Genomic DNA, 142,180 nt, shown 5'->3' on the forward strand with positions numbered 1-142,180 from the left:
TGCAACCCAGCAGAGGAACCCAATATGTGGAATCTGAAACTGTTCCCACTACCTCTGTCGTATGGTCAATTGGCAAACCATTGATGAGGAATCAGAAGAGAAGGTCTCTAGCATAGAAGGATTGGATCACAAGGCCGTAGTACTAGCGCCCAATGCCTTAGAAGATGGAGAAAGCAGAAATGATATATTGCTCGATGAAATACCCTACTAAAACGAAGAAAACCCACGGATGCCCAATGGTTGAGATACCTCAAAGCCACTAGGGTACATGATGAGTTTTCTAAGGATTGGGGTGAGGAATTGAGTAAGATATCACTTGAAGGGAAACATAAGGAGGAAGTCATCCTTCAAGAACCAGAAACACATAAGCTTACGAAAGCTAAGCATCGAAAATGAAACAAAGGTTTGGCAAAAGCTGAGCGAGAGGCTATGAAAGTTATGGTGGCTAAAACAAAAGTGACAACAACGAGGATAAACTAGACTTGCTTTTAGTACCAGACCATTTCAAAACCTACACAATTAATGAACGGAAAGTGGTCCGACTGACGGGCAAAAAGAGTTAAGGAAGATGGGCTGTCCACATCATAGGATGGCCCTGTAATATCCAATGGGAGAAGCAGACAACACTGCTAAACAAGGCCAACAATGTCATATCTTTACCCTTATGGAGCTAGGCCATGATTGAGGAGATAGAAACACCATGCACAGTGACATCAACTCATGAAGCAAAAAAGACAGCAATTCCGTAATCCCCATGCAAAAAGCATCCAAAGTCACAGGATACACAGCATTGAGTGCCTAAGGGTCAACTTGGAAACCAGCTCCACAAGGAGGAGAAGGGGGTCAATAAGGAATCAACAAGAAGGGTTCAAAAGGGAGACAAGGAATAGAAATGTTCTTCACAGGTAAGTTGGCAATACTCCAAACAAAACAACACTCCACAAAGCATTCGTAAGTAATGGTTCAAAAGGACTTACTAATGACACAAGGTTACTACTGAGGCAATATGACAGTATGGGTGCCCAAACCCCACCCAGTGGCCACCATTGCAAACATCTCCGAATACAAAAGAAAGGGTAGTAAAGGCATTCGGAACCAACTCCCAACTAAAACCAATGCTAAGAGTGCACAAACACTAGTGTGGAGGAACAAGCCAACCAAGCCAATACCTGTAACCACCTCAATCAAGGAATTGGATGAGGACCTTGAAAGGAGAAAACAGAAGGTTCAACAAATGGACACTGATACAAGCCCCAATCCACAGGACTTAGTAGAAACATTGTTCCGTTGGGTGGAGGGAAGATTCAAGCACTCTCACATGGAGCTGCAACAACACCTACCCAGAAGTGCCAAAGTATCACCTTGGTTTCCATGGCAATAAAAAGATGAAGGTATCCATTAGTCAAAAATGGATATAAGGTAAAACTAGGTATCATTCACTTCTTTCAATGCATGTTTGCGTGTTTGAGCATGAAGAGAAATATAGGGTATCAATCTTGCACACATATGATCCAAAATGTTTCACACCATGAACTGATCTTAAAAGGTTCATGCCGTGAACTGGTACAAAACAGTTCACGCTGTGAACTGATCTTAAAAGGTTCACGCCGTGAACTAGTACAAAATGGTTCACGCTGTGAACTAATCTTAAAAGGTTCACGCCGTGAACTAGTACAAAATGGTTCACGCCATGAACTGGTCCAAAATATTTCACACTGTGAAACGGTTACTTTTTTGGACCAATCGTAGGATGACATGTGGCATTCTTCATTAAGGCAGCCGCCCACTCCGACGGCTGTGCAATAAAATAGAAATTATTTTTTTCTCATTTTGCAATCGTCGGTCACCGTGTGCAAAAACGCAATCGCGCCTTCCTTGCATCGCCTTCCTCCTCACTTCTTTGAGTTCAATCGACACCTACGTGTTGAGGTGGGAGCTTGGGCCTTTCTTTGTTTTTACTTTTTCTTTCATATTTTCAAACATTGATTGTAATCAATTAAATGCCGGACAAACAATGTCTTTGCATGTCGAACAAAGTTCTTGCATTTCAACAATGTTACATTATCGAAACACTGTCATCATCATTAATTGCCTCGTGATAATCCTTACAAAAAACTCCACTCTGCGATCTAATCCAATAATGCATTCATCAAATTCATAAAAATGAATACCTCACAGCTACGGCCAAAACCTGCAGTCTTACGAAAATCCACCTCACGAAACTCACTCTCACAGAAATCCATCTCACGGATTTCCATCTCACGGATTTCTACCTCACGAAACTAAATCTCATGGATTTCCATCTCACGGATTTCCACCTCGCGAAACTAACTCTCATGGAAATCCATCTCATGGATTTCCATCTCACGGATTTCCACCTCGCGAAACTAACTCTCATGGAAATCCATCTCAGATTTCCATCTCACGAAAATCCATCTCACGGATTTCCACCTCACAAAACTAACTCTCACGGATTTCATCCCATGGAAATCCAACTCACAGGTTTACCCCGGTTTATAAGATTACCCCTCACGACCTGCACTTTCACTGTACTTAATTTGACCTTGTCATATCACAGCTAACATACCTCGTTTATTGCTCACACCACTAACACCCTTCCCATCACCATTAACCCTCTTACCATTAACCCTCTTACCATTAAAAGAAAAAAAAAGAAAAAAAACAAAGAAGACAACAAAAAGTGGCACATGCCCCACCAATCTATAGACTGATCTTTTTTCCATGTACAGATATCAACCTCAGACCTAGAAGCCGCAGAGACCCCCGTGGTAACACAAGTCAGTGCTATGGGATCCTCGGTGAGCCAGAAGAAAAGACGTTGAACACAAGGCCCAAAGATGAACTACATGGGTCTATATGCCCAGGCTTTCCATGGTGCCATCATCAGCAAAAGGAGATCCAAAAAGCACATGAAAAGGTGGCCTTGCAATATCACAGCCCAGAGTGCCTCCAAATTTTGGAAGAGGCAGAAGTAAAAGACAAGCTGGAGAAGGTGGGCCTTCGCAGGATGGCACGGGTTCTCCCCCGGAACATCGACAGAGAACTTTGTACAGAATATATAAAGACGTATGACAAAGCCACCAAGAGGGAGACAGTAACAAAAGCAGATGGCACCACGGAGCAAGTACTGATCTGACAGAAGACTTTATATGTGAGGCTCTATAGCTCCCACCACCAGTCACAAGATACATACACACACCTTTGACAAGATGACCCTAGATGACATGTTGAAGAAGAGCTCCTTCAACTCTAATGGAGTTGAATGCGAGAACATTAGGGATGAATTCATAGAGAAGGCATACAGGGCGATGTCCTTAATCATGTTGAAGAAGAGCTCCTTCAACTCTAATGGAGTTGAATGCGAGAACATTAGGGATGAATTCATAGAGAAGGCATACAGGGCGATGTCCTTAATCATGATGCAAGTGAAGCCAGTGGACAAGTACAATAGGGTGCCATTGAACCGTATCACAAAGGTACATGAAGAAATGGAGGAGGATTGGGCATATTACATCCACGGGGAGATGGAAGACTACCTTAAGACCCATCAATCAAAGATATGCAATCCGTACTGATGACACAGGTACTGAACCATGTGGCTCGAAGGCCTCTCCCAGAACCAGAACTCGAAGAGAGAATGCAATTGGCACTCCTAATTGAGCAACCAGCACTGACTGCTATAGAAATACAAGAAGGACAAGCTGTCCTCATGGAAACTAAGGCAATAATGAAGGAGATCAAGAGAGGAAGAAAAACAAGACTGGAAGGAAGATGAGAGGTGTCATACCAGATGTGACCGAAGAAACACAAAGAATTGAGGTTACAAGAAATCAAGTCATACCAGGAAGTACTAGAGCAACAAGAAGCCACTGTCAGAGCGAGGCCACACAAGAAGAAGCACATCAAATGACTCCTCCTCAAAGCCCAGCTCAGTTAATCTTCAAAAACCTGTCTCCCCTAAAGAATTCTACTATGTCAGACACACCTGCAGGGATGTAGCCAAAGACTGAAACAGAAGCAATGCCAACGGAAGAACCCCAAGAACTTGAAGAAGCAACATCGCTCCCAGTGCAAGTCACAGCAACACCATTGGATACTAGTAAAAGGCCAAGGGCTGAAGATACACCTAGTCTAAGAAAAAGGAGGCATCTGGAGGACGAAGAGAGGCATCTGGAGGCCAAGGGCTGAAGATACACCTAGTCTAAGAAAAAGGAGGCATCTGGAGGACGAAGAGATGATACCAGAGACGTCATTCCTACATAATATGGACTATGGAAAATTCTTTCAGGAAATTGTGGAAGAACTGGATGAGCTACTAAGTCCACCGCATGCAAGACTGGAAGGGATCACGGTGGGAGTAGGAAGGAGTAGGAACAATGAGAATGGCGGTGCCATCTCCTCACCACGACACATATGCTTCATGATCACAATGCCACACTCTGGAAGCAAGTTCAAGAGTCAAACAACCAAGTACAGACCTTGCAAGAACACCTAACAGTGGGCGGAGCCACACATAAGGATGTGATCATGAAGAGTTTAAAGGAAACCGAGGAGCAAGAGGTCATGTACCAAGCGTTGGAAAATAATAATTTGGTTCTCAACCAAACTATTATACAAATAATTAAAGAGAACACGGATTTGACAGCGCAGCTGGAGCAAGCTAAAGAGCAACTTCAGTAGGAAGTCACCCATAACCAAGAGCTAGTAGCTATCCATGCCCACCGGATGCAGGAGCTCTAGCACACTTCCCTAGCCAAAGAAGAAGGCAAGATCCAAACACTATCCTTAAGTCTGAAGGAAGTAGAAAGCAGAGTGACCCACTTACAACAAGAAAGAGAACAGAACAGCAAGGCAAATGTGGAGAAGGTTAGAGCACTTAATGACACCATCAGCACCAATCAAGCTAAGATGTAGAGAATGATGAGTGCACACCAAGAAGCAATGGCGCAACTCACCCAACATCTACAAGTCAATCAAATATTGGCTGAAAGACTTCAAAGAATCACAGAGGCTCAAGGGAGGGAGGCTACCGCTAGACGTGTGCAAGAAGAAGCAACAAGGTGCTTCGAAGGGCTGGATGCTGCCAAACTGATCAGAGAAATAGCTATATCAAACCTCCAAAGCATCAAGGACTCATGTATCCACGAATTGGAACGTCAACTGGCCATACAAGACCAAAGTCAAAGACAAGAACCTACAGGGAGAAGGTGTTAAAACTCATGACATGGACCACAATGCTACTGGCCGACTTACCGATCTACCCTAGCAACTTCATGGTGCATCAGTGGGTGACACATGCCTTGCTCAAGTCCACCCACTAGAAGATTTAAGAGAGTCATTCCCCACCAACTACATTTTTGGAATTCCAACAGCTAGCCTCTCAACTTGAAAATGCAAGACTCATGTTTGAGTGTGATGTGGGCTTTGTACATCCAACCTGACACCATTGGGTGATCCGATGGCTCAGCTGATTTGGGAGTCGGAGGCACTCAAAGTGAGCTAGAAATATCCAAGAGGAAATTTCCCTTCTCTAACTCAAAACGAAGGTTGAGGAATTGAAGACTCAACACAAGAAGCCAAGAAGGGCTTGTGGTGTGCTTTATGCCAGCCACTTGGACACACCATCCAAGAATGCCCAAAGAGGAGGTACTTATCCTTTTGCACAAAGGAGGACATGAAGACAAAGAGTGCTACTATCTGAAGGGGTTTCGTCATCAACTTCATCAATAACAAACCCCTCACCCCACCTCGACAACCCCCAACCTAGCCCATTACAGCACAACCGCCCTTGCTGTTCCTCCATAAACCTTCCACACTGCTACACCTTCCCCTTGCAACCTACTCCTCAAGTGACCTACCTCCCACCACCCATTCCTAATCCTTCGGCACCAACCACCATGGAAGTAGCCCCCATGAACCATCCTACTCACCCTCCCCAACATTGTAATCGCCTTGTCCTATGCTACATATGTGGGGAATATGGCCATTACCAAAGACGATTCCCCCTTCCTAAACGTGCTCCGCCCTATAGACATTGTCCAGAATCCAAGGATCATTTTACATGGGATTGCCCCAAGCAAAGGGTGCATCCACTTCCTTTGACTTCACATTCCCAACCCCTACCACCCAGTTAGACTTAATAGGACATCCACCGTCTACTTACCCCCTTCCTCTCCCACCCTTGGTGTGTCTGTCACACCCACTCCAACCACTCACAAGAGGATCCACTATCTGCCATAGTGGTCACCCGATCACAAAGGAAGGCCATGAATAAAGAGCTAATTAGGGATGGGACCAATAATAATGCTCCTCCACTCCCTTGCACAATCATAGATCACTCATTCTTTCAAGCCTTCAAGGACCTCCACAACCACCCCTCTATGCCCAATAGCTTTCTCTGTGGAGGATCTACTTAAGGAAAATACAATGACAGTGAACCTCCTTTCTCTTCTCTAGATTAGCCCCATTGTTCGACAATGCCTCAGTGCACTATTGGAACAACACAATGGTACACCACCCAATTCTAGTGGTGGGAAGTATGGTGGGTTTCCACTCCCTTCAGGTATTTCCGGTTGCATCAGTATTAGTTGCACCAGTCCCTCCCTTACTGACTACCAGAGTCCCTGCCTCTCTATGGAGATTCATAATACCCCACTTTTCGGGGAGATTGTTGATGGTATCTTTGGGATAAACCTCATGCCAGAATTCACACTCCATGTAGTAGGTCTCAAGGTGACATGACCAGCCAACTTCTGTGTTTGGATGGTCGCTCGCGAACCAACAGGAGGTGACCCCCATTGTCCTAGTAGAAGATGCCACTGTAGTTATCCAAGAGATGCCATTCCTACTGGACTTTGTGGTAATCCACCTTCTTGAAGTCAAAGAGGCCTACTACTTGTTGGTCGACCATGGCTTAGAAGTACATGTGTTTTGCATGACTGGGGTTCTGACTGATTGTAGATTCCTCAAAAGAATGGTCCATAGGAGCTAAATATGGAGGAAGGTCTGGACCAAGGTATCCGTGGTGCCACAGTAGCCCCCACTTCCTCTTCCAACTCTCAAATGACCACCTCTTGGCCTATGGAGGAAGAAGGCCTTGCTCCCCATGGTGATGAGTTGGAACTACTTGACTGGCTCCAAGCGGTGGAAGGCCTGACATCCTACATGGTGGACATCACAGAGGTACCAAGAAGCGACTCTAGCAACCCTTCCTCCTAGCACTATGAGGCTGTAGGGTTAAGAGAACTCATCATGCATCACCACATCGAGGAAGCAAGATGATCAAATCTCTCTCCCACAAGGCTTACAAGCACCCAACAACCACTCCCCCACTCATGTAGCAAAGAGAACCACCACAAGGCCAACCACTTCCCCACTCCCCTAGCAAAGAGAACCACCACAAGTGCCTGTGGAAGCACCAACTTCTCCCATGGGGGAGTTTCCTAAGTCCTGGATGGAAGACCACTACGACACCTTCCCAATTTACTACCATAACCCCACTCTCCTCTCCAAAGTAGCTGCTGACAGGGGAACCACTTAGCCTTTCCTCTTACTAAGACCTCATTAAAGAATAAGTTATTCTTTGATCTCGGCGCTTCAGAGGAACCTCGTCCCATTCTGTTATCCTCTTGGCTGTGGGATGACCCCACCCTTATTAATCAAGCCGCCACCTTATTCCAATCTTATAAGGATGTCTTCACCTGGACATACAAGGACTTGGAAGGTGTTCCAGCCTACCGTTAACACTGGCCCTTCACACCATACCCCTCCAAGAGGGAACTCAACCCGTTCATGGGTGGGCCTATAAGGATGTCTTCACCTCGACATACAAGGACTTGGAAGGTGTTCCAGCCTACCGTTAACACTGGCCCTTCCCACCATACCCCTCCAAGATGGAACTCAACTCGTTCATGGGTGGGCCTATAAGCTCAACCCAAAGTATGCAGAGGCTATCAAGGTGGAGCTGGAAAAGATAGAGGACATCCAAATCATCTCCCTAGTGGGTGGGCCTATAAGCTCAACCCAAAGTATGCAGAGGCTATCAAGGTGGAGCTGGAAAAGATAGAGGACATCCAAATCATCTCCCTAGTGGAACACTCCGAATGGCTTTCCCCCATGGTCATCTCTTTTAAGAAAAAGGCCAACAACCATCCATGTTTGAGTGTGGACTTCCGGTCCCTCAACAAAGCAACCATCAAGGATGGATTTCCACTCCCATTCATGGATCGGGTTTTAGAGGATGTTGCTAGGCATTCTTTGTACAGCTTTATGGATGGGTTTAGTGGGTACGACCAAGTCGCCATCCACTCAGACGACCGCCCCAAGACAGCTTTCATCACACAATGCGGTACCTACACCTACAACAAGATTCCCTTTGGGGTGTGCAACACTCTAGCCACCTTCCAACAGTGAATCATTCACCAATATCTTCAGAGGGTACCTCCTTACCTTTCTTTATACTTTCATTTGACAATTTTTCTAACTTCACAGGTAGTCACCTTGTCTCTCGGATAGAGGCCTTCCCATAACATCTTTCTCAGTTAGATCTAGTTTTTGCCAAATGTTGCTCCTCCCATCAACCCCTTTGTCATTTCTTGGTGGGTCTAGTGCACCCTCCTAGGTCACATCATCTCTTCCAAATATTTGGCTCTTGACCCTAATAAAATTGTTACTATCCTTCACCTTCCTCCCCCCATCAGCCCTAAAGGAACCTAGGTTTTTGTTGGACACATCGGCTATCATCATCATTTCATCATTATGTATGCTAATGTGGCTCTTCCACTGACTCGCCTAGTCAAGCCATCCACAATCTTCCAGTGGTCTGCTGACCCAGACTCTACCTCCTTCTCCTACATTAGACTCTACCACCTTCTCCTACCTTAGAAAGCACCTCATCGAAGCTCCCATTCTCATCCCACTCGACTGGTCAACCATCATCCATGTCCATACAGATGTCCATACAGATGCAAGCCTCACTATTGTGGGCGTGGTCCTTACTCAACCTAGTGCAAAATACAAGATGAACATACCAATCTACTATGCCAGCCACCTACTCACACCTGCTGAAAAAAACACCACCACCACTAAGCGAGAAGGCTTGGCTATAGTCTATGCTTGCCAAAAGTTCCGACACAATCTCTTGGGCTCCCACTTCATCGTCATCTCCGACCACCATATTCTCAAGTATCTTCTCAATAGACCCCAGGTGGCAGGTCGTGTTTGGCAATGGTTGTTGCTCTTCCAAGAATTTGACTTTGAGATCCTCCTCTCCGGGCAAACATCACGTCATGGGACCACCTCTCCCACATCGACACTGGGAAGCATGCAAAATAAGTATTGAGGATGACCCTCCTGATAGTGTTCTTTTCAAAGTTGATGCCACCACGGAGTGGTATGGGGATGTTCTTGCCTTTCTTTCCACAAGACACTTTCCAGTTGGCACTAACCCCAAGGACAAGCATCGACTTTTGGTGAAGAGCTAACACTTCCAAATCATAGCTGGTCAACTCTACAAGGCTGGTCATTATAATGTTTTACGAAGGTGCGTTAGCCCTCATGAAGTGCCTGACTTGATCGAAGATGCCCACTCCGGCCTTGGTGATAGTTACTATCCTGGCCACATCTCCAGCGCCCTCTTGTTCAGCATGGCCTAAGATGGCCACAACAATGTTCAAAGATTCCATTCACTTTACCAAATCTTGTGATACTTGCCAACAGTGCGGGCCCAAACCCACCCATCAATTTCACTGGCCTCTCTAGATCTCCCTTGCTTGGTCTCCATTTGAGAAATGGGGGCTTGAGTTCGTGGGGCCCATTGACCCAATGGCACACTTGAACCAGTGTAGATACATTCTTATCACCAAATAGACTACATGACCAAGTGGGCGGACGCCTAAGCCACCACGTGGCTTAGGCGTCCGCCCATTGACCCAATGGCACACTTGAACCAGTGTAGATACATTCTTATCACCAAATAGACTACATGACCAAGTGGGCGGACGCCTAAGCCACCAAGGATTGCATGGCTAACACGATGGCTTGGTCCTTATATGAGCACATCCTTGTCCACTTTGGCTACCCCTTGGAAGTTACCAGTGTGATAGAGGCTCCCACTTTGTCAATGAAATCATTACCACCTTACTGAGCAAGTATAAGATCTTCCACTGTAAGTCATGTGCTTATTACCCCTGAGCAAATGGGCAAGAGGAAAGCACCAACAAAGTGCTCTATTACTTACTGTGTAAGATGTGCCATCAGCGTCACTGGTCCAAGGCTCTCCTCGGCACCTCGATAGTTGATCCATGACCTAGAAAGGCCGTCTTGCTCTTTGAATTCAACCATGGGTCGTACGGGGTAGGGACCGCCTGCCAGGATGACACTACCCAACAGTGCCTCGGTGCTCCGTCGACCATCCTGAACTAGGCTTTGGAGGTGGAACAAAACCGAAGGCCTGGCATGATCGACATCTTCGAAAGTCCCAGTTCTAAGAAGGCTAATTGGTCTTGGTGTACCAAGCTTGTTATTTAAAAGGGGAAAAAAAGTTGGTTTCGACCATTCATGATCCACCACATTCGTCCTCACGACATTGTGCAACTCTGCACTTTGGATAGCCTGCTTCTTCCCCTGGTCACTAGCTCAAGGATCAAGGCTTATCGCTCAAAAGCCTCCCCTACTACTACAGCCTCCCCCCCTTAATGGTTGTCCACCCCACCTTTCAAAAAAAAAAGGAAAAAAGGAAGAAAAGAAGAAGAAGAAGCACAAAAAGAAGAAGCATAATTGTACAAAAAGAAAACAAAAGCCCTCCTCTCCGAGTTCCGCCTTTCCGTCGACTCGGCCCTAGACTCGGCTATTTTTTTCTCTTCCCTGATTCATCTCCTCCTTTCACTGATTAGCCCCCCTCCTCGCTAATCGATCCGACTGCCCACCTTAAACACCCTTTCTCAACGACTCCTCCAAACCCCCCGACTCAACCACCCCTCTTCCAACTCGTTCCTCCAACCCAACCCCTCTTCCTTTCATCTCAACCAAACACCACCCCTATCTCTTCCGCCTCGACCCAACCCCCTCTCAACTCTCTCTCACAACTCGCCACCTCTCAAACCTCCCTCACAACTCACCCACCCCCCCCCCAAAACCCACCCTTCTCAAACTAACCCAACCCACCCCCCTCACGACTCACCTCTTGAATCAACTACCCCAACTTCCCCTCACAATTGGCCTCAACCTCTCCAACCTCCCTCTCAAAATGACAACACCCCCCCCCTTCCTGATGTAGATCCATCCTCGGACCTATGCAGTGAAGAGATGGGTTATGTGTTGATGGAAAAGAAGTTGGAGACCTATTGATATACTTCACCAGTGTCTATGAAGCGTTTCATGAACCATGAATTCAACCATATGTGTTGCATTTTAATTGTGGGTGTTATAATTATAAGAGTTGGCTTTTGCCGATGAGGTTGCAGATATTAAGTGCAATGCATGTGCATGGGTCAAATAAATGGAAGAGTGCCTACTAATACATGCACTTGAAAGGTGCAAATGCCTATATGCTTCACATAAAAGAACAATATACTCTACAAGAAAAGCATATAACAGGGTTATCTAGGTGAGGATGAATTGACAAGTTGATGAGAACTACTAAGATGGATGAGATGGGAGTGGGGCTCTTGTTACTCTTTTGTCTCATAGTTACATGAAACAAAAAACCGTGTATACAATGAAAATGGTGTGACTCTAGGAAACAAAAATGGCAAGTCGTTAATATTATATAGTATACATGCAAGCTGAAATTATATAGTATACATGCAAGCTGAAATTATAAAATTGAATAGAATAGAGAAAAAACTGAGAGAAATCGAGGAGAATTTGGGGTGAATTCAAGGAAATTTGAGAAATTAAAACTCGAAAGAAAAATTTTACGAGGGACGTCTTGAGAGGATATTAGGAAATCGGAGACTAAAACAGAAACTACGACTAGAGGGAAACTAATTTCCACATTTTTTTGCCATCCCATGTTATTATGGCATGTCTCCCATGAGCATCATGTACTTGCAATTTCCCTTCCATGGACCTCTTGAGTCACTCCATAGTCTAAACTCTTTCTTGGAGGAGGTCCATATGGTTGCACATGAGTTTGGACCTACGAGTATCGACCAAGCCACACTTGGATCCTCGTTCTTAATGCATCCCTAGGCTATCTCTTCCTGAACAGAAAAGGATGCTCATTGTTATCTTCTATCAAGCCTTTCGCACCTGGTCTCACGTCCTTGCTAATTGGGCGGATAGACCAGCACCTCATATTCTCATGCCAATTCTATGAGAGGCTAAGTTTCCCAAAGAAAATGAATGTTGGGATGCAACATGGTTCAAGCCATGATAATGAAGAGAATGGTTTAGGACAATGATAAGAAATAGACTCGTGCCCCTGCAATGGTTTAGGACAATGACAAGAAAAGAAACACGTGCTCACCTTCTTGCGTGTAGTGAGTTTACATCGCGCTGTGTCTCTCTGTCGTTCTCTTTGGTCTGTTGAGATTTTTACAGGGATCGGCTGCCGGGCTCCTCCACAGCATTGGCATTGTTCAGGGGTTGTCCCCCTCCTCAGATGCTTGCAATGGGTAGCTTCTCTTCCTTGGTGAGCCGGCATCGTGCATGACACGGCTGGCAGCGATCAGAGGCTTGCCCATGCACCTCCGCCACTAGTCGGATTGCTTCATCGGCCCTCGGTGCAGGCATCTCTCAGTAACTCCTGCTTTCCTTTTCCATTCTTTGATATTGCACCTTTGCTTTTCGATCAACCCATCATTGCCTCCTGTTGTGCTCATGCCATCCTTAGGCTTCCAACACTTAATCATCATGCATTCTCACTGAAGGCGCATACGCCCTCTTGTTTTGTGGGCAATAAACACCAGCTAATCAAAAAACAACCCCCCGATTGATGACACTAATCTTCCCACTGCGGCACGCACTACTTGAATGAGTAAACTAAACAACCTCGAGAGCTCATAAGCTCCAGGGGCAGTTTAAAATCAAACACTAAACTTGAAAGGGGGTTGTCCTCTCTATTACTACCAATGTGTGGGCTCCACTTCCACAGAGGAGTCCTCAGTAGGAATGACACCTGCCAACTTGGACTATTTTGTAGGTTTTCCCATTAACTTGGCCAAGACCATTAAATGCAACTTGACCGTGAGGTTTCTAACTGTGCCAGAAGTGGCATAGTTAGATTTATGCCTTCTGCTTAGAAAGCTTGGCCATAGCATTCGGCAAAATGAGAGATCCTAGTTGCAAAGAAAATGCAGTGAAAGCACTGCGCTTGAAGTTCCCCATGTAAGTTTTGTCCACAAACACCTTTGGGAAGAAAACCATCCATATTTGATACAAAAACTGATACTAACTTAGGCCCAGTTCACATAAGGCGGCGGAAGGAATTTAAAAAGTGTAGAAGCCAACAAAAAGTTGCCATATGGACATTAGTGTTCACATAGAGCGGCGGAAGAGAAGGTTGAGAGGTGCCACATCGTGGAAGAAAAAAGGGAGTTTTGTTCCAACCCCCCTCCCTTGGAACAAACTTCTTCCACCCTCCAACTTGGCAAAAAGTGCCATGTTGGCACCAATCAACTCTTGGCTCTACTTTCCATGTTTTTGTTTTATTCTTTCTTCTGCCGCCCGAAAGGTTCACACTGGGCGGCGGAAGAAAATTAGTGCAGTCTTCCTTCCGCCCTCTGTGTGAACACTCGGGTGGCGGAAGTGTGCATTTTTTAACTTTTCCACCTGGAATTGCTCATTTTTGAGTGTGTTTTCCGCCGCTTCACTGTGAACTGGGCCTAAAGCTGAGAATACATGACCCATCGCTTTAGATCAATGTGGAGGCAAAGTGAAGTTGATTAGTGATAGATCATACCAACGTTGGGGTACAAAAAGTGGATGCTTAATGCTAGTCAATGTAGACACGTTTTCCTTGCTTGGCTTACCACTTCTTACCCCTCATGTTAGAGAGTGACTTGAATGCTACTTCACAAAAGACATGTTCTCATGGAGTCTGGACGTTAGCTCTTTTAAATGACCAAAATACACACATTCCTAAGGAGCTAGGGTGAGATGACAAGTTGCTTCCCAATCCTCACTCATCCTCGAGTTGTTGGCCAACCAGATCTAGATTGCTTTGCACAAGGGTAAGTAACTCGAAACTCATCAGTCTCTCTCCTAGGATACTTGTCATGCGCACAGTGTGTATCTACCATGTGCTACATGCATACAAGACTAGCTTCGAGGCTTGGGGAAGCTTGGAGCTAGGCAGGCTGATTGGCGAGTTGGGCTAGGGATAGACTAACGGGTGGGCACCTAAGTATGAACGGGCGAGCGTCCAAGTGTGGACGTCCGGTGACCGACCAAGAGCCTATAAAAGGGTGGTCAAGGTTAGTTAATAGTTCATAGTCTCGCGTGTCTTTTTGAGAGCTCTATGGTCAGGAGCCTGGATCTAGCGCATACGTGTATCTGCTTTATGCAGCTAAGGCCGGCAGCAGTCTCGAGGCCCGCAAGGGTAGTTTCGTGGCGGTATGGGACGTCACGAGGTAGAGATTGGTCGGCACGTCCAACTAGTTAGCTCAGCTCGTGGCTCTGCGGGGACAACCAAGACATGTGGGCTTGCCCATGGCTATCAAGGTTGGGAGGTGAGTCAGGCCTGCACCCCCTTCACGTTGCTTGGTTTGTTTTGCAGGTTTCGAGTCTTGTACCAGGAACGTTCTACGAGGTGATCCTATGGGGATTTGACAATGGTATCAGAGCAAGCCTCAAGAACGGGCAAGTTGGTAGGTAGAGAAAAGGAGGTCAAAGAAAAGGTATGAGTTTGAGAAGATTGTTGTTTTTTTGTGTATATTGTTGTTTTTTCAGATTCAGCATGTTTGTTTTTGCATTGTAAGAACCCACGATGGGGATTATGGTCTTGTAAGGGTTGTTTTGCTTAGCTAGAAGAAGGGCTGTGTTTTTTGAACAAGTGAAAGAGGTGTAAAGTTTGTCTGCTGTGCGAATCTGTAAGAAAGAGAGAGAGGGACGTTTGTTAACGATTGGGATGCTGGTCGGCGACTGCTTGGTTGCGCCGCCCTTACGAGGGGAGAAGGTAGCCTTTGAACCATTCGCACACAGGCGGATATGCGCACGCAGGCGAGCACGAAAAAGCTACTCCAGCCGGCACCGTTTTGAGAGGAAGCATGGCAGGTGACGGGCCCTGCAAAACCGACAGGTGGCGACCAACCGCTTTTCGTTTTTTTAGCTCTCGTTTTTTTTAAAACACACGTTGCTTTTCGTTTTTAAAACCTGTAGCGTGGGATTTAAAAAATTTAAATCGAAGAGCTTTTTTTTAAATTAAAAAACAAATAAACATGTGGCTTTTATGTGTGGCCTATGTGTTTTTTTTTTTTTGTGTGTGTGTGTGTGTGGGGCTTTTACAAGCTTTCTATGTGGCTTTTCTAAAAGCCATCTAGCATGTTTTTTTTAAATTATTTAAAAAAAACACAAAAGCCATAAAAAAACAAAGCGCTTTTAGGGAGGCTTATAAAATACCCCTACAGTGGGCTTCTAGCCACACATCTCCTCAAGCTCTCTAGTACTCTTCCTTATACAAGGCCAAGCTTTTCTCTCATCTTGTCCTCTTCAAGATGTCGACCCAAGAATCCTAGATGGAACCCATTCCCGAACATGTAGACATGTCGGCTACGGAAGCCACTGATGGCGATCTTTTCGACGATTTTTTTTCAAAATCTGATTTCCAAGAGTTTAAAGTTGCTTTCAAAGCTTTTTTCTCGGAACGTCGGGCACAAGTCGCCGCACAGATGCAGGCTTTACAGTACTCCATCTCTTTATTGACCACTATCTTATCTACTCTTTCGAGTATGGATACTTTGGCATCTGCTTTAGACCCCAATATTACTCTGGAACAGTTTGGGGGCGAGCAAAAGCAGCGTACCAAGGAGATAGTGGACACGTGGCTACATAAGTGGCAGGTCCATTTTCAATTTCATCCATATGACGATGGCAAAAAGATTCAGTTAGCAGTAGGTTTCCTCTCAGGTAAAGCTTTGCTTTAGTGGAAAGAACTCAAACCTAAACCTACAACCGGGGCACAATTTGAAGAAGTCTTCAAAAAAGAATTCCTCAAGAAGGAGGATGACTACAATATTGTTGCTCTGTTTGCTAGTTTGATCATGACCTCGCAGAACCTCACTTATGAGGTCTATCTCCATAAATTTCGAGACTTACAGATGAAAGCTACGAAGATGGATTCTACTACTCTTTTGGGTTTCTTCGTTGCTGGTTTACCCGACTCGTACCGTTTACAGGTTAAAAACAACAAAAGCAAAACTTTGGACGAGGCCTTTCATTCCGCTCGTATTTATGACGATACAATGGTCTCTTCCAAGTCTAAATCCGTGACTGAGTAGGGAAATAAGCACAAAAGGAAGTTCTCCGCAATTATGTTCTTGAGATTGATGCCAGTGACTATGCAATTGGGGCTGCCCTATTCTAAGATGGCAGACTTGTTGCTTTCGAGAGTAAAAAGCTAAACGACACTCAATCTCGTTGGCCAATCCTTGAGAAGGAGCTTTATGTTGTCATTCACGGTCTCAAGGTTTGGAGACATTATTTATATAGCTCCAAGTTTGTGGTATTGACTGATCATCAGTCAATCAAGTATGTATGCAATGCAGATGATTTGAGAGGAAGGAAAGCTCGATGGGCTGAGTTTATGCAAGATTTTGATTTTGAGATTCGTTATCGAAAGTGTCGCAGGATGCGCTTAGTCGAATTAGAGAGGTGAATACTTTGTCGTTCATCGAGATTTCTACTGACTTATTTTAGTCATTGAGAGGGCTTTGCAGGACTGATAGTTATTTTTGGTCCATTTTGGCAAAAGATCCAGGACGGGAGCTCATTGATTGACCAAGACTCAATGACTGAGCAGCCTACCATTCAGGCTACAGGAGGTCAGTGTTGGATGATTTAGAATGGCTTACTATTCCGTAATGACAAAATTTGTGTATCACAAATCCTGGACATTAGGTCCAATATTCTTAAGGAGTGTCACGACGCTCCTTTTCCTGGGGTACACAAGACATTAGCTTTAGTGAAACACTTTTTTTTGGCCAAAGATGAAAGGGTATGTAGAAGATTATGTCCTCAAGTGTCAGGTTTGTCAAGCAAATAAAGCTGAACACTTTAGACAGGCTGGGCTTTGTTGCATCCTTTGTAAATCCTAGGTAATAAATGGGAAAGTATTTCCATGGATTTTATTACTGGATTGCCAAGAATACGTCAAGGCCACGATTCTATTTGGGTTGTGGTGGATGGCTTGATAAAAATGGCTAGATTTTTACCGACTTGGAAGACCATTACAGCTACGCAATTAGCAAGGCAGTTTATCGAGCAATTGTTTAGACTGTACGGGTTACCGCCGCCGCAGGACATAGTCAGTGATAGAGACTCTAAGTTTACAAGTGACTTTTGGAGGCTTGTTTTTGAGAAGTTGGAAACAACTTTGAATTTGAGTTCCTCAGATCATTCTCAATCTGATGGCCAGACTGAAAGAGTTAATCAGATTTTGGAGGATATGCTTCGTGCATATGTCTCCAAAAGACAGAGTTCATGGGAGGATTATCTTCCTATGTTAGAATTTGCATATAATAATACTAAGCATACGAGTACAGGTTTTAGTCCTTTTATGCTTATGTATGGTTTTCAACCTAGATCACCTGTTATAGTGGGATTTTTAAGATTTCAGCATAATGCAGTACGTAATTTTTTGCAAGATATGCAAGAAATGTTACAAGTTACGAAGGAATCTATTAGAAATGCTCAAGACAGAGACAGATTTTATTCTAATAGACATCGTTCACCTAGAGAGTTCTCTGAAGGAACGATGGTGTATTTGTGAGTTCCAAAAGATTCCGACAGGTCGATCTCCGAAATTATCCCCTAGATATTGTGGACCATTTCGTATTACACAACGGATTGGTTTAGTCGCATATGAACTCATGTGAAAGTTCATCTCGTATTTCATGTCAGTAGACTTAAGGAAGTACTGGGTAGAACAGACCAGTTAGTTACTCTTCAAGAAATCATAGATGTCGAGGACATGACATTTGTTTCACACGAACCGGAAAAGATCCTTGGATTTCGTGAAAGACGATTGCGTAATACACTTCTCACGGAATACAAGATCAAGTGGAAGGATCGTGTTGAGGAGGACGCTACATGGGAGACATTGACTATCCTTCAGAGGGATTACCTTGGGTTTTTAGTGAGCTCAGGAGTGAGCTCTTAGAGGAAGGGGAGTATGTCATGTGCACAGTGTGTATCTATCGTGTGCTACACGCACACAAGACTAGCTTCAAGGCTTGGGGAAGCTTGGAGCTAGGCAGGTTGATTGGAGAGCTGGGCTAGGGATAGACTAACGGGCGGACACCCAAGTATGGACGGGCAGGCACCCAAGTGTGGACGCTCGATGACCGGCCAAGAGCCTATAAAAGGGTGGCCAAGGTTAGTCAATAGTTCATAGAGTCTCGCGTGTCTTTGTGAGAGCTCTATGGTTAGGAGCTTGGATCTAGTGCAGACGTGCACCTGCTTTATGCAGCCAAGGCCGGCAGCAGTCTCGAGGCCCGCAAGGGTAGCTTCGTGGTGGTATGGGACGTCACGAAATCCAAATCAACAAGAATGGAATAAAGCTTCACATCACCAACAGGTCATGAACACTTGATGCTGGTTTGATAGGTCAATGTTGACGATGAAAGACTTCACTCTGATGGCTGAAACCACTTCTTCTCTGATGCTTGGTGAGATGTAAAAATTTTAATTTCTACAAGGCAATGGGAGAAGGTTTAATCTTGTAACCCCTCTCCGCTATGGAGTCCAGAAGGAGATGGGGGATTTCCGGAGCTTCGAGATGCCAACGAGATCATAAAAATCGGAGGTTTACTCGGGAAGATCGTGTACCGTACAGCTCCATCTACACAGTATCCAGCCTACTTAGCCTTCTTGGTGTGTGATTCTGAGGAGTTTAGATTTGAGATCCCTGTGGCAATTGTTGTTGGGTATATAAATCCTAATGCAGGAGATAGCCAGAGCAATGAGTGAGAGTCAAGGTGCAAGTTAAAAAATTTACAGTTGACTGGTTGACTAAGTTTTGCATGGTAAGGGTACCATTTTGACCGCAAAATCAAGTGCCAAGGAAGGGGCTTTTGTTGTGGGTCTATGCTCAAAATTGCAGGCAGTGTATGTGGCTACTGTTATGAGTTAACTGTTATGTGACAGATTCAGTTCAGGTTTAATTATCCATGTAAAGTTGACCTTGGACAGAGTACAGCCTGCTAGTACAGACAGTTTGACCAGAGAATTAGGTGGTCAAGAGCAGATTTTTGGTGTGTTATTTCCTTGTGTGACAAAGATGGTGGAAGTACCAATATTTCGTGGTAGAGAAGGGGAGGATGTTGAAGCCTACCTTCGGAGCTTTGTAAGAGCCAGCCGCATGTCAGGTTGGCAAGAGAATTTGTGGGCCCAATACCTTTCAGACTTCTTAGAAGGGATGGCATTAGCCTGGCACACAACACTTACAGAGAATGTAAAAAATAATTGGGGGGCAGTTACTGATGCCTTAAAGAGACGGTTTGGGGTGGAAGAATCTCCAAATGCCCTGTTGGTACAGTTGGACCAGTTGGGACGGTTGGAAGGGGAGTCTGTCAAGTGCTCTGAAACACGTTTTGAGTCAGTATGGGCTAAGTATGAAGCGGCTGTTGCCAGGACTATAGCTGCAGAGGCAGGAGATGGTCATGGACAGAGCCAGGAAGGCTACCTGTACTTAAGCCCACCACTGGGTTAGAGCATTTGAAACTGAATAGATTCTTGGCAGGCTTGGAACTCCAATTAAGGAGAAAGGTTCAAGGAAAAGATCCTCAGAACTATGCTGGTGCTTTGCAGATGGCTTTAGCAAAGGAGGAGAAGAAAATGTTGGAAGCATAGCCAATCATGTCTATCCCACCAATTCCAAGGAAAGAAGGCCCATCATCTGCCGTGGATAATGCAGCTGCCATGCCTTCAACTAGCAGCAGCCAACTGGAAAAAAATGTGGAAAAGATGATGGCAGAATTCAGTGAGCTGAAGCTACATTTGGTACAAGCTCCTCCAAATAATCTGCCCAGACTAGAGCCACGCTTTCCGCGTGATCGTAGTAGTATCATATGCTTTGAATGTCATGAAAAGGGACATGTGAAATATGATTGTCCTAAGTTGAAGGCAACAAGGGAGAATGATAAGCCGGTGTCTCTGTTGGATGCAGAGCAAGAAAATAAGGAACAAGAACTACAGGAAGTGGGGGTGTTTGTGGGGACACGGGGTCATGAAGATGAGATGAGTAATGGTGCAAATGAAGGCCATGATGGGAAAGTGTATGAAAGGAGGAGAAAGAAAAAGAAGTCTTCCAAGTGAAGGATGGCTTAGCAAACTTCCCACTTATACAAGACTATGACCTCATCATGGATTTGCGAGGGGTGAAGGCAAATATTACCATCCCTCAGTTACTTGCAGTCAGCCCAGCTTTGAGACAGCAGTTTATGAAGGCAGCCAGCTCTCGTAGGTCAAGGAAGAAGAAAGGGATAGCAGATACCAAGGATGTGAGCATTGACTTGAGTGATCAAATCCCAGTGGTAACTGCTTCTATAAATGGCATGCCTCTTAAAGATGTGTATGTGGATGGTGGGGCTGCTATCAATGTAATTAGTGAGCAGACCATGCAAGAGCTTGGACTGAAGTGTGATGCTCCCTCCATGTATAAAATTAAAATGGCAGACAACTCTCGAGCTAAGTCTTGTTTGCCAGGTGCAATATCGACACCATAAAAAGACAACTCTGCTCGCTGAAGCTCCCGCCTTCACCCCTGCGCTGCTCGCCCATCGCCTTCCCTCCCTCGCGTCCCTTTCCTTCCTCCCCCCGCCTGCCACCATCGCTTCTGTGCCCCCCCCCCCTTCTTCTCGCCGTTGCGCCCCCCCCTTTCTTCTTGCGTTCTCGCCCGCTTGCGCCCCCCCCCTTCCTCGCTGCTGCGCCTCCCCCCTCCTCGCCATCTCGTCCCCCCCCTCCTAGCCTCTTCGCCTGTTCGCCCCCCCCCCCCTCTTCGCCTGTTCGCGCCCGCCTCCCTTCAGCAGCGCCCCGCCCCCCCTCCCTTTCGCGTTGCTGCCGCCCCCCCCCCTCCCCCCCCCCCCAGGGCTTCTCCTTCGATTTTTCGCCCCCTCCCTCCTCTTTCGTGCTGTTTTTCACCCCCAGGGGGTTTTGTTTTTTCCTTTTCTTCCGGTCTTCCGCCTCTTTGTGTGCAGCCCGTTTCTTGCAGGATTTCCGCTTTCGCCTCGCCTTCGCCTGAGCTTCAGACTCTGATGGAGACTCCTCCCGCCTTGCCTCAGAGGGACTCATCCGCAGCCCCCTCGCCCGCCCCCGAGGACATCCCCATCAGGCTTTCTCTTTCGCCGGAAGAGGAAGCGAGCCTCACCGCAGAGGTGGAACGCCTCCAGGCTCATTCCACCATCTGCCGTATAGTCGGCACTCGCCCCAGCAGAGGGGAGATCAGGGATCTTCTTCAGGCTCGCCTTCTTGCAGATGTGGGCAAGATCCTGGATGTACAGCTCCTGGGCCGGGGACATTATCAGATCGAGTTCGAGGCCGCCCAGAGCGTTGCCAAGGTCCTCCGAGTTCATGTAGTGATACCTCCGGCCCGCGGGGAGGAGGCACTAGACTCAGCGGTGGCCTTCTCGTTCCCTCTATGTGGACCTTGTGACCGGGAGTGGACTCTAGAGCTCGCTCTCAGCACTTTGAAGACTCAGGCAGTTGAGTTTTCTCATCACATGAGCGATCTGGAGGTGACAGATGTGATAGGCTGACTTTGGGAGTTGGCTCATTTTTTCTTGGATCCTGGGAGTGTGGATACCTCAGGGATTCGGCATTTGGTCGTGCGCATAGTGGCAGACTTGGCACGCGACCCTGGATATGTGAGTATACACGAGGTTGCTCTGTCAGAGCATGAGGCAGTCGCCATGGGCCACAGCCACTGGCGCCTGATCCGGGATTCTTGCAGTACACCGGGTGGGCAGATTCGCAGCCGTTCGGAGGTTGTGAGAGCAAACCTGCATCTGGACCCTGCTGGTCACTCTGCTCTACCTGCTGACTTCGATCTCGTCAGACAGGCGGACGGGGGCACTGCTAACGGAGGGACTTGCTCAACGCTCCCCCCCCCCTCCCCCCTCTCTCTCTCTCTCTCTCTCTCTCTCAACGACGTTGCCAGTAGCGTTAATGACACTCTCTCTTTCTCTCTCACACACACCCCGACTCACGCCTCTCTCTCTCGATTGCATTTTTTCCTCTATGATGGAGAGAGAGAGAGAGAGAGAGAGAGAGAGCTGAAGAAAGAAGGCATAGGTGGGCACCATTCCCCCTTCTCCTAGTCTCTCTCCATCCATTGGCTGTCTTTCCCTCTTTCTTCAGCGCTCTGGAGAGAGAAAAGGGGAAGTTCCGGCCTTGTTTGAAGCTTTTTCCATCCCCTCTGCCAGTGTCGCATTCAAGGTAAAATCACACCCACGCTGTTGCAGTGAGGAGAGGAACTCTCCTCGTCACCGACCAGGCTGCTGTGCTGACACCGGAATAGAAGTCCATGACTTCACTGTGCTCTCTCTGTAAGCATACAAACCTTAATAAAATAATAACCTGCGATATATATATATATTTTTTAATTTCCCCTTTAAATATGCACCCAAAATAGTTCCGCGCTCGGGCTCATCTCTACTCCCTTGGGGACGAGTCTGTGTTTTTATGCATGCAAGAATACTCTTGTCCGTTGGAGAGTCGGAGACGGGTCATGCCACTAGTAATTATTTAATTCGCGTTGCTCACGTGTTGTGAAGGTTCTTTTGGTAATCGCGAACACGTGTCATGTTTTACATAGCCTGCGAACATGTGTCACATTGTACACGTTGTCACGCGCTTGCATGTGTCGTGGGAGCTTTTGTCTCCTTTATATAAGTATAGATATAGATGCCTCCACCCATGTTCGAATCCTTAATGTGTGAGACGGTAGACCTACTCTCAATTTAATATGTGAGTGTGGGTTTCACTAATTGACCTAAGGGATCTATCTCTTATGAAATCTAGTGCTTGATCTACTTAACAGAATGCCTGATCTAACTAATACAATGCTTGATCTGATTCACAGAATGAGCCATATGATTAAAAATCATTAACATAGTACCTTAAAGAAAAGCTCTAGTCTTTAACATGGAGAGAGAGATAGAATGAGCCATATAATTAAAAATCATTAAAATCGTACTTTAAAGAAAAGCTTTTGCCAACCTCTTTATATTCATATTATGAAAATAGGCTTTTATTTTTTTCTCTGCTCAAAGGTTTCCCAACCTTGCTCGAAGGTTGCAAACAGGAGTTAAAACATGCTCTCTTACTTTCTTACGTAGCATTTTACTGTCTTTATGATTTACTCCTTTTATAGGCATGTCACATATATTTTGAGAGCCTTTGCAAGTGTTTTTGATATATATATATATATATATGTATGTATGTCCACATACTATGTCATGTGCACATCTACATGTATCTTACTTGCAGACACCTAATGTGTAAGTTCTCAAAGGTTAAATATGGCAGATTGGAGCAGCCCAACTAGTGCCTAGAAGTGCTATGTACAAATACGATGCCATGTGCACACCTTAAATTATGGTCATGCATCTTACTTGCAGTTGCCTTAAGGGTAAATTTAGAGGCCGGATATGAGTAGGATTGGAATGGTTTTTGCAACCCAGCAGGTGCTAAGGAGTGCCTTGGACATGCACCAATTTTTTTGACATATATTGGGCACACATGAACATGTTTAATCATATTTTGATAGTATTTTTGGGTCTGAAAGGGGTTGGCCAATTTGAATCCAACGAATTCCTATTTATAGGTAGATCCATGTTCATTCAAATATCACCTGAATGGTAAGTTCTCAAAGGTTAGATATGGCAAATTGGAGCAATTTTTGCAACCCAACTGCCCAAAAGTGCTATGTACAAATACTATGTCACGTGCAGACCTTAAATTGTGGACATGCATCGTACTTGCAATCGTCTAAAGAGTAAATGTAGAGGTCGAATATTAGTAGATTGGAGTAGTTTTTGCAACCCAACAAGTAAATGTGGAGGTAGAATATAAGGAGATTGGAGCAGCTTTTGCAACCTAATAGGTGCTACGGAGTGCCTTGGACATGCACCAATTGTTGGGACATATATTGGGCACACATGAACATGTTTAATGATATTTTGATAATATTTATGAGTCTAAAAGGGGTTGGCCAACTTGAATCCAACCAGCCTATTTATAGGCAAATCCATGTTCATTTAAATATCATCTTGCATAAGGGAGGCATGTCTATGCAATCACAGTATCCCATGCAACAAACTAGAATTGTCATCAGTAGGCAACCTCTTCCATCTCATACGTTAGTGGATGATAATAGTTCATCACCAAGTAATCAATAGTTCATGCATAACATCATTGGTTGCGTAGCGTTTGCATAGCATGTACCTCTTGGATATGCTATGGACCTGAGCAATTCATTGTACATAAGCATGATTTGGAAGTATATAGAAGTTTAGGTCAAATCAAGTCTTCACTATTGTGTTATCCCAAAGTTGATTAGCATTGTCTCTTTTGCTTAGCCGTTATTAATTACACTTCCACATAGCGAGCAAGTTAATACTACAATCTCTTTTTTAGCTGAATTTTTATAATTTCATCAAGTTTATGGCCTTTATGGTATGACGCTACCTTCGTAAGGGAGGCAGCTAAGCTTTTTTTAAAGAACCTAGCTAACCAACATGACTTTTAATTGCAATAGGTGGAAATACAACTTATGTATCGTGACAAACCACTTGCAAAGATGAAATCTAGGAATTGGGTCCAACAAGATCAGCCTTGGATTGAAAAACTAGCTATTAAGTGGAGGACTAGGGACCCACCCAAGCGTGAGAAAGACGTACCTTGGTTGTCTAGAAATTTATTTCAACCACCAAATTAAATGCTATTGTGCCTTGTCTTGTATCAGAAAGAAACCACCATTGGGACTAGATTAATCCCTTTGTGTTTTTGTTAGGGAAGTCAAGAGAATACCTTTCATCTTCAGTGGACTCATCGGATTGCCAACCCTTTATGGAGAGAATTTTTAAAGTGGTTTTTTGATACTTGCGATTACTTCATTTGGAAACAATCTTTTTTGGAAGATGAAAGAAGAATCAACCTGGCACTTTTACTAGCTTTGCACTAGATTCGAGCCATTAGGATTGAGACTATTTGGAACACCTCTAACTAGCACTTTTTTCTATAATTTTTAAGTTCTCAACATTTGCCATGTTCAAGACAAATTCGCCTACTACACTAGTAAACTCGTGTCTTTTTAACTACCACCAAAAGACTGTTTGTGAGGATGATGCAAGTGCAAAGTTCATGAAACCTTTTTAGTGGACCTTACACGAGTTCTTCTTGCCATGCGTTGAAGAGGAAATGGTAATTGTGAGCAAGCTTGATATTTTTTAAGAAAAAAAATTTCCTTCTTTCATCAACTTTGAAGTTGGAGTTTTCCAATATTGAACCCACAATATGATGAACTTGTGTAAGTGATTTTATACCATCCTTTTGTTGTTAGCACTTACACCACTTCTCTTTTTTTTTTTTTTTGTTTATGTTGCTCAATTAAGAAGCCTTTCTGTACTGTATTGTGTGGTTGGGCTTAGAAAGGGAAAAATCTACATCATCGATAACAAGACTTTAAGTGCTCTATTTGTATGTCTTCACCATCGGTGGAAGTTTTGTAAGTGTTGAATGTGAGACAAAAGAAGGTTTTAATTTATGGAGAAAAAAAGGTCTTAACTATAAATATGACAAGGTTTAATGCTTTAGTGTTCCAAAGGTAATCTTTCTTAACAAAGGCTTCATCCTTTGTGTGCATTAGGCTAATTAATAGATGTTTATTGCCAAGTTTCAAAATAATTCTTTATGTGCCTAGATATAACATAATGCTCACAAAATTATCCAAGATGAAAGGTCCCACAAAGTTGATGTCAATGCAGTGAGAGTGTCTCACGTATGACTAATCACCTGATCAAAATGAAAGGTCCCACAAAGTTGATCTCAATGCAGTGAGAGTGTCCCGCTAAGATGGAACTTGCAATCTGAGGAGGCCTGCATATGACTAATCACCGGATTGATTTGTTGAGATCCATATGACTAATCACCAAATTGAAATGTTGGTGTTAAAGAAGCCCACATATGACAAGTCCCCCCACCAAAATGTTGGGGTGCACAAGCTACACAAACATGTTGGTATGAGCAATGCATTTCCATCTCTTACTGGAATTCCTCAATCATGAAAATCACAAACAAAGCGTGCCCAAATTATTTCTCCTTCTTCTTACACTAAGGGTAAAGGGTTCTATTAAACTTAGCTTATTTGAGCAATTAAGTGAGGAATCTTCTTACACTAGTAGTCAAGTGGAGAACTCGGGGATTGGAATTAGAAAATGTTGCGCTTTAAAAGAGATTGTGTGCTGATTGGCGTACACACACACAAGTCCATTTTTGGAAGGAATGGAGAATTGCGAGTTTGCTGGTGCAGTGCAGGGCTGAAGCTCCAAGTGGTCGATAGATCGATAACACCTCCCAGACTCTTCGCCCAATCGATAAAATGAAGAGTTTTCTGATCAATCATGGGGAGATAAACGAGAAATTTTGATTAATTGATTGGGATAACAATCCTACAGAAATGGTTCGTTTGGCATAAAATTCAAGTAGAGGAAGAATCGATTGATCAATTGGAGAGATCAAATTGAGCAATTGGGCATGAATTTTGATAAGAGAAGCAATAGATTTGATCGAAATGGAGGGCAATCATACATGCATTGAGCCATTAAGCCAAGGATTGATTGGGAACAATCGTAGTACATCAAATCTTGAGCGCACCTGACGTATCAATAAAAATCTCCACTGCAGGCACACAAAGAGCTTCTCGTACATGGCGAAAACTGTACTCTCTCTCTCTCTCTCTCTCTCTCTCTCCATTTATGCATATATGAATATATATTCGTATGCATACATGAAAATTAATCCATGCACATGTGCGTATACATGGACGTAGAAGTGTGCATTTGCTTATACATGTACGTTATTAGATGTGTGTAAAATAGTATACATGTTCTTGTAGATTCTTATGTATGTATGTATGTATGTAGATATGTGTGTATGTAGATTCTCATGTATGTATGTATGTAGATTCTCATGTATGTATGTATGTAGATATGTGTGTTTTGGGACCCCTCTGTGGCTGTGAGCCACTGGTTTGCTGCTTACAAAGTTTACATTAATCGATTTTTACAATTACGCTTATCTTTGTGCTTTTCCTTGCAGCAACTTTTTTACCCAAGTTTTAGAGACCTCATATCAATTAATAGAAATGCCTGCCTAACCATGCTCGATCCTGTCAAATTCCGCCTAATTCTGTCATAGTTTTTGTCAAACCAATGATTGATTTTGTCAACTTTTCCTTAAGTCTGCTTAGTTCTGTGTCAAGTTATGCTTACTCGACCTTCATCTTCTCAATTTATGCAGTTTACTTACTAATTCTGACCAGAATAAACTTCCGTAAACAGCAAGAGTATTGAGTTTCACTGCAAATTCACTTCTTGATTTGGAACTTAGAAAGATAGTTCTTCTTTCGAGTTGCAATTCTTTTTCAAGCTGCAATTTTGTGTCAAGTTTCGACCTGTGTTTGTGCTTCAATTGTAAGTGATCTGAATCAGAGATTGTGCTTCAATTGTAAGTGATCTGAATCAGAGATTGTGCTTGTGTTGTATGAAGAAATCCCAAGCAAGGCGGAGAGAGACAATGGAGGGAGGCGAGTGCATCAAGGCATTAAGCTACTATGCCCAATACTACAAAGATGAAGAAGCAGACTATGCCCTACACTACAAAGATGAAGAAGCCGATAGTGCAATGAAGGAGCACTGGGAAGCACAAGTTGAAATGGAGGACTGCTGGGTGGAACAGACTGCAATGGAAACGGAGTGCCGGGTCGCCCATGATGAAATGGAGCAGCACCAGGTGGCCTGCAGTGAAATGGAGGAGCACCAGGTGGCACACGGTGAAATGGAGGAGCACCGGGTGGCATGCTGTGAAATGAAGGAGCATCAGGTGGCACACGGTGTAATGAACGAGCACCGGGAGGCATGCTGTAAAATGCAGGAATTCCAGGCTGCTTGCCTCAATCATGAGACAGGCTGCCCGAATAATAAGATGCAAAACAAGTCCCACAATGATCGCCGTCCTCCACTACTTGTTTACTACAGAAAGAACAAAAAAAAATCGTTATCAGATCATGTGGTGCCGCCCCAGCCTCTTCCTCAACAAGCCACCACCCTGATGTCAAACGAACAGTCATGCAATACACAAAGTAAGAACACCATCTTTCCCTCTGGAGAGGGTAAGAAGCCATGCAGTGTTAGCCACCCTCAAGAATACAAAGTAGGCCACATGATACTGAGAACGACTATATCAAGGGCCAAAAGAAACAAAGCGAGCACTAGGAGGTGGTACACACCTACCCCTAATTGCATGGCAGTAGAGCCTTCACGAGCTGCTGCTTCCTCTCGAGTGAGAGCACAGAAAGAGACTGTATGTGAGCCCAAGAAAAAGTTTATAGGAGCTACTGGCATACATGATGGGAGAGGCTCCAGATTTAAACGACCCCGGACCCCTTCTTTTCCTAGCAAGGCTGCTCGACGGAGGAAGCAATGGCAGCAGGTCAAAAGCAATAGTAAGTGCACGATCTTGTGGTTTTTCTTTTTCCAGAAAAGAGAAGAATGCAAACTCTAGATTGCGGATTGTGTATTGACCTTGCAGTCATTATTTCCTTGTTTGCACCTGTTTTTTGCTTTTGACAGCACTCCCAAACCATCACCAGCCAATGAGTGCGACAGGAAACGGTTCCTGTAAACCCTCCAGGCTGTCAGCCATGCGCTCACGGATAAAGACTGCGAAGGCTGTTGCACAAGAAATTGATGATGATGAGTGGGACCAAGATGACCTCACAGAAACAACTGAGAAGCCTAAGAGAAAGAAGCTTCGCCCAAAAGTGCAACGGGAGAGACCTAAGACCTGTCCAAAAGTACAGCAGGAGATACCTAAGACCAAGATGGCAAGGACTGTCCCCAAAAGCACCAAAAGAAAAGCCGGGTCTCAAGATGGGAAAAGAGACCTCCGAAGGAAGCAGGGTGGACGAAAGGGGCCTCAACCTGGCTCCAACAACCACAAACACCCATTCCAATTTAAGACAGATCAGGCGGGAAACAAGGAGATATGTACCTTTAACAAGGGAAGGACTTTGCCTCTACATATTAATGACTTTGCAGGTTCGGGAGGTTTCTGTTTTGTAAATGGGTGTGCCGAAGTGGTAAGTGGGATTCACTTTGAATACCATAGCAATGCCACGAACTATCTATTGCGAAATATGAACGGTATCGAAGAGACTTCCGATGGTCACGAGCAGGTTATTCATTTAAATGAACCACTTGCTCCTTCAGCTTTGAAAGAACTCGCCTTGTATATCCGTCCAGGTGAAAGGCTCTACTCTGCTGCTCTCTATGACAAATTCTCTGGCCAGCATGAAGCTCCAGAGCCACACGACAGTAACTTGCCTTTGTGTTTGCTATCAGTAGCCAATACATCCTCCATGGCCTCAACTGAGTTTTCTCAAGTAGGCGGGAACAATGCCCAGCTAGTCTTGGCAAAAGAGCATTGCCTGCCATGTACTGCAGACAAAAAATGGCAAATGGTTCTTTATGATCAAAGGCGAGAGATGGTTTTGTTCAAGGCTCCAAAAGAATTTAGGAAAGTTCGGGCAAAAGTTCCAATAGATCCTGAAAATGAAAGGATGTGGCCTCTCCTTGCATTGGGCAGCATACCAACAAATTTCCAAGACCCTCAATATTGGGAAAGGGAGAGGGAGCTGATGAAGAGACGAGTTGAGGTATTCATTCAGAGAATGCACTACGTCCAAGGTCTCTCTCTCTCTCTCTCTCTCTCTCTCTCTCTCTGTCACACACACATTTGTTTTTTTTTTTTGTGAAACTCTGTCGCACACAGACACAGACACACACACACACCCCTTTTTTTTGGGTAAAAACCACTGTTTCTATAACACACACACACACACACACACACAAAATTGTAAATTTGTCAATCCGAATATCTGGTGCATGCAGGTGATCGGCGCTTTTCGCCTTGGAAAGGATCAGTATTGGACTCTGTGGTGGGAGCGTTTCTAACTCAAAATGTCTCTGATCATTTGTCGAGGTACCCATCCAACTCTCTCGGTGCCCTTGCCATCTATGGGGCATTATGATACACTCCATCATCTGGATCACATGGACATCAACACAGGTTTTTATGATTGATTATGCATGAAATAGAGAGGTTCCAGCCACTTAATGAGATGATACAGTATGAATGAGAACTATTGTTGTGATGTGAATCTTTTTTCTGGTTTTGCAGCTCTGCATTTATGTCCGTTGCGTCTCGTTTCCCTCCTGTACGAAGGAATGATACAGAGGACACACATCCACCTGAAGCAGCTGAAACTTGTCAAGGAGTGCAAATTGACATTGAGGACTTGCAATCAGGAAATGTAAGGGTCTCCGGATCAGGGGGAGAGAAGCCTTTAGGTAAACAGGGGGATGTAGACAGAAGCAAGGCTGTTGAAGTTGGTATTTGTGAGGTTGATGACACTGTGCATGATAAGAAAAGGCATTGCTCTTCCTTTCATAATGGTGAGCCAGCTGTAAGTACCACTGAAGCTGAAGGTGGTTCGAGGGACGTTTCTTCAAGTATACCAGATCTGCATCCTTTGAAAATTGAGGATACAAACTCACTGAATTTCCATGATGGCACGGGTGCAAGTGGTTCAGGAGACATTCCAATAAATATGCTAGATCCGCACCCTTTGAAAACTGAGGATTTGAATTCACCAATGTCCAATTATGACACAAATGCAAGCCCCGCCATCATAGAAGAAGATAAGAGTGGTGATCACACTGCGATAGAGAGATGTTGGCAGGGTGTTAGCCCACAGGATAAATTTAAGTGCAGCAATAAAGTTTGCAGGAGGCTTTTTGACCTTGATGCTACCAAGGATGAAGGCCCTGGGATCACTAAGCAGGCCAAGTATCAAAGTACAGAAACAGTTATGGGTACGCACAGTTTTAAACGATCAGAGTCTTCAAAAGTAGCTACCACCAGTGTTTGCGGCAGCAGTTATACAAATCCCCAGGCTTCAACAATTCTCAAAAACAGCTCCGAGTCAGATACAAATACCCAGACTGCAACGATTCACAAGAACAGCTGTAAGTTGCATGCAGGGTCCGACACAAAAGTACATCGTTCTGTACAGAAAGTAGCTAAAAAAAGACGACTTTGTAGCATTAGTGGAATTGAAAGGGCCCATATAGAAGAGAATCTGAAGGGGCGAAAGAAGAACAATAGCCAAGATTGGGAGTCCATGCGTAAGCAGACACTTGGAAATTCGTATAGACAGCACAAAAGAGTGGCCAGTCATGAGGACTCTGCACATTGGGAAGCTGTCCGCCATTCAAAAGTCGAAGACTTGGCTGAAAGTATAAAGGAACGTGGCATGCATCATGTTTTGAGTGGGCGCATCAAGGCAAGCTTCATCACGCGCTAAATTGGGAAAATCTATGCGGGGTAGCATATAGATTAACTTGTAGTCTTATAAATATTTTTTTTCCAACTTGCAGGCTTTCCTTAAAACACTTGATGAAGAGCATGGCAGTATGAATCTTGAGTGGTTAAGGAAGCTCTCACCTGAGGATGCCAGGTACATGAAAACAACCAAACTTTCAAATCTCACGTGGCGACTGTCTTAATGTATGTCTTACATTGAGTGCTATTTTCTTGGTGTGTTTGATGTAGAGCTTACCTTATGAGTATACATGGATTGGGAGTGAAGAGCACGGAATGCATCCGTTTGCTGACACTTCATCATGTTGCCTTTCCTGTACGTTTTTTTTTGGGCATATTTATGTTTCCATCATGTACATACAATCTCTAATCTACTAATTTTTTTGTCTGCTATCTCATGTCATGAGATCAGATTAAATCACACCTCTAGCATATTCATTACCATAATTATAGCTTATGACAATTTTACATTTATGGTTTCTGAACCAGGTGGATGTCAATGTTGGGCGCATATGTGTGAGGCTTGGTTGGGTACCAATAGAGCCTTTGCCTGAACAACTACAACTGCATCTTCTGGAGTTGTAAGTCTAGATAAACCTTGCCTAGAACATGCTTGTTATGTGAATGAAGAATTAAAGAGGAATTTGTTTCTTTCATGATGTTTACATTTCCTTTTTTAAACCATTGAGTCTACTATGACAATTAGAGAGTCCAAGAGCCTTGTCTTGAATTTGACCTCTTGTTGCATGGGAACGGTATGAAAATGGGTCCCTCCCCATCGCTTGAATGTTCCAGGGGACTATCCCCATGGCTATGGATGGGGGGAATGAGACCTGCTCAGTGCACCTTATGCACGGAGGGTTTTTGGGGACGGTTTGGTAGTGATAAGCCTGCATGAGGGGTACCACCACTGAGTTACTGACACATGTAGAAAGACAAACAAAACCACCTCTAGACACAAGGAGGCGAGGGATCCATCCCTTTCCCAGTGCCCTGACCTTTCTAGCTCCATTCATGCTAGGGGCCAACAATGGGTGATTATATAACTGAGTCGTCGGTCTCCTACATGGCGGGAGAGAGCGGTTGCGTGAGAGTGGATATCAGAGGGCACTGTCTCACAGTGCCACTCACTGCCAGGGGCGACACTGAGGGGGAAAGAGAAGACTGTTGTGCTGCTGTCCGGGGTGGCGGATTGAGAGTGGCAGAAGATCACACAAGACTCTGAGGGGAGCTGAAGTCTTCGAGAACTCACTCCACCGCATTGGAAGAGACTGTAATCCATTGGCTCCCCTAGGATAGGGAGGGGGGGAACGGGGCGCTAGGTGACTCAGGAGGTTAACCACATTGGCTAAAATCACACCGAACGTGCGGCAACAGTTTTTGAGCAATACTTTTTGTACCATGCAAAGCGCTTCATGTAAATGATTATGGAAAATCTCCGAGCTTACGACTTGTGTAATGTTGGAAGATTGTCAAAACTGAGCTTACAACTCGTGTAATGCTGGTAGTATATACTTAGACTAGGACATTAGCCTAGACTAGCTTTTAGACTAGGAAATTAGCCTAGACTAGCTTTTGGGCCCGAGGACATTACTTAGACGGCCGGGCATTGTAAATATGAGTCTTGTATATAAGACATTTTGACTAAGGGAAAAGACATAATCCCATTCTCACAATTGAGTTGGAGTCTTTCTTACTCTTGTGATTGACACTTGCTTATGTGCTCTCTTCTCTTTGATGCATGCTTGCATGAGGATTGTGTGTGTGAGTGATAGTGTGATGATGCTAGCTCTCCTCTCCCTCTCTCCTTCTCTCTCCGTCTACCCCATGCTCTCACTCACCAAGGCATTGAGATAGAGGTTGAGATTTCTTTCTCCCCCTCTTTGCTTCCCACCCATTTGCAAGGCTTCCTTGTGGTGACAACGAGGAAGGCAAGATGGAGGACCCTAGCTCTCCACAAGAGAGGGTTGCTCTACAAAGAGTGGCTAGAGGTGCAAGACGGCAAGACCCTTGCATTCTTCATCTTCTTCTATTCCTCGTGCAAGGCTCAAGTGATCCCAAATTGGTGAACAGCAAGGTAGCCATTGGGGAAGTTGTGATTGTCATCTTCACTGGCTTGGAGAATTGATGAATCAAGTGGTGGCTGTCCACAACTCCATCCCATCGTCCTCATTTTTCTTGCCCGACCATTGCCCTCTCCATCCGTGCTTCGCTCCATTAGGCACCCTGCCACAGTAATGCTTGTCCGCACCAGGCTCTCTGCCACAGTAGTTCTTGTCCTTACGGGCTGTCAGCACCTCCGTTGCGCCACTCTTTTCATAATAAGGAGTCTCTTATATCAAGCTACATTGCTATATTTGATAGGTTTCTACGTCTTTTACCATCAGGTTTTAGAAATATTTATTCATTTCAAGCTATGTTTTCATACCAAGGAATCTTTTATATCAAGCTACATTGCTATGTTTGATAGGTTTGCTTTTACCATAACACTTTAGAAACAAGCCATGTTGCTGTTAGCTTAATGTCTCACTCCACCTCCTCGACACATGGCAGCTAGTTGGCTATTATACCATACGCGTGGTATGTTCTCCCGTGAAGGGTATAAGGGCTAGAGGAGAAGGTTGGGGCCTTTATCCTTGTGCACATTTTGAGGGTGCTAGCCCCCATGGGTGGCTAGGCAGCTTGTATATCCATCATGTGGGCATAGAGGTTGTGAAAGATTCCATGGAAGGAGGAGCACCACATGAGTGGAAGATTGGTACAGAGAAGGTTAGTGTACAGCATCTGATGGAGAGGCGAGGGTGGGGCTGTTGCATAGACATGCCCATGAGAACGGTACAATCTCCACTCATCTTCAATGTGCATGTCCAAGGACGTGTGACACAGGCTTCTATTTCCCTGGATTTTTTTCTTACTTTTCCTTAATCACAAAAAGTCGGTTGCTAAGAAATTTCAATGTCTATATACAAATTACCGTGTCTAGTGGGAAGGGAGACACTTACTTTGGTCTTCAATTACATCCAGGAGGCTCCAAGATCTCCTGAATCTTGATTGCTGAGGTCAGAAAATGAATAGGGAGGGTCTAGCTTGGAGGCTCTTGAAAGTTGAATTCAACAAGAAATTTTGAGGGATTGTGGCTGCTCTAAGAACCCAAGCACGACTATATAAGATACATTTTGTAGCTGGAGAAATAATTGCAGCTTCACATTAAGCAGCAAAGTAGCTCATGACCAAAGGCATGAGGACTGCCATTATCACAACAAGGTTCCCTTATATTTTTACAATAATTTGCTCAGGAAGGCTGTTGGAATGCATGTGGTACATCCATGGCAGTGCTGCATGACATTGTTTATGGGGCTGTAAGATAACCTTTGGAGGAGGATGGGATGCCTTTAACTCAGCTAAAGCAAGTCTATTTTCTTAAAGTTGAAATTCTTTTATTTAGTTCTGAAATTCTGACCCATTTCATTATATGTCTGTGGTCTCATGAGTGCCAGGTACCCGATGCAAGAGACAATTCAAAAATACTTATGGCCACGCCTTTGCACACTTGACCAAAAGACATTGTAACACCCTTTGCTCTTTCTCGTCTTGTCTTTTTCATTGAATAAAATAATAAGTTTTCTAAATACTTGAATATTAGAATAGAGTCTATAGATTTTGCCTTAAGACACGATGACAAAGTTACTCACTTTCACATTAGCTTAATTGTGCTGATTTACATTGGCACTAGTGTATAATGACTATCATGGGCCTGATAAAGTTGGTTTCGTCTTCATCTTATGTTATGATTTAAATGGTCATTTGCAGGTATGAGCTCCATTATCAGCTGATAACTTTTGGAAAGGTCTCTCTTTCTCTGTGTGTGTGTGTGTGTGTGTGTGAGAGAGAGAGAGAGAGAGAGAGAGAGAGAGAGAGAGAGAGAGAGAAATGAATGATATATTAATGTCTCTAAGAGGCCATGATGGCCTATGAGACCAAAACTGAGAGTACATGTGAAGTTGGTGTCTCATCAAAGAGAACAACCAAACGAAACTGAAAAGTACAATAAACTGACTATCTTACAGTTATAAGAACTATAAGTAAGACTCCTAGATGATACTGAGTAGAAATACTGGAAAATGTATATCAAGTAGATCCATGTATGCTGATTTGAAGTGCTGCCCTCTCCTTAGATCAAATATCTCCGCCATAGGGCTGTCTAGAATGGAGAGGTCGTAGAAGGGAGGTAGGCGTCTCCGATGCCAAGCAATAATGGCTCTGATCTGGCGATGGTGAGGATGCCGTGGTTGGGATCCTCGTGGGCGTGGCCGACGAGCAGGACATAAGACGATTGCTCTATCAATGGTGACTCCCTGGGAGCGTGGTTGGTGTCCTGCTGGCCCGATGGAGGAGGTATCAGGATGGGTGTGGGGTGTTGGTGTTGGTGTTGGTGCTGGTGGTGCTGGTGCTGAAGAAACTTGTCTAGATCCTTGGTACATCATGGCTGAGTCTCTTGTCTGCCAAGAGGGTCTCTCTGTGTCTCCTGAGCTCAATTAGGAACAATCCCAGGTATCTCTGATCCTCAAACTCCATGACCATGCGTAACGGCCCAAAACCCTCTCGGAAGAGGCAGTGATATCTCCCTCAAATCTCATAATAGATTGTACATCGGCAAATGTAGTGCTCCTCTGTCTCTACGTCCTGGTAGCATAGCTGACAAATGTGGTCATCCGAGATCTGATGCACATATCGCCTTGTCTCAATCCACAGCTGGTGTGACGAGGTCCGGATTTGTCCAATGGCACAACGTATCCCATGTGATAGGTGTACATCCATGATAAAATCATCTGGAGAGGTGTGCAAAAAATGGCTCTTGTAATGAGCCATTTTCGTGCCTAAGGGCTCAAGGGGGGACCAGTCTGTGTCCTTTGTGTGTCCACTCTAACGATATCCATCCTAATCATGCGGTTCTTCTCAGAGCGGGTAGCTGTAATGAAAGGGTGGGAGTGCCTCTATATGCAAATCATGTAGGTCAAACCATGATCTCATCTGAGCATACCAGCAATGAGTATCTCGATCCTCATCCAACTGTATGGATGATGTCAATGCCAATCGGGAGTACCTCTGCTGAGGGAGCTCCCATAGCCGCTGTAAATAGGTAACTGCTTGGAATAGGGCCTTCGTCACTACTAGAAGGCTGCAGATTAGGCATGCTTAATTTGATATTTTGGCGCAATTAACTATACGTGGAAGAAATGACAGGAGAGAGAGAGACTGTGTACCCGATTGGGTTCCCACTAACCCACTAAAGGGTCCCCACAATGCAGTTTATTTGCTGGTATTGCCAAATTATGATGAGAACAATGATGGTGACAAATATTGATCCTGGGAAGTGTGAATTGACCTCTGTGGACTGAGCACTGGCTAGTCCCTAGGTTTTGGGCATTCTTGTTGATGATCTCTCCTACTTTTGATGCTCGTACTGCACTCTAAGAGATGAGGAATATGCGAAGGCAAGGGCTTTATTTATAGGGCACTTTTGAAGCCCTTCATGGAGTAGGCATTCTTGACCTGTTTCACTACCTGAAAGCAGTCTGCGTGACCCCTCCTTTGCAGCCCGACCAGCCCATGACTAGGCACAAATTCCATACGGCCTATATGGATGCTGGACAGCCTGCCACATGGCTGTATGGCTGGCCCACACTGCTGTCAAACCTGTCTAGAATGTGCTGCCCAGCCTGTCTTGCACGCTTTTTGTTGTCAGCTTGTTTAGTGCCCTGTAAACGACACAAAGTTGTGCCAATATCTTGTTCTCCTTGACAAAGAGGACAGGCAGATTGACAGAAAGGCATGCCGATTCATCATTTTCCTTGAAAATAACGATTGAAGCTACGAACAGCAATGGTGATGGATTTTGTGTGATAAACCCTAACCATAGAAACTTTTCTAGCTGACAATCTAGCTCTCCCTCCATGGATTGGATGAGGGTAGTATGGGAATCTGCTCAGGGTCTCTGAGCCTAGTAGAATATCAATATCAGGATCTTAATGTATAGTGGAATAGCCTCTACGATATTAGGCAGCTTCTCTGCCTTTCTTATTCCTGGTGAGAGATCCTGCATCAATGAATTTTTTTCCCCACCCATAGGCATGTAGAGAGCCCCGCCTGTAGGCAGCCTGTAGGCAGTCTGGAAACCCACCCGTAGGCAGTGGTGCTTTTGGGTAGCCTTGGGGAGGCTCAAAGCCTTCTCTACCTTATACGAGATAAAGTTTAAAATATGGCTTTCAGTCAAAAGGCAGATGATAGTGTTACATTTTAGGCAGTCTTACATTTCTTTTCACTTTGGTCACTGTTGGTTGGATACAGGTCTTTTGCACAAAGAGTAAACCGAATTGCAATGCTTGTCCCATGCGAATGGAATGCAAGCATTTTGCAAGTGCATATGCGAGGTTCATATACTACCTAGCCTTTAAAATAAAGATTCCTGCCTTGTTTCTTTAAGAGTCTAACCTAAAAAAGGGTTTTCAGTACAGAAGATTTAGGCAAATTTCATATTGTGCTTGAAAGTAAAAATACTCAAATTATTTAGTCTAACTTTCTTGGTTTGTACTTTGTGGGACACTAACTCAACTCTTTTTGTCAACTTTCTTGGTTTGTGCTTTGTGTTTTGTGGAAGGGTGTTTGCAGCCCTCCCGACCAAAGAGACCTCTATTAAGTAGAATAAAATCATCCAATGAGGGATCTCAAGCCAAAAGGTAGGGTGATCTCTACCAATCAGGGGCACTGTGCTGCCATAAAAGCCCCGTAGGAGTGGAGGAGAAGAAAAGGCCATGGTTCCACTCTCTCATATTTTGTGTGCGCAGCTGTAGAATATCCTTGTATGCTGGCCCACGTGGCCAAAAGAGTGAATGATGTCCCTCCCTATACTGCAAATACACTAAGTGTCATAACTCGAAGACCTTTGAGAATCTGATCTTCCAGATATGCCACGCAAACATCTCTGAGCTGTGTCCCAACAGACTAGTATAACAGGATCTGCTCCCCTGCCCTCAAAAATAAGCTGTAAGCCAGATTGAGTTAACCATGCAATAGCCCAAAGTAATATAGATAGGATCACTCCCCAACCTGCCCTGGTATCTCATGTGCCGTTAAGCGCTGACCATAAGAAGTTGCGGATCACAGATAGGATCACTCCCCAACCTGCCCAAGAGCTGGGCTATAGATTACCAAATCCTATGTGCTCCTCTGCACTCCCATGAGCAATGATACAGTGTCTCGGATGGAACTCGGCATCTAGGAAAAGAGGTGTCCACAACAAAAATCGATCTCCACTGGTTGGTGAGCAATCTGCCATGTAGAAACATCCAGAAAAGGCTCCTCTTCTACAAGTGCCAGAGAGTCTGCCAGAATCTCCTCTGAATGGGCGATGTAGTGTCATACGCCTTCCTCTGGTGAGGCCTAAGAGTGGGAACTCTCTAGGTCTTTCCAAGCACGAGTAGCCTGGCATCACACACACTGTAGCCGAAGACAGGTATGCTCCTCATAGGGTTAGTCACATCAGTCCATTCCCACTCAGCATGGTCCCAATGTAGTCTGATAGGGCATTTACCATATAACCACATGAGTCACCACGAACCATGAGTAACCATCACTAGGGAAGGTTCAGTATACCAACACTTTCAAGTGCTTTCTAGAGTGACCCACTACTCTCATTGGACAGATCACAGAGCGTGGACATCAAATCTCTCTATTTGCCATTGAGACTGAATGGTATAGAAGGCAACAGCCTCTTCCTCCTCTGGTTTCAGGAATTCCATCACCTGAAGGGGCACGTTTGTCTCAGAAAAACCCCCATTCACAAGTGGTGACACTTATCTAATAATGTACCAATGATCCAGTGGTTAGGTATAGCTGCAACAAACTGTGCAATCAGTGAGTCCCTCTGAGATGCTAGGTAGATAGATCCCTCTCTGATCATTTGGAAGACTTGTAAAGTTCTTTCAGTCGTTAGGTGTAGATGCAACAAACTGCGCAATCCATCAGTGAGTCCTTGTGAGATGCTGGGTAGATAGATGCCTCTCTGATCATCTGGAAGACTTGTAAAGTTCTTCTAGTCAAGTAGTATCGTTGTGCATCTCCCACAGGCCACCTCATATAACCCCTGCACTTAGGGGTCTGCTTATAAGGTCATTCCACATAATTGGTTGCCTGTTAGCCTCATCTGCTAAGCTTGGGGGCCTTTGATGTAAAAATACCGCATACTACTCCAAGCCCGGATGATGGAAGAAACCAGTGGGGGGAGAATGGGGGGCAGTAATCTGCCTGAGAGAAACTAAAACAAGTGTTGTGCCTCCAGTCACCATCGCTCTTAAGGATATGGTACATGAAGAAATCCTTGACTTTCTCCTGCATCATCACAGTGGTGGTAGATCGTCAACAGAATTACGGCATGGCACATTTGGCAGGCACGGTGCAGCAAGGCCATTGAGGGCTCCCTACCCCCCCCCCCCCCCCCCCCCCCCCAAAAAAAAAAGAAAGAAAAAAAGACAGTCCATTCATGCCATATGGACAGATATCATTCATACTCTCCACAGTGTGGGAGATTCTGACCGCATGCGGAGATGCCAAGAGGCCTTTCTCTGTAGGGCCTCTTCCTCTCGGATACCTCACTTGGCACTACATGTAGGCCACAGGTGCCCGCCCCCACCCCCACCCCCACCCCCACCCCCCACTCCCCCCCCTTGTAGGAGGTAGTTCCCTCTGAGAGCAGCCAGCCATGGAGGGGGGCCCATTGTTTTTCCTCTTTTGGAGGCTCTGAGCATGTACTTCATCCTATTGGCTGGTTTTTTCATATAACTAATAGAAGATCTATTTTTCGGGAAAAAAAAAGCATACAATCTACGCTTGATGGCTCTCTCTCTATCCAAGTTCTCTTGTCTCTTGGGTAGGGCCACACTGGTATAAAGATCAGAGAGCTCCAAGGAGAAGGATGCGCCAAGGGCATAGCGCTCTACAAGAAATCAAGTTTTATCAGAGGAACACTGAGTTGCTGATAAGAAGAGCCCCTTTCGCTCGCATAGTGAAGGAGATTCTCCAACGATATAGAACAGAGTTCCGTGTGCAGGGGATTATCCTTGAAGCATTGCAAGAAGCCTCCGAGGCTTACCTTGTTGGGCTTTTTGAAGACACCAACCTCCTTGCAATACATGCAAAGAGGATTACCATATCTGCCAAGGACATGCAACTAGCTCGGCGCATTCGAGGTGAGCGAGACACGATCTAGAGATCTTAGATGTTAACCTTTTTTTTGAAGCAACTCTTTTGTTTTAGACCCCCCTTTGTAACAAGCATATCTGGCTTTCATTTGTAACCTTCTGATAATTAAAATTTTAAGTTTCTCTTACAATGTCTCGGTGTCATCATGTTTGTTTAACATGGAGTGTCTATCATGTACCAGTTTATCACCCAAGGCATTAGAAATGCTCTTGGAGGACTGAGGAAGCTGTGCCAGAACAATGCACATTTAGCCTCTGCAACGGCGATGTAGGCTCAAAATTCGCACTGTTCTGGCACTTCTCCCCTAGCCACTCAGGATCATTTCTGATGCATTTATAATGAAGTTGAGCATACTAATTGTGAGAAACAGTAGTTTATAAGATAAAAACACCTTTAATCATGTGTAAAAATATAGTGTTTATCATCCAATGCATCAGAATTGCTCTTGGAGGACTAGGGAAGCTATGCCGGAACAGTGCGAATTTAGGCTCTGCAGCGGCGGTGTAGGCTCAAAATTCGCACTGTTCTGGCACTGCTCTTCCAGCCACTCAGGATCATTTCTGATGCATTTATAATGAAGTTAAGTATACTAATTGTGAGAAACAAGTTTATAAGATAAAAACAGCTTTAATCATGTGTAAAATTACATTGTTTGTCATCCAATGCATCAGAATTGCTCCTGGAGGACTGGGGAAGCTATGCCAGAACAGTGCGAATTTAGGCTCTGCAGCGGTGGTGCAGGCTCAAAATTCGCATTATTCTGGTATTGCTCCCCCAGCCACTCAGGATCATTTCTGATGCATTTATAATGAAGTTGAGTATATTAATTATAAAAACAGTAATTTACAAAATAAAAATACCTTTAATCATGTATAAAGATACATTATTTGTTATCCAATGCATCAGAATTGCTCTTGGAGGACTGGGGAAGCTATGCCAAAACAGTGAGAATTCGGGCTCTACAGTAGCGGTGGAGGCTCAAAATTCGCACTGTTCTGGCACTGCTCCCTCAGCCACTCAGAATCATTTTTGATGCATTTATAATCAAGTTGAGTACACTGATTATGAGAAACAGTAATTTACAAGATAAAAATATCTTTAATCATATGTAAAAATATATTATATGTCATCCAATGCATCAGAATTGCTCCTGAAGGGCTGGGGAAGCTGTGCCAAAATAGTGCGAATTTGGGCTCTCCAGCAGCGGTGCAGGCTCAAAATTCGCACTGTCCTAGCACTGCTCTCCCAGGCTCCCAGGGTCGTTTCTGATGCATTCACAAAAACATTGATGGTATAAACTAGAAAAAACAATGATATACTTGATGAAAATAAGTTTACAAAAATGGTATTGTATTATTCATAATAAGAAGTGATACATCATCTTTACAAAAGCTTTCTTATAATATTGAGCTTCCTTCTCTTGTTATTGGGCAGAGTGTGCTCAAGGAGTGATTTTGGGCTATTTCTTGAGGATCCTCTATGCCTAAAACTCACAAATAATGAGATATTTTCATCTCTCCTCTCTCTTGATCTTCAACTAGATCTAAAAAGTAAGCTAAACTGACCTAAAAATGGTCAAAAATTGAACAAACTGATCTAGAAAATTCTAGAATCAGTTTGCTTGGTTAGAGGCTCACTTTTTCCTATAAATGATGCCTCCCCTTTGTAAATGGTTAATAGTGTTTTATGCACTGTTACTCTACTCCTCCTAGAGCCAAAAACAGAGAATTCATTGATAATTCATTTGTTTTTTACCGTTTCCTCTTCAAAAGAATTGGTGGTCACTCTTGTTGCAAACAAGAGTAGATCCCTCAAACCATCAATCCAAAGGAAACCTCACAAAAAGCTTTTGGCTATACCTATACGAGCAAGAAGCTTATCCCTAAATCCAGAACCAAAAACATCGAAGGCAAGGGATTTTTAAATCAGAACTATACATTTGGTGCTCTGTGCTATAGAGGCTACATAGAGCACCTTAGAGAGGGCTTTCAAAAAGAAGAGAGTGAAGGCAGATTGAGGGATGTAGTCCTTGTGGATAATGGCGATGCCATCCACAGGAAGTCGACCAAGATAGTGCGCCAACGCAGCATCATGTCCATGGACCTTGGCTTGGTCTTTACTGCCACCGCCTCTCCCAGCAAGTGCGTCAATTTCAACCACCCTCTACAATCAAAGGAAAAATCAAAATATTTTTATATACATAATTACAAATGTTTCTAGGTTGTAAAAGGTTGATTATTACCTCTTGCTCAATGTCTTCTTTTGCCAAAGTGCTGGTGGGGACGGAGAGGTCAATCGAAGACTTAGCCTCATCCTTTTTTGGTGCTTTGGTCTCCTCCATCACTCCAGCACAGCAAGGGTATCCTTTTCAGCCTCTAGCTTGTCTTGTAAGGTTGTGAATTCCTCCTCTGGAACTAGGGCTTGCTCCACGGTCTCAACCACAGTTTCCTTGACCAAAGAAACTGTCTCTGCGATAGATTCTCCAAGGGGTAATATAGCACTATCTAGGTGAGGACCGAGGTTGGACGTATCAAGGTCCACCTCACATCGCGTGCATATAATACCCAAGCATTCATCTATTCTCAAGCCAGCTGCCTTTTCAAGGTCATGAAGAAATAAGTATTCTTCACCTTTCACCACAATGGTGCTCAAGAGATTGATCTCAAGGTCTGGCAGCACCTTGCTCTCCTTGTGTGGGGAAGATGGCCCCACATCTTCTTCTACAGTGGCTGTTCTGTTAGAAATCTAGCATGGTATCATACTAAACTAAAACATGAGGAAGACTGCAAAGGAATGAAGCAAAACTGAGAGATACTTTCCATTGATGTGACCCCTGAATAAATAGGGCCAAGTACAAGACCATGAGCGAGAGTGCTTATGGGATAAATGTAGAGGTGCCACATGGCACACACTCAAGACTCAAGACAAAACTGAAACTAGACAAATGTAGACTAGAGAAATAGTACACCTAGTGTGCACTTATTTCCAACACCCTCCTTAAGTGGACACTAGGAGGAAGACAGAAAGACAAGACTAGAAGACAGACATAAAGACCTATAGACTGAGAGACAAGACATAAGACATAAGACATGACAGACAAAGATCCTGAGACACCCCTCCTCAAGTGATATCCTCATATGGGTCCACAAGGGTAGGTACAAGAGTGGATCATAGACAGACAGAGAGAGAGACAATCAGCTAGTAGAGTGGTCCCACAGAGAGAGAGACTGTCAGATAGACATGAGAGAGTCTGACAGATAGAAGATAAATGGGGACATAGACAGAAAATGCCAAGAGAATGTGGGTAGCTAATCCACAAAAGAGAGGCATATAGACTGATAGACAGAGTGTCAGATACATGTGACTGTAAGATCACACAAGATAGACACATAGACAGAGAGACTGACTGATTGTAGATAGACAGAGAGATGGACCTTGACTGATAATCCCTCCTCAAGGGCAATCCTCCTGCTAGAGTGAGTAATGCAGGGGTGCCTCTTGGATAGGGACAAAGATAAGTCCATGTAGACAAATAGTCATGACATTACCCCATGATCTACATCATTGGTGTAGCATGAAAGCATAGACAATTATGAGAGAGATGGGAAGGTCTTACCAAATTTGGCAGTGTCTAATCCCGTACAAGATAGAGAAGTAAATGAAATTCAGAACTGAGATTTTTGATTTTTCAAGAAATAGAGAGTAGACTGAAAATACTTCTTAGATGGAGAGTGCCTTGAGCTGCTGCTGTAGAGGTTGCTGGAGTAGAAGATGGAGACATGGAAGTTGGAGTGGAGGCCGGAGGAGAAGATGATGAGGCACAAACTGACTGAACAGCAGCACCCGGCCTGGTATAGAAAGCAGCTCCACGAACACGCAGCAACGAGAGAATGGCGGGGCAGACAGGAGCGGCCAGAGACTGAGGAGACAAGCGGGCAGTTCTAGCAGGAGATGGCGGGGCAGATGCAGCGCAGGCCTTGCTGGAGATGAAGAGGTAGAGGCGTAGAAGGGGGTGCGGTCCAGGGGAAGATGGCGCAAATTTGCAGCAGGCTGGAGCTGAATCGTGGCGACAGAAATATGGCGGGGCAGAGATTGCGCAGGAGCAGGAGCAGCACGAACTGCAGCTGAAGAGGTGCGGCCAGATATAGAGGCCAACAGGAGCAGCCGGTGGGCAGAAACAGAAAATGGCGCGCAGATTTTTGGGGCAGATGTCGGAGAAGGATAGCGGGACAAAGGTAGAGGATATCTGGGAGAGGTAAACTGAAAGGAGAAGATGGAGATGACGCAGCTATGGTTGTAGCAGACTGAGGGGAGAGAAGAGGGATCTTCATGGCTTTGATACCATGTTAGAAATCTAGCATGGTATCATACTAAACTAAAACATGAGGAAGACTGCAAAGGAATGAAGCAAAACTGAGAGATACTTTCCATTGATGTGACCCCTGAATAAATAGGGCCAAGTACAAGACCATGAGCGAGAGTGCTTATGGGATAAATGTAGAGGTGCCACATGGCACACACTCAAGACTCAAGACAAAACTGAAACTAGACAAATGTAGACTAGAGAAATAGTACACCTAGTGTGCACTTATTTTCAACATGTTCAGCTGCAGATTGTGCACCCTCTGGAAAGTGCTCTGATGCAAGCTGCTCTTCTACACCAGCACTTGTTCCTACTGCCTTCACTTCCTTCTCATCCCTCAAATACCTTGCCAACTGCAATGCAGGCATCTCTACCTCCTCATCCGAATCCTCATCGCTGATGAGGAACGCAAAAGTGGCGAGCCACGAGAGGAACCTAGTTCCTAAATTGCTCCCCAACCTCTTCACCTCCTGCTTATTGAAGGTATAGTAAGCTCCTGCGGGGATGCAGATGTCAATGAAGCATTCAAGGCGCTGGATGTAGGGGCGGGCATATTTGAATGTACTTAAGCAGCTCAACAGGCACCCATCGATCATTGGGGCAATGGGGAAAGGAGATGGAGTGGGGAGCCAAGTATTGCTCCATGTATGCAATCTGCGTCTCATAATGTTGGGACGCAAGAGCGAGCGACTTTTCAAAGTCGACTTCACGAGAGAACATGACAAAGAGCTCGCTCTTGCCTGCCCACGGGGTGGTGGAGAGGAACTCACAGAAGTTGTCAAAGTGGATAGCCATGTGAATGCAAAGAGATAGTGTGAGCTCGTGCTTGGTTTCTATCGCGTGAAAATGAGAAAGAAGGCACCTTTGGCTATTTATAGTTAAAATTTAAAGTTTGGCCTTTTCACACTAGACCGCTAGACAAAAATTACAGTTTGCAAAAATATTAAGATTTCAATTAAATAAAGATTGGTTAAAAAAGAGCATGCTACAAAATTACAAGCATGTCATCTAATCTAAAATTGTTATAATGTCTTCATTTTTTGCTCCTCTTGTGACATTTACTTCATGTTGATCTCTATCTCCTTGTTGACTTGAAAGCTTGTCATTGCCTTCACCTCGATCCTGAAACTCTTGTCCCTCATGTGCATCAAAACAGAGGCTATTTTCCCATATACTCAGTTTATCTTCAAGCTCTTCCACATGCCTACTATGTGTTGGTAGGGCTATGCACCTTGCTGCTGAAAATTCAAGGTCCCCCATTTGCCATGATTCTGAGACCATGGTTGTTCCCTCCTTACGCTTCCCAATCTGTAAAAATATAAAAAGTGGCACAATAACCAGAAAGTGTAAGGGTTAATTCTAGACATGTAGTGGAATCAGATATACCTTTCTTCTCATCAACTTGAAACTTGACTCTTCCACATTGTCAAAGTCCATGATACTAAAGTGTTGACGCAAGTTCGCTAGGCTCCAATGCTTGCTTGCTACCACTCGCTCAATCCATCCATTTTGCATCATCACAGCTACCTCAATAGGCATAATTTCTTCTTCTGAGGCTTGAAGTGGATCCACGTCCCGTGCTTTTGCATCCATCTTTGGTAGTACAGACGCATGTACAAAATAGAGCGTGTCTTCAAGAACCTGAAAGACTCTGTAGAATCTACTACATTGCACTTATACACATCACCTTGATGTGACCTCTCATTAACCTCCCAACCCTCTCCTAGTAATCCTTGAATGATGTCAGACCGTACCTCCTTACAAATATACATTGTTTTTGTTTGGTGCATTGGTATGGAATTGAACATGTGCACAAAAACATGTAAAGGACAAAACCAATTTAGCCCTATTGACCTAGATGCCTTTGAAAACTTGAGTGATGTCTTGATATCACTTACCATCTTAAACTTTAAGCATAAGATGGTCCAAGCATCAGGTTTGGGCCATTCGGGATTGTTAAGAGGGGGGTTGGGGAGCTCTTCTAGCTTGCCAAATAAACCTGGTTTTTTATCTATAAAATATGAGTGAGAAAAGAAAAAGATATTGTTCTGTACAAGATCACTTGGGCTTTGAGATACAAACATTGCCTCTCCAATGGATGCATGCATACCATAGAAAACTCCAGTGAGGCTTTGGAGTGGTTGTTCCTCAACATAATTAGAGGGAAAAATATCTGCAGAGAGACATAAGAAAATGGAGAATCATAAGAAAAGTTGAAACAAAAAATCCAATATTAGCATGTTGTTAAAGCTGTGTTTATGTTACACTGACAATTTGAAGGAAACCTTGGTCGTTGGCCTTGAATGTACAGGTCATGTTGCACTATGGCAACCAGTCCTTTCTTCTTAGTATGCTTGAAGTCTTGTAGCCGCCCCTTCCAATGATGTAGCATATTCCCCAGTTGACGCACTCGATGTGGTCCCTTAGAGCTTGGCTGCATGTAGACCCAAGCCCCAACCCTGAATCTTGTTGGAGCCCAAACTCTCTTGTGTTATGCAGCACAAGCTCTTCCACCTTCTCCCTAGGTCTTCTCACATTACTCGAAGAGGCCATGGTGGTAAGAAAAGAGAAGAAGGGAAAAGAAAAGCTTGTTTTACAACAGAGGAGTGGAGAGAAGAGAAAGTTCAAGGTTTTCAGTGCAGTAATGGAAAGCTTAAAAGAGGGTTAGAGTTTGAGAATAGGCTTCTTGAACCTAGAGTAGACTAAAGAGGGATAGAGTTTCTGCACAGCAATGGAGAGGAAGGGAGCTTAAGAGAGAAAGAAAGAAAGAAAGAAAGATTTTATTAACGTCTTCCAAAAGACCGAACTCGGCCTATGAGACAAATCGGTGTACGTGTATGGGATATCCTCTGTCATCCCAACAAAATGAAAAAGTACTGAACTAAAAAGCTGAATCTGGGTGTGCAATAAGTACAATGAGTGGGGGAGGGGATGGAGCTCTACTACTAGGAGAATGCAAAGCTATATGCATGGTGTATACAATCATGATATGCAACCTAGCTAGCGCCATCCTGTACCATACTGGGGGTATAAAATGGTATACATCAATGAAGGGGATGTCCACAGCTCCCTGAAGAACATGCCTGGGTCTGCTCTGAAGCGAGCGAGTCGCTCCGCACCCTCTCTGTGAAACTGAGCTCTAATCTTTGTCATCTCTCTCTGGTATAGGCGTGGTGTCCGAAAGCCAGGTGTCCTCTGTCTCCTGCGGGCTCTGAGTGTCTCTGCTCTCTGGAGAGTAATTCCCTGTCGTGTAGGCGCTGGGAGTGGGATGGATCTCTGAAAAAATGTAGTCATCTGTGTTTGTTGTCCCCCCTCTGGAGCTGTCTGAGCCTGTTATGATGTCTCTCTGTGACGCTGTATGTCTAGAATGAATCTCCCCAGTATGCGCTAGTCTGTTGCCTCAAAGATCTAGTGGCTCTCTGAACAAAATGGGATCTCTCTCTCTCATGGCTGTATATGCTCTGCATCTGCATACATAATGCTCCTCACTCTCCACCTCCTCTTTGCACAATCTGCATACCCTCTCCTCTCGGGGGATCCGTGCTGCTCTGCCAGTCTCGATCTCCAATCGATGTGATGAAACTCTAAGTTGACCAATAGCCACTCGGGAGCCATGTGGTGAAAAGCCCTCCATGTATCTAGGCCTCTCTATAAATCCATCATCAGTGATACTCATGAAGTGATCTCTGTAGTATAGTATCTTCGGTGGAAGAGGCTGTGTAGGCGATATCCATGTCTCTCGTGTATAGAGCTGCCATAGGTCCTGTCTCAATACTCTGTTCCTCTCACTATGAGAGAGACGGATATGTGGTGCATCCCTGTCATACTGGAATGGTGGTAGATGATCCATGTCTAGGCCATGCTGTGAGAACCAATGTGTGACCTGTGCATACCATGATCCTCTGTCTCCTGCCTCAGCCAGCTGTCTAGATGCCTCAAAAGCTCTGTATGACAATGTGTCCTGTGGTATCTCTCTGAATCTGTCTAGCAAGCATATAGTCCCTTCCTCTTGCTTGCATCATCCTCTTCTACGCAGCAAATTTATGAGCGATTGGAACCATGGTATTTTCTTCTCCTTCACTCCTATTATGGGGCTTTTATGGCAGCATAGTGCCTTGATTGTTTGAGATATCCCTAATTTTTGGCTTGAGATCTCCCTTTTTTTAATTTCATTTCACTTAATCGAAGTCTCTTTTCTGAAAAAAAAGTGTTCCATTTCCGTTCCCATTTCTGTTTCCATTTTCCCATTCCCCTGTTTCCCCTAACTATGATCGCAGCACTCAAAATATCTCCAGCAGTTATGGCACAATTCTATTCTTATTTTCGCGAACACAATGCTTATGTAATCAATTGGAACTTTTTCTAGATGAGCAAGAAATGAAGTAACAGGGAATAAGCTAGGAGAATACTTGAAAACACAAGGATGGGCAGGCTTAGTGTCTTTTTATTAGTCTCCATGGATAAGAGTTGTCTATAGAACATCATCTTGGACTAACGACTCATATACTACAACAGTGTCAAGCTTCTTATAACTGGGCCGGAAGACGAACAAAATAGTAGGATACCTTTCGCTGCACCCATTAAAGAATTTTCTCATCCAAGCATGGGTCTTACGAGAATGGATTTGTTGGATTATGTGAAAGAAGACTTTACAAAGGGACCAGTTATTTCAGAAATTGACAGCACCACAGCCGATGATTTTTTCTGCAATAATCAGTCTTTTGCAAATAAGCATATGTTCTCTATTGAAGACCCCACATCACCTGAAGAAACACATGAAGAGGAGATCATAGACCTTGAGGACTTACCATACATCTATAAGGATTACAATGATTTCACTGAGGAACTATTAACAGCGGAAAACCTCTCGGAATCATGTGTATCTCCAAATGGTCAAGTCAATTGCGCATGTGAAGACATCAATGTTCAATCAAATCCTTCACCCTCTTGCACCTGCAGTGAGGGAGGGTGGCCTGGTAGTCAAGGTTGTCCCTTTGCAACAAAATCAGGGCCTTGTGGTGGCTATCAGTCAATTGGCTTAGACTCTACTGCAGCATCACCTTCTCCAGATCAGAATCCTATCCTCAGAGAAGAAGCATCAAATGCTGTCATACCCATTCCCACATCAAATGCTGTCATATCCATTCCCACAGGACTGCATAAACAATCTCCACAATTGAAGAAAGTCAGCCGGCTAAGAACAGTACACTATGTGTAAGTTGGACTTTTATAAATTGAATTCGCAAGAGTTATAGGAAAGATTTGTTTTACTGCTTAGTGATGTATGTTTGTGTTACCTTTTAAATGAGATTTGTTGCATATATTCAAAAGTCTGGATGTGTTTATTTTCTTACTTAAGTAATTTGTATGTGTTCTTTTCAGCTATGAGCTTCCTGATACACACCCACTACTAGAGAAGGTACAAGGAAAAAAATATACCCTTGAATAACAGCTTTTACCAATTTTAGCAGACATGTAGCAAATTGTCCCTAGCCTTTTCTGAATGATCTTAAATATTTTCCATGGACAGGCTGAACCCCGACAAAAGGACGATCCTTCTTCATATTTGCTTGCAATTTGGAGCCCAGGTTCGTTCTCTTTTATTTTTCCAAGTGTCAGTTTATGACATTGGACTTCCTTGATGCAATGTTTATTTAAGATTGGCAACGGATTATGCATCTCTATTTCACTGTTCTAGCGCATTTTCAGCAGGTCCACTCAAAGTCCCTTTTTTTTAACTCACTAGTCTAAACAACAGCCATGTATGGAGCATCTTTCTGGGAATTTGACCTCACATCATCAGTTGGAGCTCAATAGAAAGAATGCAGGTCAGGAAGGCAGTTTTGCAAAAATGGCCAGGCTTTGACCTCATTTATGCATTGACTTTGCAGGGAGGAGATAGTTGTTGGTATGGCAAAGCATCAAGATGTACATCATCACATGACACCGTACCTCCAATATCAGGGGCAGACATACACAGAACGAAACCATGAACTGCAGTGTCATTAGAGACGACATTAGGCACATGCATGCATCAATACAAATAGAGACCCTACCTAGAATGAGCCTGTATGTAACGCATCTGCATAAGAAGTGCATTGATGCAGGCAACAGGCTGGGCAGCAGTGTGGGCTTCATCCAGCATGGGGATCCAGGCTGCCCAAGAGAACACAAATGCCATACGGGCAGGTTGGGCAGGCCAGGCCAGGTCAAGCAGCAACTGATCAGCAGCCTGGGGCCTTATAATTAAAGAACCCACAAACCTCCACTTATTCATCAAGGTACTCTGGAACTTTCCAGCCACAGGAAGCCATGATCAAGCGATTGGGAGAGCTGGGAAGCACGAACATTTGCACAGGACCAGCCAGGTTACTGTAACTGGGGTTGAAATTAGCCAAAGTTTGATGAACCATTTGTACTCCAAAACATTTAGTTTCACATATTATAAGCATTAATACAATTTGGCAAAGGATTACTTGTGAATAATTGTGTGTTTTGCAAGTCTTATGTTGTATATATCTATATTTGTTCACACATTTATTGCAGGATGTCTCTCACTCTGATTATACACCCCTCAGACAGAGGATTGACACTAGTTGGGAGATTGTTGCTAGTATTACAACATGGCAGATCTGGAGGGCTAGATGCACGGAGGCTATTGAGGGTGTCGAGATTTTTAGGTCTCAGTGCATTAGTACTATATGGGGTGATATCATCCATACTCTCAAGGCTACTTGGGCTCGTATTCAGGGGTCCTCTCATTCTACGCAGGCAAAGTGTTATATTTATGAGGGAGTGGGACCATGGCATTTTCTTTTCCTCTAGTCCCACAAGTCTCTCATGGCATCACGATGCTCCTCAGTGGTTGAAATCACCTTACACATGTGGAGGTGCTTGGTAAAAGGATACCTTGCAGTTGTTTTTTTGCTAGATTTGGTGCTGATGAGGCATGGCCAAAATGTTAGCCTCAGAAGTGGACGCAAATTGGTTGCTCAAGGCAGCCAGCATATCGGATGAGACTTGATTGGGTCTTTTCAGCTCTTTGGGGACGATTCATATGGACACTCTACAACAACAGAGGAGGACAACTTACATCTTAGTGGGGGAGAACGAGACGCACCTTCGTAACCAAGGCACCCTGCAGCATCTTGGATGAGACTTGATTGGGTCTTGTCACCTCGGGACAAGATAATTCATATGGACACCATACAACTAAGGACACCTGACATTGTAGTGGGTAGTATGTGGCGCACCTGCACAACCAAGGCACATTGCAATAGCCTATTGACACAGCAACAAGCCGGACAACAATGTGGGCTCCAATGTGAGCAGGTAGGCCACTCAAGATGTTGGTACGTCTAGGTCAATCCTTACCATGAATATATTTTCTTATAAAGGTTTTTGGACCTTAGTGTGCAAATGGGTATTAGGATAAGGTGAAAGCCAAACAAAAATAGATATAATGTCCAAATTAGCATGCACGGAGTCGTTCTTGTAAAGGCGAGAAGATGAGGAAAAGGTGACCTTTCTAAGATCTATATAATGATGTAACCTCTTGCATTCAATAATAGAAGGTAATTTTTGTCTATTCTTGGGTTGTCTCTCACGTTTTTGAAAATGAAGGCCATTAAGCACGAAGTGTGATTAGGAATAGGATTTGTGTAATCACTCATTAATCTCCAACCAATTTTCAACAATTGGTATTAGAGCAGGTTATCTGCAGGGAATCTGTTTTTCTTTCAACCTTAGTTAATTTCTTTTGGCTAGAGTTTCACCAATAGGTAGCACTCCAAGCAAGCATCACCAAAGGAAAACTCTCTGCTTTAACGGCAATTTATTGGTCCAACTATTTTGGAGATTTTGTTTCTACCACTTGGTTGTCTTATCTGTATTCCAATGCCTTTTCGAATGAGGAGCAATCCATGGCTTGGGAATAATCAATCTGTATATTCGGACAGCGGTGAGCTAAGAGTCGTGACATAGGTACTTAGGGAAAACCAAGTTCATATCTTTGCAACATCTAGTCTAACAATCTGTTGTTTTGAATGACAGGTGGAATCACTTCAAATTGCTGCCACAAAGCTCTAATTTTTTGCCAGATAGGCTTGTAATGCATGCCAAAATTCCATATTGTTTGCGCTTGTGGGAATGTAAGTATTCTGCCATCCAAAGAGACAACATCCTGGAATAGATGTATATTTTTAGTGGAAAGAAAATAGGCTTTGAAGACATACTATGTCTGGCTTCATTCTATGTACATAGTCCCAAACCAACTTCCATTTATTCAAGTTGTTTAAACCTTGCACATAATATGACATGCATTTGAGAGGTGCCTTCATGATCGATTTATTGAGAGGTGCAAGCCATATCAACGTCTGCTTGCATATTTTACTGCATATTCTGTTGAGTTTGCATTCCGCCTTAAACTACTACAGCCCAAAGCTTTCCTATATCAACTAGTTCTAGCAAACATATGAGGTGGCTGCCTTGCTCTTGCTCTTGCTCTTATTTGCACACCTGTGTTAGCAACATGCATTGTATTTGTTGTTTTAGGTGGAGTAGGCTGTGCCTTACCTATTGATGTTTCTACAATCAGAGCTGGCGGAATAGAATCAATTGGAGGCTGCAACGTAAGAGTGGACAATTAGAGGCCAAATGTCCAAACTTTTGACAAGTGAAGCATGGTCCTTCAAATACTCCTCATTTTAGTTCATAATATTTTTCTCCCATATAGACATCATCAACCTTCATTGTATTGGATGTCTATCAATATCCCATGAGATACAAAATCTATTTCTAGTACCCAATATACGTGGGGGACGGATGACAGTGCCCAACATCCGAGCCAATCCTGGCAATGCATTAGAGAAATCTAATGGGAAATTAACCACCTCAACCCATACCGGGCATTGATGCTTTAAGAGGGCCTGATAGTCTTTCGTGGGAGTCCATGGAAGGGCATGCACCATATGACAGCCATAGAAGAGTGGCGATTTTTCTAACAATTTCTGCTTGTAGCACCACTTCACAAAACCACACGCAACGGGTTTTGACATGCCAAAAGGGTACACATGTGACCATTACACGTGTGCAGAAGTGGGTTTTCACCTAGACTGCCTCACGTCCTACTCTGCCCTAGCCTTTGCTTACGCTCTTGCCATCGTCGCCTCTTCTGCCTTCGTCCCTGCCCTCAGCTTTGCTTCTGCCCTCCGCCTCCTCCCTTTTCCCTAGCCTCGGTTCTGCCCTCTGCATCCTCCTCTGCCCTCACCTCTGTCCCCACCTCCTCCTCTGCTCTCGTTTCTGCCCTCACCGCTTGTTTTGCCGTTGCTACTGCCCCCACCTCTTCCTTAGCCTTCTCTTTTGCTCCCTGCCTCCTCTTACCTCCCTCCGCTTCTTGCCTATGGTTCCCCCCCCCCCCCCCAGTCTCATTGTGGTTCCCTACTCTTCCTCGGTCTTAATTGAAGCTCTTAGCTTTCATAGGGACATCTTTTGGCTAGGTTATAGAGGTACCGGCCCTTCCGGACTCTCCCGCCTCAGCTTCTGTTTTGCTGTCATCACCGCTTTAGATGGTGTACCCCGGGTTTTTGTGCTTGTTCCTAATGCATTGATTATTGACAATCATATCATGCTTCAAGGCCTAACGGCTCTCATTTCCGTCAGAGGATGAAGATTGCAGGTAGCCTTGACCAATGTCGGATTTATCGTTGACAAGGCCACATTGCTAGAGATTGTCCTAGATTGAGAGGCCACTCTAGGAGGCGGCGTGGTCTTACCTAGTAGATGCCTCTTGCAGCTGCCCAGACAATAGTTGCCCCTGTGCCCCCTATAGACCCCACAACGTCGGGTTGTGGTTAGAGATGGCAGGCACTCTCGGACCCCCGTACCTGCCCCTTTACCCATATCCTTAGATGAGCACCCCAACCCTTTTGCATCTCTTGCCTTAGAGGATGTGGATCCTTCTTTGGAGGATGAGGCTCTGTAGGCATAGGATTTGGATCCCTCGTAGGAGGATGTAGCATTACAGATACAAGATGATTGCACCCTCAATGATGACGCTGCGCAGTCGCATTATCATGGTACCTCTCCAATTTTGAGGACCAACCCTTGCTTTTCCGCGGAGTGGGAACGAGAGGTAAGGTTTTCATCGTCAAATTTTCCCTCCCTTACCTATGTGAGACGAACTTCCGTCTCTAAAGGGGGTCCTTCATCGACCACGAGATCTGGTCGTTCCTACTTTGAATCCTTACGAGGATTGTCTCATGGAACATTCAGGGTCTTGGGGGTTTTTGTCCCGTTAGCGAAAACAGATTATCAAGACTCAGCTTCACAGTGGAGTTACACAGGTGGATGCTAGCTATTGGTACCAAAGGTGGTGTTTGTATTTCTGTTTCGGCTGTGGCTTTTTTTTTTTCCAGAAAGGAGACTTCTATTTATTAAGTATGAAAAAATTTTACAAAATGGAGATTTCACACCAAGAAAGGTGGAGATCTCAACCAATCAAGAGCCCTGTGCTGCCAATAGGGTCCCGAATGAGAGGACGTGAAAAAGATACCAATGTCCCACTCTCTCATAAACTGGCCGCGCTTGCTCTCCGCAGCCCTCGAAGATCCTTGGATTCTGGCCCAGGTAGCCATGATGGTGTGAATAATATCACTCCAAATCCTGCAAAGACATTGAGAAACAAGAACGGGAGTACCCTCAATGGCCTCGGTGCATCTAGCCTTCCAGATATTCCAGGCTGAGATGCTAGCAATAATCTCCTAAGAACTGTCTAACCTCTGTGCTGGAGGGACAAAGTGTGAAAGGCAAATCCTGAAGACAACACTGCCGAGCAACTCCTTGCCTAACCATAATTGCCAAGCTCGTGTCAGTCTCCTCGAATCTCAGCTGAGGCCCAGACTGTGTCAACCAAATGATAGAACCAAAAGAAATGATAGCATCCCTCTTAATCCTACCAAAGAGGTGTGCAATCGCAAACCAAATCCTCTGTGCTTCCCTGCATTCCCATTGCCTTGCATCATTGGACATGATGTCATTTTACCTGTGAGAGTGGAGTGGATTCTTCTTATGCATGCTATTACACGCATTGGTATTCTTAACCTCTATGCTCCTAACCACAGAGGTGAGAGGATTTCCTTTTGAAAATCTCTCACTACGTTGATGCCTCAGGCTGACCATTGGATTATTGGTGGAGATTTTAACATGGTTGAGATGCCAATGGATAAAATTGGTGGCATGAGGGCTTGGTGCATCCTCTTGAGAGAGCATCTTGGGAGAGGTTTATACTCTCCATTCATGGCAGGGACTGTTGGCATGAGAATGACATTCCAAGGAGACCATCCACTCTTCTTTACTCATGGTCTAATAGGGGAAGGCATGCAGGATGGATTTATGCACAGTTAGACGAGTTTTATGTGGATGATTGGGTGCTTGATAGAAGGGACCATTTTATTGCAGCATGCACTTTAAAATCGGATCATTATCCAGTGGTTTTATGCATTAGAGATTTGAGTTGCCATGGATCAGCACCTTATGTAAGCATCCCTGATCATTTGTTCTCAAATGTAGAGCTATCATGTCCGATGCTTGATATTTGGAGATCTCATGATTTCTCGTGGGCCTTGCAAAGTCTGGCGTTTGCTCTCCATGATGTTAGTGACTTTTATCACATGTGCGCCATTTCTAATAGGCAAGGGGCCTTGGACTTAGAAAGGGCTATTAGATGTAGACTGGCTACCTTACAGAGAGAGCATGAGAAACATTCTCATGCTCACTAGGTTGTAGACTCTTTATGTACTGTTAGGGCAGAGCTTCATCAGTCTCTTGAGCAGTGTGCGGAGTACCGCTACCATGCCCACGCTTATGTTTAGACAAATTGCCACTGATTTCTATCGCCAATTTCTTAGTGCTGAGCCTCATTCTGATTTAGACATAGGGCGCAGAGGAAGGTTTGGAATACATTGCCACATTTGATTACCGAGGAGATGTGTGGCGTTCTTGATGCCTCTTTTTCTATGAAGGAGTTCAGTCATGCTCTTCATGCCTCATCTCATGGTAAGTGTCTAGGGGAGGATGTTATTTCCCTTGGTTTTTTTATTACTTTTTGGGATGAGATTAGGGCAGAGATCAGAGTGGCTCTCTAGGAGATGTGGGACAAAGGTTCTATGCCTTCTTCACTCATTGAGGGGCTTATTTTCCTTATCCCTAAGAGTGGGGATAAGACCATGATTGGACAGTGGAGACCTATCACCTTACTTGGGATTGCATATAAGATACTTGCGAAGCAAGTGAGCATTAGATTGCAGCCAATTTTGTAGGATTGTAGCCACCAAGGGTGCCCACACGGACTGTCCACCCCACAGGGATTGTCTACCGCAACAGTGGCACCAAGCATTGGGATCATCCGTAGCATTGAAGGATCCAACGGCACCGACTGACACTCCAACATCATCTCTAGAGATAGGAGATTCTACCAAAGGCTGTGCTACCCCCTCATGGCATCCACCAAAGATAAGAGATGCCACCGACTGAATCTTAGGTATATATGGTCCCTCGACTCATCGTGAAGGACATTCAACATTGCTCATTCTTCATCTCTCACTCATGTTGAAAGGCTGTGCTACCCCCTCATGGCATCCACCAAAGATAAGAGATGCCACCGACTGAATCTTAGGTATATATGGTCCCTCGACTCATCGTGAAGGACATTCAACATTGCTCATTCTTCATCTCTCACTCATGTTCTTGGAGGACATATTTCCAGGAGGACATCCTTATCTTGCATTCTTATCTCACCTTGGAGGACATCCTTTATGCTCATCCTTCATACCACTTGTACGCTGTGTTTTGTCATTAGCTTGAGCTGTGTCGTTCTCTTCACTGTGACCTCTGCCGAGTGTGCACGGTACAGTGAAGGACATGTATCAATGTTCTCTGAGTAGTGCAAGTGTTCTAGTTCCTTCTACAGTCTCGTCTCTTCTTGTGTTGTGTTTCGCTACATAGTGTCTTCTATGTTGTGTCGTAAGCATCGAGGACTCCGGACATACTGTCCAGAGAAGAGCCATCACCTAGTGTTCTGGGCAACGAGCCTTGCTACAGGTACACTAAAATTTGGCATGCTTGGTGGGACTGTCGAAATTGGGAGTCCTGATAGCTCACCCCTTCTTCACGTTGCGTCCTCTTTCCGTGTTGCATCCTCTCTGCATGCCCAATACACACTCCCGTGGAAGTCCAGTCAACCCATCCAAACATCCTCTCTCAATACATTGCTACAGTTGGAAGAGGTTCAACTACGTGCCACCCAGGGAACCTCCTCCACCTCTTCCTATGGTAGCTAACCTTGGTAACCCCACCCTTGGCAACGCGGGAGGCCAAGCCAACCCTCTTGGTCCAGCCAATCCTCTTACCGCGCAGAACCCCTTTCCACGGTGCTGGGCCGAGTCAACGTCAAGCTTCCCACCTTGAAAGGATCATCCACTGAGGAGGACCACATCCGACGGTTCATCTCCATTTGTAAGAGCTGAGGCCTTGAGTGGGAGGATGTCTTCTCGGTGCTCTTTCCATCAACTCTCTAAGGTTCTGCAAACAAGTGGTTTAGTCAGCTTTCAATCAACCACTTTATAGAGTGGACCACTCTGAAGGATACCTTCCTGTGGACCTTCTGTCTTGGTAACTATGAGGACCGCATTCTCCAAGAGCTAGGCAAGATCCAACCCCTACTAGGGGAGAGAGTGTCAGAACTCATGACACGGACCACAGCGCTAGTGGCTCGCTTACTGACTTACCCTGGTGACTTCATGGTGCATTAGTTGGTGACACAAGCCTTACCGAGATCCACCCAGTAGAAGATTCGGGAGAGTCGGTCCACACCACCAACATTATTGGAATTCCAGGAGCTAGCCTCCCAACTTGAAAATGCACGACTCATGTTGACCGTGATGTCGGCTCTGAACATCCAACAGTGACACAATTGGATGACCCAGTGGCTCAGCTGAAGCGGGAGATGGAGGCACTCAAAGTGAGCTAGAAACCTCCTAGCAGAAAAAGTATCTTGCTTCAGCTCAAAAGGGAGATTGAAGAATTAAAGACCCAGCACGAAGCCAAGAAGGGGTTGTGGTGTGCTATATATGCCAGTCACTTGGACACACCGTCCAAGAATGCCCAAAAAGGAAGTACTACTCCTTTTGTGAAAAAGGAGGACATGAAGATAAAGATTACTACTACCTCAAGGGGTTCCGTCAACTTCATAAACTACACACTCCTCATCCTGCCGCAGTAGTTCCCAACCTTGCCTATTATACCACAACTGCCATTGCCGTTTCACAACCCTTCAATGCTGTGACACCTCCTCCTTTCCCACCCACTTCCTAGGTGACCTACCTTCCACCACTCATCCCTACTCCTCCTGCACCAACCACCGTGGCCGTCGGCCACTCGGTGCATCTCATTACATGCAATGGTTAGGATGGGAGAGATGTGCATATACAGTTCTTGCTTGGAAGACCTTCAAGAGTCTTCTGGTGGATCAGAGAGCTACATCCATTCAGCATCTTAGGGGCTCTTGCATACGTATTGATTAGATTGATGCGCATGAGTGGCTCTCTAGGATCTTTCATGGAGATTATCATCCGAGATGGGTGGGAGTTTTTCCTAGGATAGGTGTACCTCTGCAAGTCATTGCTCTCCCCTAGGCCAAGAGGCTATAGATTGCATCATCTATTCTATCATGCTTGGATGGAGATTGAGGAGATGTAGCATGGAGGGGATCATCCCAGACACCAGGCTTAGTCCAGTGAGGATTGTTGGTCGTTCGGGGAAGAACTAGTTCATTGATCCTTCTCCTCAGAAAGTGACTCATGGCTCTTGGTGTTTGTGGTTGTCCTATCAGATATCTTGAGCAGGATCAAGGTGAGTGGGAGTGGATTGATGCCTTTGATCCATTGAAAAGCCATCCCTTTTTCAGTTTCACTGTTCAGAATGCTAGGCTTCTTATCATTTGACAGATACATAGGGTCCCTACTCTCATGCCACATTTGGAAATTTATGACATCACTCCAGTAATACAACGCACATATTGGCATAGGCTTTGGCATTCATACAAAAGGAGCCAGATCTCTCATTTCTTTTGGTTATTTTTACATGGTGGTCTCCCCACCAATCAGTGGAGATCGGTTTTCGATGTAGCACCTACCTGCCCGAGATGTGCGGAAAATTCAAGGCTGTACGACATTGTTTATGGGGATGCAACACTGCACAACATATTTGGGGTTCTATAGCCCAACTTGAGTGGCTGCGCCATGTATGTTACTTGGGGGGCAGTTGCCTGGCTTTCCCAGTCTTGTACACAGCTTTTCTTCGAAGGTAGTGATATAGACATTTGCTATTTTCATTTGTAGAGGTATTGTCCAATATGGTTTGTTGGAGGATGTCCCTCTCTCACATTATACACCTCCCATCCCCATACAGAGGATTGACACCTATTGGGAGATTGTTGCCAATATTACAGCATGATAGATGTGGAGAGCTAGATGCACGGAGGCAATTGAGGGTGTCCAGATTTTTGAGTCTCAGTGCATTAGTACTATATGGGGTGATATCATCCATACTCTCATGGGTACACGGGCTCATATTCAAGGGTTCTCTCGTTCTGCGCAAGCAAAGCGCGTTGTATTCATGTGGGAGTGGGACCATGGCATTTTCTTTTCCTCTAGTTCCACACGTCTTTCATGGCACCATGATGCTCCTCAGCGGTTGAGATCACCTTACATATTGGGGTGATCATATTTTGGCTTATAGCCATGATTGTTGTATGCTTTTCTCATCCTTAATAGAAGTCTCTTCTTTGGGGAAAAAAAAACCACGCGCAGCATAATAAACCCCATCAACATAGCATTGATCAAGCAAGTTCTTAGCCCATTGAGCAACACCATTTGCGCTAGGCATTTTCCTAGGAAAAAAAAGGGGGCAAAAAAGACCACACATTTTGAGAATTTTTTAACTTTTGGAAATATAGTTTGCACATAAATTTTGTATTTCAAAGTGGGTATAGGTTTATCCCACGCAATCTTATTTCCTTGAAATCCTTATGCAATACATCAAACAGGTACTGCGCATTAGGATTATCATGGTTCACAATTGCCCCAATGCTTTGCGTCTCTTGGGATCCATTCCCTTCGTAACCTTATCTCCAGGATGGGAGTAAACTGCATGTTGCTGTGAATCCATATCGAAACAGAGCAGGATCTCACGTACACACACACACACACACACACACACACACAAGCCTAGAGGCTGAGCAGAAGCAAAGGCAACTAGGAACAAGACACAAGCGAGAGGCAGCACGTGGAAAGGGAACATAAGGAAAAGGTGACAGCCAGCAGGAAAAGCAAGAACATGCAACGACAAAAAGAAGAGGCAACAGCACACTGCAGAAACAAACGACGGCCAACTGCAAGAAGAGGTGACTGCCGTGATAGTAGCAGGAACCAGCAACGCCCAACAAGAGATTTAACAGATGCCCATAGCGAGTATTGAATGTTGTCTTCGGGATATCCTGTTCCTTGATTCTAATCTGGTAGTACCCGGATTTGAGACCATTACACAAGAACCACACACACCCCCGACAGCAGCATGGATAGGGTGCGCAGGGCTCACCTACCCACACCTTCGGAAGCAAGGCTCAGAGGCTGGTGAACAGACTTGCAGACGAGCTCTCCTGCAAAGCGACCACACACAACAATTGCATTATATGTGTAACTATATTCACACATTTATTGCACTAGCAGTGTTTCACTATATCAGCCTGTATAAACATGGGTTCCTTAAAGGACTGGCAGCTGATTTCATTTAGATACAAGGATACATGTCACATGCACTTCAAATCTCAATGGGTGGAATTGGAGTGTCATCACAAAGATTCCACATTGAGGTGGACAGAGGGATCACATCCACACAAGAAAACTGAGAGCTGTGAGTCTGCGAGTCACGCATGCATTTGGCACTCTACAAGGTGGATTAGGAGAGTGATTGGCCATTGTAAGAGGAATCAGTGCTGGAAGGCATTGACCTAAAAGAATGAACAGGCTGGGAGAAACAGGAGTAATGTACAGCATACAATTAATTGCTTGACACCAAATCAGGAAGAGTTCAGCACGATGTACAAACCATTTAAGCGCTATTGGGTAGTCCTGCTCAGCGGCCTGACACACGGCTAGTGCTGGGCACTGTGAAAAGAGGGTTCTTTCCCATTTGAAGCTCCCTACAGGAGGCCAACCAGCAGGCCAGGCCTGACAATCCTATTAGTATCTTGCTTCATATAGCATCTTTCCCCTGCTCCTATGGACAATGCATGTTTCCTCAGGGTGGTACAATCCTTTCCTTGGAGTGCAATCAATGTGAAACTCCCCGTACTCATTGTTGACTCTGTGTCCATCTGATCTGCTTACATTAGAGCCTTTGGATCTCACACACTGGAGGCCTAGCCTATAGTCATGTTTGCATGACTCTCGAGGAGTGATGCATGTGCTCGAGAGTCATGCATGTGCACACATGCAAGGGACTTGCATGATCATTAGAAACTGTTGATTCCCAACACACCCATTAGGTTTATCATCAGGAATAATGATCAAGTAATCAGTAAAGGGACAAAATTGGAGAGCTTTGGCACATCTAGACTTTTGAGAACATATCAAGCACAAGAAAGTTCAGAAATTAAATGATCACATCATCATGTATAAATTCCTCAATTCTATTCATTAGCTTCGTAAATGTTAACATTTTTAAAACACAGGTATTCGAGTCCATTATTTTCAATCACAATGTTGTTCACATTATGACTCTACTTTTTCTAAGTGCAGGCGAAATTCCAGAGTCTAAACGAGAAATCCAGGAGCTTTCCAATTCATGCCCATGCTCAGATGGCAATGCCAATCAGACTGTCGCAGGCACTTTATTAGTAAGATAATTAAATTTCTTTGCAAAGATAATTCTTTCTGTTCATGGGTTCCACTTGGTTGACGTGCATTCCTATGTACGATATTGCTACAAGTAACTTGGTGTCAGTAGGCATACTTGGACGTCGTCAAAACTGTTGGGATTCTAACTCATGTCTTATGCACACAGATTCCATGTAGAACTGCAATGCAGGGAATATTCCCATTGAATGGGACTTATTTTCAAGTGAATGAGGTATTATTTCAATTGTCCATAATGAAAACTACCATAACTTCAATTCTGTACCAGTTAACTTCAATTCTGTACTATTTTGCAAACCAATCAATGGCTCATATTGACTATTTCGATAGCTTCAGTTCTGCACTACCTTGCAAGTAAGTCTTGTTTGTTGCAAGCCCCCACCCTTTTAGTGGGGCTGTCGCTCTTGTAGCTTCCACTCCCTTCTTGCTACTACAACCATCCACTTCCCCCGTCTTCCTTGCTTCTCCTCTTGTTTGCAGCTCCCTACTTTGCCCTCTTTCTGCATCTCTCAATCTTTCACTTTTTCAAAGCAAAGGGGTAGTCCCTGTACAGACTCACATCGTCTTCCTTGCAAGTAAGTCTTGTTTGTTGCAAGCCCCCACCCTTTTAGTGGGGCTGTCGCTCTTGTAGCTTCCACTCCCTTCTTGCTACTACAACCATCCACTTCCCCCGTCTTCCTTGCTTCTCCTCTTGTTTGCAGCTCCCTACTTTGCCCTCTTTCTGCATCTCTCAATCTTTCACTTTTTCAAAGCAAAGGGGTAGTCCCTGTACAGACTCACATTTTGTGAATGTTGCCATGTATTCCTTTGCAGGTATTTGCAGACCATGAGAGCAGCCTAGAGCCTTTCCAAGTTCCTTGCTCTCTCATTTGGGAACTACAGAGGCGTTATGTATATTTTGGCACATCTGTGACCAATATTTTTAAAGGTGTGGTTCTTCACCTGCTTAACCCTTTTCAAGCTCCTACAATCTCTCGTTTGGGAACAAAAACCGCACTATTGCCACACAGCGCCTAATTTTGTGAAAGCACCTTCAAATCAAAGATCTTCACATGGTTATTTACCTGTGATGTGCAGAATTTACAACTGATGAGATAAAAGACTGTTTCTCCAGGGGTAAGTAAAGTTCCTATCTCATTCTTGTTAGCTTTAGCATAGACTTGAAATTTTGCAAATGGCATACCTTTCGTTTACGAGCATAATTGTTGTTCAAATCTCTTTTTGGAAACATTTTTGGTCCAAAGACCTTCCAAAATATGTTTTTGTGAAGTAGTAAACACCCTCAACCTTTGTTTCTCACACTGAGATCCTCCTGTCTAGAGCTGTGTTTGGATGCTTTCTTCCGATTGCAAAAAAGTGTCCCTTTACTACAATGCTATGCACATGCATCACCACACTATTCAAATCAGGCCAACAACGCTTGCTTGTCTCTTCCCCTTGGTTCGGATTGCTCTTCATCCAGGTTCAAGTCGGCCTTTTTCTTCGATTAGCATCATGGCTAATCAATCTCCCTCGGGCGGGTAAACCATTGTTTTTTCCGAAGCCGAGCTCGCGGTCCTCTACGCTGAAATCGAGAAAGACTCCAAAACAAGCCTCTTTGCCAGAATCTTTGGATCTCACCCTTCCCGTCTCCAGGCTCAAGATTGGGTCCTGGTGGCTTTGCCCTCCGACCTCGCCTCACACTTTCGAGATGTCAGGTTGCTTGGAAGAGGTTTCTTCCAAGTGAATTTTGATTCTGAGGACGCAGCCTCAGAGGTTTTGAAGGGCGGCCCTTTGCCATTGGGCCCAAGAGATCGTGAACCAAAAGGTAGGGAGATGTCAACAATTCGGGGGCACTATGCCTGCCATAAAAGCCCTGTAGGAGTGGAGAAGAAAGAAAATACCATGGTTCCACTCTCTCATAACTCTGCTGCGTTTTGTTTGGGCAGCTCTAGAAGATCCCTGTATACAGGCCCACGTGGCCAAAAGAGTATGAACGATGTTACTCCATATATTGCCAATACACTGGGTTTCATAAACATGAATACCCTCAAAAGCCTCTGAGCATCTTGTCTTCCAGATATGCCATGCCATGATACTAGCAATAATCTCCCATGTGGCGTCAATACTTAGCGGAGGTGGTGTGTATTGTAAATGGGGAATATCCTAAAGCAAACATCTTTGAGCTCTGCTCCTATGGACAAGTATAACAGGATATCCTCGCTAGCCCTCAAAAAGAAGTTGTGGGCCACTATGGACGAGTATAACAGGATATCCTCCCTTGCCCTCAAAAAGAAGTTGTGGGCCAGATTGAGTCAACCATGCAATAGCACCCTAAGTAATATAGATAGGATCACTCCTCTGTGCTCCTCCGCACTGTGGAAAGGGGTTCCATGCCAGGAAGATTGGCTGGACCAGGAGGGTTGGCTTGGCCTCCAGCATTGTTACTGAAGGTGGGATTACTAAGGTTGGCTGCCATAGGGAAGGATGGAAGGGGATCCCTAGGTGGTTCGTAGTCGAACCTCTTCTGACTATAGTACCGTATTGAGAGAGGACTCTTACATGGGCTGACCGGACTACCATGGGAGCGTGTTTTGCGGATACAGAGGACACAGAGATTAGGGTGAGCTAATAGGACTCAAGGGTCCCACCGGGCCTGCCAAATTTTAGTGTACATGTAGCAGGGTTAGCTGCCTGGCACGCTACGAGAGTGGTGGTTCTACTGTGAACAGTATGTCCTAGAGTCCTTAGCTCACACACAACACAACAACACTTGAGCAGACTTGAACGTAGAGATAGAAAAAATGTGAAGAAGACTGAATCACTTGTATTACTTCCACATGCTGTTACAACTCCTCACTGTGCACTGTGCACTGTGCACACCGCAGTGGTCACAGTGAGATGGAAACCCACAGGACAGAATGACAGTGACTACAGAACTCAATGAATGAATGAAATAATGATGATGACGAGGATGAGACGAAGGCGAGTAGCATGAAGATCTGGATCGCACTCCCTCAGGTTCCTTTGATGCGTCTTAAATGCTCTGGTGGGTCTCACTACCGGAGGATGCCATTTGTGAGAATCCTCTATCTTTGGTCCAAGGTGCATCGGTGGGGAAGATGCCAATTGGTGGTTGAGGAGGAAGATGCCATTCAGCATGCGGTGCCTTCAATGACGCGTGAGCCTTCCACTTTTGGAGGTTCTTGGGGATCTGTTCCAGTCTAGCGGGATGGTCTAGTTGGATTAGTCCAATGAGGATGTCCTGGATCATGGACTAGTCCAATGAGGATGGTCCAGGCTGCAACAGTCACCTTGTGGGCACCCTTGGTGGCTACAGTCACTGTGCACACCTCTCCCAGCCTGGCCACTGCATATTCCCTGCTGCACCAAGGGGTCTGCCAAGTTCATCTCTGATAAAAACGTTCCACGCAATGGGCTTCCTATAAACCTTGTGTAATGAGCTTGGGGGTCTATGACGTAAAATTATCCGCATTATGTGCCAAGCCCGGATTATGGAAGAAACTAGTGGGGAGGATGAGGGGGGCCCGAACTGTACTGTTCCAGTTGGGGACCATTGCGTGGAGCATTTCATTGGATCATCCCGAGCGTGGAGCATTCCATTGATGTCTTAGTTTGTTCATCTATACATTGTGTTGTGAGTATTTAGGACTCTGGATATACTCTCCAGAGGAGAATCACTACTTTAATATGCCGGGAAACCAACCGTGTTAGAGGTACATTGAACATTTGGCACGCTTGGTGGGACACTCAAAACTTGGAGTCCTATTAGCTCACCTCTTGTCTGTATCTCATGATTTCTCGCAGGCCTTGCAAAGCTTGGCCTCTGCTCTCTGTGATGTTAGTGACTTTTATCACACATGTGTCCTCTCTAAGAGGCAAGAGGCCTTCGATTTACAAAGGGCTATTAGACGTAGACTGGCTGCCTTAAAGAAAGAGTACGAGAAACATCCTCATGAGCTGCGTGCGGAGTACCGTTACCATGCCTAGGAATCCTTTTGGACCTAGATGGGTCGCAGATGCAACAAACATTTCTTTTCTACTCCTCATACTCAATGGGGTTGTTGATTCTTTATGTACTATTAAGGCAGAGCTTCATCACTCTCTTGAGCAGCATGCGGAGTACCGTTACCATGCCTAGGAATCCTTTTGGACCTAGATGGGTGGTAGATGCAATAAACATTTCTTTTCTACTCATGGCCCATCTCATGCCAGAGATAGTGTCAAGTAGTTGCAGGATTCACATGGCACTTTTCATTGAGATCCTCTTATAGTTAGATAGACTGCCACTGATATCTATCACTAGCTTCTTAGTGGTGAGCCTCACTCTGACTTGAGACATAGGGCACAGAGGAAGGCTTGGAATGCATTGCCACATTTGATTACTGAGGAGATGTGTGCTGTTTTGGATGCCCCTTTTTCTATGCAGGAGTTTAGTCATGCTCTTCATGCCTTACCTCATGGTAAGTGTCCAGGGGAGGATGGCCTCTCCCCTATTTTTTTCATTACTTTTTGGGATGAGATTAGGGCTGAGATCACATTGGTTCTCTATATCCCTAAGAGTGGGGATAAGACATTGATTGGCCAGTGGAGACTATCACCTTACTTGGGACTGCATATAAGATTCTTGCCAAGGTAGTGAGCATTAGATTGCAGCCAATTTTGTCGGATGTCATTCATGATACTCAGAATGGATTTTTACATGGAAGGAGCATCTTTGATAACTTTTTCTCGTTTTGGGGACCGTAGAATGGACCAAAGCGAGTAATCAGCCCTTAGCCATTTCGCTCTTGGATTTTGAGAAGGCCTATGATAGAGTGGATTGGGACTTCCATGAGGGTACTCTTAGCCATATGGGTTTCTCTCAGAGATGAATCAAGGGAGATTTATGCATGTATCATGATGTCCACAGTAGTGTGCTGGTTGCGGTGATAGAGGAGAACAGTTTCAGATCTCTCGCTTAGTATGACAGGGTTGCCCTTTAGCCCCATTATTATATGTCATAGTTGTAGAGGCCATGAGAATCTTCCTCTGCTCCACTGCTGGTATTTTTGGATTGAGGTTGCCTCTTTGTAGTCAAGAAGAGCTGGTTGACTCTGAGTTAGTTGATGCCATAACCATGTTCTTGGAGGCCTGACACATATGCTTATGTTCCTTCCGGATAGCACTAGAAGAGTTTTGTTTGGCAGTAGGGGCACTCATTAATTGGCACAAATATGTTGGTTTTTAGATTAGCGACTCACCGAGAGTTGCTTGGGGTGCAGAGCTTGGGTTGACTTGGAAAAGTAGAGGATGCACTACTAGATATTTGGGAGGCCAGGTTGGGGTTGAGATTTCTCCTGCACAACAATTTGCTTCGGTACTTATGAGTATCTAGAAGAAGCTTCTTCATTGGTGCTCCTGGAGATTAGATTTAGCCTCCAGAGCTTTGGTGGCTAATTAGGTATTGCTTGCCTCGGCTTGGTTTATTCCCTCTTATTGATGCTTCTCTCGTGCGTGCATTGGTCAATTGTGGATATTGATCCGCAATTTGCTTTGGTCGGGTTTGGATGGCACCAAAGACTTATGCCAGGGTAGCTTTGCTCACAGTTATTTAGCTCAAACGAGAGGGGGGGCTGAATATTATTGATCTGGATGTTCAGTGCAAGGCGTTGCTCTGAAAACTTGTGGTCAAAGGTTTCCTACCATGCACTGAGCCTTGGAAGGATTTTTTCTTGTCTCAGATTTTCGGATGTACATCTCGTGTTGGGAGAGATTGGTTGCCCAGCACACGGTTTTTGTTCACACACCATCTTCCCCTCTTATTGCAGCCATTGTCAGAGCATGGAGAAGCATGAGACCATTTTTGTGACAAAGGCTTCCTAGGTCTTTGGATGAGGTTGACCGCCCGACACCCTATTATGTGGAATGAGTTCATCAGGGATGAGGCCGGTCAGCCACTTGGTGCATCTCGTTACATGCAATGGTCAGGATGGGAGAGATGTGCATACACATTTCTTACTTGGAAGACCTTTAAGAGTCTTCCGGTGGATTGGAGAGTTGTATCCATTCAGCATCTTAGGGGGCTCTCACATACATATTGATCAGATTGATGCAACTATTCCGCATGAGTGGCTCTCTGGGACCTTTCATGGAGACTATCATCCGAGTTGGCTGGGAGTCTTTTTTAGGATATGCATACCTTTGCAGGTCATTGCTCTCCCAAGCCAAGAGGCTACAGATTGCATCATCTATTCCATCATGCCTGGAGGGAGATTGAGGAGATGTAGCATGGAGGGAATCATCCCAGATACTAGGCTTAGTCCAGTGAGGATTGTTGGTCGTTCGGGGAAGCATTGGTTCATTGATCCTTCTCCTTAGATAGTGACTCATGGCTCTTGGTGTTTCTCGCTATATGGTGGCAGTCCTATTAGATATCTTCAGTGGGAGTGGATTGATGCCTTCGATCCATTGAAAAGCCTTCCCTTTTTCAGTTTCACGGTCCGGAATGCCAGGCTTCTCCTCACTCGACAGATGCATAGGATCCCTACTCTAAGGCCTCATTGGGAGAGTTATGATCTCTCTCCAGTGATAAGAGTGCAGATATTGGCATAGGCTTTGGCATTCATACAGAAGGAGCCAAATCTCTCATTTCTTTTGGTTTTTTTTACATGGTGGTCTCCCCACCAATCAATCAATGGACATTGGTTCTCGGTGTAGCACCTACCTACCCGAGATGTGTGTTGGGGTAAAGGCGTTATGCCCACCCTTATAGTGTGTACAAGCCCATAAGTTATAGTACATAGTACACTTAGTACTTTTAATGTACTAAGTGCACTATGTGTACTAGTGCAATATACATGTGTGATAGGGGAGTCACACACTCATGCCTCATGAGTTGACTTATCCCCACAACTCTCTCTCTCTCTCTCCCTTTGCTTCTCTGTGTATGTTTCCCATGAATGAATACTCTAACCCTAATTGCTGTTTTCTCCCCATCAACTGGTATCAGAGCTAGGCTGGCCCTTTGAATCTCTCTGCTGCATAGCTCTCATTTCACACAGCCATCAAAGAGGAAAGCGTGGCTCAACTTCTGCTATGCAGGCTGTGTGTGTGTGTAGCTCCATGGAACCTGGAGGGCTGAAGTAGCTTGTCGGTTGTGACCCAGTCAGTGTGAGCAGGCGAGCGAGTGAACGAAGGCAGCAGCAAAGCGAAGTGAACGAAGGCAGCAGCAAAGCGAAGTACAAGGTGGCGGGCGTTGCATCACACGTAGGCGAAGGCTAGCGTGGCGTCAAGCGTGAGCGGAGGCTGCGTCAACAATAGGCGCTAGGCGAATAGGGCGTTAAGCGAAGGCGAAGTCGACAGCGAAGGCGGAAGCGCACAGCTGCCAACGTAAACGTGTGCGACGTCAGGAGAGCCTTCGTCACCTAGCGCCGCCCGCCTGACATATTCGCCATCGCCTAGTCGCCAGCGCCGTGTAGCGTTACACACTTCCCACCTAAAGCCAGCCCACGTGGCTGCCAAGCAGCAGCAGCCACGCTGCCCAACAGGCGCAGCTAAGCTGCCCAACCAGTCAGCGCAGCAGCAACAAGTCAAGAGCTTGTGTCTCCACGACTCCTGCAGCACGCTTGAAGAGGCCCCCCCCCCCCTTTTTTTCTGGAGCGACCATCAAATTCTGCAGCAACAAGTGCACCCCCCCCCCCACCTGCACAGTTTCCTGCAACAAAATTCAGAAATTACAAGGTATTTGCCTCAATTTTTTTTTGGGATTTGCAAATTAAGCAAGTACAATCAACAATTGAGCAGGTACAGGTGCCCAATTGCTCAATTTTTTGAGCAAAATTGGCAAAATTGGGTGACATTGGTCACAATCAGCATAAATTTGCAGGAAATTGGTCACAATCAGGTTCAATTTGCAGGAAATTGGATGTCGAAATTTGGGGCTTTTGATGTAATTGTGCAATTAAGCACTCATACATGCTGTATGATGTGAAAAATCGCACATTTGGGCAAAATTGCAGCAAATTGCAACAAATTGCAGTGCAAATCAAGGGGCTTTTGTGCCGATTTGGTTGATTTGCATGCAGGCAATCGCAGTTGATGCTGTGGATAATGTGCTGATGCCTTACAAGCACTCAATGTGCCTGTAAATCAAGGGGCTTTCATGTATTGGATGTATATGTGGCCAAGGGGAAGCATCGTGAACACTCTGGATGCCTTCATGTGCATCAATGTACCATGTATGATCTGAAATTGATCTTAAATCAAGGGGCTTTTCAAGTTTGTATGCTTGTTGAGCTTGGCAAAGCAGCAGGCAAGCCATTTATGCCTTGAATCCTCAAAAATCAGCTTGCAGTCAAGGGGCTTTTGCCCAATTTCTGTTTCGGGACTGTTGTATGCAGTGTTCGGGACTGTAAAAGTCTGATTTTCACTCATTTGGACAGCCAGGAGAGCATTTATTGCTATTGTACCTGCTGGTACAGATTTGGCACAGCTTTGTGCATGTTTTGGCATGGCTGTACACGGCTGTACACTGTTTTGAGTGACCAAAAGATTCAATTTCAGCTGCTGAAATTGCCGGTACAGGTTTGGTACTTCATTTGTAAGCACTTGGTACTGTTGTACAGTACTTTCAAAGGGCAAAAGAGCACATTTAAGGTGCTGTCCAAAATCTGCAGCAACCAGATTTTGGTGTTTTCATCACATAAAGTGGGAGAAAAGTTGCATTCTTGCTTCCGCAGTGAGAGATAAAGCTTGGGAGAACATTTGTGAGCACTTTGTGTGCTTTGGGTGCAGTGTTTGCACATCTTTTGGTGCAGTGTTTGCACATTTGCAGGGAGTCAGGCATTGACAGGTTGCATTTTGCTATGGCAACCACAGGTGAGAGCTCTTCATTGCTTCACATCAAGAAGCTTGAAGGCTCGCATAACTATGATATTTGGCAAACCCAGTGCTACAATGTGTTGCTCCAGAAAAAGCAGCACAAGCCTATCAAAGAAAGGGGTGTAATGCCCGCTTCTCTTACTGCTGAAGAGTGGGAAGATATGGATGAGCTGGCAAGATCTACTATCATGTTGTCTGTGTCAGACTCTTTACTTTTCAGCATTCGTGAAGAGAAGACAGCTTGGGGAATGTGGCAGAGATTGCAGGACTTGTATGCCCAACAAAGTGCCTCAAGCAAAGTGTATTGGTTGAAGAAACTCATAGGTCTTCAGATGAAGGAAGGGGCGTCTATGACAGCCCATCTAAATGAGTTTAATGGTATTGTCAGCCAGGTCATTAATCAAAAATTGGCAATGGACGATGAGTTCAAAGCCACTTTTTTGTTATGCACTTTGCCAGAGAGTTGGGACACCTTTAGGACAGCCACTAGCAATTCGAATGCTATGCTGTCATATGCAGATGTTGAGGGTGCTCTTCTTCAAGAAGAGATGAACAGGAAAAACAACTCTGTTGGAAAGTCCAATGCAATGAATGCACGTGGGAGATCCCAGCAAAGGGGGAAAAGCCAAGAAAGGGGAAGGAGCAAGTCTCGCTCCAAAAAGGATTTGGAATGCCATTATTGTGGCAAGAAGGGACACATTAAAAAGCAATGCTACAAATGGAAAAATGATCAAAAAGAAAAGGGAAAAGGCAAAGACAAAGAGAAGGATGAAGCCAAAGGTGTAAAGCCAAAGGGCAAAAGTGGAGTCAAGATTGAAGAAATCAATGTGTCACATGCAGGTGGCAGTGAGGATGAGGTCCTCTTTACGTCTTCACTTGATGCCCATTCACTTCTTACAGGTGGTCATGGTATGCACTCATGGATCATTGATTCAGGTGCCTCCTTTCATGTCACAGGTTGCAGAGACTTGTTTGTCAAGTACACTGCTGGCAATGAAGGAGTGGTTTATTTGGGTGATAACCATGCATGCAAAATTCTTGGCAGAGGTGATGTGAGGCTTGTATTTTCAAATGGCTCACAGCTTATGCTCCATGATGTCAGGCATGTGCCTGAGATCAAGAAGAATCTGCTTTCTACTGGACAGCTTGATGATGCTGAATATGTTACCACATTTGGTAGTGGAAAGTGGAAGATTAGTAAGGGCTCACTGGTTGTTGCCAGAGGCTCTAAGGTGGACACTCTTTACTTTATGCATGCAGGTGTTTGTCACCATGCTAATGTAAATGCAACCGAGCTGCCGGAAATTTCTATGTGGCATAGCCGGTTGGGACACATGAGTGTCAAAGGAATGGAGCAATTGTCTCGTTTGGGTTACTTGCCTTCTCTAAAGTTTTCAAGTTTTCAGTTTTGTGAGCATTGTATATATGGTAGGCAACTACAGTGCCCCCACAAGAAAGCTCTTGGACAGAAAGATGCTCAGTTAGAGCTTGTGCATACAGATGTATGTGAGATGCCTCAGCTTTCTTTGGGAGGGGTAAAATATTTTGTGTCTTTTATTGATGATGCCACACGCAAGGTGTGGGTTTATCCTCTTCGTTTGAAGAGTGATACATTCTCAGTGTTTGAGAAGTTTGTTGCTCTTGTTGAGAATCAAACTGGCAAAACACTGAAAGCTTTGCGTTCCGACAATGGTGGAGAGTACATGTCCAAACAATTTCAGGACTTTTGTGATGCTAAAGGCATCAAGAGGGAGCTCTCTACTCCTTATGATCCTCCACAAAACGGGACAGCAGAGAGGATAAACAGGACCATACAAGAGAAGGTCCGTTCTATGTTGTCACATGCTGCATTACCTCATGGTTTTTGGGCTGAAGCTGTTATGACAGCCGTTCACCTTATAAACAGGTCACCTAACACGAGGCTTGGTGGAAAAGTGCCAGAAGAAGTATGGACAGGGAAGCCTCCGTCATACAAGCACTTGAGAGTGTTTGGTTGCGTTGCGTACGTGCACATACGCAGGGAAATGCGCACCAAACTTGATCCCAAGTCTCACAAATGCATATTCCTAGGATATGGTGACAGAGGTGAAATGGGCCCCCCCGACAAAGGATTGAAGTTGGAAGATTGTTGCCAGTATTGCAGCATGGCAGATCTGGAGAGCCAGATGCACGGAGGCTATTGAGGGTGTCTAGATTTTGGGGTCTCAGTGTATTAGTACTATATGGGGTGATATCATCCGCTACTTGGGCTCGTATTCAAGGGTCCTCTAGTTTCACGCAGGTAAAGCGCATTGTATTTATGCGGGAGTGGGACCATGGCATTTTCTTTTTCTCTTGTCCCACAGGTCTCTCATGGCATCATGATGCTCCTTAGTGGTTGAAATCACCTTGTCCCACAGGTGTCTCATGGCATCATGACGCTCCTCAGTGGTTGAAATCACCTTGTCGCAGAGGTCTCTCATGGCATCATGATGCTCCTTAGTGGTTGAAATCACCTTACATACTGGGGTGATTCTATTCTATTCGGGCTTATAGCCATGATTGTTGTATGTTTTTTTCATACTTAATAGAAATCTCTTTCCTGAATTTTTTTTTAAAAAAAAATGTAGATGACCACATCTAGCGGTTCATTTCTATGTGCAAGAACCAAGGACTTTTCTTGTCCTCTAAGTCTTGGAGGGAAGAAGAACAATACAGGAATTTTTCTATTTATCAACAGCCGGCTCACAATTCAACTCTCCTCTCCAAGGCAGCTGAGATAGGGGAACCCCTCTCCCTTCCCTCCTGCCAAGACAGTGTCTAGGAATTCAACCTCGGAACTATAGAGGAGCCACGATCGGTCTTTGTTAACCTCTTGGTTGAGGGATTACCCAACCCTACTTGAGCAAGCTGCCGCCCTCTTCCAATCTCACAAGGATGCCTTCACCTGGACATACAAAGACGTGGATGGTGTCTCAGGCAACATTGGTGTTCACACCATATTCCTCTAGGAAGGAACTTGAGGAGTCCTTGGCCGGGCCTACAAGCTCAACCCGAAGTATGCAGAGGCAGTCAAAGTGGAACTGGAAAAAATGGAGGAAGCCCACATCATCTCCCCAATGGAACACTCGGAATAAATTTTACCTATGGTCACCTCTCCTAAAAAGAAAACCAACAAGATCTGTGTTTGTGTGGACTTTTGTTCCCTCAACAAAGCCATTGTTAAAAAGGACGGATCCCCACTCCCATTCATGGATCGTGTCTTAGAACATGTGGCCAGGAATGCCTTGTGTACAGCTTCATGGACGGTTTTAGCGGGTACAATCAAGTAGCCATCCACCTTGTGGTGGACCGCTCCAAGACAGCATTCGTCACCCAATGGGTACAAACATCTACAAGAAGATGCCCTTTGGGCTATGCAGTGTCCGAGCCACATTCCAACGGATTGTCACCAATATCTTCAGGGAGTACCTCCTCAAGTTCTTGTGCACTTTCATTGATAATTTCTCTAACTTCACAGGCACTCAACAGGCTCTCGCGTAGAAGCGTTTTTAGAACATCTTACGCTCTTAGCTTTAGTTTTTGCCAAAGTGTTGCTCTTCTTGGTCACGGCTTAATCCCTTTAAGTGTCATTTCTTGGTGGTCCAAGGCACACTCCTAGGTCACATCATCTCATTTGAAGGCTTGGCACTTGACACCAATAAGATCGTCGCCATCCTTAGCTTGACTTCCCCCCTCAGCTCCAAAATAACCTAGGTCTTTGTCAGACACATCTGCTATCATCATTGCTTTATAGGTATGTATGTTGATGTGACATCCCCTCGGCTTCTTTTTAGTTGTTCTCAACTGAAAATATTTCTGATAGGCCTGTAAAATCTCTGGGTACTCCGTAAAGAAGTTCTCATCCACCCACTTGGCATCCATAGCCGAATAATTCTTGAACTTGACAAGGTACTTTCTAGTAATCTTGCCACGTGATCCCCTTCTTTCCTTATGAAAGATAATCTACTCTGGTTGAAGAACTTCCTCTAGCTCTTCAACTTCCGGTGGATCCTTGTTCACTGGTTCCAAAGGTTCAGGACCCTTATAAGCTTTTAGGAGACTCACATGAAAAGCATTGTGAATCTTCCAATGATCAGGTAATCCTGGTCTGAAAGCCACATCATTGATCTTTTTCAATATTTGGAAAGGTCCATACTAGTTGGACAACTTAGAATAAACCTTCTCTTTTCCCTTTTGCTTTTGAAGCCTTGCTTTAACAAAATTCAACAATACCCAATCACCTTCCTTATACTCCACCGCCCTTCTATGGTTATCCGCAACCCTTTTATGCTTAGCCCTTGACCTCTCTATGGCTGTCCACACCTGTGCAAAAACCGTATCCAGATCTCTCTGACATACTCATATGCTGCAAAGATCTCATCCTTAGTCCTTAGAAGTGGCGGTAGTACAACTTTGTTGTAAACAACATCAAACGGTGTCTTTCCTGTGGAACTATGCACTGTATTGTTGTAGGCAAACTCTAGTAGTGGAAGATACTTCTCCCACTCCGTTCTCTATTCTGCCACATAGCACTTTAAGAAATCCAATATGGCTGAATTTGCTATCTCGCTCTGGCCATCCGTCTATGGATGATAACGAGGAAGGAAAATCCATTTTGTCTCCATATTATCAAACAATGTCCACCAAAACAAACTGGTGGTCCTAGGATCTCAATCACCAAAAATAGACTTGGGCATTCAAGGATGTTTAAACACCTATGTCAAAAAAATCCTTTCCATGTGGTCTACCTTGATGGTCTTCCTCATTGGAATGAAATGAGTTTGCTTACAAAACCTAGAACCTGTCCACAATGGTCAAAATACCATCATTCCCAAACTTTTTTTTTTTCAAAAAGGAAACTTCTATTAAGTATGAAAAAAATTTACAAAATGGAGATTTCACACCAAGAAAAGTGGAGATCTCAACCAACCAGGAGCCTGTGCTGCCAATAGGGTCCCGAATGAGAGGACGTGAAAAAGATACCAATGTCCCACTCTCTCATAAACTGGCCGCGCTTGCTCTCCGCAGCCCTTGAAGATCCTTGGATTCTGGCCCAGGTAGCCATGATGGTGTGAATAATATCACTCCAAATCCTGCAAAGACATTGAGAAACAAGAACGGGAGTACCCTCAATGGCCTCGGTGCATCTGGCCTTCCAGATATTCCAGGCTGAGATGCTAGCAATAATCTCCCAAGAACTGTCTAACCTCTGTGCCGGAGGGACAAAGTGTGAAAGTGGCAAATCCTGAAGACAACACTGCCGACGAGCAACTCCTTGCCTAACCATAATGGCCAAGCTCTTGTCAGTCCCCTCGAATCTCAGCTGTGGCCTAGACTGTGTCAACCAAATGATAGAACCAAAAGAAATGATAGCATCCCTCTTAATCCTACCAAAGAGGTGAGCAATCGTCGCAGACCAAACCCTCTGTGCTTCCCTGCATTCCCATAAACAATGGTAAACTAACTCCGAAACTCCTGCACATCTAGGGCATGCTGGGCAAGCACGAGTAATTGACCTCCACTGATTGGTGGCCAGACCACCATGAAGAGAAACCCAAATAAAGGAGGAAATCTGTGGCTTCCTATAAGAATGCCACAATCTCCGCCAAAAAACCCTGTGAATGTCAGTCGAAATGCCGTAAGATTCCCAATGGGGTCTAAGAGTAGGGACACTCTGAATGTGTCCCAAGAAAAGATGTCTGGCATTCCGCACCGTACAACTGAAAAAAGGCATGCTTTTCAAGGGGTTACAAGCATCCTTCCACACCCACTCGCCGGGGTCCCAATGCAAATGTCTGATAGGGCAGCCACCATACAACCAAAGGCTAACACTCTCTGTGATCATCCCGCGCGGGGGGGGGGGGGGGGGGGGGGGGGGGGTTCAACAAAAACGTGCTTCCCTATCCTGCCAACAACTCTAACTGGACGAATCTGGGGGCCCTCAATCAGGTCCTGCACGTCACATCTCTCCGACTGCCATCCATCCTGTACAGAAAAGAAAATCGGTACATCATCCTCCCTAGGCAAGGGGAGACCCATAACCTGAAGAGGAACACCTGTCCCAGAAAAAACCCCAAACCAAGAATGATGACGGTCTTCTAAGAAATATCCAGTAGTAATCCAGTGGTTGGGAATGGCTGCGTCAATCTGTGCAATCCTCCGACTAGAGCCTCTCAAATGCTACGTGAGATCCAATCTCTGTACCTCGGTGAGGCTCTGAAACCTCTTCCAAGCCAACACTGTGGGGCAAAGCGTCTCCCAGCCAGCCCAAAGAATATGCATAGTTGCCCCAAGAGGCCTACCATGCACATCTAAGATCAAATCATTCCTTAGAATGGGCAGCCAGTTAACTTCCTCTGCTCAACGCGGAGGAATGTGTACCAAAAAGCTCCTCATAGACACACTTCATGATCTACTACATGAGAAAGTCCTTCCACGGCTCAGTGCCTAGAAGAAAGCCCCCAACAACAAGCTTACAAAGCAAAGCCTTACATTGCACCTCAGGGTCAATGATATTCAATCCCCCTTCTTGCTTAGGCCTCATAATGGTTTCCCAAGCAACTCTAGCCTTGGTGTGTGCATTTCCATCAAGCCCTGACCAAAGAAAGTTCCGAATAAGGCGACGAAGCTGTCCAATGCAGCCCTTATGAAAAATCCAGCACGAAGCGATAAACCACGTCGTGGCTAGCAAAACTTGGTTAACCACCAAAGCTCTAGAGGCCAAGTCGAGCTTCCTTCTACTCTAGTGATGGAGTTTGCTTTTAATGCTTAAGAGCACAGGAGCAAACTGTTGTACAGGGGAGATGTCAACGCCCACCTGACAACCAAGGTATCTAGCAGAGCATCCTCTCTCAATCCAAGTAAAACCAACATCTATACCCCAATCTGCAAGAGTAGAATCACTGATCCAAAAACCGACTGACTTATGCCAATTGATAGTAGCTCCTGCTCCCAAACAAAAGGCCTCCAAGGCTGTCCGGAAAGCACATAAACAAGCATGTGAAGCCTCAAGGAACAACGCCGTATCATCTGCTAACTCAGAGTCCAAAAACTCTTCCTCCGTACATAAAGGCAGCCTAAGACCCACAACACCAGGGGCAGCCCAAAGAAACCTGCTCATAGCCTCAGCTACAATGAGGTACAGTAAAGGGGCGAGGGGACAGCCCTCCCTCACTAAACGAGAAATCTGAAAACGCTCACCACGCCCCCCACAGGCTAAAATTGTGCTATGAGCCTCCTTGTTTAGGCAAGACACACCTCTGATCCAGTTTTGGGAAAACACCATGTGTGCCATAGTGCCCTCCAAAAAATCCCAATCCACTCTGTCATAAGCTTTTTCAAAATCAAGCAAAAGAATGGCAAGAGGCTGCTGACTAGCCTTTGCCCACTCGACAACTTCCCAAAAAGAGAAGATGTTATCAAATATACTCCTTCCTTGAGGAACCCATTCTGGGTATCATGGATAGTCCTTTGGAGAATTGGCTGCAACCTTATACTCGGCTTTAGCTAAGATTTTATATGCAGATCCAAGGAGGGTGATTTAGGCCTCCGTTGCTTGATGTCAGTCTTGTCCCCACTCTTGGGGATAAGGTGAATCAGCCCCTCCGTGAGGTATGGAGGCATCATACCCGACAACCACATTTCCTGAAGGGCAACAGTGAAAGCATCCCAAAAAAGAATAAAGAAGACGGGAGAAAGACCATCATCCCCGGGGCATGAACCATTGGAAAGAGCATGCAGTGCGTGAACGAATTCATCCTTCGAGAAAGGGGCATCCAGGCACGAACACATAGCATCTGTAATGAGCCTGGGCATGCACTCCCAAACTTTCTGCCGTGCCACATCTCTCTGAGGGGAGGGCACCTCTGCAGTCAACAAAGACCGATAAAATTCTGAAGCAATATCCCTCATCTTATCAGGCTCAATCTAAACCTCACCCTACGAATCGTGCAAGTACCTCACAAAGTCCTTGCTATGGGAAGGCCTGTGTGCTGAAAAAAACTCTTTGTTGCATCTGCCACCCATTTGAGTCCAAAAGGCCTCGTTCGCATTAAAGGTGAACTCAGCCCTCCTGTCCATGGCCAACTGCAGCTCTGCTGTGCTCTAACTGTGGTCAAGAGGTCTGTAATCCAAGTCGCATGTGGATGCTTTTCATGTTCCCTCTGCAGAGCAGCAATCCTACGCCTAATAGCTCTCTCCTTGTCCAGAACCTCCTGCATCTTAGACAAGGCAATGCTATGATAATGATGGCTGGTCCTCTCAAGAGCTAGCGCAATATTATGACGAGGATCAGGACCGTCACAAGATCTCCATCTCTCTCTGATCTCAAGGGAAATGTCAGCATCTAGATAAAGAGAGTCAGGGATACGGATACGGGGAGAGGCCGAGCGAGCCCCAGGCTCCCTAAGACACAAAACGACCGGGTAATGATTGGATTTGGTGGTGCCAGGCATAATAGCAATGGTGCCTCCTCTGTCCAAGGAGCAATCATCCACATAAAACCTGTCCAGATGTGCAAAGATGCTCTCATCCCCGATGATGCGGTTATGCCAAGAGAAAGATAAGGAATTTGGCCTTCTCTGGAAGTCATCCTCAGTCCACCAATCCCTGCCAAAAAAGGAGAGCGTGAACCTCTCCCATGAGGTTCGCTCCAAAGGGTGTAAACCCCCTTCGCGTCCACCCTTCTTGTCAGAAGGTTGCTCAACCATATTAAAATCTCCTCCCACTATCCAATGATCAACCTGGGGAATGACATTTGTAACGGTGTCCCAAAAGGCCACCCTTTCACCTCTCACGTTAGGTGCATAGATATTCAAAATTCCCAATTTCTGACCCTCATGCGTGATCAATATCCACTGCGCTCTAGCAGGGATGATAACACCGTGCCCAATAACATGAGGTATAATAGATGCTACCATTGAAATACAAACAACCCCTCTAGTCCCAACTGCCGAGGATCAGAAGGTGTGGCCAGAAAGCATCTTACCAGTTTTGCCACACTGAGATCTATCCAATTTGTGTTCCTGCAACAAAAGCACATCCATAGACCCTCCTGTAACAGTAGGGTGAAGCTGGTCCTTCAGAAGGCGCTTCCTACCACGGGTGGGAAGCCCTCGAAGGCCCTAAACATTCCATGAGACGATTCTCATGGAAGAGAAGAGGGTTTAACCCCCGATCTAAGAAGACGATGGGCAGCCTGAGGACGCCTCTCATAATGTTGGAGGACGGGAAAATCCACAGGGCAAAGTCCACTGACATGCCCTTGTCCGAGGCCCTGCACCGTGCCTGCATATGTACGAGAAACCTGTTCGCCCTGCGGGGCATCAAGGGCAATGGCATCATGCTGAACATCCTGCAATACATGATCCCCACTGTGCTGAACATCCTGCATATCGCCCCCTCCAAGTAGAGAGGACTCCACAAAATCATCCTGATCAGAAATATCATCTCTGCAAAGATGCATCTGCTGACACATCCCTCTGACCAGAAACATCATCTATCTGTACATGATCCGAGGAAGCCTTCCCATCAATCGCACCAGGGGGGCGGGCATGAGAGACAGCACGCCATACCTGGCGGACTGAAGGACGGGAAGGAACCAAGGGAGGTGGCGCCTGAGAGGCACGCTTACGAGGCCTTCTGCGACCTCGAGCGCGAGGACAATCTCGAGCAAAGTGACCCTGTTGGTGACAAACCCGGCACTGATCGGGTTTACCTGCAATCTCCATACATTGCTTCAAAGGGCCACAAGGGCCCCGAAGCAGAACATAGTCCTCAAAGAGCTTAATGTCACGGGCAAGAACCATGACCCTGGGGACAGCATCCGCTGAGGCAGTGACCACTTGGGCAGAAGATGTCGGCAAGGCGTGAAGGGGGGGGCACTTGAAGAACAAGCCTAAAGGCAGACCCTATGGCCTCTAACATAGGCCAATATGCGCGCGGAAGACCTGGAAGTCTGAGAGTAATCGGAAAGTGATTCCGGTCTTCCTCAACGGGGTCAAAATAGCTGGAGTAGGGAAGAAAAAATATCTTCCTCGGGCCCAATGGCAAAGGACTGCCCTTCAAAACCTCTAAGGCTGCGTCCTCAAAATCAAAATCCACTTGGAAGAAACCTCTTCCAAGCAACTTGACATCTCGAAAGTGTAGAGCGAGGTCGGAGGACAGAGCTGCCAGGACCCAATCCCGAGCCTGGAGACGGGATGGGTGAGATCCAAAGATTCTGGCAATGAGGGGTTGGCAAGTCAAAAATGAAGTCCATCGCTATACTTTCTCATGGCCTCTTGGGCATGGGTAGAGGCATAAGCAGTCCACGATTATATTGGACCTTTTGACAAGTCAAGCACTCAGATGCATGCTTGTCAGTATCCTTTCTCATGCTAGGCCAATAGAAGTATCTTTCCAATGACTATGTAGTAGAAGAAATACCTCTATGCCATGCATAAGGTAGTGCATGTGACGACTCAATCATTTTTTGCCTCAAATCCTTGGTTACGCATAACCGTGTATCCATTATCAAATATCCCTCTTTCTAGGAATAGTGATTAATGTTGGCGGCTCGGATACATGCTTGTCAGTATCCTTTCTCATGCTAGGCCAATAGAAGTACTGTTCCAATGACTATGTAGTAGAAGAAATACCTCTATGCCGTGCATAAGGTAGTGCATGTGACTCCTCAATCATTTTTTGCCTCAAATCCTTGGTTACGCATAACCGTGTATCCATTACCAAATATCTCTCTTTCTAGGAATAGTGATTAATGTTGGCGGCTCCATTCTACCACTTGGTTGCCATGTGTTAGCAATAATCCCACATGTGCATATGATGGTTCTTGACCATGATATATAAGGGCTATAAGCCCATGCCCTTCCTAAGCCTCCACCTTTTGGTGGTGTGCATGGGTTCAAGGAGGAAGGGAAAAGGGGGGGGGGGGGGGGGGGGGTTGCTGAGGCCGCTTACGCGTGTGATGCTGCTGCTGCTTTTCAGTGCTGGCCATGGCCATGCTTCAATATAAATATGGTATCAGAGTGGGGTGCTGCTCCCCCACCCCTTGTGCGTTGCCACATTGCTTGCTTGCTGCTAATACAAGCCAAAGAGAAGGGGTTGTGTCACATCTGACATCGCAAGTAGCATTGTAAGCCTAACTAATCTAGCATGGCCATCATAACTGCCATCGTAATCAGTAATCGAATGTGCCGGTAGTGCCTTTGTCATAAGCGTGGGAAAAAGGAAAGGCTTGAGCTATGTTGGACATAAGGGGTGTCAAAACCCCAAAGGATCTCCTCGTAGAACACTCCTGGTTCGAGACTCGAAACTTGCAAACAAACAAATAAACAAGAAGGGGGTGTAGGCCTGACTCACCTCCCAACCATGATAGCCGTGGGCGAGCCCCCAGTCTTGGCTGTCCCCACCGAGCCACGAGCTGAGCTAACTAGGTTGACGTATCGACCAATCTGTACCTCGTGACGTCCCATACCGCCACGAAGCTACCCTCGCGGGCCTCGAGATTGCTGCCGGCCTCGGCTGTGTAAAGCAGGTGCATGTCTGCACTAGATCCAAGCTCCAGACCATAGAGCTCTCACAAATCACGCGAGACTCTATATGACTAATGACTAACCTTGGTCACCCTTTTATAGGCTCTTGGCCGGTCATCGAGCGTCCACACTTGGACGCCCGCCTGTCCATACTTGGGTGCCCGCCCGTCAGTCTATCCCTAACTTAGCTCGCCAATCAGTCTGCCTAGCTCCAAGCTTTCCCAAACCTCGAAGCTAGTCTTGTGTGCGTATAGCACACTATAGAAACACACTGTGCACATGACATATTCACCTTCCTCTAAGAGCTCACTTCTGAGCTCACTAAAAAGCCAGGGTAATCTCTCTGAAGAGTAGTCAATGTTTCCCATGTAGCGTCCTCCTCAACACGATTCTTCCACTTGATCTTGTATTTCGTCATAAGTGTATTACAGAATCTTCTTTCACGAAATCCAAGAATCTTTTTAGGCTCGTGTGGAACAAATGTCATATCCTCGACATCTATGATTTCTTGAGGAGTAACTAACTGGTATGTTCCACCCAGTACTTCCTTAAGTCTACTGACATGAAATACAGGATGAACTTTCACACGAGAAGGCAAATCCAATTCATATGCAACTGAACCAATCCGTCGTATAATACGAAATGGTCCACAGTATCTAGGAGATAATTTCGGAGATCGACCTGTTCGTAAAGTCTCGGAATCTTTCGGAACTCGCAAATATACCATCGTTCCTTCAAAGAACTCTCTGGGTGAACGATGTCTATTAGAATAAAATCTGTCTCGGTCTTGAGCACTTCTAATAGATTCCTTCGCAACTTGTAACATTTCTTGTATATCTTGCAAAAAATTACGTGCTGCATCATGCTGAAGTCCTGAGAATCCTACTGTAACAGGTGATCTAGGTTGAAAACCATACATAAGCATGAAAGGACTAAAACCTGTACTCGTATGCTTAGTACTGTTATATGCATATTCTAACATAGGAAGATAATCCTCCCATGAACTCTGTCTTTTGGATACATATGCTCAAAGCATATCCTCCAAAATCTGATTCACTCTTTCAGTCTGGCCATCAGATTGAGGATGATCTGAGGAACTCAAATTCAAAGTTGTTTCCAACTTCTCAAAAACAAGTTTCCAAAAATCACTCGTAAACTTAGAGTCCCTATCACTGACTATGTCTTGCGGTAACCCGTACAGTCTAAACAATTGCTCGATAAACTGCCGTGCTAATTGCGTAGCTGTAATAGTCTTCCGGGTCGGTAAAAATCTAGCCATTTTTGTCAAGCGATCTACCACAACCCAAATAGAATCGTGGCCTTGATACGTTCTTGGCAATCCAGTAAAAAAATCCATGGAAATACTTTCCCATTTATTACCTGGGATTTGCAAAGGATGCAACAATCCAGCCTGTCTAAAGCGTTCAGCCTTATTTGCTTGACAAACTTGACACTTGAGAACATAATCTTCTACATACCTTTCATCTTTGGCCAATAAAAAGTGTGTTTCACTAACGATAGCGTCCTATGTATCCCAGGGTGTCCAGCAGAAGGGGCGTCGTGACACTCCTTAAGAATCATGGACCTAATGTCCGAGATCTGTGGTACACAAATTTTGTCATTACGGAATAGTAAACCATTCCGAATCTTCCACTGGCCTCCTGCAGCCTGAATGGTAGACTGCTTAGTCATTGAGTCTTGGTCAATCAATGAGCTCCCATCCTGGATCTTCTGCCAAAATGGACCAAAATAACTATCAGTCTTGCAAAGCCCTCTCAATGACTGAAATAAGTCAGTAGAAATCTCGGTGATTGAACGACAAAGTATTCACCTCTCTAATTCGACTAAGCGCATCTGCAATACTACTCATGGACCCTTTCCGATAACGAATCTCAAAATCAAAATCTTGCATTAACTCAGCTCAACGAGCTTTCCTTCCTCTCAAATCGTCCGCATCACACACATACTTGATTGATTGATTGATGATCAGTCAATACCACAAACTTGGAGCCATATAAATAATGTCTCCAAACCTTGAAAGCATGAATCACAGCATAAAGCTCCTTCTCAAGGGTTGGCCAACGAGATTGAGTGTCGTCTAGCTTTTTACTTTCAAAAGCAACAGGTCTACCATCTTGAAATAGAGCAGCCCCGATGGCATAGTCACTGGTATCAGTTTCAAGAACATAAGGCCGACTAGGATCGGGTAATGCTAAGATAGGTGCTTCCTTGACTTTATCTTTCAAAAGTCTGAAGGCCATATCCAAATCGTTATTCCAAGTGATAGGCTGATTTGACTTCCGTCCACGACCTTTCAACAAGTCGGTCATCGGTAGTGTGAGTTGAGAGTACTCCCGCACAGATTTCCGAAGAAAAACAACAAAACCGAGAAAAGAACAAAGTTGTTCCACTGTTCGCGATATACTTTTGTAATTCTTTGCTTTCAAACACACTTAATTCATTGACATCCATGGAAGGTATGAGAAATGAAGAAAGTGGAATCAATATACAATGGAAAGCGGTATACAAAGAAGAATCCATTATATTCACAAAATCAACTGTATTTACAAGAGGTCCCTGAGAGAGATGTATACAATCACCTAAAATACTATACTGGGTGTTCCTATGCTGAAAAGAAAAAATATGACTAGACCAATCTATCTGGACTTGAAGAGTCTTAAACCACTCAATCCCTAATCCAGTCTACATGTTCTAGGTGCATAACATAGCATTCCAGAGTATCTTTGTAGTCGTGAATCCGGATTGGTAGCATCTCCACCTTTCGATCCCATACTTGCCGACCCGTAGGTAGGGGTATCTCATAGGTATGATCGCTGGGTGACGTATCAAGACTCAATTTCTGCACAAGTTTGTAGTTAACAAAATTGTGTGAGCTGCAAGGGTTTAGAAGAATGTGGATTCTATGGCCATTTACTTCTCCATAAACTCGGAGAAGATCATGCAAGCCAAAAACTTTAGAGTTGAATAGATAATCAGAACATATACTAGGGCGAGAAAGTACAGTAATAACTGACGTACTTGTTGGAAATAAGTGCTCACTAGGAGTACTTTTAGTCTTGGTCATCTCAGTGTATGCCACGTGGCACTCAGGGATTTATCCCATATGCACTCCTGCTCAGCTCTTGTACTTTCTCCCTATATATTCAAGGGGTCACATCAATAATCAATCAATCTTGTGTCTTGTCTACACTCATCTCAAGGTATGTTTAAGCTTTGTGTTTCCTTTTAGTCTTGCTCTCATTTCAGTTTCAGTTTTTAGCTTTGTCTCTCCCCCATTTTTCCTACATGGTATCAGAGCAGGTTTATCCTGGCTCCCTTCAACCCACCATAGCCTCAGCTCACCGACTATCTACTCGCTGCTCTTGCTTTCCACAGTCCATGGCAGCTCAAGTACTGACTCAGCCGTTGCCATTCCTAGTTGTAAGCGACAGCCTGCAGTCGCTTAGTTCAGAACAGGCCGCCACCTTTGCTGTTGGCCGCCGCTTAGCTGGCCCTGCTTTTTGTAGTCGACCTGCTGCTGTTGCAGCCCGTCATATCAGTCAGCTGCACCATCTTCTCCTGTCTCTGCTCGGCCTGTTGATTCTGCTCCAGCGTGCAACTCCAGATCTGCGCCAACAACTGCCCGTCTTCTCCTTCTTGCTGTTGCGGGGGTTCATCATGAAGCTGCCGCCTCTCTACTTGAGCTTACCGGCCTGTCCTCTAGTACTGCACATGCAGCAGCTACCCCCGCACTCTCTTCTTCATCAACATGTCTTCTCAAGTCGTGGACCTCCTGGATATTCAACTCATGCAACAACTCGTCATTTTTGGATCTCTGGTCTTCTCGACATCAGCTCGACACCTCCTTTTGTGAAGGTAAACTCCAATGCTGATTTTGGACCTGATTTGCAACATCTGTGCAAAAGGCATTTTCCCCTTTGTTATTTCCCATTTCCTCTTCATCTTCACATGTGGGTTAGCTATCCATTGGACCAGCCAGACCTGCAGCAGCAAATTTAAAGCAGAAATCAAGTGTTCTATTTTCAGTCTACTCTCTATCTCTTTAAAAAAATAAAAATAAAAATAAAAAAATCTCAATACTGAATTTCATTTACTTCTCTATCTTGTACGGGATTAGACACTGCCCTTGCATTTCAGCAAGTGGTAAGACCTTCCCTTCATCTATCTGTCTCTCATGTACAAGATTAGACACTGCCAAATATGGTAAGACCTTCCCATCTCTCTCATATTTGTCTATGCTTTCATGCTATCTACCACCATTGATCACCAATGATGTAGATCATGGGGTAATATCATGTCTTTTTGTCTACATGGACTTATCTTTGTCCCTATCCAAGAGGCACCCCTGCATTACCCACTCTAGCAGGAGGATTGCCCTTGAGGAGGGATTATCAATCAAGGTCCATCTCTCTGTCTATCTACAATCAGTCCGTCTCTCTGTCTATGTGTCTATCCTGTGTCTATCAGTCTATATGCCTCTCTTTTGTGGATTAGCTACCTACATTCTCTTTGGCATTTTGTCTATGTCCCCATTTTGTCAGTCTCTCTCATGTCTATCTGAAAGTCTCTCTCTGTGGGACCACTCTACTAGCTGATTGTCTCTCTCTCTCTCTGTGGGACCACTCTACTGGCTGATTGTCTCTCTCTCTCTCTGTCTATGATCCACTCTTGTCCCTACCCTTGTGGACCCATATGAGGATATCACTTGAGGAGGGGTGTCTCAGGATCTTTTGTCTCTCATGTCTTGTCTCTCAGTCTATCAGTCTTTATGTCTGTCTTCTAGTCTTGTCCATCTTGTCTTCTAGCTTGTCTCTCAATCCTTGTCTAGTCTCTCTGTCTTGGTCTTATCTTTTGTCATGTCATAGTCTTGTCTTTTTGTCTTCCTCCTAGTGTCCACTTAAGGAGGGTGTTGGAAATAAGTGCTCACTAGGAGTACTTTTAGTCTTGGTCATCTCAGTGTATGCCACGTGGCACTCAGGGATTTATCCCATATGCACTCCTGCTCAGCTCTTGTACTTTCCCCCTATATATTCAAGGGGTCACATCAATAATCAATCAATCTTGTGTCTTGTCTACACTCATCTCAAGGTATGTTTAAGCTTTGTGTTTCCTTTTAGTCTTGCTCTCATTTCAGTTTCAGTTTTTAGCTTTGTCTCTCCCCCATTTTTCCAGTCAGTCTCTCTGTCTATGTGTCTATCCTGTGTGTCTATCCTGTCACATGTCTTTGACACTCTGTCTATCAGTCTATATGCCTCTCTTTTGTGGATTAGCTACCCACATTCTCTTTGGCATTTTGTCTATGTCCCCATTTTGTCAGTCTCTCTCATGTCTATCTGAAAGTCTCTCTCTCTGTGGGACCACTCTACTGGCTGATTGTCTCTCTCTCTGTCTGTCTATGATCCACTCTTGTCCCTACCCTTGTGGACCCATATGAGGATATCACTTAAGGAGGGGTGTCTCAGGATCTTTTGTCTCTCATGTCTTGTCTCTCAGTCTATCAGTCTTTATGTCTGTCTTCTAGTCTTGTCTATCTTGTCTTCTAGCTTGTCTCTCAATCCTTGTCTAGTCTCTCTGTCTTGGTCTTATCTTTTGTCATGTCATAGTCTTGTCTTTTTGTCTTCCTCCTAGTGTCCGCTTAAGGAGGGTGTTGGAAATAAGTGCTCACTAGGAGTACTTTTAGTCTTGGTCATCTCAGTGTATGCCACGTGGCACTCAGGGATTTATCCCATATGCACTCCTGCTCAGCTCTTGTACTTTTCCCCTATATATTCAAGGGGTCACATCAATAATCAATCAATCTTGTGTCTTGTCTACACTCATCTCAAGGTATGTTTAAGCTTTGTGTTTCCTTTTAGTCTTGCTCTCATTTCAGTTTCAGTTTTTAGCTTTGTCTCTCCCCCATTTTTCCTACAGTACTGTCAAAGACAACTGGTTAGCTGCCTTTGGCTTGGGTCCTACGTTGGTCTTTGCACTCTTTTGCTTCGGACACTCGTTACGCATGTGTCCTTTTTCTTCGCAGATAAAACAACGTCCCTCCTCCTTGAGCTTCAAAGCCTTAAGAAGTCGTTTCTTCTTCGCTAGTGTCGAACTTGGATTCTTCGAAGGTTGGTCTGAAGACTTTCCTTCAGTCGTGTTAGCCATAGGTGCGGAGAACTTTCTTTTATGCTTGTTCCCCTGCTCGGTAACGGGTTTAGACTTGGAAGAGACCATTGTATCGTCATAGATACGAGCTGAATGAATGGCCTCGTCCAATGTTTTGCATTTGTTGTTTTTAACCTATAAACGGTATGTGTCTCGTAAACCAGCTACGAAGAACCCCAAAAGAGTTGTGGGATCCATATTTGTAGCTTTCATCTGCAAGTCCCTAAACTTCTAGAGGTATACCTCTCATAAGTGAGGTGTTGCGAGGTCATGGTCAAAGCGGTAAACCGGGCAATAACATCATAATCATCCTCTTTCTTGAGGAATTCCTTCTTGAAGACGTTTTCAAATTGTGCCCAAGTCGTTGGCTTAGGGTTGAGTTCCTTCCACCAAAGCAAAGTTTTGCTTGAGAGGAAACCTGCTGCTAATTGGATCTTTTTTCCATCATCATATGGATGAAACTGAAAATGGACCTACGATCTCCTTGGTACGCTGCTTTTGCTCGCCCCCGAATGGTTCCGGAGTAATGTTGGGGCCTAAAGCAGAGGCCAAGGTATCCATACCCGAAAGAGTAGATAGGGTAGTGGTCAAGAGAGAGATGGAGTTCTACAAAGCTTGCATCTGGGCGGCGATTTGTGCCTGACGTTCCGAAGAAGAAGCTTCGAGAGCTACTTTGAACTCTTGGAAATCTGATTTTGACACATAATCGTCAAAAAGATCGGCATTGGTATCTTCCGTAGCTGGCAAGCCTTCGCGTTCGACAAGGGGCTCCAACTCAGATTCTTGGGTTGACATCGTGAAGAGGGCAAGCGGAGAGAAAATTCTATCTTGCATAAGAATAGTGCGAGAGAACTTGAGAGCTTGAAAACTTGAGAGATGAGTGGCAAGAAGCCCACTTAAGGAGTTTATATAATCTTCTCCAAAAGCAACTTGAGCTTTTGCTTTTGTGGTTTTTTAAAAAATTATATATATATATATATTCTGTTTTCTTTATTTTAAAAAAAAAACACCTTTAAACCTTAGGGGAGCCTTTAAACTCTTTTTTTTTTTTAAGTTTAATCTTAAAAAAAAACGAAACAACCCAAATCGGTGTTTCAATGCTTTTACTAGTTTTTTTTTTTTCTCTCCCCTCCTGGATTTAGCACTGCCGGCGCTTGTGTTGCTGCCGTCGCCCACCTTGCTGCTATCGCCTAACACGATCGCCTCTCGCGCTCTCTCTCTCTCTCTCTTGTTCAACCAAAAGCGAACATGCTTTTTTTCCTATTTTCTCTCACAATTTGTTCATGCGGCTGCACAAACACCTCCAGCCTTCTTCTTGCAAAGCAAACGACCCTGCTAACCACCTACACTCTCATCACAGGTTTCTTTGATGAAAAAGCAACACAATATCTGAAAAAACAACAGCATGCATAAACAAAACAGCAAGCTTCTTGAACACATACCTTTCTTTGACCTCATCTTCTCTACCTACCGACTTGCTCGTTCACGAGGTACGCTCTGATACCACTGTCAAAATCCCAAAGGATCTCCTCGTAGAACGCTCCTGGTTCGAGACTCGAAACCTGCAAACAAACAAATAAACAAGAAGGGGGTGCAGGCCTAACTCACCTCCCAACCCACGACAGCCGTGGGCAAGCCGTGGGCAAGCCCACAGTCTTGGTTGTCCCCACCGAGCCACGAGCTAAGCTAACTAGGTTGACGTACCGACCAATCTGTACCTCGTGACGTCCCATACCGCCACGAAGCTACCCTCGCGGGCCTCGAGATTGCTGCCGGCCTCGGTTGCGTAAAGCAGGTGCACGTCTGCACTAGATCCAAGCAGCAGACCATAGAGCTCTCACAAATCACACGAGACTCTATATGACTAATGACTAACCTTGGCCACCCTTTTATAGGCTCTTGGCCGGTCATCGGGCGTCCACACTTGGGCACCCGCCCGTCCATACTTGGGTGCGCACCCGTTATTCTATCCCTAACTTAGCTCTTAGCCTGCCTAGCTCCAAGCTTCCCCAAACCTCGAAGCTAGTCTTGTGTGCGTATAGCACACGATAGATACACACTGTGCACATGACAAGGGGGGTGTTGGCAGTTCTGTCTTGCCACTTAGCCATGTGTCAAGAAATCCCACATGCGCATGTGATGGTTCTTGACCATGATATATAAGGGCTATAAGCCCATGGCTCTTCCTAACCCTCCACCTTTTGGTGGTGTGCATGGATTCGTGGAAGCAGTGCTCACCTACTTGTGCTCGGCGCCTCTCACCTACTCCAACGGCATCTATTAGTGACCACTTTTAGCACTTGGCTCGTGATAGCCCAAGGGCTCATGCCCATTGTATAAAGAGAGACTTTGGTGTACTGAGGGAGGATCCCATTGCAATACATGGTTTTGTGCTATCCCAACTCTTGCCTACTTCAATCTTGTGTTATGCGCATGTCACTCTTGGTGATTGTTAGCTCATGTGTTGTATTCCGTTCTTGAGTTTGTGTGAGTGCATAGTGGAGTGGGATAGAGTGGTCGCCCTCACCCTAGACTGTGCCAACTCTTGAGGGTATACCGCCCTACAGAGGATCCTAGTGATTTTTAGTGTGCCGACATGTCGAGCAACCGTGTTTGCTATAGGTAGACAAAAAATTTGGCAATCCTACTAGGGCTCTCGTGGGTCAGGAGTTCCCAAAATTATGAGTCCGTGGTAGTTCATTTCCACATGCGCAATACACGCTCTCGTGTGAGCTCTAGTTCTATCAATCCCATCAAGAGTCCCCTCTCTGTCAAGTGCTACAGTTGCAAGCGGCTAGTCAACTTTGTACCCCTAGAAGTCCTCCTGCTCCTCTACCTCTACCCATGGCCGCAGTGAATCATGGTCACCCCGAGAACAACCCTTCAGCTCCATAACCCTTATCCGTGGTGTTGGGCTGGATTAACATCAAAGCTTCCCACGTTCGAAGGCTCTACCTCTTAAGATGGGGATGACCACGTGCAGCGGAGAGGGGGGACACCTACTTGGCTCTATTTCCACTCTAGAAAGCTTAGTTGACAAGTGGTTTAGTCAGTTTGCAAGTGACCATTTTGTGGATTGGCCCAACTTGAGGGATACCTTCCTTCGCACCTTCAGGCCGGGTAACTATGAAGATCGCATTCTCCAAGACCTGGGAAGACTTCAACTCTTTCCTAGGGAGAGTGTGTCTGAGTTGATGACACGAACAAGGGTCTTGGTATCTTGTTTGCTGGTCTACCCAAGTGACTTCATGGTCAAGCAATGGATGCTGCAAGCCTTGCCCTGGTCCACCCAACAAAAGATCAAAGAAAGCAAGTCTGCACCTACCACCTTACTAGACTTCCAAGAGCTGGCCTCTCAGCTGGAGAATGCACGCTTGATGTTTGAATGCGACAGCAATTCCTCATCCTCTTGGGTCATGTCTTCACAAGAAGACCCTGTGGCCATCCTCAAAAGGGAGTTGGAGGCAATGAAGCTTTACAAGGCACAAAGTGAAGACAACATGCTGTTAGGAATGAATGATGTTGATCTACTAAATTGACTTATGCTGAAAATGATGAGACCTTGGCCCTTCTGAAGAAGAAGATAGAAGAACTCAAGGGGCAACAAGAAGCAAAGCAGACAGTGTGGTGCGCCATTTGCCAAGCGTTTTTGCAAACTCGCAAAGATTTTCAGGAGGCGCCACCCATGTTCAATGACGGAGGGCAAGCCAATGTGACTCCCCACCCCGCACCTTCAACAGCTTCCATGGCTGACCTACTCAAGGAGAGTAAGGTGGGGATGTCACTCTACCAATTGCTCCAATTTAGCCCCACTTCTCGAGTGCAATTGGACCTGCTACTGCAACTGGAGGAGGGGTCAAATATTCCTGGTAGTGAGCCACGGATTCGGGCCGGCCTGCAAGCACCGAAATGTCTGGGCATCACTCATGTTATCAGCGTCCTCACCGATTTCAAGAGCCCTCGCCTCACAGTGCGAATCAATGGTACCCCTCTCTCTGGAGCCATTGTGGTTGGCGGATCTGGAGTCAACTTGATGCCGGAGTTCACTCTCAAAGCCACTGATATGCAGAGCATCGGACCAGCCAATTTCCATGTCCGGATGGTAGACTAGCGTGAGGTGACACCTCTCGGGCTAGCGGAGGGAGTGCCAGTCCAAATTCAAGATGTTGTCTTCTCTCTAGATTTTGCGATCCTCCATCTTCCCGAGGTCAGAGAAACACACTCCTTACTGATTGGCCAACCATGGTTGTGAGGTGCTAGTGTGCTACACGATTGGGGTATCGATAGGTTGTGGATACCTCAGACCCATGGCCAAAAAGAACTCAAGCTTGAAGAAGGTCTAGACCAAGCCGTGCGGAGTGCATTGGTTGCACCCATGCCAATGGAGGAAGGCATAGTGCCCTATGGGGAAGACTCAGAGCTCATGGACTAGCTCCAAGCTGCAAGGGATCTCTCATGCTACATGGTGGACATCACGGAGGTTCATGAAGCCGCCCACATGAAGGACCGCACCATTGACCAATTTGAGGTGGTTAGCCTGGGAGAGCCCATCACTGACAGGAGGCATGACAAGCACTCCACCTACCTTAAGTATGAACCCTCAGCCACTACAATGGGATCAGTCACGAAGAAGGCCCACTCGAAGCCACCCATAGCCAAACCCATCTCAGGCTAGCCCGACGTTACGGCTACTTGGAGCCCCCCATTCCTTTAGAGGAACTACCCCCATCTTGGACAAAGGAGCAATTTTTTGACTTTCCCTTGGATTAGCAACCGGCACATGACCCTGGCATCCTCTCTTACTCAGCAGCACTGGAGAGCGCCTCCCACTTCCTTCATGTCAGGACCCAGTAAAGGAGTTCACATCCCATTCTATTGGCCTCCTAGTTATGGGAGCATCCCACCTTACTCGAACAGGCCACCACCTTTTTCCACTCCTACAAGGATGTGTTCGCCTGGACCTACAAAGATATGGACGATGTGTCAGCCGACATAGACGTGCACACCATCCCTCTCTAGTAGGGTACCAGACCGGTCTAGGGCAAAGCCTACAAACTAAACCCCAAGTATGCAGAAGCAGTGAAGGTGGAGTTGGAGAAAATGGAGGCCGCCTGCAGCATTGCCCCAGTGGAACACACGGAGTGGCTCTCACCTATGGTGATCACCCTCGTTCACCTCTTCCACCATTGTGCCCCAATCGCCTGTGGCTCCTTCCATTCCCATGTCCACCCGTGCATCCCCATTGCGAGCCTCACCCATCCTCACCCTTGTGCGCCCACCCCATAAATTTCAATTTATTTTTTTGATTTCTTTTTTGGGCACGCACATCATCCCTTTCCACCCACCTGCGTACCCGCACCAGCCACCCTGGGAGCCCACCTCGCGCGTCCATTTGTGCACCCCCGCGGCTTTACTCCGCGCCCACCTCACCAGCCCTTTGCGCCACACCATCCACCTTGGGGACCCCCACCTGGCGCGCCCCCCCCCCCCAAACCCCCCGCCCCCCCTCCCCGCGTACCCACCCCATCCACCTTGGGGACCCCCACACCTTCTACCTCCCCGCCTTCACTCGGCGACCCCATCTACCACCTACCCACCTTGGGCACTCCCACACCTTCTATCTCCCCGCCTTCAATCGGCGACCCCATCTACCACCTACCCATCTTCGGGACCCCCATGCCTTCTACCTCCCCACCCTCACTCAGCGACCCCCTCTCGCCCCTACTCCATCGGTTGGCCCACCTGTCGACCCCTTGCGCACACCCGTCCACAATTGCCCTCTCTTTGCCTTGCGCGCCCCCCCCTCTTCACCACCTGTCCCCCTTGTGCACACCTGTCCATGGCTGCCCTCTCTTCGCTTTGCGCAGCCCCCTCTCTCCGCCACCTATCCCCCTTGCGCACACCCCACAATTGCCCTCTCTTCGCCCACCCATCTGTCTTGTGCACCCCCCACAGCCGCCTAGTTGCGCACACCTTCCCCGCCGCCCTTGCCATCACCGTGTGTTTTGCACATGCCTCACTGGCTGCCTTGCCCCCTGTCGGGTCCCTGCGCGCAGCCGCCTCACCCTTCTACATGCGCTAGCCGCATACCCGCACCCTCTTTGCGCCCAACCACCCCAATCACCACCTCTTCAATTCCCAACAACCCTTCGGCGCCCCCGCTCTCTGCCTCTCTGGTTCCTCATTGTGGGCTCCTCCAACCACACCGCCTCCTCAGCAGGTGCCTCCGTATCCTCTCTTCAACCCGTGCTCACCCCACCCTCCTAGAGCGGCACGCCCTGGGGATGCCCCCCTCATCTCCATCGCTTCTGACAACAACATGTCGGTGGACGACATCAACATATCTTCTTCACCCACCACCACCCCAACCATCTCCTCTTACTCCACTCTTTATGCCACCTCTGGAAGTGAGCACGACAATCCCACATACATCCCTGGAGATTGGGCACACCCCCCTCCCGCCTCCTCCCATGCACTCTCCTAGAGTGCAGCGTGATCTGCCTCCCTCCTCCCACCGCCGCACTGGTTCCTCTGCCCCGCCACCCATTCCACCTAACCCTACTATTAGTAGTCCTATATCATCTCGTTGCACACCACCCTCGGCCTTGGCTCGTTCTCCATCTTTAACAGCAGTTGTTTCTACCCTCTCCACCACCCCATCTTTGACAGCAGCTGTTTTTACCCTCTCCACCACCCCCCCTTCGAGATCAGCTGTTTCCAACCTCTCTGCCACACGATCTCCTACATCAGATGTTTACCCCTTCTCCACATCTCCTGTTTCTCCACCTACATCATCTTTGGCTCCATCAGTTGCTCGAGCGCCTCTTTACCATAACTAGCTTCCTTTGACACTTGAGTGATGTGTGGCTTGGTCCACGACATGCTTTGAAAAAGAAAATCATTTGGTAGAAATCAGATTCCAACAACTGTTAGACATCATCTCCTTGTTGCTGGCTTCCTGTTTGGTGTCCTATTTTAGCCTCTAGGGCTGACCATGTTAGCTAAAAGGACTGGTCACCCCTCACTTATTTTACCCATATTTTATCCCCATTTTATGGAGTCTCGGGAACTTTTTTCCTAGTTGTGGAGAGCTGGTCGGTTGTCTCTACATGGGCATATATCTAGCCGGTCCCTCCCTCACTCTTTTTCATTGCCTAGCATTGTTTGCTGCAGTCCCTCACATATGAGGCCTTCTCCCCTCTTGCTCGGGACATGTATCCTTGGTTGATGATATCGAGAGCAGGTTTACACCTGTGTTTCCTCTCCATCTTCTCTCTCTCACTCTCTCTCCTGTGTTTCCACTTTCCCTTCTTCCACTGTGCATTCTATCATGGTATCAGAGCGCCGGTGAAGATCAATGTTGGATGCTCCCTCCTCTCCCTCCTCAAGTGGTAAGATCTGCGTTTTTTAGCAGGTGGACAGATCTACGTTTTTTTTCTCAGGTTGCTGCTGGTAGTCTGCCTCTTCCAGGCGCTTCTCCATTGCAGCCCCATGGTCATCCTCTACAGGTTTTTTGACCCTGAGATACCCCCCACACCTGTCGGTTGCACTGTTCTCAGGGTAGCAGCACCTAGTGTGCTGTGTTTTTTCTACAGGTGGTTTTCTACAGCAGTTTGCAATGTTTTCAGCATCTACCACCTATAGGGTTTGGCGGCCTGTTTTGTACATGACATCAACAGCATACATGCTGCGTTTTTTTTCTATACAGGTTGTTTCTTCAAATGTTGTTTGCTAATCTGAGAACTTGGTGGTACCATATCTCTTATGCTTTTCTAGATTCAGCCGTACTACTATCCCAAATACTTCTGCGTTTTCAGATTTGCAGCCATAGTTGCTGCATTTTTTTGAATTGTTTCTGTTGGTAGCTCTACCTTCACCTGGGCTCCTCCCATTGGACCCAAAGGTACCTTGTCTTCTGTCTTTTTTCCTCATAGGAGGTGTGGACACTGGTTAGCCTGCATTTTCAGGTCTGCAGCCCTTTGGTTGGCTGCGTTTTCTTCTCCAGTGGACACAGATCACTTGCAAAGGGGGTTTTGTGTGGATTGTGGCTTTTGGTGGCAACTTGGTACTTGAGGATACTGAATTTCTGATTTGAGTCAGCATTTTGCTGATTTTGGAGCATCTATACTTGTGTTTTGTTCCTGGCCTTCACAGTTACCCGGTTTCTTCATGTTCCTTGCCTTCTGTTAGCGGTGGAGTGCTGTTTTTTGTTGGACATGTTTTGGCTGCGTTTTGCTTCCCACAGGAGTTTTTCTATACTCAGAGGGGGCCCATCTCTAGCTACTTCACTTGAGGATCAGTTTTCAAGTGTTATTTGTTTCTGTGGAGACTTTCTTCTGTGACAAGAGTTTATAGATTTTGGAGAACAGTAGTGATCTTTTCAAAGATCTTGAGCAGAGTTTATTTTTTGTCCGAGCCTGTGTTCTTTGCAGTGTTTGTAGAGAAAGGAGGGTGTTTTGCCTGTGAGGCGTGATCCTTTCACATGGATCACTTGTTTGTTGCTGATTCTTGGGATCTCGTTACCATTGCAGTTTATATTCCTGCTTCACTTCCTCATTGTGAGGAGTCTACCTCTGCCTCTTTTTGTGATGCTTCTGAGGATGCCCCTCCCCTTGCCAGTTTGATGCGGTGTGCAGGTTTGTTGTTTTGGAGGATGGACTTTTGTATCCAGTGGGATGCTTTGGATCTGTGGTTGCTAACAGTGCCTGGGGCACAGTGGTACTTCCAGAGTTTTTTGGATTTGGATCAAAATCAGGTTGATCTTATACCAGTCCGACGACATCTTCTTTCAGAGGGGGATGTGGAGTCCTTTCATCTTGCGATGCCCACCTCAGTGGAGTGTACTTATGTACAACATTGGGCAACTCATGGTACAGAGTTTGAGTAGATGAACCCCATCTTTTCTACAGAGTCTTTACATCTTGTGATGCCGACCTTTTCAGAGGATGCTTTTGTACAGCATTTGGCTAGTCTTGGTACAAAGTTAGAGCAGATTGACTCTATTTCTTTTGAGGGTTCCAGTGAGGAGAAGTTTGCTTCTCCTAGGATTGATTATCTACAGGATCTGATCTTGGTTGGTTATGAGTTTTTCCATACCTTCTCCAAGCTGGATACACGACATACGACTTCGGGGAGAGTTCTTACACTTGGGTTTGGAACCATTATTTGGAGCAGCACGTCGCAGCCTACATGGTTGTTTTCTTCCAGAGGAGCGGTGTACCTGGGAGCTTGTTCTGTTGCTTTTGTAGCTGAGTTGGTGAGGTGATTGCTTGAGGAGCTTTCTTGGTACTTCTTTCTGCAGTCTTTCATCTTTGATCGAGGACGGCGTCTCTGGCTTCTTGGAGTTCACTCAGCATCCGGTGCTGAGAGGGGATGTTAGACATCATCTCCTTGTTGTTGGCTTCCTGTTTGGTATCCTATTTTAGCCTCTAAGGCTGACCATGTTAGCTATAGGGACTGGACACCCCTCACTTATTTTACCCATATTTTATCCCCATTTTATGGAGTCTTGGGCACTTTTTTCCTAGTTGTTGAAAGCTAGTCGGCCCCTCTACATGGGCATATATATAGACGGTCCCTCTCTCTCTCTTTTTCATTGCCTAGCATCGTTTGTTTCAGTCCCTCACGTACGAGGTCTTCTCCCCTCTTGCTCGGGACATGTATTCTTGGTTGATGATATTGAGAGCATGTTTACACCTATGTTTCCTCTCCATCTTTCTCTCTCACTCTCTTCTGTGTTTCCACTTTCCTTTCTTCCGCTGTTCATTCTATCAACAACAGCACGAATGCTATACAAGCTGAAATTATCATTTTAATCTTGAGTAAAGCTAAAAGATCTGACACCTAGTCTTGGTCATCCAAAGAGAAAAGGTAGGCTTACGAGGTGCTCAGACCTTGAGCATCCTCCAAAAGGAGGTGGCTCAAAATTTTTCTGCTAAAATTCTAGTGGCACTTGGACAATTGAAATCCTAGCAAGGGATATAATCTACCTAATGAAATGTAAGACAATGGCGAAGCTTGAGCTTCCTGTACCTGAGCACTACGCACCCCCCCCCCCTTCTCTGTCCGCCTCTCTCCTCTCCTGCTGCCCTCTACCCTCCTATAGGTTAGTTGCTCCCGCCTTCTGCTGCCTTGTGCCCTCCGCATCTCCTGCCCCCACCTTCCTGCTGGTTCCTTCCACCCCCCCCCCCCCCACACTAGGGTTGCTCGCCTCCTCCGTGCCTCTGCTGCCCCCTCTTCCCTATTCCCCCTACTTTCCTAAATTGCCCATGCTACCTGGCCTCCTCTTCTGCTCGCGCCCTCTTCGCTGCCATTTCCTTCCCTTCCTGCTCTCCCCTCCACCTCCCTTCTTTTCACAGCCCTTCCTCCACCTCACTCAAGAACGGATTATTCTTTAACAGGTTTCAAGTCTTTCTTTCCGATTAGCATCATGTCTAATCAACCCCCTCTGGACGGGCGAACCATCCAGTTTTCACAACACGAGCTTAAGATTCTCTTTCGTGCCTTTGCCGCCCCCTCTTCCCTGTTGCCCCTACTTTCTCCTAATGCCCACGCTACTTAGCCTCCTCTTCTACTCGCACCCTCTTCGCTGGCATTTCCTTCCCTTCCTGCTCTCCCCTGTGCCTCCCTCCTCCGCCTCGCTCGAGAATATTATTCTTTAACAGGTTTCAAGTCGGCCTTTCTTTCCGATTAGCATCATGGCTAATCAATCCCCTCCGGATGGGCGAACCATCCAGTTTTCACAAGACAAGCTTGAGATTCTCTTTGCCAAAATTGAGAAAGACTCCAAGACTACACTCATTGGAAAAATCTTTGGCTCTCACCCCTCCCATAACCACACCTGTTATGACTGAGTACAAGCAGTGTTATGCCTTTCGACTCCGCACTCCACTTTAAAGATGTAAGGCTACTTGGGAGAGGATTCTTCCGAGTATAAATGTATGTAGAGGAGGTAGCCTCAGATGTGCTCAAGAGAAGTCCCTTTCCTTTGGGCCCAAGATAGATTCTCTTCCTTCCCTACACTAGCTACTTTGACCCTACCGAAGAAGACTGGAACTCTTACCCTATCACACTTATATTCTCAAGTCTTCCTCATGCTTATTGGCCATTGGAGTACCCTTTGGGCTGGTCCTTAGGTGTCCACCATCCCAGGTTTTGTCCACTTCTGCTGCCCAGGCAGTCTCACTGCCTTGGCTCATGTTGTTCCTAGGGTTATGTGTTAGTGATCCCTTTGAGGATTTTGTGCTACTTTTGGGACCTAATGGTCCCTTGCAACAACATATGGAGACGTCGAGCAGACCTAACCAGTGTCGAGTCCGTCACTAGGTGGGCCACTTTGCGCGGGATTGCCCTAGCACTAGGAGTCGTAGGAGGCGGCACAAATGCGCTCCCCAAGCGACACAGCCTATTGCTCCGCCTCAGCCAACATTTCGCCAAGAGTGTGGGTCGTCTCTTACGACCGCCCTTCGTGTGGGAACGTTGGGGCACAACATGAGTCCCTTCCCAAAGACAATGCACAGAGTGATGATGTATGGGGTTAGAGTGATGAGTTTACAGAGTCATCCTCGCATAGGACATGTTGTGTATCAAGATTTATCCCACGTTGTTCCACAGGGCATCCATGCATTGCGCATATATGCGGAGACTATGCAGAGTCCAGGAAAGAGCGAATATGCTGACATTGGACTTTGCTTCTAGGATTGCCCTCTTCTACATCATTACAAGAGGCGGGGCTAGCGGCCAAGCGGTTTCTTAGGTCCGAAATTAAAACCTCCTCTTCACCATGAGGATTATCTCATGGAATGTGCAGGGTCTAGAGAGGCTTCCCATGCACAGTAGGAAGCACCTTGTTAAGGATCAACTCCACCCTGCGATTACAGGTGGACCTATGGATATGTTTCTTTTGCAAGAACACAAATTGGATATGTCTCAGTGTGGTAAAACTGGTAAGATCCTCTTTGGACACACTTTTTGGTCCTTTGCACAAGGGACCAAAGGTATGCATTTCAGTGTCAAAATCACTTTTGCCTCATGTTATTGGCCATGGAGTTATCATACCTGCTAGAGTACAGTGGATTATGGTTATGGAGGAGGGACTAAAGCTCGGTATCTTGAATATCTATGCACCTAATGTACGGGGAGAGAAGGTGGCCCTCTGGGGCATCATTAGAGAATTGCTACCCGTGGCTGATCATTGGATTATTGGAGGAGACTTGAACATGGTTGAGGAGCCATTGGACAAAAAGTGTGGCCGTGAGGGTAGAACACACCCCTTGGAGAGAGCCTCTTGGGACAGATTTATACTTTGCTTCTATGGCAAGGATTGTTGGACAGAGGATGATTTCCAAAGGAGGCCTAACTCTTTATCTTACTCATGGCATAACCATAGAGGCGGGGATGGATGCATCTTTGCACGGTTAGATAGATTTTATGTGGATGACTGGGACCTGGATAGAGGAGGCTCTATTGCCATCTTGCGAAGTACTACCAAATGAGATCGTTGCCTGGTTGTCTTGTGCGTCAGGGAACCTGGGAGCCAGAAGGGTGTATCCCGTGTCCGCATCCCAGATTCTCTATCAGGATGCAAAGACCTTCCTAGAGGTTCGAGAGATTTGGAGGCTTTGTGATCATCTTGACCCTGGGAGAGGCTTGCTTTGGCCCTCGAGAGGACTAGCCAGCACTATCATTCTCTTGGCTTGGCCAAGAAAGAAGGGGCTCTGGGCAAGGAGCGAGCTATGAAATGCAGGTTGGCTACGCTTGAGAGGGAACACGAGAAGCATCATGCATCCTCTTGGATCCCAGACCTGTTGTTTAGTGTTAGAGCTGAGTTACAGGTGGCCATGGATAGGCAAGATGAGTGTGCATTTCATGCTAATCAGGCATTTTGGACATGGGTGGGTGGCAGATGCAACAAACTGTTTTTCTCAGCACATGGAACTATGCACAATAGGGACAATTCGAAATTCTTGGAGGATTCTCATGGAGAATTTCAAACTGATTCAAATAAGGTGAGGATTATTGCCTCAGATTTTTATTATACCTTGCTTTCTGCAGAGGCCACTTTTTGGATAGAGATGTTGCACAACAGAAAGTCTGGGTGCGCATTCCCAAGCTTATTATAGATGATATGTGTGTCTCTTTGGATGCCCCGTTTTCGAAGGATGAGCTGAGATAACATCTTTTCATTATGGGAAGCTGTGGAGTAGACTAAATCTAGCCAACCACCCCTTTCCATTCTTTTGCTAGACTTTGAAAAATCTTATGATAGAGTGAATTGGGACTTCTTTGAAGGCACGATGGCAATTATTATTTTTAAAGGTCTACCATAACATCCATATAGGATTTTTATTAAGACAACCATTTGATTTGGGTTTCTCCCAGGAGTGGATCAAAGGGGTAGGGAGGCCCACAACACAGTTTTAGCCTAGGGGGGCATGGTGAGCACTTTTAGATCTCGCGTTCCATGAGGCAGGGATGCCTCTTAGCTCCATTACTTTACCTGATAGTATCGGAGGCTCTGAGGAGGTTTCTCAGAGTTACCCCAAGGTCTTGGGCCTCAAGCTCCCTCTTCCCACCACAGAGGAGTTACTCGACTCTGAGTTAGCAGTGATATTGCTATGTTTTTGGAGGCTTTGCAGGGATGCCTCTGTGCTTTCCACATTGCTTCAGAGATGTTTTGTTTGGCAAAAAGTGCCTCCATTAATTGGCACAAATCAGTGGAATTTTGGATTAGTGACTCTCCGCAGACAGTTTGGGGTTTGGATGTGGGGTTTACTTGGATTGAGAGAGGATGCAGTACCAAATACCTTGACATCTCGCCTGCACAATGGTTCGTCCCTCTGCTCATGAGCATGAAAAGCAAACTTGAACATTGGAGTAGCAAGAAGCTTGATTTGGCCTCTAAAGCCTTGGTAGCTAACCAAGTACTGCTAGCAACTGCTTTGTTTGTCACATCGTGCTGGGTTTTTCATAAGGGATGTATTGGACAGCTTCGTCGGCTCATTCGGAACTTCCCTTGGTCAAGATTAGATGGCACTGGACACACCAAGGCGAGAGTGGCTTGGGATACATCATTGACCCAGAGGTGCAGTGTAAGGGTTTACTTTGTAAGCTGGTAGTCACGGGTGTTCTTCCCAGCACTGAGCTTTGGAAGGACTTTCTTGTGTAGTAGACTACAAGGTGCATTCTGATTAGGGGAGGTGATTGGATTTAGAGCCCATGTTTTATCTTCTCGGATGTAGAGCATGGACCACCTTCTTCGCTCTTGGTGAGATCTCTTCTGCGAGCCTAGGATTGCATGAGGAGCTTCTTGGTTCATATTTCTTGTTGGTCAGTTGAGGAGGCTTACAGGGAACCCATTGTGTGGAATGACTTGATTTTGGATAAATTTGGGAGACCTCTTGGAGCATCCATGCATATCCAGTGGGTTGCCTAGGCGACTCTTCTCCCCTCAATGTTGGATTCGAAAAGGTTCATGAGTCTTCACGGAGGATGAGATAATGCTTCGCACCCAACACCTAAGACACACTAGGCAAAGGATTACATAGATGAATGTAGCCATACATACCATTTTGTACTTTTTTTTCATACTTAATAGAAATCTCTTTTCCCAAAAAACAAAAAATGTTCAAGACTCTTTGGGTCCCCCCCTTCCCAATACGATAGTTTCTCCAAGGGAGTGTAGCAAAGACCCACCAACTGACCTGCATGATTATATTTACTGATTATAATTTTCTTTAGTCTTGATTGTCCTCATTTGTCATCACCTGTTACCTATGTACATCTTTTCTTGCTGCTGAGATACATTATTTTCAATGGCTTTTCTCTAAAGCTAATGAACAATGTAATTTTGTTGGATTTCAGGGTATGTTTGTGTCAGGGGCTTCGATCGTCATACACGTGCTCCCAAGCCCCTTGTGTGCAGATTACATTTCCCGATAAGCAGGCAGAAAAGCAAGAAAACTGCAAAAGCAGAGAAGTGAAGGAAATTTATATTTGCAGTTTGGAATACATGTTATGTATCGAAACGAAAATGGCAAAAGCAAGGCCAAGGGTGCAAATATATGGTATATGGAAAGCTTGGAAAAAATGTTTTTGACACACCTTGTGTGTGGAAACTTTTGTTCCAAGCTAATATACATAAAGATGTAATGGCATGGACAAGCAGGTGTCACCTCCTAGATATTGACTGCACTCCTGCTCCAAATGTGGACAGTCTGTGTAAGGCCAATTTGTTTTAAGTAAACTGCTCTACTTCAGGGTGCTCTTTTTTTCCTTCAAGAATTCATATTTTTTGTATGTTCATATTTCCAATTGCCACTGCCATGCATCGCCATCGGGTTAGTACCGAGAATCGAATCTGGGACCTCTACACAAAGCACAAACACCCAGCATGGACTAAATTCATTCTTTTGGGCACTCTTAAGATAAAATGTTTTTTTCGATCGACTACTCCCTTCAACTTGTTCAATTTAGAAGATATCACCTGTGGAGCTTATGTGGAATGCCAAAGCTTTTGCCTATTTGTTCTGATTTAGGAACCATCTTACTGATTTTCAACAAGATCTAGCTGCCTTTCTCCGAAACTTTGAACAATTCCATAGAGGTGGCGGCATTCCGGTAGAACTGGCTGCTATATCGAACTTTCCAGTTAAGGTCGGAATTTACATGTTGAAGCCCACTTAAGTTGAGGAGAAGCCAAAGCCAAAGGCAACAAGACTAACTAGTAGCGTTTTTTTGTCCTAGTGACTAACAATTGTACACTTTATTTTTTAAAAGAAAGGAAACTTCTATTAATATCATACAAAGGGAGATTTCAAACCAAAAAGTAGGGAAATTTCAGCCAACCAGGGGCAATATGCTCCTTTAAAATTGCCATAAAAATCTGTAGGAGTGGAGGAGAATTAAATACCATGGTTCCACACTCATAAATCTGCTGCACTTTGCCTGTGCAGCTCTAGAAGATCCTTGTATGGGGGCCCAGGTGGCAATTGTACAGAGAGCTTCGTAGAGTTACAATTTGTAACTCTCATCGTTTTCCTTGGGGATATATCAGAAGTGTCCGCGGACAAGTGCCTGGACGCTCCAGCAGTCAATCTTGAAGGTCCATGTAACAAGTCCCGATGCTTATCAATTCAGACTATGCAAAGCCAGGTGCCTACTGGCATGCCCAGTCACGCCCAAAATCAGAGGCAAGGCGTTCCCTCCCAGAAGGTAACGAGCACATAGAGACCAATCAATTCAGACTATACAAAGCCGGGCGGCTGCTGGCATGCCCAGTCATGGGGGTAAGGCGTTCGCCCCCCCCCCCCCCCCCCCCCCTCCCCAAACCTTCGGGAAGGAGGTGCTCTGATTGGCCTTTGTGATGTGCTCATTACCTTCTGGACAAAGGTAATGTTGAGGCAGCACAACCCACCCCCCCACCAAAACCTCCCCCTTTACCCAGAAGAAAGGTAACGAGCATCACAGGCCAATTGGAGCACCTCCATCTCGGTAATGTTGTGCAAGTGGATAATTGCAGGGGGCAGATGCACATTTTACCTCCCTCTTCTCTCAAACCCATGGTGATGATGTCCATGTTGACGATCATGTCTTATGGTCCTCGATTGCCATCACACCTGATAACTATCTGCCCCTCACAGGGGCAATGCAGACCTATGATAGGTGCCGAACTAGTTTGGTGCCATGTTTTCTGCCTCTTTACAATGTGAGTGGTCTCATGGATTTGCAGGGCCTTGGTGGCATCTTTCCTTGCGATAGGAGGAGGAATCAGCTTCACCCTACAATTACGGATGGTCCCATGGATATTTTGCTCATGCAGGAGCATAAGCTTGATGCTGGCTAGTGAACTAGATCTAGCAAGCTTTTATTTGGGCACACACTTTTTGGTCCATTGGAGATGGAACTAAAGGTGGAGTATGTATCTCAGCGACAGCTGCAAATATTCCTTATATGATTGGTCATGGAGTTATTATCCTTGCCAGAGCACAAAGTGGATCATGCTTATGTAGGGTGGATTGAAAATTGGTGTGTTGAATGTGTAGGCTCCTAACCTCAGAGGAGAAAATTCTTTTTTGGAATTCCATTATCGACTCTCCTCCTAAGGCAGATCATTGGATTGTTGCAGGTGACTTCAACATGGTTGAGCAACCTGCGTATAAGAAGGGGGGACATGAAGGCATCATTCACCCCCTTGAAAGAGCATCCTGGGAAATATTTATCTTTTCCTTTCATGGTGGGGATTGTTGGCTAGAGGATGACTTCCATAGGAAGCTTGACTCACTCCTCTTTTCTTGGAGTTATTGCAAGAGTGGTTCAGGTTGCATTTATGCTCACTTGGACCACTATCATATTGACGATTGGGAGAACTTGATAGAGGTGGCACTATCTTCAATTTCCTACTCACCTTGAAGTCAGACCATTGTCGTGTAGTTTTGTGCATCAAAGATTTGGGGAGCTAGAACTCTCCTCCTTGAGTATGCATACCCAAGTTTTTTACTCAAATGCAGAGTTATCATGGTAGGTGATGGATGTTTGGAGAGCTTGTGATGCTTTTTACTCTATGAAAAGAGTTGCTCTTGCCTTAGAGAGTGTCATTGATCTTTATCACAATGGACCCTAGCCAAGAGGAAAGAGATCTTGCATAGAGAGAGAGCCATCAGGCATAGATTGTGCGCTTTATAGAGGGAACTTTGAGAAACACCCTAATGTCCACTAGATCTCAGATGCATTATGCACCATTAGGGTTGAGTTGCAGGACTCTTTTGAGCACCGTGCATAGTTTTGTTATCATGCATAGGAGTCATCTTGGATTTAGATGTGAGGTAGATGTAATTGGCATTTCTTTCCTTCCCATGGCCTCTCCCATAACGGGGAATGCATAAGACAACTATTGAACACGCAAGGAGTGCTTGCTCCACTCAAGGCCTTACAAGAGCCGTCGAGCTCCTCCATTGGTCGCCACCGAGCTCCTTTGTCCTTTCTTGCCATGATCCATTGTTCATCACTGTCGAGATCCAATATGACAGAGTTCTTCCTTATCAACTTCCACCGCCACTCCTTGGTGCATGACCATCTTAGCCTATGCACATATCATTGTAATATCTTTATTTTAGTCTTTCCCAAGGTGAGTTGTATATTGGCTAGATTGTATGATCCTCTTAGATCTTCTTCCCCCTTCTCGAGGATGGAGATATGATTCTTTTTTTTTTCATAATGGTTGGTTGATTAGATTACAAAAATGTAATACAAAGCAAAGGTCGCATGACCAGCTATACAAACATTTACATAGAGGCCGTCAGATTGCACACACTAAAAGGCCACATGAGGCATGCCCACCGTACAAAGAGCATGTAACCAAGGGTTAGCTTGCGTCCTGATGATCACGTGTGCATTGATCAAAGAAGAAACTTGCCAAACCAATAGACCACAAACATGTTGGACATGACCTTTCACCCTTGATTGTGAATCAAAGATGAAAGTGTTTCGCATGAGCCAATTATGCCAAAGACCCAACCATTGAAAGAAAACAAAGACCTCATATTGCTGACTGTTCCCCCTTGGTTGATCATGTCCAAATACCCACTGCTTGGGTGACAAAGTGTGTCCAATCACCATTTGCCACACTGAAGAGATGAACTCCCATATCTGGCGAGCCACCGAGCAAGAAATAAACCTGTGTAGACTAGATTTTGGACAAGTCTGGCAGAAGAAATAGTTGCCATTCGAAAGTCTCGAAGTTGAAGGGCAGTGGCCAAAGGCAAGCCCCCAACCATGACTCACCAATTAAACACTTTCCCTTGAAAAGGAAGCTTGGAATGCCAACCACAGAATAGGATGTGCTTCCACCAAGAGGCCGTTTTCTTAACATTCCATACTTTATTAGCTTTTTCTGCAAGCCATCTCTTCTCTTGGGCCAAAAGATGATATACAACATTAGCAGAAGCCTTCAACAGCTTGGTGTTGCGACCATCCCATGCATGAGAAGAACCCATCCTAGGAAGGCGTCCCAGAGAGACTACACTTGTTGCTGCAGCTGCAACCAAATACACTTGTAACCTTGGGGCACACAAAATCTATGATGAGCACGGTGGAGTGAGAACATTCACAGTCGTTTGGGCAACAAAGTATCAGACATCCTCACAACACCTAGTCTTGCCATATGATTGAATTGTCGTCTACAATTATTCTTCTCTGGCCAAGTAATCACACGAGAGGTGGCCAACACCTCTGCAAGCAGGGAGTTCTCATTTCGACGAGAATCTAGAGGTCTCCAAGGAGTGAACCGTAACACCTCTCGCCATGATTTAACCAAATGATCCACCAGAGGAGAAGCAAATACATGCATAGATTGTGAAGCATTTAGAAGAACATCCCACCAAGATGCAAAAATTTGGGTCTTCCCATGCACAATACCCACATCCTCCAAAAATGCAACAGCCATGTCTATCCATGGCTGGGAATCAACACACACAGCCTAACGTAAAGTTCACCTACGGGCAAGAAGGTGTACCCAAACATCCAACAGAGCTGCCCCTCCCAATCTCTTCGGGGTGGTAATATGCTTCCATGAAACCCAAGTCAACCCTGGATTAGTGGGGTGTGCATTAGGACTTGTTTGGGGTCTTCTTGGGCCCTTTAATTTGCCCCAAGCCTAATGACAGTCATTAAGGAATGGTGCAATGGGAGAAGGCCATGTGGAGAAAAATGTTGGGTTTCCCTGCCCCTAATATGTAGGGGTCAAACTTGAATCATACGTTTTTTTTTTAAAGAAATTGGGCTGAAAATGCAAAATCTTTCAATAAAATCAGATTTCCCACCTTTTTTTAATAAAGACAGCTCAAACTGGCATAAATGACCCCACCTCAAAAAGTGGGCTAGGGCCAGAAACGCCCCCCCATCATTATCCCTCATTTAAAGCTACTTTTCCCTCTCCCCACTCCCTCTTCCTCTCTCTAAAACTAGCAATTCGGTTTTGAGTCTCTCTCTAACTAAAAGAATCTTTTTTGGCCTCCTCCCTCCCCATTCTGCCTTCCCCTTCCCTCCTAAAGTTAGATCTATCTTTCTGTGCCTTCTTGGCTATGGAAAGCTTGGAAAACAGTCCACTTTTTTCCCCATCAAGTCCATCCTCTCTTGCTTGCACACATTCTTCACTCTCCTCTTGCTAGCTTATACACATTCTTGACTCCTCTTGCCAGCTTATATGCTCTGCTAGCATTAGGTTGCAGAGATCTTCTTGGCTATGGAAAGCTTGGAAAACAGTCCTTTCTTCCCCATCAAGTCCATCCTCTCTTGCTTGCACACATTCTTCACTCTCCTCTTGCTAGCTTATACACATTCTTGACTCCTCTTGCCAGCTTATATGCTCTGCTAGCATTAGGTTGCAGAGATCTTCTCACACACCTACAACTTCATAGCATTTAGCTTAGTCGGTTAGCCAAGCACAATGAGTCGCCGACCTCGTTCAAGGGTGGAGTCCTTTAGCAGCAGCAACGAACAAGACGACACTGGCTTGTGGGTTACAAGCACCTTTGCAAAAGGAATGTGGGTGACGATGCGTCCAAGCACAAGGGGAGCCCACAAAGTCTCTCGCAGATACATAGGGTTAAAGTCACACCATTGGAAGGGTCGCATAGTGGATCTCAAGCAGGGGGCTGACGGAAGCAAGCAGGTGATGATCCAACACGTCTACAAGGCATCGCAACTCCGTGTTGACAATGCCAATCACAAACGCTTTCCTGCAAATTGTAAGTTTTATTTGTGCTTCTTGTTTTATGGGCTGCACTGAGACATGCTAATATCATTTCATGTTACGGAAGCTTGATTTTTTCAAGTGTGTTCTTGTAATGTTCTGTGCAGACATCTTTCCGTCGACATTTGTGGAATGGGAGCCTTTAGAGGCCCTTTCTGGAACCTTTGAGGCGCATCACTTTGAAATCGGCAAGCTACTATATACTGGTTGTTCAACATCAGAGCTTTTAGAGCGCTCAGTTTTCTTCTTTCATGCAGAGTATATTGTACCCACGTCAAGAGATGGTTCTGGGACTCTACGGAGGCTCCCTACACCAAGTCTCATGGACCATGATTGGCCAAAGCCCGACAATACTTTGGTTGCACTAACCAGACGTCGGATTGAGATTGATGTGTGCAATGCAATGAAGTGCACCTATGGGTCACATCGTGCGACTCTCACGTTCTTCATGCCTTTACATTTGTTTGTGTTTTTGTTCAAGGAGGCTGATGTTCACCGGACTCCTACAATGTGGATTGCAAAGGGAGGCACAGTAATGAGTGCCTTTTTGCCACCTTCGTGGGATTTGAAGGTTATTCAACATCAGGGTGACAAGATAAAGTGCATGGTGGTGTCGGAGAAGATGGTCGTTCGGTACCAGCTTAAAAAGCAACAACTCTCTATTATCTTTCCTTACAGACGTTGGAAGCTGACTGGAGGCGAATGGCAAGCACTCGATTCGGACATCAACGATGCAGAACAGCTTGATGTACATGTTAGCACGCAAGCTGATGTGTGGGATATCGTAGTAAATGCTGATTGGAATATGGCGAACCTAAGGGAGTACTTAGGCCTTAGGTTTGCACTGAAAGGTGACTTTTCATTTGTGATTGATAACACACCTCTACGTAAGAGGAAAGAGGCATCTTACTTTTGTAAAAGCATTCCCTTCCCCAGATGTATCCATATCAAGCAAGCTATGTAACAGATTTTGAGAGATTAATTCAAAACAATTTTGGCTACTCGCAATTTGCGTTCAATTTTGTGCACTTTTAAGTTTTGTCGCGTGTTTTTATTTTTTTGGAGGTTTTAAGTGAGTTTTTAAACATAAAAAAATTTTTAAAGACCTCTTTATAAGTCACTTTTGGCCACTTTGAGTTCATCTCCTCACTCTCGGCATCTTTGCGGTCCCCTCGCCTTCTTCGCTACTCAAGCATGGCCACCCCCGCCCAAGCTCTCCTATCTCAATTGCACAAGCTTGACCTCGATCACTTGATCGAGAAGCTTGCACCCATCTTTCAGACATCTATTGACATGGAAGGCACCGCCGAACTCCATAATGACGTGTTTGGGGCGTTCACTAGCTACATGGACACATACATGGCTGAATATTGTGTCAACTTTGAAGACGAGGAGGGAACTTGGGTGCCTGTGGATCTTATCAAGCATACCTACAAAGCGGACAAAAATTTCAGGTTTAGGCTTGCAAGATTCCTCAAAGGCCTTAGTAGCGCATATCTAAGGGAGGAGGAAGAAGATAACCTCGTAGGTCTTGGAATGGGCAACATTGGCACAAGTTTTTTGAGGTGGGACATGACTCTTGCCCTCCTGATCTTAGAGGGAACAGAGAAAAGCAAGGGAAAGAGGAAGGCCACTCCTCCAAAGAAAGCCACACCTTATCTCTTGATCAAGGAAGCTGACCCAAAGGAAGAGATTGTCACCCCAGTGCAAGAAGCATCTCTTGCACTTGTGACTCTGGCGGAAGAGCCGCAAGCTGAGGCTGTGAAACGGGACATCGAAGGGGACGATGTCATGGATGAAGTTCCAGAGCTCGAAGTGCGAACTCTACACCCCATCATAGTAGAAGGTGTAGAGTTCTTATTTTTGGATGACATCGCCCATGTCCTTGGGCTACACCAGGATGAAACTCTCTCAGTCATTGCTATGTACGCGGGCATGCGAGACACACAACAGCCGTCCAAAGATGATGACATCCACATTGACTTCAGTTCCGCAGATGTCACAAAGGTGCTTGCGCTCCCGGAAAATCATGTCTCAATAGAGTCCCTTGTGGCAGAGACTCTTGTACAAATATCCCAGTGCAAGGATTTCTACGAGAGTGTGCCAGAAACTAGCTTTGCCCCTCACAAGCCGCTTGCCATTTCGGATTCTGTCAGCCTCGGGAGCATCAATATTAGTGATGCAGACCTTGCGGATCATGATGATGCCACTGAGGTAGTACACCCAATTTCTTCCCTTCTTAATTTGTAATTTTTTGAAGTCAACTCATTCTTGTATCTACTTTGTAGACCGCAAGAGAAATGGACTGGTTCGCAAGCCGAAAGGGTGGAGCACGAAAGGAGGTGGAGGGGAAAGATGCTGCGCTATGGCACTACATCCCAAGCTTCAATGCCGAGATGCTTCGCGTAATTCACAACGACTTTTCAAATGATGCGCAAGCTGAATTTTTGAAGTGCAGAGCCCTAAGCGCCGTCCTGTCTGAAGCCCCTATAGCCCAAAATGCCCATAAATGTATTCTTGTAAATAGGGAAGCAGCTATCTATAGCTTTGGTGATAAAGGTGCAGGGTCTTTCCTAGGATTTTGTGGCCTTAGCCTTGGACAAGGCATCACTAATGCCAAAGAGATAGCCGAACGCATTGGTGACAAACCATCAGTAAAGACTCTCACCCACGAGGCTTTCACCAAGCTCATCAAGCGAGTTGGCTAGATCCAATGTAATCATTTGCCTTCTGTGAAAATCAAACAATTAATGACATCAAGATGTTTTTCGAGCTGATTTTAAGTTTTATCTTCTTGATGTGTTTATATGTTGTTGTCGTGTCCTGTCATGATGTTTCAATCAATTTTTGTGAACGCTCGTCTGTGAAAATCAAACAATTAATGACATCAAGATGTTTTTCGAGCTGATTTTAAGTTTTATTTTCTTGATGTGTTTATATGTTGTTGTCGTGTCCTGTTATGATGTTTCAATCAATTTTTGCGAACGCTCGTCTGCCACCGCCCGTCCGACTTTGGCTCGACTCGACGGGCCAATTTCTCCCGCGTATGGCCCCAGAAGGGTATATCAGCTGTGCGGGGTGCGCCGGGGCCGAGGGGGGGGGCCGGTGGTCGCTCCGTGGAGCCTGTGTGCCACGGAGCGACTTTTGGCTGTTTGACCTGGCTGTGCGGGGTGCGCCGGGGCCGAGGGGGGGGGCCGGTGGTCGCTCCGTGGAGCCTGTGTGCCACGGAGCGACTTTTGGCTGTTTGACCTGGGGGTGCGCCGGGGCCGGGGGGGGGGGCCGGTGGTCGCTCCGTGGAGCCTGTGTGCCACGGAGCGACTTTTGGCTGTTTGACCAGGTCAAACAGCCAAAAGTCGCTCCGTGGCACACAGGCTCCACGGAGCGACCACCGGCCCCCCCCCTCGGCCCCGGCGCACCCCGCACAGCCAGGTCAAACAGCCAAAAGTCGCTCCGTGGCACACAGGCTCCACGGAGCGACCACCGGCCCCCCCCCTCGGCCCCGGCGCACCCCGCACAGCTGATATACCCTTCTGGGGCCATACGCGGGAGAAATTGGCCCGTCGAGTCGAGCCAAAGTCGGACGGGCGGTGGCAGACGAGCGTTCACATGAGGTCGAATGTACATAGCGACAACAATTACATGCAAAAGACTACAATTACCTTGACAAGACAACAATCACTTGCAATAGAAAATAACTTTTTTGAAAATAGACATGGTTTTTCATTAATCAAATTGAGATTACAAAACACGGTTTGTTGCATTACAAGGCTTCCCCTATCTAGTGAAAGAGAGCTTCCTCTCCACGGATACGCCTAGCTAGATGAAGATCAGATGGCTTCAAAGTGACACGTTTTGCATGCACCATGCACAAAACCGCGTCTTGGAAAAGCGAAACCAAAATATCCTCGGCACCTTGTTGCAGAGCGCCTAGTGCCGCCGCTTGCACACGATTGACATCCCGGTGTTGGTCGTGGATAATCTCTTTGACGAGACGCCCAAAAGGTGCCTTTGGAATAATTGGTGTGCAGGTCTTTTGATATTTGCGAATTTCTCTAAGGGCAACTGTCCCTGGTCTCCACCTTTGCTTCTTCTGCGTTGTTGGGGGCGGTGGTGCTTGCGCGTGGCGAGTCCAAGCTGGCGTGTCATTTTTAAACTTCTGTCGCTGCTCTTGGAAGTTATCGGAAGGGATTTTTGAGCGTTTAGGAATGGTTTTCCCCTTCTTAGCCTTTGCAGGTGTTGGAGTTTTCTTTGTCTTTGCAGATGGAGTCTTCGGAGCTGCTCGCTGCTCTGCCTCCTTCCTTACTCGCTCCTCTTCATCTTTCCTGTCTTTTTCCTCACGAAGCCTCCGTGTGTTTGCTGCCCTGGCTTCTCGTTCAAGCTTCTGTCTCTTATTTTCTACTTCCTCAGCTGAGAGTTTTCTCTTTCCTTTACCAAGTGCACGAGCCAAGACTCTGTCTAGCATTGCATTGACAATCCTATTGCTCGGCAGGTGCTCCCTTTCTACTGTGTCTTCATTTCTCCTCTTTGTATATTCTGCTCGAAGACTTTGTATGGCCGCTTCCAAAATTGTGTCATCTTCGTATCCGGCCATTCGCAGGTCAGCAACAAATCCGTGAGCTTTTCTGTTAAGCCAATCCTCCTCCGCAGCAAAGAATGCTATTCTTCTCTTGTTGCTTGCGGCGGCCTGAGCTTCTTCTACAGCCTTCTTATCTGCCTTCGCCTTCCTAACTGCCTCGTCTTCTTCCTCCTTCTTGGCAGCCTCATCCTCCTGTGCTTTCTTTGCTGCCTCGTCCTCTTGAGTTCTGACCGTCTCTTCGGCTTCTTTTCTTGCTCTCTCAGCTGCCTCCATGTCCTCTGCTTCTTTGTGTAATCTCTTCGCTTCTTGGGCTTCTTGGGCCTCTTGGGCCTCTCGCTCAAGCCTCACACGCTCAGCTTCCAGATCCACTTGGGCTTGTGGGTAAATGTTTGGGATTGCAGTTCTATGTGCCACCGGTAAGGGCCCAAGGTCTTTGAAAATGTCATCCTGCGTATTGGAGGGAGGATCATTTGGGGGCTCCATGTGCGTGAGATATTACTGCACGAGCGAGAGAGAGAGAGAGAGAGAGCGCGCGAGAGAGTCAAGGGGAGAGGAAGAGAGAGAGCTCACAAGTCAAGACTTTTAAAAATGACTATAAAACTCATTGATATTTATAGGAGGCCAAAATTACAAAAAAGTCAATTTACAAAATGAACGCGCCAAAAAGTGGCGAACAAGAATTATTGGGTGGGTAACCACACACGGCCATTTCTTAGTCGACCACTGTGCCATTGCCTCACTCTTTCACGTGCCATTGACGCATTGCACCCTTCTCTTTCGCCTTGCACCTAACACCTTCATGATTTTGCGCCTCAAAGACAAATTTCCGGCTCGCTTTTGGGCCTTTCTCCCAGTAAGTGCACGGTAAAACCAATTGAACATTTCCTGAAACGCATTGCTGCGAACCTTGCCACCACCATGACCCGTGTTCTTAAAATAGGCCGCCTTGGCTTGGTAATGTGATCGTTCCATGCCTTGGTTGCTCCAGAGTGCAAGAGACCCATATTCATCTAGAAAGAAGGAACTGTGCGCATAGAGAATATGCATGTAGTGTGTTATATGAGTTTCCCCCCAAGCATCGATCATTTCTTCTGTGAATCTGTCAATCGAAGTCTTGAATGTAGCTATCTCTGCTTCATCAAGATACGGGCGCTCAAGAAGCCTCATCATCTCATCACAAGCTTCCCACACATGTGCACGCTTCAATCCTAGTGTCGCCTCATTGCCTCGATAGGTTGTTACATCACAAATCTGCTTCCATAATTCAAAATGTGTATGGCTTTGAGCCTCACCATAGTTTGAGAGCAGGTGTCTTGCTTTTGCACCACCCATACATATCTTATTAGGGTTATCTTGGGTACTTGATGGGTTTTTGCGATCCTTAGAGAGGGTGACAGCACCTGCGTGAAGCCCCACGGATGATAAAACAACTTCAAGCTCTTGGATGCCCTGTTTTCGCCGTGACTCTGGCTCCATGTTCCAAGCATAATTGATGTGGAGCATCAACAATTTGTCCAAAATTCTAAGTCTTGCGTGCAAGGTACACACATGTACTCGCGACAGTGGAATTGAAAGAATAGGGTTCCAAGTAGCATCCTCCTCTGCGCGAGATGGTGCCTTGCTTTGATTGCAGCTCATAATTCCATTGAGCCAGACGTGCATACCCTTCCCTTTTTGTAATTGATTTGAGCCCTTTGCACTTGCCTGCTTACGACCTTTCACCTTGGTTGCTTGTTTGGCCTTCCCCACTGCGACACTTGGCATCCTTGGATGACAACAAAAGATGCATGGAAACAAAGTGTTAGCACCGCTTTTAGTTCCCAACATGCATTTGAGGGTCTTGAGATCACCACCAAGGTGCCACTCTATTTCAAAGTGACCAGTGCCAGGCACATGCAAGACTTCACCATTTGATTGCCTGTGTATCACTCCTTGAATACCTGTACGGGTGAAGTACCACCTCAGACTGTCATGGTCCTCGTGCGGAAGGGTCCATGCCGCCTGCCACCATATGTTCTTCTCAGACTGCACTCCAAAGTAATCTTGCTTGCGTCGCTTTGTGTGCAAGTTATTCTCCGCATCACCTGTTTCATCTTCGCCGTCTAAGCTCTTTCGCTTCAATGCCCTGCTCATGAGTGTCAGACTTGTACGTTCCACCCTTTGGCCCTTTACAACCTGACATTCATCCAATTTGAGGACAAATATAGCCTTTCCATCCGTCTCCTCTAATGTCATATCATAAAACTGAATCATAGCTCGTTGAAGCGCCTCCACCTCGACGTAAACATTGTTAAACTTGTTGTAAGCAAAATCTTTTGAATTTGACATTGGCATGCTACCATCCACCCATCTGTAGCCGCCTAGCAAGTCGGCAATATTGTTGTTTGCTGACTTCCTTGCCATAACTATACTGTATGGTGTTGGAAGTATAGATCGTGTCATTCCTTTGCCTCGTAGACGTGCTGTGATGCAAGTATACAAAGCCCTGTATCCCTTATCACTGATACCTGCTGTGTCGCACACAGTGAGCATGTCAATGGGACTGACAATCTGCTCGAATTCCTTGAGAAAATACTTTTGAATCCTGTCACGCAACGCACCATTTACTGGATTGGTTATCATATTGATTACTTTCTGCTCTGGAATAATGTGCTCAAGGATAGACTCCTCAGTATTGGAACAACCTAATATTGCTTTAGCACATTCCCTGGACATCACATAGTTCAGAGTCAATGACATAACTATATGAAAAAGGAATGTAATGCTAGTTTTGAAGCTGTGATTACCTTGTTTGACGCACACGTCGCTTGCGAGCCCTCCCATCTTTGGAAAGAAGACTCAGAGGCTTGCGCTTTCGCTGCCTTGCATTATATCCCACGGGGAGGTGAGTGAAATGATCGACACGTCGGCGAAGGTTCCGAGTTGAGTTTCGAAGACGGAGATAGTTCTCTATAGCTCGATCCCTCCTTTCCACACCTTTATCAAGCTTCATCTTCTGCTCTGCATCCTCCTTCTCTAGATCCTTGACTCGAGCCAGCATATGTTCTTTTGTGGCCATGAAAGTTGACGCACATTCTTCCTTTTCTGCCTTGCATAATTTTAGAAGCTTCCTGAGGTGATTTTGATTTGAGAGTTCCTGCAAGTACAAAGAATAGAGCCTCTGACAGTACCCTAAGAAACCATTATAACCATCACCCAAGAAGCGTACGACCTGCGTGATATTACGAAAAGGGGGAGGTGCACCAGTCTGTGGATCAAGGGGATAAATGCTTCCATCAGTCCAAAGATCAATGGCTTTTGCACCTTGAAGTCGTAGCACCTCAGCAGGAATACATCCCTTCGTTCGATTACTTCGCATTGTGGCATACTCCTCGTCTAAGTCCACGTGCAAGCGAAACTTTGATTGCTTGTTGGTGATGTCCCGTAGAGCCATTGTACCTAGCAAATGGAGATGGAGATGTAGATGGATACAGAGATGGAAATCTGGATGGTGATGGAGATGGAGATGTAGATGGATACAGAGATGGAAATGTGGATGGTGATGGAGATGATGGAGATGGAGGATGGAGGTGGAGGATGGAAATGTGGATGGTGATGGAGGAGATGAAGATGGAGATGGTGATGGAGATGGAGGTGGAGGAGATGCAGATGGATATAGAGAAATGGAGGCCTTGAGGAGATAGATATGGAGAGCTTGCTAGTGATGGAGATGGAGAGCTTCAGCTTGCAAGGATGTGTAGATCTGTACCTTCACAGGAGGGGATGGTGAGCTCTTCCATGAGAGCTGGTGGAGAGGATGATAGATATGGAGAGCTTGCTAGTGATGGAGATGGAGAGCTTCAGCTTGCAAGGATGTGTAGATCTGTACCTTCACAAGAGGGGATGGTGAGCTCTTCCATGAGAGCTGGTGGAGAGGATGATGGAGTAGGAGGTCCAGATCTGCAGGCCATGGCTCCTAGAGAGAGAAAAAGAAGCCCTTACCCAAGTAAAACACCCTAAACGCGTTTTAGAGAGAGAGTGTAGAGAGAGAGTGGGATCTGCAGCACCTCCAAAAAGGGAGGGAACAAAGTGACGAAAATTTTCAAACATTCTTTGTGAAAGGTACTTCACTACAAGACAAAAAGGCATTTAGGTCCATATTCCTTCCCAAGGACAGAAGATCTAATGATTAGATTACCTTTAGGCCTATTTTCTTTTTTGTAGAAAAGGAAAAATGCATTTTCAGGCCTAGGCCACTAGCTTGGTCAAAGCTTGATTAGCATTTTAAGCATTTCACTAAGTGTCCAAATAAAAGGGCCCAAGAAAACCCCAAACAAGTCCTAATGAAACAGCCATGCCTAAGACTTTCGAGACCAGTGCCACTTTTAGTGGGGTGTGAAACAGCCATGCCTAAGACTTCCAGTACACAAACTTATTCCCAATACAATTTGAGATCCATTCTAAAAGTTGTTTGTTGGTGACATCCACCTTGATAGGATAGCGCAAGTGACGTACAATGGTCCCACGCAGCACAACAAGACCTTGCCAACCAAGCTCCTGTAAATCTCTCTCCATGCAACTAAGAAGGGCTGACTTCTGGGTATTTATATACAACCTAGAAGCTTTCACAAACAAAGACCAAGCTGCCATTGCCCTCTCAATGTTGGCTTTGTTGGCTTTAAGAAAGCATAAATGTATCATCAGCCAGTACTTGACTCCCACCAATTGCTAACCCGAAGGAAAAGTTAGCCCAACCACCTCCCCCTCCTGAGCCAATTGAGTAAGCAAAATAAGCATGGGATGGGTAACCAAAGCAAATAGCAAAGGGCTCAACAAACATCCTTGCTGCACCTCCACCATTTATCATAATCCGAGACTGAGATCCATGGCTGAGAGTGTAGATCAAATGAGACATACGTGGCCCAAAACCCATAGAATGATATTGTTCACACCATTATGGCTACCTGGGCCAAAATCTAGGGATCTTCGAGGGCTACAGAGAGGAAGCACGGCCAGTTTATGAGAGAGTGAGACATTGGTATCTTTTTCACATCCTCTCATTCGGGGCCCTATTGGCAACACGGGGTTCCTGATTAGTTGAGATCTCCACCTTGCTTGGTGTGAAATCTCCATTTTGTAAAAAATTTTCATAATAGAAGTCTCCTTTCTGAAAAAAAAAACCCATAGAATGCATCAATTCAGCAAGGAAAGACCAATTGACATGATCAAAGGCTTTCACCAAATCCAGTTGAACCATCACCACCTCGTGCTTTGTTTTCCTTGCATAATCAATGCCTATTTGAACATTAAGGATATTATGCAAGATATTGCGTCCCTTTATAAACCCATACTGAGCAGGGTGTATCAAGTCCGGGGCCTTTGGGCTTGAAGTAATCTCCCCCTTTGAATTCAACCACGGCTCAAACATCTCTCCATCTTGGAAGAAACTCGTGCCCGTGCCAACCTCACCCTGGAAGCTAAGCAACACTGACAAGGCATGGCATGACCGACACCTCCATCATCGTCGCTTTTCTCACGATGACTTAGTGCTCCTTTATCAGGATTTGGTACCTCAAACGCACCAAAGAGCTAGTACCTACATGGGCACCTATGTGCAGTGCAATTGTGCACCATGTCCAATGAGCGCCTTCCTTTAGTCAATGGGTCCAGGCTCAAGCTCTACCCTTGAAAACCATCCCTTCGCCCAATGTTGAATGACCAAAAAAACAAAAAACCCACCCTACCTGAAAACTGGCTCGACAAGCAGGGCACCACCTTCCTCTATCCCATCCATTAACTCTTTTAACCTTTTCTCTCTGCTCGCCAATTCCTCTTCTCTCTTCGAAAAAAGATTAGAAAAAGCTTCCTTCTCCCTCTTTCCCACAATGTGTTTCCCTTTCTCTCTCCTCATCAGAGCTCTCTCTCTCCTTTTTGCCAAAAAGTGTTCCCTTCCTCTTCGTCCCATTTCACCACATAAAGTATTTCTTCTCTCTTGGAAAACAAAAGTGTCACTTCGTCACCACATCATCCTTATGTACCCTCAAGACTAAGTGTCACACGGACTAAGTGCCACGGGGTCTTAAAGACCCTTGTCAGGTGATATCAATGGATGGCATTTATCAAAAATCGCAACGCCATTTCTGGGCCGTCAGGGATGAAGTAAACTAGGGCCAGTAAACTAGGTTACTAAGCGATCATAGTTTACTTCCTAGTTTACTAAACGGGCATAGTTTACTTCCTAGTTTACTAAGCGATCCTAGTGTACCTCCTAGTTTACTAAGCGGGCAAAGTTTACATCATAGAATGAGGGTGAATTTGGGTTTGGGACTTAGAAAATTTTGGAGCAAAATGTTATGTGCAAAAGAGGATAAAAACTCGAGAGTCGAGACCTCAGGTCACCATTGGAAACATCTTACCACTACACTACTATACCTTCAAGCAACAAATCCATGTAGTTTCAAGTCATTATATTCTATGTTTTTCATCCCTAGTTTACTGGCCCTAGTTTACTTTATCCGACGGTCCAAAAAAGGCGTTACGATTTTGATCAATGCCATCCATTGATATCACTTGACAAGGGTCTTTAAGATCCTGTGGCACACTGTCCTGAGGGTAACCACCCTCATCATCGACGTCAGCACCACCCTACTTGTCATCATCCCGCACTTGTGCCCCTTGCATATCCCCCAGCACACCCACTCGCCAATCATCTCTTCATGCTACACTCTCTCTCTTCGCACAAGTGCCCCTTTCTCTCTTCACCAAAATGCATTACCCACAGCATCACTATCTCTCTTCGCCAATTCTGCCATTCCCTTCTATCTTTAGCCAAAGCGACCAGCCAGCCCTCATTTGCCAAACAAGCCTTTTCTGTCTCCTTTGTTTCCTAGTTTACTAAGCGATCCTAGTGTACCTCCTAGTTTACTAAGCGGGCAAAGTTTACATCATAGAATGAGGGTGAATTTGGGTTTGGGACTTAGAAAATTTTGGAGCAAAATGTTATGTGCAAAAGAGGATAAGAACTCGAGAGTCGAGACCTCAGGTCACCATTGGAAACATCTTACCACTACACTATACCTTCAAGCAACAAATCCATGTAGTTTCAAGTCATTATATTCTATGTTTTTCATCCCTAGTTTACTGGCCCTAGTTTACTTTATCCGACGGTCCCAAAAAGGCGTTACGATTTTGATCAATGCCATCCATTGATATCACCTGACAAGGGTCTTTAAGACCCTGTGGCACTTAGTCCTGAGGGTAACCACCCTTATCATCGACGTCAGCACCACCCTACTTGTCATCATCCCGCACTTGTGTCCCTTGCATATCCCCCAACACCCACTCGCCAATCATCCCTTCATGCTACACTCTCTCTCTTCGCACAAGTGCCCCTTCTCTCTCTTCACCAAAATGCATTACCCACAGCATCACTCTCTCTCTTCGCCAATTCTGCCATTCCCTTCTATCTTTAGCCAAAGCGACCAGCCAGCCCTCATTTGCCAAACGTGCCTTTTCTCTCTCCTTTGACAACGCGATTCCCTGTCTCATCGACCCCCATATTCACCACTCTCTCGCTTCGCCAATATGCTCCCTCTGTACACGTCCCTTATCTCTCTCTTGGCTGAAACAAGCCTCTCTCTCTTGCCTTTTTTGCAGATTGGCTAGTGTGAGGGCCCTTATGAAAGCCATGATCCACTCGAGTTCACGTCCCACCGTTGGTCGTATATGCCCTTGTGTTGCATTCTACCGACGTTAATACCCCTCTCTCTCTCTCTCTCTCTCTCTCCTTCGACAACACGATTCCCTCTCTCTCTTGCCTTTTCTCTCTCCCTCGACAACGCGATTCCCTGTCTCATCGACCCCATATTCACCACTCTCCCTCTTCACCCCCAATATGCTCCCTCTCTACACGTCCCTTATCTCTCTCTTGCCAATTCCGCTCTACCCTTTCTCCATCTTTCCACAGGTCACCTTCCAATCAGCCGCTGCCACACCTAGTCTTACATCCTGCCATACTGTTGCCTTAGAACCATCCCACGCCCCACCTGCCTACATAACCCCTTCCCCTTTCAGTGGGCTATCCACCACCACTCCACACCCTCGCCTCGCTTCTCCTGCTCCTCAGCACCACAACTCCACACCCTCGCCTCGCTTCTCCCGCTCCTCAGCACCGGGCTATCAACAACAGCACAGCACTCTATCGGCTCGCGCTCATCAGCAACTGTAGAGTGCACTCCTACGGGCTATCAACAACAGCACAGCACTCTATCGGCTCGCGCTCATCAGCAACTGTAGAGTGCACTCCTACGGGCTGTCCGCACGTCCATTGTGCCACAGCCTACGACCAGCCCACCCTCGCCTCTCCATCAGATGTCGCAGGCTGTCCAACACTAACCTCCTCGGCCACCCAGCGTGGTGCCCTTCTTCCCACCCCGCAACATGGATTCTTCCACAACCTCTGTGCACACTCTCCTCATCTCGTCCTCTGGAATCTCTTGGTAGCCTCTCCTCCCCTACAACCCTGGGTGCCACGACTGCTACAACCGCCCCGCCCTTGGTGGCCACACGTCACACCATTCCCTCGGGCACCCCAGCTTCCTCTGGGCCACCTCACTTCCCCATGTCCTCAACTTCTGGCTCCGGCTGTAGCTCCGGTTCCGCTGAAGATGATTCGTCCTCATCTCCTAGCTCCAACCACTATAGCTTTTTCATCTACTTCCAAGAGCCCTCCTCTCGGTCATGGACTTCGCTTTCCACCACCTACGGACCTCTTCACCTTGGGCCTCACCAACCTTGCTTCTCTGGCGGCCATTGACTACCCCCGACACACTGACCTCTGTTCCTCTCCCTTCCGCAGCTCTCACCCCATCTCGCTTCCGTATCTCCACCCTCGAACTGTCCATCCCATCCACCCTTGGTGTTTGCTCTTCCACCCTCTACACAGGACTGCCACTCCCCCAAACGAGCAGTCACATCACTAAATTTCTTCACAGGTTCTCCTCACCGCCAGCATCTCGCATTCACCACCTTTATGATCATCCTTCCGTGGGATTGACCTCCACTCCTCTTATTCCACCTCCACCACCCCCACTTTATCTCCCCACCACATCCTCCAGCCCAGCCCACCAACCCCGCTTCCTTCTCACCCCTCACCCACCCACCACATCTCCCAACCTTCCTGCCACGCTCCATACACCCACCTTGCGGATTTCATCATCTCCGCCATCTCCCAACCAGCCTACACCCATCAGCTCACCCATGGCTCGTGCAGCTCATCTGGCAAGAAAGAATCCAGTCCGGTTGCCCCTTGTGAGGCTTGTGTTATATATTGATCAATGGGACGCCCATCAGCCTTCTGCAGCCTGTGAGAAGCAAGAGCCTCTGCCGGAGCAGCCCTTCCAAGTTTTCTACAGGAGCCCTTTCCATTGGCGAAATACCAGCGGCCTCAGTGCCTGCAGGGACAAGGTTCACATTTGAAGGATTGCACCTGCGGTTCTTTTTTCCTGTTGCCAGATGAGCTGCACGAGCCTATTTTGATAGGTATCCTTGACTAATGAACATCCACACACGGAGGTCCTCTCCCAGTAGTTCCTTTACTGTGGGCAACATAAAGAATGGGGATCGGTCCAATTTGTAAAGAGTTGGACACTAAACAAAATGACGAGAGGTTATATATATATATTAAATTTTGCATTGCTAACTTTTTTATCCATGATTATCTACCATAAAGATGATAATCAAATCTCTAAATATGTTGTGTGAATAAAAATGTGAGAATTCTTGTTTTGTGAATTCCGTGATCGTTGAATAGTTTTGAATAGTGAAAATTCTATGGTGTTTTCATGTTTCTGGGATAAGTGAATAGTTTTGGAACTTGATTTCTTGTGTATTTAAAAAAATCAAAATTAATGGTGAGATACACAAAAGAAATATAGTTGCAGCAAGACCACTTGACGGAAGGGCCAGTTTGGATGACATGCAAAGCTTGTTGCACGTCTAGCCAATTAAGGTATGTCAGCGCATAAATCACTTATGCAAGGGTAGTACCCTCCTCCGGCCCCACCACTAGAAATTTGCATATTGGATTACACGTCTCAAAATTTTTAAATAGTGAAAATTATATGGTGTATCCATGTTTATGTTATAAGTGAATAGTTTTGGAACTTGATTTCTTGTGTATTAAAGAGTTTAAAATTAATGGTGAGATACACAAAAGAAATACACTTGCAGGGAGACCACTTGAAGGAAGGGCCAGTTTGGAGGGCCAGCATGGATGGCATGCAAAGCTCATTGCACGTCTAGCCGATTAAGGTATGTCAGCACATAATCACTTATGCAAGGGTCGTACCCTTCTCCTCCGGCCCCACCACTAGGAATTCGCATATTGAATTTCACACCTCAAAATTTTATAGCAATCCAAGTCATCTTATTGAGATTAATTAGCTCTAATTTATGATGCAATGTCTAATAATAACTTGAAACTTGACCCTTGGCTATATGTTCATTTTAGTAGCAAATCAAAGTCATCTTATTGAGATTAATTAGCTCTAATTTATGATGCAATGCCTAATTATAACTTAAAACTTGACCCTTGGCTTATGAGTTAACCAAGTCAAAGGGGTAGATGTGATCAATAATAATACTATATAAGCTAAAGTAATGAATTTTATTCAATGGAGCAAAAGTTTTGAAAGGGAGAGTATTAAGACTTGCCTATAGTAGCTGGTGTGTAGCATTGAGTGCTTTCATGGAGTGTTGTTTATTTTGTGAGCTGCTCTCCACACAGATGTCAGAGTAGATGTTGCAGATATCAATGGGTATGTATTGATTGTACATGTCATTTAGTAGATCCTCTCACACTTGAGATGAGCCTTCACTGTAGTTGTCGCATGCCATTGTTATGTTCTCATAAAATGCATCTGATAAAATTGCATGGCTCCATGCATAGTCCACTATCCACCTACTATCCAACCCATCATCCACCAATGTATTGTGCCCATCTGTAGAGATATAATCCTCCCAAATATTATTTCAAATATCATCATGCCTTGTTTCTTTATTGATATCTATATTTCCCCTTTCAACTTCTAACATATGTATACTTTAAACTCTTGACATATGCATGCTCACTTTTTTATTTTTTTCTCTATCGACTATTTTTTGAATGTTTTGCTTCATATTGGATAGAATTGTTTACAAACATCATATAGATATTCACACATGAATTCTTGAGAAAATCACGTTGAAATATTTTCATCAATTAAAGATATGGAGATATCCATAATACTTGGAAGGTTATGTATTTCTTGTTCTTAGAATTGCATAACTTTTACATGCTTAGATTAGATATAGTTGAAATTGAAAATCCAAAAGTTGTGAAATAAGTCAATTCCACAAGGTTTTATGGAGTAAAACCTTGTGACAAGCTTTTCTGACAGTCACCTACAAACGATAGAAGGTCACGACACTGCAGGAACAACTCTCCCAGGCACAGACCCCTGAGATCGCCCTTCGCCAAACAGATTACGAAGTTATAGAGTGAGCTCACAACGTTTGGCATTGCCTCTCTTCCCTTGAGGGTGACATTGTCGATCTTCCCACCCTATGTAACCAGGCAGCCCAGTTCAATGCTATTAGCCACACTGTTCAATTTCTTCTTGGTGGCCTTTTCGCCCTTCCTTCCCTCTCACTCGGTGCCACTCTGAGTGGCACATTAGGACATTTTGGAGGTCATTCGTAGGGCCTTTTGATAGAGAGAGAAAAAGGAGCACATCCAATCAGGAAGAAGGCAACGTTACGTTGAAAAATAGGTTATTTCTTTTTCTAAATCCAAGAACTCTTCTTTTTCACCTCAAAATGTACTCTACTTACACTTGATAGTCACTTTTCACACCCGAATGCACTAAACACACCTACACTTCTATAGAGAGAAAAACTTCTATTCTTATCCATATATTAAATACACGTATCTTTACAGAGGAGTGAAAATTCCCTCCTTCTCAAACTTCCTCTTAGACTTCTCGCGCTCTTTTCATTTCCTCTACCTTCTGTTGCACTCCATTTTCTGAAGCTTCAGCCTTTTGTACTCCATTTCTTCTTGAAACGATGGGTAGCAAATCTCATTTTATATCATCCCGATTTTGCCCCACTAATGCCATCATAGATGATTCAATTCCTAGGGCAAGGAGACCAAGATCATCAGTGTTTACTATACTTGTATCCAACTCTCTCAATGCGCAAAATCAATGGACTGAAGTGCTAATCACCAAGGGCACCTGGGTCCTTATGCAGTCAAGGAAGAGAAGAAAGACAAGCAACAAGAATACCTTTAGGGCGTCATGGAAAGGAAGAGTGAAAGACTTCAAGATAAAGGTTGGAAGGACAACCATCAAGGAAGTCCTAGTGCAGCATATATATATGCATAATGAGCTTGTGCTGCTTGAGAGTCCAGATGACATAAATTTGCCCTCGCATAGACCAAAATGTAAGTTAATGGAGAGTTGGTACCAATGGATCAGGAAGCTGCAAGTGCAATGGACAACAAAGTCATAGACATTGAAGTGATTGATAAAGCTTCAACACCGGTGACAATTGTTTCTATATGAGAGAAATGCAATCTACAACAGCTCAGGAAGGATATTGTCGAACAATCCTTGCAAGACATGCCGGCATACTTTACTTTCATTTACAATGGAAGAAAGGTCCTCTTTAGAAGGGAGTGACTTATTCAATGTAAAGAATTGGGTAACACAGTCAAGATCATTCCTACTTGATAGTACCCACTTCAATGTACTCTTTTGACATAATTAATCAAGTTTATCTTGTTAATGACACTCCTACTTGACATTACAAATTTGAATGTACTCTTCTAACATAATTAATCAAGAGCCTTTTGTTTGAAGCAGTACTTTCAAAAAATAAGACACAATGTATACTATTTTCCAGGACACATTACTTGAGTGAGAATAGAACAGTTGAAGACATTACATTACAAAAATGGATTTCTCATTACATAATCTTGTACAGAGTCTTTTGATTTGTACAATCCATCTAAATATGGAATCAATTTTTCTTCCAAATAAACATCATCGGCATTACCTTCGAAAGCAAGGGGTGATATCCATGTTCCAATGGGATTATACATAGCCTTCTCAGGGGTATCATCAATTAATAATGTATTTGTGGGATTATACGGATGTTGGAGCACTTCATAAGTAAGGGCACCCCAGGTTTGTTGGGATGACAAACACCTGGGGTATCATCAATTAATAATGTATTTGTGGGATTATACGGATGTTGGATATTCACATAGCACTTCATAAGTAAGAGCACCCCAGGTTTGTTGGGATGACAAACACCTGGGTCAATGTAACAGTGCCTTTGGTCATATACAAAATACAATTCTGTTTCCTCAATCTTAGATTCTCTCAAAACTAGCATGACAAAAGGCCTCAAATTATGCGTCATCATTGAGGACCAGATGGCCAATCTAAAGTGCTTAGTTACAAAGTTAATAAATTGATACACTTTGGGCCTTAGCATGACATGAATTCCTCCGACTTTGTAATTCCCCTGTAACACTTTGGGCCTTAGCATGACATGCATTCCTCCGACTTTGTAATTCCCCTCCTGTAACACTTGGTCCAAAGCTCTTAGGCTGTCTTTTGAGTGATAACATCCAGGGATGATAAGCCTCCTCAGCATATCTGGAACCATTATTAACATGATTCATACTTCTAATCAGTCTAAATATGATTGAAACTTATAATCATTGTTAAGGGACAAAAAACACCTAATAGAAACAATTCTTAAAATTGAGTTGGTTACATTACATTAGGTAAATTAGGCTTAGGATCTTCATCAAGCTTGGGATCCTCACTAGCCTTGGGATCCTCATCACAGACTTAGAATCTTCATTGTTCGCCTCCCTACCAGGTCCTGGATCGGTCTCTACAGTCTGCTTCACGTCCGTCTTCTCTTCGGGCTTCGGCTCTGCCTCTTCAGCTTGCTCTACCTTATCATCCTTGGGTTGTTCAATGTTAACCTCGTCATTGGACCTTGGCTCTACCTCTATGTGCTCAGAGGGCTTTGACTCGCCCCCTTCAGCCTGAAGAAGCACCTCAACGTCTGCAGCATCGGGGTATTCCGGCTGGTTCTCCTCAGACATCTATGTGCTATTCTTTAGTATTAATCGTATCATGGTCACTCTGTACCACTCCACACAGTTGCTATCATAATTCTATAATGCGGTCTGAAAAAACAAAATTCACAATGTCAAACCGCAAATCTAGCTAAATCAATGTCCACCCGATGATTCTTCCACTTACCTTGGACATGAAGGGATTCATGGAGAAGAGACTCTGGAGAATATATTCTACATGTATCATCGATCTCCATCCACAAGATTGTGAGTCTCCTTGCTTGGACACTTGAACAGGCTTAATCTCTGATTTGTACAATTCATAGTCTTCATATAGGGAACCAAGAACATGCAGAAGCCTTTTTATACACCTGCATAATAAATAAGCTTTCACAAAATAAGATACATTGCCAACTTCAAGGCGCCATAGATACTAGAGAAAGGTGCTTTGAATGTTTACTTGCAGGCCTAACTCAGAATGTGATCTTGGTACTGAATTAAGGGTCCACACGATTCTCTTATCCAATTCTATAACGGCAAGGCTCCAATGGTTCCCTGCAAAAGCAGAAATTAAGAAGCTCATTTGCTAAGTGTTGTGAATAATGCCTCTCTTTCTTGCATGTAAGAAATCGACTTACAATATCTTAGTAAGCCTTTGGCGCCATCACCTGCAAAACGTAAGAGAGTTGTGGGATTTGAAAAGGGAGGATGTGAAGCAGTACGGGGATCAATAGGATAGATGGAGCCATCACACCAAAGGTCTATGTGTTGCTTCCTCGACAACCTCATATGATCTTTGTCATCTGATGAGAGCAATAGTTGTCCACTTCTGCGTTTTTGAATGAGTGCATACGCACTATCTAGATCAATGTGCAGATGGTACTTTCTCTTAATGCTTTCATGATTAGACTCTTCAATAGAATGAGTGTGTACATGGTTGTTCTCCATTGGAGTGTTCTAGGAATGAGTAAGTATAATGTATGAGGCAGAGTGAAAGAATATGACTGGCTGTGAAGAGAGAAGGCTTGTATTTGTCTTTTGAAATTGGAGATGAAGGTTCTAATTCCCTCCAAACTGTCTTCCGTGCAATAATATCCTCCTGAACTAACTTTATTCTTCCAGTTTCGAATGTATCATTTCAAAGAAGGTTCCAACGAACTTTAAGACGGTCGCCTAAGAGAAAATTCACCTCTTTGGCTCAGAGACTACACTTTTATGACTTCTACACTCTTTTTTTTAATATTTCAAGATTTTTTCTAGAGAGAAAATAAGAATCGACGATTTTCTTACAAGGCCCTACGAATGACCTCCAAAATTTCCTAATGGTACCACCTTCTAGCTTCTAGGAATTATCCTCTATTGAGTACTCTAGTTCTGGTGTGCCCCCTCAATCTAGGCAGTCATTGGATCACTCATGCAGTATTTACTTTTGTATAATCGGGCAATTTCATCATTGTACATACCATCATTATATGCAGCTTTCTTTTCATATTCAGTTCTTATTTTATTTTACATTCTATACCACATGATCATCTATGGTGGAAGAGAATGCACATGCATGGCCAACCATATCCTCTTCTCAGGTGCATTCACTAGGATGGTGAATCCATTAGTGGTGGGCGACCTATAACCCAGTCAGATTATCTAGCCTAATGCCGGCCACCCAGCGGTGGTGGGACCTGTAATAACCGGTCAAATTGCCTAGCCTATGTCCATTGACAAGTGCCAGTTGACTAATGCCGGCCAACCAGCTGAGTGATTGGTAACCTATAATAACTGGTCAAATTGCCTAGCCTATGTCCATTGACAAGTGCCCGTTGACTAATGCCGGCCACCCAGCTAAGTGCGGGGACCTGTAATAACCAGTCAAATTGCCTAGCCTATGTCCATTGACAAGTGCCAGTTGACTAATGCCGGCCAACCAGCTGAGTGATTGGTAACCTGTAATAACTGGTCAAATTGCCTAGCCTATGTCCATTGACAAGTGCCCGTTGACTAATGCCGGCCACCTAGCGGTGGTGGGACCTATAATAACCGGTCAAATTGCCTAGCCTATGTCCATTGACAAGTGCCAATTGACTAATGTCGGCCAACCAGCTAAGTGATTGGTGACCTGTAATAACCGGTCAAATTGCCTAGCCTATGTCCATTGATAAGTGCCAGTTGACTAATGTCGGCCAACCAGGCAGCTAAGTGCCAATTGTCTAGTTGTCATGACAAGTGACAAGTGGCACTCCCAATCGATGATTCATCAATGAAAGTACCTACACATAACCAACTCTTCATCAGCGAGTGTCCTCCATGGAAGGGCTACTATTTGCACACCATCGATGAGTGGGTGGTGCATTCCTAACATTGGGAATCAGTGGGGCAGGTTGCATTGGGGCACATCTCTAATATTGGTAGGTTGCACAAGGAATCCTACTCCACGTTCAATGTGGCAGGCACTTCATGGCACCAGCAGTGCACCCATCCAACATGCACCTCCTGGCACGGTAGTTGAACCACTTGTATAAATAAGCAACCTTGGCACTGCCAAGGGGATGAAATGGAATGAATGAATGAATGCAATTGTTCTTGATCTTCATTGTCTCTGTAACTCTGTGTGATGCCTTTGTCATCTTACCAATTTCTTGTTGTCACTATCTCTTGGGTGCACATTGAGCATAGTGTCTTCCTTGTGTGTATGAGTGCGTAGTGGAGCGGGGTACTGTAGCTGCACATCCCCCTAGCCAAGTAGAAACTCTTGGAAGCATTCTGCCATAGATTGAACTCATGACACAATCAGTGTCACAAACCCTAGTGTGCCGAGTAGCAGCAAGGTCGGGTACACGAAGATCCTAGAGATTACATGCTAAGGCAATGGGTTCTTCGGCCTCTCTCCGCTCATACTTCTAGACTTTTCCTCTCCAAGGGACTCTTCAAGAGTTCTAGGATAAGGCAACCCAACTAGAGAATGCTCTGGAAATGGCTAAGAGGAGTATGCACCAGTGCTGATGCCCTCCCAATATGGTGTACCTCGAGCTGCTCAGGTGGTTGGTCATGTTTAGAGGTGATTGCTTCTCTTCAAAGAATTTGATTTTGAATCTCTCCTACTTGCTAGCAAGCATCACAACATGGCGAACCATCTCTCCCGCATATCGACACTAGCAAACCTGTAGTATTGATGATGACCTCCCTGCATTTAAGCCTCCCTTTGTGCTACCCTTCTTACCAACTTTCCAGTGATGCCCAATGGACAATGCCTCACTTCAGCTTACATCACCCATCTAATTTCCCTCCCTAAGAGTTCGGGCCTCCATCAAGATTTTGATACTCGTATCACTGACATCCCACCAATGGAGCTCTCTAGAGCCCCCATTGCTCTATTGGCCCGCACCCCCTCCCTACACAGCCCCCATACCATCCATCTCTATATTCTCTTACATTACTATCTCCTGCTCCCAGAGTTTCCCACATTGCCATTGCCCTTCATCTCCACCCACCACTAGACGAGAGCATTTCACTGCTTTTGCACCGGCCGCCCATTTCCCTTCCATCATCTCCTCTAGTAATACATCTGCCACACAGATTTTCGACAGAGCTTAATAAGCTCGAAATCGATTGGCCCCCATCCCCTCTCTACCCAGCCCCCATACCATGCATCTCTACATTTTCTTCCATTACTATCTCTTGCTCTGTGAGAAATTCCCACATTGCCATTGTCCTTCATCTCCACCCACTACACAAGGGCATTTCACTGCTTTTGCATCAGCCGCCCATTTCCCTTCCATCATCTCCTCTACGAATCTATCCGCCCCCGGTATGGCTCACACCGTCCCTTTATTTTGCTGCTTCACTCCTTACCCATGTAAACCATCACTTTTATACTCATTAAGCCACCCACCCTCCTCACGCCCCATATGACCCCAAGAGGAAGACATGACCTATGGAGCACGCTATTATGGCTCACCCAAACCCCCTTCAAAACACATCCAACAAGAAGATTACCTGGTAAACCGCAACAGTCTCATGAGGATCTTTCCATTGACCAAGCTCATAACACTTGTAGGTCTCCAAGCTCCACAACTCCTTGAGAAGCAATTCCGCGCGCCTCTCATGTGAGCGTTGTCACATCGTCGCATTGCACTATGTGTACTTGTCCCTCCTCTCATCTCACTTCATTCACACACACTCACTAGCATGGATTAGAGAGACATTAGCAAGAGAATTAGCAAGAGCAAGACTCTATAGCACAATGGGAGAGTTTTTTATATTATGAGAGATATTTACTTATATACATGGCCATAAATGTTCACACTCACTTAAACTATGGCCGGCCAGGAACTTTAGGCTCATAAGAGACCTAATGCTATTACAATGACTACTCTCATAATATATCCATGAAGAAAATCACTTGGGACTTCATCCTAACTTGCTACCACACGCTCTTAAAGCGAAAATCGCCATAAGTATTCTGTCGGACCATTACGGGCACTCGTCTGAGTTGTGGATTTGGATACCATTGGTTCATATCTTGAATGTACGACCCTTTGGTGTATCTACCTTAACTCCTTGATGATATAAGATAACGGCAGTAGATCTTGTTAACCCTAGAAATGGGTTAACATTCTCCCCTTTCTAATGTCGATCATGTCCTCGTTCGTGATCGCATTGAAGACCTTTGTGTGGGGAGAATTGACAAGCTTTGGTGATGGCTTTTAATGTGGAGTTACGTTCAATGGTACTTGTTCCTCTAGAAAGAATAAGAAAGGTTAGTTAGTAAATGAAAAGGTTAGAGATTAGCGAGAATTCCTAACGGGGTGGGGGTTTTGCGAGTGATTACATTTTATATTTTTTTGAGCATTTTATGTTTTGGTGAGTTTATTTTTTGCTCACTTTGTTTTTTGCAGTCATAAGGAGAGTTACATGTTTTTTGTGTTAGTGGGAAATCTAAGAGATGTTAAAAATGGGGGAGAAGATCCAGAAACGTAAACAAAATTGTCAGAACGAAATTATGATTCTCAGTTCCTTATCTGATTCATTGAAACGACATTCATTTGAAGAAATTAGCCTTCGATGATGTCCCTTTTTGTGTAAGGATTCTTGTCAAATATTATTGAGTAAGACATGTTCCTACATGTTTCTTCCCATGTGCTTTTTTTGCTTTTATGTATATTAAGTGTTTTGATGAAGTAGATATACATGAAGTACATGAAGTAGATATACATGAAGTACATGAATTGAGTCAAATAGACTCTTATTGAGTTGCTGCTTGTTGAAGTAGCCACTTGTTGGTGAGGCATGAAAGAATTACAACGACTTGCGAGTAATATAGACATCTTCACTAAAAGGATTAGAGATTAAAGTGTTGTGAAGACTTAAGTTTTTATTTGGAGAAGTTTGAAATTTGAAAGAAAATTCAAGGCGATGGGTTGTATCATTGACCAGGCTATCGCCCACCATGCTCCCCCCATCCAGAGATATACTTGGAAAGTTATCGATGATGATGCTCTGGTGCAACTGTCTTTAGTGCATGAGTATGGATATATACTCATGGAGCACCTGTTATATTAACTTAGCCAAAATAATAGCAAGCTATAAGTTAAACAAAAATGTATTAGCTATTGAAGATCGTTGGGAGTTTCTTGTGATATTCTACTATTTTTATGTAGGCCATTTGTGGGACTCCCTCGTATTTTTATCTCTCTTTTTTCTAATTTTATTTTTGTTACTACCTTGTGAGCAACAGGTTCTTGTGGCTACTCTCCTTTTTTAGAGAATAGGTTCTTATGTCTCATGTGTAGCTTTTGTACTCATGCTTCTCATCCAGAGGGGTGAAAAGAGCATTATGAATTTGTCCTTGATGCGCTCATAAATCTCCATTACAGACGTGGGAGTTGATTCTTGAATTTGTGGCTCAATTCTTGTCGAGGCTGTAATAGTGACAGCTTCTGGTTGGTTGCCATTGGTGTTAACTGAACACGTAAGTTCTTGTGTATGTGTTGTATCACGAGAGAGGTTGAGTGGTTTGTTTGGTGTTGCTTGGGTCTCCATTCTTGTCGAGCCTTAGGTGAAGTATTTGGAATTGAAGTCGGTGGTGGTAAGGCTTTCTTCACTTTGTTCGATATTGGCAACCATATGATGGGATTGCCATAATATCCTTGTTTCTGAAGCACGTGCACATGCACCCATCTTTGATAAACATTATGACTTGGTGGCTGATTCTTTTGGTGCCGAGGTTTCTTCCTTTGTGCAGGCTTAGTTGACTTTCTTTTGCTGCACTCCACCAATTACCTTGTCGTAAAAACCTTGGAAAAAGGCTATTTTCAAGGTTCTAAAGTTTGTCTTAATCACATGCATCAATGTGATGAACCATCGACTAGCCTTTCCCACTAAGCAAAGGTTCAATGCATGTACCTTGGTGTGGTAGTTTGGATTTCCAAAGGCTTCACATCTCTGATCAAACATTTGCATGTATTGAATAGGCTCAGTTGTTCCATCATACTTGCCCATGATTTTGGAAATCTGTACGGGCATGTTTTTGGATGGGTCACTGAGGCGGTGTGTGGGTGCTCTTGTGGTTAGGACCTCATTTAGTCCTTGGGCAACCCCCCTTCCTAGATAAGTCAATATGTCCAAGGTTTGGGCAATTATGGGTTGCAACGGGTTGATACCTAGCATTTTTAAAGGTTTAAGACTTGTGGTAGGTGGCAAGGGGCCAAATCCTGGAGGGATTGATATGACAGGGAGTACAACACTTGATGACACGCTTATTGTCGGCATGGAAAATGGTATTGGGAGGTGTATTTGGGGCATGGATCTCAATGGCTCGAAGATTTCAGCCATTGGTTTCAATGAGAGTGATGGTCCATTTGATCCATTTATCGTTGCCAATTTCTCCCGACGAATGAGCAAGCACACATAGTTTTTTTTAAGGTTTTCTTACAGCCTCAGGAGGCTTGGTGCACCCTTCGTTGGGTCAAATGAGGGTCTGTTTGCCCTAATTTGTTTAGGTGTCAAGCGTACATGAACAACCTCTTAGAGATATTTTTTTGAAAAAAGTGTTTGCCACTATTGTTCTAGATGGAAGACGAGGTCTCAAAAGCGCACTTGAAAGCCCAAAAGCGCATGTGATGCTCTTAGGATGAACTTTTCCAAAAAAAGTTCATACTGGTAGTAGCATCCCTGATGCAAGAGGAGGTCTCAATCACTGTCTCAATATGAAATTTTTTTCAGGGAAGATTTTTCTTGTTTCACATCCCATTTCTCACGGACTTAATTAAATTTTATTATTATTATTATTTATGCCCACGGATACTTCACATCCATAAAAGTGCAAGAACCTTTCACGCCGTGAAATGGATCTCTCGGACTTAATTAAATTTTATTTTATTTTTGCCCACGGTCCCTTTTCACGTCCATGAAAGTGCAAGGACCTTCACGCCGTGAAATGGATCTCACGGACTTAATTAAAAATTATTATTTTTTATGCGTGCCTATTTCACAACATGAAAGTCAGACCATGAAACGCATCTCACGCCGTGAAAATGGGTATTTCATGGATTTTTTTTTTTGTGAACCTATTTCACGAAAATGTAAAATGGACGTTTCACGGATTTTTTGCGTGGGCCTATTTCACGATGTGAAAGTCAGGCCGTGAAATGCATCTCACGTTTTGAAATGGTATTTCACGAAAAACATGAAATGGGTATTTCACGAAAATCATGAAAACGTGAAATGGGTGTTTCAAGGTTTTGTTTTTCTCGCAGACCGACGTGGAACAGGTGTTTCACAAACACGTGAAATGGGTGTTTCACGGATGTTTTTTTCACGCAGACCTGTTTCACGAAAACATGAAATGGATGTTTCATGATTTTTATTTTTTAATTTGTTTTGGAGGCTAAAGGAAAATACAAATTTCCTTGTTTGAAGGGAATATTTTTTGAATTTAAAATTAGGGAGATATGGGCATTTTTTCAAAAGGTAACTGGGGTTATAAAAGTAACACTTTTATAACACCTCCTTACACCCTTCAAAAAATAATCCCCAAAATGGACAAGTTGACAACTCATTGGCATCTTTTTATTCAATGCTCATTAGCCTTAATGAATTATGATAAAAAAGTGCTTAAGAATTAATCAAAGATTAATACTTTTACTAATCTTTCTTCCTTTTGAAATAATCAAGGGCTCTAATTAATCACTAATCGCTAATTAATTCACATCATTGAGCACGTCATTGGATAGGCTATGAAACTACTAAGCTATGTGCATCAACTAAATTGTAAATTATTCTATAATTAGAGATTAATTAAACTCTTACTTTTAGTCTCCTCTTTATGTAAAATCAAGCCAAAGAGAGCAAAATTTCTCCAATTGATGAAGCAATTGATGTAATTAGGTGTTTTGATGCATTTAGATACTCTCAAAATATTCAAGAACACTAATTTTGACAAAACACATTCTCTAGTTTTTTGTCTCTTGAACTGGATTAATCACCCCTTAATGATGACAAAAACCAATCAATTAAGGAAGATTAGTTAATTTCAAGAGTTTTTAAGAGTTTTATGAAATTTTTCAAATGATTAAGCTACCCCTAATACTTGCTAACACTCTAATGCATACAATCCAAATGATAACACACAAATCAAGCAAAAATTAATGATTCTAGTTCTATGTTTAACTCTAAAGAGAGCTAAAAAAATCACAAAATTGCAACCCATTACATTGTTTAGTGTAACGGATACAAATTGAACCTAATACACTCTATGTGCACACTAAACAAACACTAAAAACTAGATTAAAACTAACAAAATAACACATTTAAGCCACACACAAAAAATATTCTTTCAAAAAACAAAAAAGGAGCTATTTCTCACAAAATCACATACAAATCTCTATCAAAACCACATCTTTTCTATGGGAAACCACTAATCAAGACAATGGGCAATGGGTTTGTGTAGATTAGAGAGTAAACAATGGAAAAAGCCAAGGGATGGCTCCCCGACAGCGGCACCAAAAATATTATGGCTCACCCAAACTCCCTTCGAAACAACACACCCAATAAAAAGATTACCTAGTGAACTATAACTATCGTAAGGATCTTTCCATTGGCCAAGCTCGTAACCCTTAAGGTCTCCAAGCTCCACAACTCCTTGAGAAGCAATTCCACCACGCCTCCCCCCGCAAGCGTTGTCACACCGCCGCATTACACTACGTGTACTCGTCCCTCCTCTCACCTCACTTCACTTACACACACTTACTAGAATGGATTAGAGAGAGATTAGCAAGAGGATTAGCAAGAGCAAGACTCTATTGTACAATGGGAGAGTTTTTTGTATCATGAGATATATTCACTTATATACACGGTCATAAGTGTTCACACTCACTTAAACTGTGGTCGACCGGACACTTTACGCTTATAAGAGGCCTAATGCTATTACAATGACTACTCTCATGATATATGCATAAAGTACATCACTTGGGACTTCATCCTAACTTGCTACCACATGCTCTTGAAGTGGAAATTGCCAGAAGTATTCTATCGAACCATTTTACGGGCGCCGTCCAAGTTGTAAAGTTGGACACCGTTGATTCATATCTTGAATGTATGACCTTTTGGTGTATCTACCTTGAGTCCTTGATGTAAGATAATGGTAGCATCTCTTGTTAACCCTAGAAATGAGTTAACACACGCTTACTCTAAGCATCTTTGAGCGAGAGTAGCTTAGTCTAGCTAATGCTCTTGCTACTTTTATAACCATGATGAACACGCTACTTCATATTTATTTAGGAAAATCTGTGGTGGTTTTTATTCAGATTATATATTAGTCTGTAGCCAAAATGAACAAGAACATATTGAGCACCTTAGAAAATTATTTTAATTATTGAGGAAAAATAAATTATTTACTTTTTTAAAAAATTTATTGGAAAGTAAAAAGTTGGACAAAACTTAAAGTACCTATTCAACTTATGAAAAAGAACTATTTGCAATTGTGCATGCACTTAGAAACTTGTGTCATTATTTATATAGTATCAATTTTAAAGTATTGTTTGACCCCATGAATGTCTTAAATGTTTAAGTACTCAAAAGGAGTTAAGATTAGGAAGGCTAAATGGGCTGAAATCCTACAAGATTTTGATTTTCAAATCAGATATAGAAAAAGAAAATTTAAATGTCATGGCAGATTCTCTAAGTTGAGCACCCATGATAAATGAGTTGAGTTTTACTAAACTAGAATGTGAGTTGTTGGCTCACTTAAAAGGAAAATGTGCTAATGACCCTAGCTATCAAGTAATTTAGAATTACTTAATTAAAAAATATAACTCTCAAATAGAGAGTAAAGAGAGTGCAGCTACTAGTGATAAAAGGGTGTCACTTTAAAAAGATAATGGTTCAAAGGAATCACTTAAAGAAGGGTCAATAAGTGAACCAGATCGTGGAAAAAAAAATTTCATCGTGGGTACCTGTTATAGAAAGGTCGCATTTGTGTACCCAAAGAAGAAAATATTAGTGAGAATATTTTACTAGAATGTCATGACAATCCAAGTGCAAGAATTTCTAAGAAGAAAATATTAGTGAGAATATGTTACTAGAATGTCATGACAATCCAAGTGCAAGAATTTCTAAAACCTATGCACTTGTTAAAAGATAATTTTATTGGGTAGGTTTAAAGAAGGGCGTCCAAAATTATGTTATAAAATGCCCTAAATGCCAAGTCAATAAAGCTAAGCGCCTAAAAGTAGGTGAAATATTACAACCACTACAAATACCTGAAGATACGTGGGAAAGTATTTCTATGGATTTAATAGTAGGACTACCCCGAACAAGTAGAGGGCATGATTCAAGGATTCAATGTGGGTAGTAGTGGATAGGTTAACCAAGTTGGTATAATTTATACCAACTAAAAAGAAGTAAAAATACTAAAATTGGCTAGAATGTTTATCCATCATCTATATAGATTGAATGGATTGCTAGAGCAGATATAGTAAGTGATCGAGATACAAAGTTGACAAGCCATTTTTGGAAAGAAGCGTTCAAAAGTTGGACGCCAAACTTAGTATGTATATGTCTGAATATCTAAAAAGCAATGACCAGACAAAAAGGGTTAATCAAGTCCTAGAAGATATACTTCAAGCATATGTTAATCATAAGCAAAACAATTGGAATGAGTATCTTCCATTATTAGAATTTGCTTATGACAGTGCTAAACATTCTGTTATACCAATTTCAGTCCATTCATGCTAATGTATGGATTTCAACATAGAGCACGTATAGTAGTTGGGTTACAAAAAGAGAAACTGCAGGGTGTAAAATACTTTCTCAAAGACATGCAAGATATGTTAAACGTTGCAACGTTAAAAAGCACAGGATCATTCTATTAGTTATAAGAAAGTTAAAAGAATACCAATTAATTTTGAGAAAGGTGATTTAATTTATATAAAGGTTTCTAAAAAGTTGGAAACTTTAAAAAGTGAAAAAGTTCCAAGGTTTAGTCCAAGGTATTATGGTCCTTATACAACACTTTTAAAAAAATAAAATTGTAGCTTACAAGGTAGCTTTACCTAAAGAATCTAGAGTACATTATGTGTTTCATGTTAATAGACTGAAACACAAGATGGAAAACAATGATAACTTCAATTGGAAAAGAAGAAATGGTTGATTTTATGGTACCACCTATTCTCTCACAGGAGCCTAAAAAGATTCTCAAATATCGAGAAAAGAAAACTAGACATTTTGTGTTTAAAGAATGTTTAGTAAAATGGAAAGATAGACCAAAAGAATGATCAACTTGGGAAAGAGTGGCTATACTAAAGAAAAGGTTTCCTGAGTTTTTTTAGGATAAAAACCTTTCTTTCAAGGGAGAGGAAATGTTATGAGACTGACAGGAAACACTGAAAGGTAAGACTAGGAAAGAATATTTATATGTAAAAGGTTGCATATAAATAAGGTCCAGGGGATTTCAAATAAGAAATACCTAAGCAATGGTTAATAAACATTAAAGTTAAGTAAAAAGGGAACAGATGTTGCACAATGGAAGCCTAAGGGACACAGAAGTAGGCGCCTTCTTCTAGGGGTAGTTAAAGAAGCATTGGACAAGGAAAAGCAAGGTCTAGCCAATGAAAGGTCAAGGGGACTGAAGTTGGAAGGTCATGCACCACTTGAAGTATTCAAGCTCCCCATGGAAGGTGAGATTGAGATCAAGGCAGTAGACATGGAAGATCACATCCACTAGTTTAAGTAGCGGGAAGGAAAGGCTAAGGAGTAGAAAATCACAGGCAACCTAGATGAGGATACATAGAAGAAAATGAGGTTCATGGTAGAGATGATAAAACTTGACCACAAACCATACTACATGTCCAAGAAAAACTATGGATTAGTGAAGGTAGCAAAGGGAGGCTCCAAAGTAGCCTGAGTAGAAATTATATAAAATAACCTATAAAGGATAAGATGGAGAAAATGACAAAATTGAACAGCAAACTAAGATTGGAGGATATCTCAAGGCTCTGTTCCAAGGAGGAGCAACTCTAGAGAAACACGAGGGAGCAAAGGAACAAGAGTTGAGGAAGCATATTACATAAGAAGATATAAGGGTAGAGGAACAAGAGTTGGCCCACCATACTACAAAAGAATATACAAGAGCAGAGGAACAAGAGTTGGCCAAGCATATTGTAGAAGAAGACATGGCAGAACTGGAATGTTATAACGAATAAGATGTCCATTAGCAAGACAAGGAAGAGCAA

The 142,180-nt window shown here is 44.8% G+C and overlaps 2 protein-coding genes across 11 annotated transcripts; one reads left to right on the forward strand and one right to left on the reverse strand.

Moving 5' to 3' along the window:
* The first annotated feature begins 12,398 nt into the window (after nt 1–12,398).
* Nucleotides 12,399–105,306, forward strand: LOC147641200 (DNA glycosylase/AP lyase ROS1-like). Of its 10 annotated transcripts, XM_086818995.1 has the most exons (20): nt 12,399–12,762; nt 14,741–15,237; nt 27,949–28,903; nt 29,031–30,146; nt 30,351–30,441; nt 30,640–31,804; nt 31,899–31,978; nt 32,074–32,158; nt 32,332–32,423; nt 35,340–35,408; nt 35,653–35,689; nt 38,191–38,273; nt 49,979–50,677; nt 50,846–50,882; nt 50,994–51,051; nt 63,319–63,416; nt 63,584–63,649; nt 64,249–64,363; nt 64,513–64,551; nt 104,874–105,306. In XM_086818995.1, the coding sequence occupies exons 3-20, from the start codon at nt 27,976–27,978 to the stop codon at nt 104,990–104,992; spliced, it is 4,977 nt and encodes a 1,658-aa protein (XP_086675121.1). In that variant the 5' UTR covers nt 12,399–12,762; nt 14,741–15,237; nt 27,949–27,975; the 3' UTR covers nt 104,993–105,306. The 10 variants fall into 10 exon arrangements, 9 of the variants coding, with proteins under 9 accessions (XP_086675121.1, XP_086675112.1, XP_086675130.1 ...); XM_086818986.1 differs by lacking the exon at nt 14,741–15,237; XM_086819004.1 differs by lacking the exon at nt 14,741–15,237 and having other exon boundaries at nt 12,399–12,752.
* Nucleotides 105,307–108,787: 3,481 nt separating this feature from the next.
* Nucleotides 108,788–118,376, reverse strand: LOC147641201 (uncharacterized). Its single transcript, XM_086811910.1, has 3 exons — nt 118,123–118,376; nt 117,748–118,043; nt 108,788–109,044 (listed from the first exon to the last, which is right to left on the reverse strand). Exons 1-3 carry the CDS (start codon nt 118,374–118,376, stop codon nt 108,788–108,790), a joined length of 807 nt encoding a protein of 268 aa, XP_086668036.1.
* Nucleotides 118,377–142,180: the final 23,804 nt, after the last annotated feature.

The sequence above is a fragment of the Cibotium barometz genome, chromosome 2 (genome assembly GCF_041138505.1).
Source record: "Cibotium barometz isolate CiBa-2024 chromosome 2, ASM4113850v1, whole genome shotgun sequence".
Taxonomy (NCBI): Eukaryota; Viridiplantae; Streptophyta; class Polypodiopsida; order Cyatheales; family Cibotiaceae; genus Cibotium; species Cibotium barometz.

Coding starts and splice junctions, on each gene's coding strand:
- LOC147641200 (XM_086818981.1), top strand. Junction 30,442..30,639: donor GTCTCTGATCATTTGTCGAG/GTACCCATCCAA, acceptor CTGGTTTTGCAG/CTCTGCATTTATGTCCGTTG. Junction 64,364..64,512: donor TGTGACCAATATTTTTAAAG/GTGTGGTTCTTC, acceptor TGTGATGTGCAG/AATTTACAACTGATGAGATA.
- LOC147641201 (XM_086811910.1), bottom strand. CDS start 118,376: ATGCTGGCTCGAGTCAAGGATCTAGAGAAGGAGGATGCAGAGCAGAAG. Junction 118,044..118,122: donor CGACGTGTGCGTCAAACAAG/GTAATCACAGCT, acceptor TGTGATGTCCAG/GGAATGTGCTAAAGCAATAT. Junction 109,045..117,747: donor TATACTTCCAACACCATACA/GTATAGTTATGG, acceptor ATTTGGTTGCAG/CTGCAGCAACAAGTGTAGTC.